Source organism: Mixophyes fleayi, chromosome 5 (genome assembly GCF_038048845.1).
Source record: "Mixophyes fleayi isolate aMixFle1 chromosome 5, aMixFle1.hap1, whole genome shotgun sequence".
Lineage (NCBI taxonomy): Eukaryota > Metazoa > Chordata > Amphibia > Anura > Limnodynastidae > Mixophyes > Mixophyes fleayi.
In genome coordinates, this window is record NC_134406.1 from 250568060 (window position 1) to 250689955 (window position 121896).

Genomic DNA, 121896 nt, shown 5'->3' on the forward strand with positions numbered 1-121896 from the left:
GGGCCACTGCGTGCGTGTACTATGTGTGTGTGTGTGTGAGGGGCCACTGCTTGCGTGTATTATGTGTGTGCGAGGGGCCACTGTGTGTGTGAAGGGGGGGGGGCCCAAACCAATATTTTGCCTAGGGCCCCATGAGGTGTAAATCCGGCTCTGCTGTAAGCTCTCTAATAAGCAGGGTCCTTCATACCCTTTGATTTCATGTCTGCATTTATTTTGTCTACCTGCTTTACCTGTCCGTTTTATGTATGTCCTATATTCCCTACTGTACGGAGCTACGGAACACTGTGGCTCCTTACAAATCTAAGATAATAATAATTAAGAAAAGACTGACGATTTTTTTTTGGGGGGGGGGGTTTACCTATCAGTTTGTTAAAAAAAAAAAAAAGAAGTAGTTAACACTAAAGTAACATTACCACTAGCTTAATGCAGAACAGTAATATTGCAATTGTCTAGCACACAACTGTATCTCTTCGTAACATTTGATGCTAGAATATACTCTAACAGCACAATCATTACCCTGATAATCTATATTTCAGATACATTACATCCTGTTCTTATTCAAATTTTCAAAGAAACCCTATGTAAAGTGATCGTTTCATCTAGTCTAAGATCTCAAATTTACATATTGTAGAGAGGATGATTAAAGGTATAATTTATTCATCCATTATACAGAATTATATCAATTCCTTTCTAGAGCAATTTTATTCTTAATTGCTCATATCCAAATAGAGTTTGCCTGTGTAATCTTTGTATCTCTCTGGTTGAAAATGTATCCTTAATACAAATTATACTTTGAATACTAATCTGGTGCCAGTACCGAGACAAAGTGTTTTGGCAAACTATTTAATGGAAAAAAAAAATTGTATATACATACATATATATATATATATATATATATATATATATATATATATATATATATATATATATTGATACTGACAACCGTTATATGACAGACTTAAACAACATCTTGCATGGAAAAGCTATGCATAGTTCAAATGCCTAGTCACTGGCCAACTAACTGGCGCCGGTCACCCCACCCACAAGTACAGACAGTGTTTTATCCTCCACCCAAGCACTACAAACCAATCACAAAAACAACAAATCAATTACACCCATGTGGTACACCTGTGTGTTTGTGTGCTGCAAGAGAAACCCAAAGGGAATGTAACCCTGTCTGCAGACTCCTTGGGGTGTTACCTATTCCTCTGTAGGAGAGGTGTAGCAGATAAACCTATTTGTCGCGATAGATAGATAGATAGATAGATAGATAGATAGATAGATAGATAGATAGATAGCTATTCAGTGGTCGGAATGGAAATTTAGAAGTGGCAGTATGAAAAATGTATGTGACTGGAAATTGGTATCCAAAGCATTAGTCCCAACAAAGCAGTAGGAAAAGTGGGGGTATGGTCCATCCCACTTCCACCACAGTATAGAAACGGTATTGTTTTATTTCTGTATTTGTTCCCAATTGTAATGCACTACGGAATTTATATATAAATAATGATGTTGAAGAATATATATATATATATTATATATGTATGTGTTACATAAATAGCTGTTAATACATAACTAACAAATCAGGAGGCCAAGACACTTTTAACATGAAAATCAAGAACGTCCTGCGATAAGAGGGGAATGTTTAGAAGGCTCAAAAAAATTATACAATGGACGTCTGTGAATAGTTATTAAGTAAGTGACTACACTTACTTAGCTTCTAATAATTATATCTTAGTTACCTGCTCATTTACAGCATATAAAGCTGCTCTTCAGTTCTTGAGTGGAGACAGACACATTCACACACTTAATGCACCATCAGAGTCACTCCGACCACCCCACAGTGAAACATTACATTATGATTACATTACACAAATGGAAACTACTTAGATTCACTTAAGATTGAATCATGCTCTATATATGATGTACATTTTCTGCTCATTACACTCGGGCCCTATTTCTATTTCCTGATCTGGTTTTCAATTTTCTCCCTTTATAAACCAGACACAGGAATTTTAGGAAGAGGAGGGAAGGATTATAGACAACATAACTATATGTAAAAACTGTATCCATTCGTATCCATATAGTTCTGTTGTCTATAATCCTTACCTCCTCTTCCTCCTAACATTCCCCTTTCAAGAACTATATGGATAACTGAAACACCTATATATCCTTATATTTGGGGAGCAATTATGTCACTTCTGTCACATGACTTATTTTGAAGGTGTTCCGTGATGGAATGTATAACTGTCCGTGATGGAATGTATAACTGTCCGTGATGGAATGTATAACTATCCGTGATGGAATGTATAACTGTCCGTAATGGAATGTACAACTGTCCGTAATGGAATGTATAACTTTCCATGATGGAATGTATAACTGTCCGTGATGGAGTGTATAACTGTCCTTAATGGAATGTATAACTGTCCGTAATGGAATGTATAACTGTCCGTGATAGAATGTACAACTGTCCGTGATGGAATGTACAACTGTCCGTGATGGAATGTATAACTTTCCATGATGGAATATAACTGTCCGTGATGGAGTGTATAACTGTCCGTAATGGAATGTATAACTGTCTGTAATGGAATGTATAACTGTCCGTAATGGAATGTACAACTGTCCGTGATGGAATGTATAACTTTCCATGATGGAATGTATAACTGTCCGTGAAGGCAAAAGGTTCATCTTACAAGCACCTTGCTTTGTTACCACTTAAAACTTGTGTGTTATAAACAATAGTATACCCCCTATTGTCAATGAACAAGTTGGATGAATTAATATAATTTCATAGATAGTTGCATTTGACACCAGACTGATAGAAGCCTCACATTACTACTTTGTGCTGTTGGGGGGCGCTGCTCCTTCCACTATAACTCTCAGTCTATGGCTTCCCTTTTGACCACCTATTCACATCACAGTACTGTCCCCGCCACAATCACACAGTGGACAGAACAATGCTTCTCACAATATCTGAGAACTCTCCTCCGGCTGCAGTGAAGATTCCGATGATCTGATTGGCTACTGGTTGTTCTATATCCGCCCACTTGAAAACTGAGGATACCTTGGAGGAGCAGGAGTTTAAAATACAATAGAGTGCTCGGACCCCAGTTAAAAAATACATTAAAAAGAATATTAGACGTCATTTGACCAGTATGAAATCACGGTGCTTCTACATGGTCATGGAACTCCTCCATGACTTAATATCCTTAGAATTTACAGAAAATGACATTATTCTCATTATATACTTTTAAGAACACTCTGATATCACCGCATTGTCATCAAAATATTAAAAGGCAGTTGTTACATAATTTGCATGTGTGAAACCTAAGGACACTTATGCTAACATTGCACGTAGGTGTAAAATGTGCTATAAGCCACAGCAACCAATCGCAAAACTTGCTTCATTTCTCTAACTTGAACGAGACAAACAAAACGTAATTGCTGATTGGTTGCTCTGGTTAATAAATGAGCCCCACAGCACTGTGTTCAGATTCAGGTTGGTAATAGGGTGCCATAGGTCATAGTACAATACTGCTGAGGTGTGTAAAAATCCCTGATGGGAAAGTATTGGAAGGGCTGCATCTAGCAATTTATCTTGTTACATGATTAGTTGTCTGACAGATGTGCGGAGATACATCAGGGCAGTACGTGCCATTAGTAGATGCTAGTTGGACTGAAAAGAAATATATCCTGAGTTTATTTCCAAACTGTAATGTTTGGGAAAATCAAAATGCGAAACAGACAGATCTATGTGTGTGTTTCACATTTTGCTTTCTTTTTACTTTTAAATATTAGAAATTGATTCCAGATTGAGGCGCAAATGCTTTGCCAACCAAGACACTGACAACGGGGAAAAAAAAACCATTGTAATTTGTTGTGCATTTTTGCAAAGTTAAATCATCTGTAATTCTTCAAAGGTGCTGGATTACCCACGGCTGCAGCCTGCGATCTGTCTTCTACGTGAGCACTTTACTTTCATAATTCATGTTCCAAATCATTAAGCCTGACATAAACTTTAGACTTGTTTTCCAGTTGAAAGGTCCTTTAAGGGGAGGCCAGATTGTAATTCTTCACATGTTCCACACCCTCGATTGTTGTTCCAGGGGGGGATTTTAATAGCTGCTATCGTATTAAAATATTATTAATATTATTACTGTCCCACTCTTGGATTGCATAGTAGCTGATGGACACATATGTTCATGTAAAATAACTTTCAGAGCTTAAGACTGATGTTTGTAAGAAGTATAATAACCACCGATTCTGAAGGTCACGAAGGGTCTTTGGGCAAAGCGGCACTGTGTTTATCTGCCCACTCACACTACGATATTACCGCCAATATTGGGAAGTTGTCCCGATACTGCAGAGTTGACTGATAATTATCAGTTCCTAGTCAATTTTGTTATTATTGGATATGTTGGTAAATACAGTTTAAAGATGACCAAAGATAAATGCTATTGGATTGTATGCAAGGGCATCACTAGCAGAGGTTCAAGTCATGTTGAAAACTGAACCACGTTTGGTCCAATGGTCCGAATGGCTGGATCACATCCAATTTGGCTACCTGCGTCCGTGGCCAAATTAGACATTGATCCTGTCACTCGGCTCCGGTGCTCGGCCGCAGGACCTGCCCAATGACTATCCTTCCAGATCTGTCATGTTGAGAATGATTCATATATAATTTGAGCAATTTTTCCGTCAACAGTGGTTTGGAACAACCACCTTGAAGCCTCATCGGTTCTGGTCATTTCGAAACATAGAATTTGATAGGAACCACTTGGCCCATCTAGTCTGCCCATTTTTTGATTAACCTACGGTACCCTCAAAACCTATCTGGTCCTTTAATCTTTGTAAGCATGTTTAAATTGCTCTACTGTATTAGCCTCTACCACCTCTGATGGGAGGCTATTCCATTTATCCACTACCCTGTGAAGTCGTTTTTCCTCACAGTTCCTCTGAACCTACTTCCCCCCAGTGTCAGTACATGTCCTTGTGTTCTAATACTTCTCTTCCTTTGTAGAATGTTTCCCTCCTGTACCTTGTTACAAGCCTTGATATATTTGAAAGTTTCTATCATGTTCCCCCTTTCCCTTCTCTGCTCCAAACTATACATCTAAAGATCATTTATCCTCATAAGTTGGTCACCAGATACGTGGCAGATTTAGCTACAATGCGCAGGGCCAATCACCTCTGCTCATCCAGTAATCGGGCCACAGCCATACATGATTATATTACAGCACTGTAAAATAATAAACATACAAAGAAAATAAAAAATAAATCAAAATACATTCCAATTTCACCTACACATAGGAGAGTTTGGGATGTATTCTACAAAAACAACAAATAACATTGTATAAAGAGTTGAGTTTATTTGGTTATTAAGCAATATGTACACACAGATGAGCTTATTTATCGTGCGTAAACTTGGTTGTTATAATAATTCCGGAACTCGTTACCATATCACTGCGTGAAATGTACACATGTACCACTAATACTATAATTGTTCTCAATTAATTATTTTGAACCACAAAACCCCAAAGACATACACAATCAGAAAATGATGTAGATGTTGTAAAAAATAAAAATAAAATTAGGATATAAATAAAAACAAAAACACACAAAAAGATCAGTCTTGATGGATTGGTAGGTTCGTTTCTGCTGTCAATTGTAATATGTTTCTGCATATCTACATAATAAATATGAGTTAAATCTTCCATGTTGCGGGCCTAATCGAGAGCAACATTTCCCATAGAAAGTTCTTTAGTGCCTAAATTATAAGCTAATAAGGTTGCTGTATTTGTATAATAGGTCATTTAGGTAACATATAATATGAGAGGTAGGTAATTAAAACAATATATTAAATATACATTGATATTGCAAATGCAATCTGCATTACTTAGATAACAATATTTCCATTATCGAGAGTTGCAGATTTATTTGGGAATACAGCACGTTGTTTCATTGCCACAATTTTCCTAGGATAAAGTACATTTCAGCAGCCACAAGGTGGAGCTTTGTTATTAAATTGTTGCCTGATCAGAGAATAGTAATTTACTAATAAGAGGAAGTGGCTCCATTCATACACAAGAAAGGTGTAAATAAAAGCAGGACCACCTATTACAGTGTTGGCTAACCTGTGACACTCCAGGTGTTTGTGAAACTACAAGTCCCAGCATACCCTTCCAGCAATAAACTGCTATATATTGGCAAAGCATGCTGGGACTTGTAGTTTCACAAGACCTGGAGTGTCACAGGTTAGCCAACACTGACCTAATACAAGGCCTCTGTGAATCCCAATTTTCTCAGGATGATCCTGGATTTTGCTACTGAAATTCCTCACTTTAAATTATATAAATATTAAATTGCCATTCCAGACTCGCAAGTTACTTTATTGCATTTGGTGACCAAAAAATGCATTATATGGCCTTTTATAATCCGAGTACAATGAAGCTACAAGGATCCTCGGGTTTCATACCACCCAACATTTGGGAATAGGGCATTGAGACAGGGGCGTGGACATGATGCGATGGGGGCGTATCTAGCACTCTTAAAGTGCTAGGCTGCTCCGTACTCTCCATCCCACCAAGACCTTCACTGCTGTGCGCACCACTACACCTGGCACCTGTTCACCGCTGCCACGCAGAGCAGCTGTGAATGACACACAGCTCGCAAATTTCCTACCGGCGGGTCAAAGCTGTACCTGTCACGACTTAGTATAGCGTACCTGCTATCGTTGGCACTACTCGGAGGAAGGTGCGGAGTCTAACGTGCCCCTGTTATTCACCAGGGACCCCCGCAAGGAGGTATGGACTCAGCTGCAGGAGACACGCTGTCACTCACCGGACTGTGAGTGCCATTTCCCGTGTGTTCAGGAACCGTGGCCGTCCGCCATCCTGAGGGTCTGCGCATGTGCAGCCCGTATCAAGCCTTCAATACCTGTTGCTTTTAATTGATTGGATGATCAGGCAACCCTCCCTATTTAAACCACCTGTGATCATTACCTGGTTGCCTGATCTTGGAGTCTCATTCCCCATGAGCCTCTGAAGAGTTCCTGTTCGTTTCAACTCTCATGTGTTCATCGTACCTGCACTCAGCTGATTCCTATCTGCTGCCTCCGTTACTACTACAGAGTTCCTGATCGTCTCAACTCTCCTGTGATTATCGTGTCAGCTCTCCGCTGCCTCTGTTACTACTACAGGGTTCCAGACCGCCTCTACTCTCCCGTGTTCAGCGTGCCTTCTCTCCGCTGCCTCCACCACTACTACTGGATACCAGACAGTCTCAACTCTCCCGTGTTCATCATGTTTCCAGTTTCACTTACTACTGCTTCCTGAGTATTGCTTCGTTGATTCTGGATTACCTGCCGTGCGCTGCACCAACCTGATTACAGCTTCCACCCTCCAGTGGTCTCTCCTCCTGCCGGCCTTCAGCCTTCAGGTATCCCTGCACGTCTCTCTGACAGCCTGCTCTCCTGAACCGCGGTATGCATACTTTCCATTGACTTTGCTTTTGTATTGCATATCCATCTGGACTGAGTTGTGTTCTCCACCGGAGCCTCCTATCCACTGAAGCTATTGTTACCATTGACTTTGTTTCCTATTGCCTGGATAGCTATTGAGACTTTGTATTCTTCAATCAGTGCTTGTTAGTTATCATTGTATTGTGGATATCACCGTGGGATCAAGTTCTGTGTGCCCCGTGTATACTCTGCTTTACATTCATCTCCTCGTGCCCCTCCTCACATATATATAGCAGTGGTACAACTTGCTGACGCAGACCACTGACTCCTGTGACACCAGTTTCAAGTATCCTCTCACATAGCAGTGGTACAACTTGCTATACGCAGACCACTGACTTCCCCGTTACCTACCTTCACCTGGATTCCATTCCCTCACTATGGACAGCGGTACAACTTGCTATACGCAGACCGCTGACTCTCACTACCTCCTCTCTACTCCTGGACATTCCTCCTCACTATAGCAGTGGTACAACTTGCTATACGCAGACCACTGACTCTCCTCACGTTTCCTTGTCCATCTGGTTCCTCGTGTACATTCATCTACTCATTACCAGTTGCTGCTAGTCATAGACTTTCCTTGAGCATTCTCTCACCATCTGCTGTTTCTCCTGTTCCGTTGTCACCCTGCTACCAGAGAACCATAGTACCAGCTATATTACTCTGGTAAGTCCATCATCTGGTGATATCCTGGGCAAAGACTCCTAGTGCCCGTGACACACGCAGGTCGCGGTCCTTCCACGAGTCAGATAGTGAAGCACGAGAAAGAGTTGTCAGACAAGCCGGGTCGGTAACGGAACAGGCAATGAAGGTACACTAGGAGAATCTGAAGGGTAGGTGAGACATGCCGGGTCGGTAACATTCTGGAAGCGTGGTACACAGGGATATCCAATAGGGGTAGTCAAGGCAATCCGGGTCACAAGGGTTACAAGCAGGCAGGCCGGAATCAAGAGACAAACAATACACAGGAGCACTGAATAGATGCTGGAGGACAGGGTAGACCTGAAACTCTGGCACTGGAGGGGAGCACCAGGAGGGTTTAAATAATCCTATGGGCCAATAGGAATTCAGCACTATGCGCTGTCATGATTAGCACCTAGCACGCTTAGCATAGCGTCCCATTGCTAAGCAACGGGAACGCTCCGTGGTAGCAGTAGCCGTAGGCCGAGCGGACAGAAGTGACGCGTCTGGTTGCCTAGCGCTACAGTGGATATAGGTGGCCGTCCCGGAGATCGCAGGCGGCGCCTGACAGTACCAATTAGGATGGCGGGACTGATCCCTCAAATTGGGACTGTCCAGCCTAAATCAGGACAGTTGGGAAGTTTGGGGTCCCAGTTCTTAGGATATGGCGGGGGTCCCACATGCATTAAATGTGCATTTATTTGGGAGTCGCTCTATCAGGGAATTCAACTAAAACACAAATTTTATTTCTGAAAAAAAAAATTAAATTAGCGGTCGGTGCATACATTTCGTTAGGTCTAATCAATGTCTTTTACGAAAGTAAACAAAAAGATTTATAATAGTTTGCGTAAGGGATAAGAAAGGCGCTATTATTTTGTCCTAAGGTAGCAGAAAAACTAGGTCCAGTCCTGTGGTTAATGCATTTAATTTTAACCATATTCAAGTTAATCAAAATAATTACGTTCTCTACTCACCTAACTGTGATACACGGCTCTGGCTCTCTTCACATCCCCCGGCCTGGTGACTGGAGAAATCCCGGCCAAAAGTGAAGACATTCCAAACTAAAAGAAGAAGAAAAAAAAAAGCCAACTCAGCACTGGAAGCAATTATATATAATATACAAAATAATTGTAAACTGGAGTTTGTTTTAGAAGTTTTGGCCTCATAACAACTAACTAATCCAATTTGTTTCCCTTTCATTTTATTCTTTTCTTTCATTTGTGAGCAATTACACTGAAATCATATCAATTGCTGCAAACTTTTACTAAATCCTGTTTATTTTTCCTGCATATAATTTATATTTATTCGTAACTTCTCTCCCTGATGTTACTGTTGTCTGGTTTATGTTTTTTAGTGTTTATCATATTCCAGCCCTGCAGAAATACTGAGAATAATATTAATTGATGGTCCTAACAACAAAAAGATTCATTTTGGAGCAAATATCCTTAAGGGTTAGTTCTTGGGCCGTTTTTATACCAAGCTATATTCTTGGCTTTTATATTGTTATAAAGCTATGTGATGTCATGCTATGTCACACAAGTGGGCAGGGCCTGTTTTTAGAGTACATATTGAATATTGGGAAGGATAATATCAACTTTATACATTCTACCAATAAATTATTTAGGGCTTAAATACCCTGTTTTCCAGCTGAACCCTATACTCCCTTGATTAATTTTCAAATCCAGTAGGAAATTATTTAAAACCCTGAGACACATCCACTTTATACCAGTAACTTGAAAGAAGAAGCAGGAGCCAAGAGTATGGACTTCTGACAATTGCCGTACCTATGCTATTGTTAAGCCTCTTAAAATCATCAATCCATTGTAATATCATTCATTATATGATCATACAAAAGTCCTGTATAATAAATGGGAAATTTACTGCAAAAAAAATGGAAATATCTGTTGCCATCCGACCCCTGTGAGACTGCAGTGTGCACGGTCCTGAGTAGAGATAATCAAATTTGATTAAAGGTGCTTCTCAAACCAGTTAATCAAATCGCCTCGAAAATTTGCATACATTTTTTGTAATTTAGATTTAAAAAAAAAAAATGAGCTAAGCTCAAACAAGGTGAACACTTTCGATGGCAACGTTATATTATATTTTGAATGGTTTTATAGGTGATCAGTGAACTCAGACTTTGAACTTGAACCCAGATATTTTATTGGTTGAATTAAAAAAATAATTTACGATACTATAAAATTTAGTCATTTAAGCTCAAATGGGCATCATCTGATAATTTTTTTTTTAGTTGTTTTAATTAGAGATGGGCGGGTCCGGTTCTCCGAGAACCGAACCCACTCGAACTTTGGGTATCCGAGTACCGAGCTGAGCAGCTCGGTACTCTCCCGCCCATTCCGAATCCAAATCGAGGCCGAACGTCATTGTGACGTCGTCGGATCTCGGGGCTCGGTTCTCGCGATACTTCAACTTTATAAATACACGCCTCCACAGCAATCCATCGCCATTTGACAGAGGGAGAGAGCAGGGTGTAGTCATAGGCTAATTAGAGCAGGGACAGAGAATACAATATTGTTCTTGCAATTGCTCTAACCAAAATCGCTAGTGCAGAGAGGAGGATAGAGGTTTATTATTTTTTCTTCATATTTGGCACTCCCCAGCGCTTTTGGGGTGTCCCCCATAATTGTGCATTAATATTTCTGGCTGTCAAAAGTCATATCTGTCAGCAGTATCTACTAAATAATTTTTAGCACTCCTCAGTGCTTTTGGGGTGTCCTCTCTAATTGTGCATTAATATTTCTGGCTGTCAAAAGTCATATCTGTCAGCAGTATCTACTAAATAATTTTTAGCACTCCTCAGTGCTTTTGGGGTGTCCTCCCTAATTGTGCATTAATATTTCTGGCTGTCAAAAGTCATATCTGTCAGCAGTATCTACTAAATAATTTTTAGCACTCCTCAGTGCTTTTGGGGTGTCCTCCCTAATTGTGCATTAATATTTCTGGCTGTCAAAAGTCATATCTGTCAGCAGTATCTACTAAATAATTTTTAGCACTCCTCAGTGCTTTTGGGGTGTCCTCCCTAATTGTGCATTAATATTTCTGGCTGTCAAAAGTCATATCTGTCAGCAGTATCTACTAAATAATTTTTAGCACTCCTCTGTGCTTTTGGGGTGTCCTCCCTAATTGTGCATTAATATTTCTGGCTGTCAAAAGTCATATCTGTCAGCAGTATCTACCAAATAATTTTTAGCACTCCTCAGTGCTTTTGGGGTGTCCTCCCTAATTGTGCATTAATATTTCTGGCTGTCAAAAGTCATTTCTGTCAGCAGTATCTACTAAATAATTTTTAGCACACCTCAGTGCTTTTGGGGTGTCCTACCTAATTGTGCATTAATATTTCTGGCTGTCAAAAGTCATATCTATCAGCAGTATCTACTAAATAATTTTTAGCACTCCTCAGTGCTTTTGGGGTGTCCTCCCTAATTGTGCATTAATATTTCTGGCTGTCAAAAGTCATATCTGTCAGCAGTATCTACTAAATAATTTTTAGCACTCCTCAGTGCTTTTGGGGTGTCCTCCCTAATTGTGCATTAATATTTCTGGCTGTCAAAAGTCATATCTGTCAGCAGTATCTACTAAATAATTTTTAGCACTCCTCAGTGCTTTTGGGGTGTCCTCCCTAATTGTGCATTAATATTTCTGGCTGTCAAAAGTCATATCTGTCAGCAGTATCTACCAAATAATTTTTAGCACTCCTCAGTGCTTTTGGGGTGTCTTCCCTAATTGTGCATTAATATTTCTGGCTGTCAAAAGTCATAACTGTCAGCAGTATCTACTAAATAATTTTTAGCACTCCCCAGTGGTTTGCGCTCAGAATGGATTCAAAGCAGTCCACATATGATCTGAATGAGCAACCAGGTTCTGTCACCAGTCCTGATGTTAGTGTTCCCAGTACGTCATCTGGCCAAGGCGATGTCAAACAACAGAGTGTTTTCAAATTAGTGCAAAAAACAAAAACCCAAATAAAATTTACTGTATTGAAGCGAAAAAGAAGTGTAACTGAGCAAAAGTTAAGTGACGATAAAAAAAAAATTGCAAGCATGCCATTCTACACACGCAGTGGCAAAGAGAGAATGAGGCCTTCACCTTTGGCTATTAGTGGCAGATCCCAAAAAGTTACCCAGCCTACAATTGGTGCACAACTACTGTTACGCGTCAAAGCCGAGCTGCAAGATAACAGTGAGGCATTACAGGAGAATATTTGCTCTGATTCACAAATGACAACAATCCCTGTGGAGAGTCCATCCAACAGTGGGATGTCTAATCGTGAGCATTCTGCTGATGTGTGCCTTAATAGCCCGAGTGTAGCCGGTGATACCCAAATTGAGGATGCCACTTTGGAATTAGAAGAGGATGAGGGGGAGATTTGTGTAGGCGACGAGGGCGCTAATGAGGATGTTGATGAGGATGAGGTTGTTTGTGTAAGTCCTGCACCAGTGGCAGCAGTTCTGGCACGTGACAAGAAAAAGGCCATTGTCATGCCTGGGCATAAAACAAAAAAATCCACTTCTTATGTGTGGAATTATTTCTACCCAAATCCAGACAACAATTGTATAGCCATTTGTAGTGTATGTGAAGCCACAGTCAGTCGAGGGAGGGACCTTAACCATCTTGGAACCTCGTCTATGTTACGCCATTTAACGAGAGTTCATGGCAAAGTGTTGGGAAAAGCTGAAAGTTCTTCCCAAAAGAATACAAGCACTCCCTCATCAGCTAAGACCCTCCGCTTACCGACATACCGACGGCTACAAAATACACCCACCACACCATCCTCATCAATATCCTCAGTAGCGCTCGGAGTTAGCCCGGCATCCCACTTAAGGCTGGATGACTCCGGCACTATTATTGATTCCTCTGAAGAAAGCGTTAGTCCTGCTGCTGCTGTTGCTGCTGCTGGGGGTGAATCGTCATCCCAGAGGCAGGTTAATAAAATGAGCAGTCCTACATTTCAGCAATTAACTGTGAAACAATCATTTGCGAGGGGAAGCAAATATGACAGCAGTCACCCAGTCGCCAAGCGAATCACAGACGCCATGGCTGCAATGTTAGTGTTAGATCTGCGTCCAATCTCCACAATAAACGCAGCTGGTTTTTCACAGTTAATTGAGGTTTTGTGTCCGCGTTACAGAATTCCATCGCGACACCATTTCTCCCGTAAAGCTATTCCACAACTATACCAAAAAGTGTGTAAAAATGTAGAGATTGCGCTGAAAAATGCCATTCTGCCCACTGTTCACTTAACCACAGATATGTGGACAAGTGGAAGTGGCCAAACCAAAGACTATATGACTGTGACAGCCCACTGGGTTGGTCATTCACCTTCACCAGCAGGAACAGCAGCAGCATGTACACCACTACGTAACATTTGTCACAGGCAGGCCACTCTTTGTATCACTGGCTTCACTAACAGGCATACGGCTGACAATTTGTTACGCAAACTGAGAGATGTGATTGATGCATGGCTTATACCACTCGGACTCTTCCCAGGGTATGTCATTTCAGATAACGCCAACAATATAGTGCGAGCATTACAGCTGGGTGATTTCCAACATATTCCCTGTTTTGCTCACACCATCAACTTGGTGGTGCAGAGCTTCCTACGAAATAACCATGAGGTGCAGTAGATGCTTTCGGTGGCCCGTAAAATTTCAGGCCATTTCAGGCATTCAGCCACAGCATGTAGGAGATTACAGCAGCTCCAAGAGCAGTTTAACTTGCCCTGCCACCAACTTAAGCAAGAGGTGGTAACTCGGTGGAATTCCACCCTGTACATGCTTCAGAGGATGGAGGAACAGCGCAAAGCCATCCAAGCATATTGCACAAGTCATGACATTGGGAAAGGAGGGGGGATGTATTTCACTCTTGCACAGTGGGGAATCCTTTCAGTGCTGTGCAAGGTGCTGAAGCCATTTGAAGTTGTGACATGTGAGGTCAGTGCAGACTCTGCTAGTTTGAGCCAAGTCATTCCTTTAATTAGACTATTGGAAAAGCAGCTTGAGAAAATGAAGGAGGAGCTGAAAGCAAGCAATTCAGCAAAGTATGTTGGCCTTGTCGATCAAGTACTTAATTCGCTTCACAATGATCCTCGAGTTATTAAGATCTTGAACTCGGATCAGTACGTTTTGGCCACTGTGCTTGATCCAAGGTTTAAAACCTACATTGAGTCTTTACTTGTAAATGAGCGAGATGTGAACTTTTGCAAGGAGCTATTGCTCAGCAAGTTGGCCGCTGAACTGGGCCTCGGCTTGACGACGTGTCCTCCTTCACTTTCTCAAGCTGTTGCTCGTAAAAAATTAAATTTCCAAAAAAGAAGCAGGGAAGACACAGGGGGCAGACCAGAACAATTTAACATCTGGGCTGGTTTGAAGGATTTTTCAAAAAAATGTGTCACTTTGCCCATAACTCCATCCAATATGAGTATAAACATGCAAAGGATGGTGGAGGATTACTTTCAAGAGGTAGTTGATATGGAAATGTCAGACAGTCCCTTTCCTTACTGGGAAGAAAAGCAGGCCATTTGGAAACCCATGTACAAACTTGCTTTGCAATACCTAAGCTGCCCACCCTCCAGTGTGTACTCTGAACGAGTGTTCAGCACAGCAGGGAACTTAGTCAGTGATCGCCGTAGAAGGTTACTTCCCAAAAATGTGGAGAAAATTATGTTTATAAAAATGAACTACATCTTCCACGAGGAAGGCCTTCACCATCCAAGACATCCAAGCACTGACTGTTCTCTAATGGCGGATTCAAGCGGCGATGAATTGATAGTCTGTGATGATGACGTACACACTGATGAGGGTGAGGATTAAGCTGAAGATGATGCCGATAACATCTTTTTAAAACTTTCTATGTAAGTGTAGGGTGCAATCTACCCCCAAAGAGGAAAGGGACTTGTGGCATTTCCATATCACATACCATCTTGAAAGGCTGCTGTTAGGGCAATTTATCCTTAAGGGTAGGGTGTCATAGACAGAGTGACCCTAAACTGGCTTTGTCCATTTTTCATAATATTGTACAGTCTATAATGGCTGAATTTTTGGGTATTTTATACAAGTGGAGGGGGGCCTAGAGAGACAGAAACCAAACTGGCTTTTTCCATGTCAATTAATATTGTACAGTCTATAATGGCTGAATTTTTTGGTATTTTATACAAGTGGAGGGGGGCCTAGAGAGACAGAGTGACCCCAAACTGTCTTTCTCCATGTCAATTAATATTGTACAGTCTATAATGGCTGAATTTTTTAGTATTTTATACAAGTGGAGAGGGGCCTAGAGAGACAGAAACCAAACTGGCTTTCTCCATGTCAATTAATATTGTACAGTCTATAATGGCTGAATTTTTTGGTATTTTATACAAGTGGAGGGGGGCCTTGAGAGACAGAAACCAAACTGGCTTTTTCCATTTCTTTACATATTTAACTATAAGTGTAGGCTGTAATATACATTCAAAGACGATGGCTGCATTGCCAATATGCATAGATGGAGAGGAAGACAATCTGTTTTGTGTGTAGAATAGGCCTACCAATGAAGAATTAAACTGTTTTTTTGGATGATTTATTACCTCAACAATTAGATTACTTGTCTCTAAAACAGTTGGAGCACTAAATTGGGTTAATTTAGGCCCAAAAACATGGATTTTCCAAAAAAATAGCAAAACAAAACCAAACAAAACCAAAACCAAAACCAAAACACGCAATGGCGGTTTTGCAAAACCAAAACCAAAACCAAAACACGACGGTAATCCAGATCCAAAACCGAATCCAAAACCAAAACACGGGGGTCAGTGACCATCTCTAGTTTTAATCACCTTTGAAATGGCTTTTTGTTGTCACGTTTTTCCAATTTCTTAAATGATTTTAAAGAACTGAGAGCTCTGTTGAGTAATACTGCAAGGTGCTTCTTTTTTATATTCCTGCACGGGATGGACATTATATTTTTTTTCTGTAAAGCCTGTATATCAACTTCTGCTTGTGTATATTTCTCTCTGACACATTTATTACTTCTGGTAACTTAAACAACCTCCCACTCTACAACAATATTCCCAATCACTCCTTATACTTATTTATAGATGGTTTGTTTAAGTAATAAAAAAAAATAAACAGGGCAAATAATACAGAGCGAGTAAAGAAATATAAAATGAAAGTGTTAAGTTAACTTGTTCTGGATGTGGAACATGTCTAATTAAATCATCTATTAAGAAAGTGACAGTAAATACATTTATATCATGCCAGCTATGCTCTACATAAATGTCAGATGAAAAAGAAAAAATTTGAATACGCCACAAAAATGTAACGTTGGCAACATTACGATCATTAAGAAGAAGAAATAACGGCACAATATTTTTTATAACATATGGGACCTTTTCTGATTGACAGTCACAGAAATGATCACCGACATTTGATTTTAACCCTATGGGCTTATTCAGAAGAGCACTTTGTAAGCATGTTGCCACAAGAAACGCATTCGGGTTGTGATGCTTTGCTGCAATACCAGCTGAAGATGACAGGGGGCAGTGCACAGTCAACTCTGGCAACTACACATTCTTTTTCACTTACTGTAATCAGCACTTTGCTAAAGGTCAAGTCAATTAGAGCAGAGACCTCACTGGTATGCTGGCTTTATAAGCCCTCACTCCTACAAACCTTTACATGAGCAAAGTTGGAATTTTGTTTCTCTGCTGATACTTCAAAATTCTTGTTTTATTTGCCCATATAATACTAAAGGGTCTCCGGCGCTAATAGGCAATAAAACAAACAAATGAATATAGATAGGACATCAAGTGCAGCAAATCAAACAGAGGAAGTGCAAATCCTCTAAATAAATACAAAAACAGAAAAGCAGATTGCGCATAAGATGTCCTTGATAAAGAGAGATACAGTATGGTAATAAGACCAAACCAATAATGGATATAAATTGATATTTACTAAGTATACAGATGGTTAAAACAATTTAATACATGTACCAATATAACACATGATCCAGTGCACAGGCTCAATGACCCTTAGAAAAAAAAAACACAAAATGTGTTTTATATTCCACAGAACTTCCAAAATTTCCAATTATCCAATTGGTGTATAATTAATCACCTCCATCGCTTTATTCAGTATGTGGCAAGTTGTCATCTGAAGCTATGTTGTGATTTGACATTACGGAGCCTTTGTATACATCTTTTGTCTAACATTTTTTATCCAATTGTTCTAGGACATTTCTTGGAAATTTTGGAAGTTCTGTGGAATATAAAACACATTTTGTGGTTTTTTTTTCTAAGGGTCATTGAGCCTGTGCACTGGATCATGTGTTATATTGGTACATGTATTAAATTGTTTTAACCATCTGTATACTTAGTAAATATCAATGTATATCCATTATTGGTTTGGTCTTATTACCATACTGTATCTCTCTTTATCAAGGACATCTTATGCGCAATCTTATTTGCCCATATATCAACTTAAGCATTGTCACTTACAATTCTACCTTCTCCACCTCATTGACTTTAGCTTTGTCCCTCATGTCCCATCCTCTTGGGACTAAGGGCTAGATTTACTAAGCTGCAGGTTTGAAAAAGTGAAGATGTTGCCTATAGCAACCAATCAGATTCTAGCTTTCATTTATTTAGTATCTTCTACAAAAGGACAGCTAGAATCTGATTGGTTGCTATTGGCAACATCCCCACTTTTTCAAATCCGCAGCTTAGTAAATCTAGCCCTAAGTGTCTTAGCTGGACATGATAGCTACTCCAGCAGGGGCAAACTCAGGATTTGGAGAGAGGGATTTCCATGCCACACCACCAGAGGGCGTGGCCAGCATGCTTCGGGGCGTGGCTATAATTTTAGACAGCGATTGGCTGTTCTCCAACTCTTCCTATCCCCATCATATACATGGGCAATGCTGCATGCACTACTGTTAGGGGCACACAGCTCTCCCTTTTCGAGCAGAGCCGTGTGTAGCGGGACATACATCCCAACTGTCCCTACAATCAGGACAAAGTCCTGATTGAGTGTGTCAGAACAGTTGACAGACTGTCCTGCTCTCTCCTACCTGTTCTTGCTGCTTTCAATACTTCTTGGGGATATATGGCTGTGAACAGTGCAGACAGAAACGAACTGCACACAAGCTGCAAAGTGGCTGGTTTCAGTGCAGGGTCCAGTCACCTCAAGCATACAATACCCTAGGCTGAGAGGGGGGTTTCCAGCACCAGGCCCCATAGGGTTCCCTCCTATGTGCTTTCTGTCTTTCTACATGACTAATGTAAAACAGATCGGGAAAAACACACGTGTCTTCTTTACATGTGGATGTCCACTTACAATATGAGTCTAGGAAGGTTTTATTTAGGATTATTATCAGAATGTCCCAAGTATGCCCATTAGAGCCACATGTTGACGTGGCCAAAAGGAAAATTCATGGGACTCTGTCACTTCTGCTTCTCTTTCTCATTATGAGAGCTGGTATAAGTGGCAAGAACAGTACATGTACCACTTTCACAATGAGTGCCAGGGTGAATTACTTTTTACCATGTCCAGTTAAAAATGTTTGTGCCTAATTTCCATTTAAGTGTAGCTGTTGCAAAGAGCAGAGAACAGTCGCTGCTACCATCAAGCTCCTTCAGCAGCACCTGGATCCGCTTACATCGGATGTAGTCTTTTCTGCCGCAGGACCTCTGTGCTGGTGACTAGGGCTTGTTCCTCCTGACCGCTTACTTTCAATCAGGACTGTGGGTAGTACAACGTTCAACTCAGGCTAGCCGGGGTACGGATGAGAATCCAGAGAACAATTGCTGACAACAGTCATGTTTTCTTTTATGTTCATCTATTTCTCTCTGAATGTACTACTGATCTTAATATTTCGCCTTAGCAAAAAGTTAATTATTTCCTTTAAAGACCCTAATAAAATTTGGAATACTTTAATAATATATATGTTACTTTTCTTCTACTGTCCGAATTATGCACCAATACAAATAATCATTCTCCTTCTTGTATTGCCTTTCTATGAAACATATATTGCATAGTGGCTATGAGGTGGCACCTTGTCATAAATTCAATTTGAATACCAAGTATGATAATAGGGATCAGTTCAAGTCTATGATTAGCCTTCTTTATACCAATTACTATAAACACTGACAAGCTGCATGCCTTCACTCTTGTTATACTTATTTGTACACCTGATATATATACAGAAATACTATGATTTAAGAGTTGGACATATCTAGTGATATGTGCGATTCAGCATACACAAGTATTCTGTATTTTTCAGCAGCACCTTTAGATGTATTCATAGCGTACAAGATGCCAAACTCTAGAAAAGACCGATCATTTTTAGGAAAAGTTGTTAACAGACTTTTTTCAAGCAGTTTCCCAAATTAAATTTTATTACTTATGCTTAGTGATTGGGACACATAGAGACACAAATCACATAGACCCAACTCTAGGATTCAAACTCCTGCTGGGGTCATTGTCAGTCACTCAGTGCATTTACCCACTATGCCCTATACTGTCCGCTCTGTCTCTACCTGGACAGCAATGTAATAATATGTTTATATCAATGAGTAGTTGATCCTGGACAGTGTTCAGAAAGCCAATAGAGAAATTAATAAATTCTTACTTATTACAACAAACCTAAAAGGCAAACATCATGGGCCTGATTCATTAAGGATCTTAACTTGAGAAACTTCTTATATCAGTCTCCTGGACAAAACCATGTTACAATGCAAGGGGTGCAAATTAGTATTTTGTTTTGCACATAAGTTAAATACTGATTGTTTTTTCATGTAGCACACAAATATCAACTTTAAATTTCAGTGTATAAATAAGTATTTGTGTGCTACATGAAAAAACAATCAGTATTTAACTTATGTGCAAAACAGAATGCTAATTTGCACCCCTTGCATTGTCACATGGTTTTGTCCAGTATACTGAAATAAGAAGTTTCTCAAGTTAAGATCCTTAATGAATCAGGCCCCATGTTCTCAACTGTAGAAATATATATGTTCATATGTTCAGTTCCTGACAGAAAAAAAGTCATATTACAGTATATAAGTCCATATAAGTAGCATTTTTCAGTCTTTATTTAAAAAAAGAAAAAGAAAAAAAGCAACTGCAGACAAATAATGAATTATGAGTTCGAAAATTTGCTTTAAGAAACTACATGTTCGTAATAAAAAATACTGTCTGGAACAATTTTTGCAAGTGTCATTTGTAATGCAGACAAATCTGTCGACTTGTTAGGGGCTTGAATATTTTTGCAAGTCGCCATCTATATGTGACACATACACACATACATATAGGGGCCAGTTCAATTCGGAGGCGTTATTCTAGGAATAACGCGGCCTGCGCACTCTTACCGTTACCACAGTAAAAGTGCGCAGTATGACAGTTAGTACGGTATTTTTAACGCTGAGTTTTGCTTGCACCTTTCAGAGCCGCGATCAAAAATCTGGGTTAAAATCACTGTATTAACGGTAATACACTTAGCGCCACGTTATTCCTATACTAACGTGGCTGACTCGAGTCGGCCCCATAGAAAGGAGCACACTTTTATGTGTGTAATTTCATATACCTTAATAAAAGAAACAATATAATGGAGCTGGACTCTGAATGGGAAATGCCAATAGACTGAGTCCATTAGAATGCTGGGTTACAGTTTCATAATGTGGAATCGATCATTTAGAAGAGTGAAAACATCTGCTGAAAAAAGAAAAAAATCAATACAATGGTCAATAAAGTAATAAAAAAAATAATACACCTTCCAGCTGACACGGCAGCACCATGAAACACGCAATTTGGGACCACGGCACATTCTGATAGGTGATCACATGACATGCTCTGGCAATTGAGACAAATTTGCTGTGTCCGAGCTGACAAAGAGAAATCAATCTGCACTGGGATTGTTTAATAATAGGCTTCATTTGGAGTAAATAATGTGCTGGGCAAATCCTCCTATGTGATAACCTGGATAATTACAGTTATTTCATGTGCTGGATAATTGGTGGGTATATCACACACTGGGCAGGGGGGTGGTATATAATGTTCTGCTCACTTAGGGTTATTTAATATATTGGATATTTGGCATTATTTAACATTCTTAGTAACTGGTGATTTCCTGGACAATTTGGGCTTTTGAGTGTACTGGACAATTGGAGGATATATCGGGTCTTATCTAGAATTAGATGCATTTGCGCATGAAATAGCACATTTACGTGCATATGTGCATCTCAAGATATGTGGCTTCATCATCACCATTTATTTATATAGCACCACTAATTGTACAGAGAACTCACTCACATCAGTCCCTGCCTCATTGGGGTTTACAATCTAAATTCCTTAACATACACACACACAGACACAGACTAGGGTCAATTTGTTAGCAGCCAATTAACCTACAAGTATGTTTTTTTTGGACCCCCATTGGGGCTTACAGTCTAAATTCCCTAACATTCCCTAACACAGACAGACAGACTAGGGTCAATATTTTTTTGATAGCAGCCAATTAACCTACCAATTAACCACGGGGAGAGCATACAAACTCCACACAGATAAGGCCATGGCTGGGAATTGAACTCATGAACACCCCAGTGCTGTAAGGCAGAAGTGCTAACCACTTAGCCACCGTGCTGCCCCAGTGGCTTCACAGTGTTAGTAGAGTAATGTGACTTGTGCACTTACTTTGCACTATTTGTACACAATATAATAATGTAATGAAGTGTCATAAACACAAGAGAAGTGTCTAGACACTGTTATTTATAGAAGTCACATGTCCCATAAAAAATATAATAAAGTGCAAACAAAATAGCAAAATACAACACAAATGAAAATAAATAAAATACAAACATCTGTTGTTTTCCCCTTTAAAAACTGGGAATCTTGTTTCCTGCCGCAGTCCAATTAGAAATATAAATTACGCAATGTGAACACATGGCCGCAACTTCATACAATATAGCAGTCATACTAATGAATGAAGTACTATCCGCTGGAGGGGTCAAACTGCAGTCAGCCAATCAGAAACGGTTAGCTAATTCTGCTGATCACCAGCATTATCCTTTTGTCTCATTACACCAGGCCTCTGACACCTGCAGTAGATGAACCCCCTGACAGGTGTATGTGTGTCTGCATCCAGATCTACCTCAGTCAGAAATACGTGAACACGCCCTTACTGTACTCAGCCTACGCTCACTTGCCAACTCCCCATTCCGCCATGCCAGTCGTAAGGAGTCAGCTGTATTACAACATATTGCTGTGGAGTGGCTTGTTTCTGGGAAACCCTGCGATTGGCCAATAGTACTATAAGAAGCAGGGAGGGCGTATCCTATTAATTTGGGTACAGCAACATAGGCAAAATGAGGGGGGTTTCTAGTGGCCGGAAACCCCCCTCCAAGCCTGGGGCACTGTATAATTGAGATGGCTGGACCCTGCCCCCGCTTCACACGGCTCTGCTTGAAAAGGGAGAGCTGTGTGCACCTAACAGTAGTGCACGCAGCATTGCACATGTATATTATAGGGATAGGAAGAGTTGGAGAGCAGCCAAGCACTGTCTAATATTATAGCCACGTCCCCATGCATGCTGGTCACGCCCACTGGTTGCGTGGTGTGGAAACCCCCCTCTACAAATCCTGCGTTTGCCCCTGATCGAGAGCTGAATGAATAATGGTAAAATAAGCATTGTCAGATAAAGATTTTGGGTGGGAAAAAGGGACATGTCCTGGGCAAATCAGGGCACATGGGAAGCACAGCCCTGGACAAACAGCTATGTGGGAGCTTAAGCACCCCACAATATTTCTGCTGCTACTATTCCTGTATGCTTGGCATTTTACCTTCACATGGGGGGATACTTGAACACCCCCAATCATTTTAAAAAGTTGTTTCCTATGCCCATTGTTCTACATATACTGGACACTGGGTTGTATAATATGCTGGACATAGGGCTACACAATATGCTGAACACAATGTAACATGCATTATGCATGATGATGACGTGTAGGATTATTTTGAGCGTTGCTAATTGATCTTCAGTTCTTAGAACACGTTGCTAAATGCCTTATGACTTTCCAAAAAATGTGTTGCTGTTTTCTCTCTGATTTATTTTAATAAACAGAGCCAGTAGGAGAGCTCACTGTTTGTTTATTCTGAGACAAATCAGATTTAATGCAGTATAAAATATATAAAAATCTGTTCTTTATTGGATTGGCATTGTTATGCTCAAATTTTAAATTAGATCAGGTCTGCATGTGGACTTCCTCTAATTTCATCCTGCTTTAGATTTTCATTATGAGTAGCTGATGGACTTTTGATTAGATTTCTGCTGTCTTGTGTACTGAGTTTTGAATTCGATGTTAAATTGTTTGTTTGATCTTTTGACCCGTGTTTACTGCAATACAAATCTGATAGCTAGCCAAGTGCATAAACGATAAACAGTCTGCTCATTTTACATCTCATCGTTATAAATACAAGGAGTATGTAACAAGCACGAGCAATGCTGAAAGACTTTGCAAAATGTCAATGTAAACGTATGCTGTTATGATGATGTAATGTTAAGCAGTCAAAGCTTCTTCCATATATAGATAGATTCTCTACTTGTTGAGGTCAGAAGAGATGACCGAACTCTCATTGGTCTGTTGAGAATTGTATTTCTTTTCTGTAGATTGCAGACATTGGCGGATTTTCTAACTCTTAAAATTACCAAAAAAAAAAAGATACCGAAAATGAATACACTAATGCTTTTCTTCAATTCTCAATTCTAGACACACACACACCTCAGCAAATTTATCCACATCAATCATTGTAGTTTATTTGTAAATTAATAAATGCTAAAATAGCAAGTGCAAATGTTCAGGGGGATGGAACAGGCCTGACAATGGGTCTTTGAAACGTTAAGAATGATGGACAGGTTATTACAGGTCCAAAGGAAATATTGCCCCCGCCAAATAGAAAAGTTTAACATGGGTCATAATTAAAATAATGACAGAATATCTTATCCATGCTGTACTGTAAGTGACATACCTTTGCTGCAATAACATTTAATGGGCAGGCACCCATGAAAGGTCAGGGCTTCCTTTGGGCATCACAGTGGCTCAGTGGTTAGCACTTCTGTCTCACACCACTGGGGTCATGAGTTCAATTCCTGACCATGGCCTTATCTGTGGGGAGTTTGTATGTTCTCCCCGTGTTTGTGTGGGTTTCCTCTGGGTGCTCCGGTTTCCTCCCAGACTCCAAAAACATACTGGTAGGTTAATTGGCTGCTTTCAAAATTGACCCTAGTCTCTCTCTATGGCTGTCTGTGTGATTGATGCAATTGATAAGCAATGTCATTTCTTTTTATACTCTACAAGTTGTTTTCTGATGTATTTTGTCACTTTTTAAGCAGCAAAAAAATTATTCAATGCTAAGATACAGCTGCACTTTCTGCAAAGTCCTTAGATGATTTTGGTTAAAACGTTTCCACCACATAAAGTCTGCAGCGCCGTACAAATGGAAAATAATAAGACAGTACATGGTATAACAGTTTAATACCTTAATGAAATAACACTACAACTCTCAAAACAGCTACTGGGGTGCAAGAGGTATATTTGGTGCAGGACGAAATCTGCCTGGGAGCAACTAACAGCTTAAGAGCCACTGAAAGAGATGCAAAGACAATGGAGGAGTGGAGTCAAAGGGCAGGAGGTGCGCAGTGTAGTTGGGGATAGAGAGGTCAGGAAGAGAGGAGACTCTTGATGGAGGGACGACAATGAGTTTAGTTTTGGTCATGTTAAGTTTGAGAAAGAGTAAGGACATCCACAAGGAGATGGCAGAGAGGCAACTGGAAAGAGAGGATGGAAGGGGAGAGATCAGGAGATGAGAGGTAGCGTTGGTACTGGAGCCCGAAGGATCTGATGAGTTCACCCAGGGAGGAGGTGTACAGAGCCCTGTGGGACTCCTACATGAAGGAAGAATGGGTGGGGGGTGTGGACCAAAAGTAGAAACAGAGACTGAGCAGTTGGTGAGGTAGGAGTTGAACCACGAAAGGACGATGTCAGAAAGGCTAATGGTGTGAAGGGTGTATAGTAGAAGAGGGTGATCCATGGTGTCAAAGGCTGCAGAGACGTCCAGGAGGATAAGCAGGGAGAAATGGTCCATGGATTTGGTTGAAAGCAGATCATTGGTGACTTTGGTCAAGGCAGTTTTTGTGGACTGGCAGGGGCGAAAGCCAAATTGGAGGAGGCAGTTGTCAAAGAGGTAGCTGCTGAGATGGTTGTAGACAAGCCGCCCAAATATTTTGGAGGCAAAAGGCAGAAGAAAAATGAGGTGTAGTTAGAGAGTGATTTCGAGTCAAGATTGAGCTTTTTAAGAATGGGTGAAGCAAGAGCATGTTTAAAGACAGAGGGGAAGATTCCAGCGGAGAGGGACAGATTGAAGAAGTGAGCAAGGTGGGAACAGGCATTGGGTGAGAGGGAGCTTAAAGGTCAGTCCCTTATTTGAAGTAGAACTCCACCCAAAACCTTAAAATTGAGTAAGGTAAAATATTGAGCTTTACTCACCTGGAATACGCAATTCACCCGATCCATCTGGTCTCCCTAAGTTTTAAGTTTTCAGTGTTGTTTTGCTCTACTAAACCAGCATTGACCTTTTTCAATCAGAATTCCACTCATCTATATTGTCGGTGCCCCCAGTGAATGAAAATGACCATGAGCCCCATACAGTTCTTCAGCTATGAGGACCCCAAAGTGGCTTCACTGCGCATGCTCAAATTCCAGCCAAAAGGATGCTGGAAATGCCAGCTCCAACCCTGTTTAAGGGGCACCTAAAACACTGAATGGGGGTAATTCATTGGGCTGCGTTACTGGCAAAAGAAACACGGCCTGCGCATTATTATCGTAATTACAGTAATAATGCGCGTAATTACCATTATTATGGTAGTTTCAACGCCGGCTTATTGCTTTCAGTTCCCTGAGCTGCGAGCAGAAAGCCGGCCAAGCTGGGTTAAAATTACCGTAATAATGGTAATAGCTTTAACGCCGCGCTAATTCAGGGGGAAATTGATTTCCCCCCAACGAGTGACATAATGTTACTCTTCCAGTGTTTTTAATGCCCCCACATGGAGCTCTGGCTGCTGACAAGGAAGAGAAGCAGCCTGCAGCTTCTTACATGTGAATCTGCCAGCTGCTCCTCCTTTATGTCTGTTATGGACTGGGAGTGTGGTGCATGGCTATGATGTCACAGCTAAGCGCCGAACTCCCATTGAGGGACAGAGTATGCCACCCCACATCCTGCCTGCTAAGGTAAGAGGCAGGAGCACTGCCTAGCGCACTCCAAGAACTAGCCCTGGCCGTGAACATACAGTAGTGTAAATCTGACCAAAAAAACTTGAATACAACATGAAGATGTTTGCAATATGTCACTATCTGTTCAATTAATAATGAGACAACCTTAATATGCCAGTAATCATTCCTAGTATAAAATAAAGCATTAAAGCATATTCTGTTGAACTTTGCTGTATTACAATTGCTGCAGAAATTGTTTAGTTACATTTCTACTTTTCCAGGTTTAGGTCCAAAAGCTGAAACATTTTAATTTCTATGCAGTGAGGTATTCGTGTTTTTCCTCAAAAAATCAGAGAGAAAAAAAAAAGAAAAAAGAAAAAGACAGTTGTTTTATTTTTTTAAATTAAGGCACAAGACCAAAGTATGTGCACATAGTTATTTTGAAACAAGTTTATTCTGTGAGGCCTGTTGGCACGAAATACGAAGCGTAATTACGAACAGTGACACGGGCACTAACTGCACTGACAACTACACTAAAATCAAAGGCGATTGCTGATTTAAGATGACAGTGCTTGCGAAATAACATAACGTTGTAAAAAAAAAAGAAATTCCTCGCCACGGATTACCATAAATAGCGCTGGAATCTGGCGCTCGCTGTAAAAGGTATATTGTATTTTTAATTTTGCCTAATTGTGACATTCCACAGATGCCTCCGTATAGTGTCATAGGAACATATGTTTTATCCAAATCTAAATTATATGCAAAATATACATTATAAAATAAGAATAGTAAGGAGATTGAGTAGATTGGTGGATAAGAACTGCCGTGTTTGTAATACAATGTTAGGTCCTTGTGACACTGGATACATTCCTGCAGGGGTTATTTTATCAACCAAGTATAAAAGTATAGTAATCCATAGAAACCTATCAGCAATTATTGTTTGTTAAGCAAGTGCTAATTTAAATCATAAAAGCAAATGCTGGATTGGTGGCTGTACTTTGTTTACTTGTATCTAAAGCACCAAACTTAGAGTGTAACATATTTGAAAGCAAAAAAAAGATGTGACAAAATTGCCTGCACCCCTGATCTGCACAGCAATGCCCCATGAACAGAAAGAAAAAAAATACCAGTGGATATGTGCTGAAATATACACTATAAATCAGGATCAGTATCCCCGCCAAGCGAATCCTAATGGTGGAGGTGATCAAGGATCCACGTTGCAGCCGGGAGATGTGAGAAGTCCCAGTCCTCCTTCAAAACCGTTCAGAAAAACAAATATCTCCAGTGCAGAAGGATCCAGAATTTAAATATAAATATAGGGGTTTATTTAGAGAGGAATATACGCTATTTTTTTTAATGTAATATAAGCATTTTCATACTGGACATGTGCACCAAAATCGCATTTGCATTGATCCATATATAAATTGTTATTTATTATTCCCTTATTTCTGGAGAGGCGGATAGGGGTAGACAGATACAGGTAAGCTGGATGCAGTAAAAACATGCTGACATAATTAAACATGGACTCTGCCCTAGACACGCCTCTTTGAGGCATATTTCCTGCAGGTACTTGAGTGCTGGAGCAGAGATATGCAATGATGATCTAGCACTATCTAGACAGAGTGTGCTGCCCGGCTGCTCTGATTGCTTTTAAAACACAATCAGAGCAGCCGGGCAGCACACTGTCCCTGCCTGTCTTTGCCGAACGGACCTGTACATAGTGTGCAGCCGCCAGCAGCAAGCCCCTGCCTCTGTATAATGCCCCCCCCCCTGGATCCGCCACTGCCTCTGTATAATGAGAGAAACTTTAGCAGATTTCAAGTAGACTCAAACAAAAGTCTTCTACTTTTCCGTTTTGTACACCGAAAACAGGGTGAAAAGAAGTCTGGAAAGAAGAGGAACTTGGAGCAGTCAGAAATATTCAAGACACCCGCTCCTCCAGAAAAGACGGCTCGGAGAGACAAGAACTGAATGAATAAGTGCCCCTGAGAACCGTCCATCACTCTTCCAGTCCCATCCTACAACTTAGTTTCCTCCTTCACGGCACAGGATCATTTTATACCAGGCCATAGAGCCAAATTTGTATTTATTTATTAATACAACAATTATTTATTATTATACTATGTGGTTTGTATATTTACACTGTACAGTCACGACCCAAAGTTTTGAGAATGACACAAATACTATTTTTCCCAAAGTCTGCTGCCTTAGTTTTTATGATGGCAATTTGCATATACCCCAGAATGTCATGAAGAGTGATCAGATGAATTGCAATTAATTTCAAAGTCCCCCTTTGCCATTAAACTTTATCCCAAAAAACAACATTTCCACTGCATTTGAAGCCTGCCACAAAAGGTCAGTGATTCTCTGGTTAACATAGGTGAGATTGTTGATTAGGACAAGGCTGGAAATCACTCTGTCATGCTGAATGAGTTAGAATAACAGACTGGAAGCTTTAAAAGGAGGGTGCTGCTTGAAATCATTGTTCTTTCTCTGTTAACCATGGTTATGTGCAACAAAACATGTACCGCCATCATTGCTTTGCACAGAAAGGGCTTCACAGGCAAGGATATTGCTGCTAGTAAGATTGCACCTAAATCAAACTTCAAGGAGAGAGGTTCAATAGTTGTGAAGAAGGCTTCAGGGTGCCCAAGAACGTCCACCAAGCACCAGGACCATCTCCTAAAGTTGAATCAGCTGCAGGATTGGGGTAGAGCTTGCTCAGAAATGGCAGTAGGCAGGTGTGAGTGCATCTACACGCACAGTGAGGCGAAGACTTTTGGAGGATAGCCTGGTGTCAAGAAGGCCAGTAAAGAAGCCACTTCTATCCAGGAAAAACATCAAGGACAGACTGATATTCTGCAAAAGGTACAGGGATTGGAATGCTGAGGACTGGGGTAAAGTAAGTTTCTTGGGGCACCTGGAAAAACGCTGGTCTGGAGAAGGAAAGGTGAGCGCTACCATCAGCCCTGTGTCATGCCAACAGTAAAGCATCCTGATATCATTCATGTGTGGGGTGTCACACACCAGACTCTCGGGTTCTGTCACTTACCTCTTCGCTGACATTCCCCTGCCGTTCTCAGGCTCTGCTGGTTTCAGACCTCTTTATAAGATGCTGTCCAGTCTGTCTCCACTCCAGAGATCCCTCCAGAATCAGAGTATGAGTGCGGCCATCCTGGATTCAGTCACATGATTCCTTTCAGCCAATCAGGTGATAACAGCCTCCATTTCAGATTCCCTCCAAGACCAGTTTATGGGAGCTGCCATCTTGGATTTAGTCACCTGATCCATATCAGCAACTCAGAGTGCTGCTTCTGCCCAGCTGACTGCTGTCTCCAATCAGGAATCATCAACAACTATAAAAGGGACTTCCTGGAGCCTTTACCTGTTGCCAGTGCAATGTTGTATTCCAGATGCCAACCTGGCTCCCTTGCAGTCTTACTATCTTACTACAGTCTTCCTACTAACCCAGCTCTGACAGGGCAGTCTGCATTCTGACTCCAGTCCATTCCAGTATTCCGGTTACAGCAATCCTCTTCCAGCATTCCGGTTACAGCATTCTAGTTACAGCAATCCTCTTCCAGCATTCCCGTTACAGCATTCTAGTTACAGCAATCCTCTTCCAGCATTCCAGTTACAGCATTCTAGTTACAGCAATCCTCTTCCAGCATTCCAGTTACAGCATTCTAGTTACAGCAATCCTCTTCCAGCATTCCAGTTACAGCATTCTAGTTACAGCAATCCTCTTCCAGCATTCCAGTTACAGCATTCTAGTTACAGCAATCCTCTTCCAGCATTCCAGTTACAGCATTCTAGTTACAGCAATCCTCTTCCAGCATTCCCGTTACAGCATTCTAGTTACAGCAATCCTCTTCCAGCATTCCAGTTACAGCATTCCGGTTACAACAATCTTATTCCACCATTCTGTTTACAGCAATCCTCTTTCAGCATTCTGGTCTAGCATTCCGGTTCCAGTCCGGTCTAGCAAATCAGTTCCTGTTTGTTCCCCTATTGGTGTAACCACCATCTGCACCTGTCCATTAACTACATGCATAAGGACATTATCAGGCCAGCCAGCTTTGTCTATGTAGTCACCAGTCCAGCTTCAGAGACACAACCAGATCCTCAGGTGTGACATGGGGTTCCTTCTCAGCCAAGGGAGTGGGCTCACACACAGTTTGCCTAAGAACACAGCCATGAATAGATAATGGTACCAAAACATCCATCAAGAGCAACATCTCTCAACCATCCAAGAACAGTTTGGTGATGAACAGTGCCTTTTCCAGCATGATGGAGTACCTTGCCATAAGGCAAAAGTGATAACTAAGTGGCTCGGGGATCAAAACATCAAAATGTTGGGTCCATGGCCAGGAAACTCCCCAGACCTTAATCACATTGAGAACTTGTGGTCAATCCTCAATAGACAGGTGGACAAATCAAAACTCAGAAATTCTGACAAACTCCAATCATTGATTAGGTAGGAATGGGCGGCCATCAGTCAGTATGTGGTCCAGAAGTTGATTGACAGCATGCCAGGACGAATTGCAAAGGTCTTCAAAAAAAAGGGTCAACACTGCAAATATTGACTCTTTGTATAAACTTAATTTAATTGTCAATAAAATCCTGTGACACTTATGAAATGCTTGTAATTTTACTTCAGTATACCACAGCAACATCTGACAAAAGGACTGAAAACACTGAAGCAGCAAACTTTGTGAAAATCAATACTTGTGTACATTCTCAACACTTTTGGCCATGACTGTACATATAGCAGAAATGTGCTATAATGGGCTGCAACCAGATATGGTAAAACTATTATCATTTTAGTGCTACGTAGACTAACGAATGCAACTGTTTTTTGGATAATTTATTAGCTTTAGAATTACCTCACTTATCTAAGAAACTTGTTGAGCACTAAATTAGTTTATTGTATTTTTTTCAAAAATGGCAAAACAAAACCAAAGAAAACCAAAACCAAAACACGCAATGGCGGTTTTGCAAAACCAAAACCAAAACCAAAACCAAAACACGAAGGTAATCCAGATCGAAAACCAAAAACAAAACCAAAACACGGGGGTCAGTGACCATCTCTAGTTTCTATGTGGGCAGCACAGTGGCGAAGTGGTAGCACTTCTGCCTCACAGCGCTGGGGTCATGAGTTCAATACCCGACCACGGCCTTATCTGTGCGGAGTTTGTATGTTCTCCCTGTGATTGCGTGGGTTTCCTCCGGGTGCTCCGGTTTCCTCCCACACTCCAAAAACATACTAGTAGGTTAATTGGTTGCTATCAAAATTGACCCTAGTCTCTACCTGTCTGTCTGTCTCCCTCTCTATGTGTGTGAGTGTGTGTCTATATTAGGGAATTTAGACTGTAAGCTCCAATGGGGCAGGGACAGATGTGAATGAGTTCTCTGTACAGCGCTGCGGAGTCAGTGGCGCTATATAAATAAATGATGATGATGATGATGATGATGATATCTCGGCCTCTTAATAGAGAAGAATTAGAAGCACTCCAACCCTTTTCCTGTGAAGTAAAGGAAATATTTAGCGATACATATATACTCTTATTTACTAGATCCGCTCACATTATAGAAGCATAGGTGAAGCATAGTAACATGCGCACACATGAATGCTGAACAGGACTTTTTTTTTTCAGTCGTTGGTAAAATCATTATAAATAACACATTGGTCGAAAATTTCTGAAGTGTGTACCCAGCCTTAGCTCAGCCAGGTATCGTACAAGATAAAACTCAGCAATACCACCAATTGTGTTATTCTCTAGTATGGTGTTTTATTGCATATTTATAACTAACTGGGTGCCAGGGGAACAAAAACATATTTATTGTAGAGAAAGCCCTCCAGGCTTACATGATATCACTGCCAGCCTGATATAGACTATTACTATCACACATAAACGGTGGATGAGACGCATTCGGGACTATATATCAATCATTTTTTGCTGTAAATGCCCCAAAAATGACAGTTTTCGGGGAATATTTTTAATGAGAAAACTTGCTCCATTTATTATCTGCTGTTTTTTTCATTTCTTCAGTTATTTTAATTTGCCAAGAAATCCAAATATAGCTATTATGTAAAAAATGTTAAAAAACCTACCTCTGCTTTTGCCACCTCTGGGCACTGGTAATGTATTTGCATATGTAATGATGATCTAAACAAATTCCTGAATGCCAGGAGAGTGTTGTTTATTCAGAAAGGGGATTATATCACCCAACTGCCATATGTCTGCCATAGTCCAAGTTACTGTACACCTCTAGTCCCTTGTTTAGAACATTAGAACAATAGAAATATAAATAAAACAGACAACAGGTACATTACAGGGTTTGCCTAAAAAATGCTTTCCTTTCTTAAATGAGGTAAGCAGGAATCACACCTCTTTTCCGCAGAGGAAGAAGAACATGTGATGCAGCCAGGACGTCCTCCTCCTCTGATCTCAGATGCGCTGCTGGAGAGGTAAGCAAGAATCACACAGCTCTTTCCGCAGAGGTAGGAGGCAGGACATGTGATGCAGCCAGGACGTCCTCCTCCTCTGATCTCAGATGTGCTGCTGGAGAGGTAAGCAAGAATCACACAGCTCTTTCCGCAGAGGTAGGAGACAGGACATGTAATGCACCTGGGACGTCCTCCTCCTCTGATCTCAGATGTGCTGCTGGAGAGGTAAGCAGGAATCACACAGCTCTTTCCGCAGAGGTAGGAGGCAGGACATGTGATGCACCTGGGACATCCACCTCCTCTGATCTCAGATGCGCTGCTGGAGAGGTAAGCAGGAATCACACAGCTCTTTCCGCAGAGGTAGGAGGCAGGACATGTGATGCACCTGGGACGTCTTCCTCCTCTGATCTCAGATGCGCTGCTGGAGAGGTAAGCAAGAATCACACAGCTCTTTCCGCAGAGGTAGGAGACAGGACATGTGATGCACCTGGGACATCCACCTCCTCTGATCTCAGATGCGCTGCTGGAGAGGTAAGCAGGAATCACACAGCTCTTTCCGCAGAGGTAGGAGGCAGGACATGTGATGCACCTGGGACGTCCTCCTCCTCTGATCTCAGATGTGCTGCTGGAGAGGTAAGCAAGAATCACACAGCTCTTTCCGCAGAGGTAGGAGGCAGGACATGTGATGCAGCCAGGACGTCCTACTCCTCTGATCTCAGATGCGCTGCTGGAGAGGTAAGCAAGAATCACACAGCTCTTTCCGCAGAGGTAGGAGGCAGGACATGTGATGCAGCCAGGACGTCCTCCTCCTCTGATCTCAGATGCGCTGCTGGAGAGGTAAGCAAGAATCACACAGCTCTTTCCGCAGAGGTAGGAGGCAGGACATGTGATGCAGCCAGGACGTCCTCCTCCTCCTCCAGGGGCGCACGCAGGATTTTTAAGGGGAAATGCCCCCCCCCGGAAAAAAAAGAGAGAGCTGTTGCGCATGCGCAGTAGCTCCATTTCGGCGGCACTGTATTGTACAACAGCCGCAGCGCTGTCAAAGAAGCGTCCGCGGCGGTGCTGTATTGTACTACAATACAGCTGCTGTACAGTATAGTGCCGCTATGTAGTGGCCCTGTTTAGCCCCCGTTCTTCGCGGAGGGGAGGGGTTTCTGGATAACCAGAAACCCCCCTGCGTGCGCCCCTGTCCTCTGATCTCAGATGTGCTGCTGGTGAGGTAAAGAGATGAGGAGTGGAGCTGGGGACCGCACATGATCTAGCCCTATGGCTGGCTGTCTCCCACCACTGTTCTATAACATACTTTCTTCTACCTCCATTGACACATTTTAAAAACATAAAGAGTGAGAAAGCTCAATGTTTCAGATTTGATGGTGCTTTGTAATTCTGGTCCATGGTTGCTAGCGTTCTGTTACAAATCATGACCTACGAATTTACTCTCAACCCAATCAACCAATCAGGTTCTCAGAGGAAACCTGGATTAGTTAAAAAACAAACATATTGCCATTAGTATGTGATCCCTTCAGTTTGGCAGGTGGCCCACATGCCTTTACTAGACTCATTCCAAATATATATATATAAACATTGTATGATACCTTTCACAATGACATGTTTCTGGCCTGTGGACTCATCTTAAAAGCTAAAAGTCCGATCAAGAGCTTCTTTATTTCTAGATATTTAAAGTTTCCACTGTGCACCCCCCCCCCTCTAAAAAAAATAAGAAAACAAAAAAAAAACAAAAAACAACCAAACACATTGCCTGTTCAGATGTACACATCATTATTAAAATGAGTTAAGTTTGCTGAGGTTGAACGAATCCCTTTAAGCAACAATTTTTATTTTATTTCTAAGATTCACTGTTGTCCGGGCATTTACATTACAAAGATATGTCTCATGCAATTGAATATAACATATGTACAGCATTATTATGTTCAGAGACTGCAATGCGCTATTACTGTAAAAACAAGAGTGTGAACAGATAGACATCATTTGTCTTCCTTTCTAGAATGTCATTGCAATTTATAATTTACACTGCGGCAGTGTTGTTTCGATATCTTGCCTGCTGAGACGCTCTCAAGAGGCTCAATCTTATGCTAAAAAGTAAAGATGTTTAATTTGTTTGGCTGCAATCAGCACAAATAGAATATCTTGATTATAATGGAAATATCCTACTGTGTTTCAGAAAAAAATTGATGACATGTACTATGTTATGCTGTTTTATGTAACACTGTTGTACTGTTCTGCATTTCAGTATTCTGTTGTGAAATCTGTATTTAGACGAACAGAACAGGACTACGATAAAGACGTCAATAGAAATATTTTAGTTCTTCTATATCCCCCCCCCCCCCCCCTGTTAACTAGCGGGGTTTCATATCTGTAACCCAACAAGCAGAGAGAGGTTCACCTATGCCAGCGCCTGGTGACCCATGACATGATGCCAGAGGGTTCAGAGACTGGAGATTAAGGAGATTTTCAATTGTAATATTCAACCAACATCATGGGGTATATTTATTAAACTGCGAGTTTGAAAAAGTGGAGATGTTGTCTATAACAACCAATCAGATTCTAGTTATCATTTATTTAGTACATCCTACAAAATGACAGCTAGAATCTGATTGGTTGCTATAGGCAAAATCTCCACTTTTTCAAACCCGCAGTTTAGTAAATCTAGCCCCATATCTCGGATGTTCTGGAGAGACAGCAAATGGTTTGGGTCTCAGAGTATGGACCACCACCATAATATAGAAGAGAAGGGGATTGGCATCAGATAAGGTTTCGAGTGGACCTCAGAACATACCAGGCAAAAATCATGAACTTAGTTATGGGGAGGAGAATTAATAAATGGCCATGGTTCTTCTTTAATAGGACGTTATTACAACTCTAGCCTAATATTTGTATTTGTTTTTTGTCAAATGCACATATTAAGAGATGAATGTATAATATATAACTTCTAGTTTCTATGATGGAGTTAGTAAAATCTGCTTGCAAAGCTCATCAGTCAGTAAAGGTGCCATTGTTTCATTTATTTTCTTTATAATCCCTTGATCTCCTCCCACAACTATCCTGTCAGTCTTATTGAGGTGCGCCAATCCTCTCATATTACAATAACTTGGGCACGTGGGCTAGTGATGATGGAGTTTGCAGAAGAGAAGTTTACACAGGCTGAAGGGAAGGGTTTGGCAGCGTGAGGGTTGTCAGTCTGACCCTGCCTGTTTAGTTATGTTGCTCTGGATAACAGACATATAAATGCAGCTTCAGAACTCTCTAGCTAGACCCTTTCCACTTCAGAAGTAATTCTGAATTACCTTGCATGTGACTATTAGATCTGTGCAGCCAGGATTCAAACTGTAGCTGGTCCAGCCAGCCTGCGGGCAGCTTGTTGTGATGTTACAATGGAAAGACAGATACTATTTAATTCTGCTATAATGCATGCACAATGTCACGGCATACAGAGCTGTAATGTCCCTGCAGGCTACATTTTCCGGTTTGCATTTTGAATAGATACGATGACAGAAAACTGCTAATAAGTTGCTACTGGGATTCATAAAAGCACACACAAAAGGATTTTCTAGGTTCACCATAATAGAAAATTATTCTAAGATAGCATTAATTATTGTACTGCTATAGGTCAAGAGAGTTGCTTTGTTATACTGAAACCTATGATCTATGTTGCTGATGGAATCACTTTAGTTCCAAATCTGAGTTGCAGTACGGGATACAGATCACAAACTGTAAACTAAAATTGGTAACTAAACCACGGGGTAAATGTATCAAGCTGAGAGTTTTCCAGCGGGTTTGAAAAGTGGAGATGTTGCCAATAGCAACCAATCAGATTGTAGATTTCATTTTGTAGAATTGTCACGAGCTGCGGCAGTACCCACAGCCGCCGCGGCTCGCTTCCTGCGCCCCTGGCATCCCGGCCGTCACCTTGACGACCGGGACATCACTTCCGCCCAGCACCCGACCGTTGCCGTTGCCAAGGCAACGGTCGGACGCGTTGCACTGTAGCGCCGCGTCCCGGCAACAGGGGACAGTCGGGCGTGTGCGCAAAGCTAGTTAATAGCCTGAGGCTATTTAGGTTGATTGGATTAACTAATAGGGGCCTGTGTGTAATATCAGAGCTAGGCTCTGATTGGCTGTCTGGAGTATTTAGGGCAGTGAGGTCTGAAGCCTCATTGCCGGTCGTAGCTTCACTGTTCCAGTCTTGCTGACCTGCTCCTGCTCCTGCTTCCTAGTCCCTGTCCTGTGGATACTCTGTTGATTCCCTGTGTATGACCCCCTGGTTGGATTATTGGACTCTGCCTGTTTTGTTCGTGACCCTGACCTTTCTTGCCTGTACCTTGGACCTTGCTACCGTGCCTGTGACCCCAACCTCTGGCGTGTTTATCGATTATCCTGCTTGCCTGTGACCCTTGACCATGGCTATCGTTTTGACTACCCGCTGCTTTCTACCAGTCTCCTGGCCCGCCGCTGTGGTCCTGCATTACCAACCCACACTACACCTGGAGCTAAGTCCTGGGGGCATCCGAGTACCGGTGAGCGCTTCAAGCTCTAAGGGAAATGCGGCTGCTATAGGCAAAGATCTCCGTCTTCTAGTTCTGTGGATTGGTGATCAGGGCCAGCAGCCTAACAAGAATGTACTAAATAAATCAGCTTTTCACTGCGCGGCTTAACCTTGTTTATGGCTTAAATTAATCATGAATATTAGGGTAATGTCACCTATTCAACCTTTTTGGTCTCTCTGACCTAGTGATAAATGTATCAAGCTGAGAGTTTTCCGGCGGGTTTGAAAAACCAATCAGATTCTAGCTATCATTAATTTAGTACATTCTGCAAAATGACAGCTAGAATCCGATTGGATGCTATAGGCAACATCTCCACTTTTCAAACCCGCCGGAAAACTCTCAGCTTGATACATTTACCCCCAGATCTTTAGGTAGACTGATGCTGGCCCCACAACTTGTATGCATGTTATCATGTGTAAGTCTGAATAAAACTAGACTTCACCCAATCTTAACCTGCTGTACAAGACCCTTGACCAAACCCTCCAGTAGCAAGCTCTAAATTTCTAGACCCTTGTTCGACCAGTTCCCTCCTTATGTAATGGCACTACCCACCAATGACCTCACAGACTTTTTTAAATAAATTATAATTTAATTGATATTTACAATAGATATCCTTTTAATAACTCGGTACCTAACTGTAAGCCTTAGAATTTAGGCTGCCAGATTTTTAGTTTGTTTTTTTTATATCTGTACCTGCTAGACCATTGGGTTTATGGGTATAACCACCCATTACAATGGCTCAGTAAAAATGAATACCTTACAAACCAACATGTGGCACCATGTAAAGAACGGTATATAAAATCATAAGTCATCAAAGGGTAGTATATGGTATAAAAACCTGTATACAGAGTGTCATGGAGCAGCATGGGCCCTTGGGGGTGTTGGTCCCAGTACTCGTTACTTTCCTTCACACCTATTCGTTGGGCAGTACGGTGGCTAAGTGGTTAGCACTTTAGCCTCACAGCCAGGCCCAGCGCTCCCATTAGGCAAGGTTAGGCACTTGCCTAGGGCGCCGGGCTCTGGAGGGCGCCTGGAGGGCGCCACAGAATTCTAAAAGACTTTAAAACTGTGCGGCGACCGCTGACCATACCTGTCACGGCCGCCGCACAGCATTCAGATGCACGGGGAGGGGGGGAAGAGGCTATTTTGTCACCACCGCCGCCTCTCTGCTCCGTCTCCTCCCTTCCACTTACTAGTGTCAGTGAGTGGAGGGGAGGAGACGGAGCAGAGTGGCGGCGATTTTTGCGGGGGGGGGGGGTCGCCGCTTATTTAAAAATGCCTAGGGCTCCGTGGACCATAGCACCGGCCCTGCTCACAGCACTGGGGTCATGAGTTCCGATCTCGACCATGGCCTTATCTGTGTGGAGTTTGTATGTTCTCCCTGTGTTTGCGTGGGTTTCCTCCCACACTCCAAAAAACATACTAGTAGGTTAATTGGTATCAAATTGTCCCTAGTCTGTGTGTGTTTTAGGGAATTTAGACTGTAAGCCCCAATGGGGCAGGGACTGATGTGAGGGAGTTCTCTGTACAGCGCTGTGGAATTAGTGGCGCTATATAAATAGATGATAACAATGATGATGTTATCCCTGCAAGGCGGCACAATGCTGGATAAAGACATTAGATGTCACCCAAAGCTGAAATTATAAATGGGCCACCCGTAGTCCTCTATAAACATATATCTTTGTATTTAAATTCTGCATTCTTAATGTGTCCGCATATTATGCCAGCAGTGCCCAATATACTATAACATGCAGTGCCCACATATATACCGCCAGCTTATGTAAACACATATTATGCCATTGTGGACCATGACAAATGTTGCCTGCCAGTAATTATATGCCACCCTCTATCACATCATATACCAGCATGTACATAGTCTAAACAAAGCAGAATGAAATGCTCAGTAAGATACCCATCAGTACCAGTAATGATCACCAGGATATCCACCAGTAACAGTAAGACCCAGTAAGGTGCCCATTAGTAGGAACTTTAAATAAGATATCCAGTATTATAACTGGTGAATAAGATAATGATAATTTCCAATAGTGATGATGTCCAGTTAGATGCCCATTAATAATAATATTCAGTAAGACGCCACGTACTAGTAATAATGACTAGTAAGATACCTATTAATAGTAATGATGTGAAAAGTACCTAGTATTGCTAATGCCTAGTAAGATGTTCATAAATAGAAATGTCCAGTTAGATCCCGGTGGTGGTAATGGCCAGAAAGAATCTTATTAATAGTATAACTGTTTAAGGTACCGATCATTGGTTATGCCCAGTAAAATGCCAATTAAGGTGTTCATTGGTGGTGATTCTCAGTAAGATATGCATTAGCAGTAACAATTGGTAAGGTGCCCGGTAGTTGTAATCACCCGTAAAAAATGCCCATAACTTTCCCAATACAGCACTGGGTCAGTTCTTGGCATGCATGAAGTGGCAGTGCCTCTCTAGCAGGAGTACTCACATAACCTCAGGTGATGTGTGCCCATGCTGGACTGCTGTGAACTCCATTCCTCCTTTAATGTGGAGCATCATTTTATCAGATTATTTTAAAAGTTAGAAAACTAAAAGACAGACCCACCACCATTGGGCTGCCTTCGCCCTCTCTGTGTCAGTGCAGTTGCCCTGCCCACACTGACAACATTTACTTCCTTGTTGCTGAACCCTGTAAAGTCCGTACTAACAGTCTGCAGTGATGTTAGCACCAACATTCTGACTCAAAGACATGCTGGAAGAAAACGTAATCAATGTGAATATAAAATTGAAATATTCCTCTAGCTAGCGCAATATGTAGACATAGACCAAGGTTAGTTTTGATTATGAGCAGTGCACCTATGAAGACTGATTAGCCCTTTGCCATTACTCTCTGCAGGTGCTCAGGACAAATTTGACACTTTTTTGGTGTAGAAGCCAAATTACTGACATATATTACCAGGTCAAGATGAAGCCGTTTCCTTTAAATGATTCCATTGTCACTAACAGGAGAAGATTAAAACACAAGCAGATTTGCGTCCTTGAGCTCATTGCAAAATTTGAGATACCGGCGGAGGTTTGGCAGCTTCTAGACTTCAAGGATTGAAGGTTTGAAGATGATATTGTTTAACGTGTCATCTTCTGTCATTATGAGTTACAAGTCTTTCATTATTTCTTGAATGCCCTTCTCAACGGGGTCATACGCGGTCATCTGGGATATGACATGTGGTTGTGTTTTACGTTTGGTAGCATAGCATATGCTATTCTATGTTCTTGTGCTATTCTCCTAACAGATGTAGATGTTTAGGTGAAATAACTTGGCTTTTGTTCCTCAGTTTTCACTGCTTTCATTGCTTCTGCAATGTTCCTGTTTTTCAATGCAAGAAGGACATATACAATGATAATCTACAGATGTCTACCTGTGTGCAATTGTTTCGTGGGAATGATCTATTGTGGAAATAGTAAGTCAAATTGCACTTTTAGTATAACCTTAAACGATAACTAGAACAACGTTTAAAAGAAAATAGACGATAAGTTATACAGTCTGAAACAATTGCAAATTCACAATGATGTTAAACACTTAACGTAGTAGAGAAAATCTTCTCATCTTTACAAAATTAGCTCCAATCTCCCGCGCTCAACCTTTGTCTACTGTCCTGTGGTGGGCGTCAGGAACTAGCCATTGTGTGAAGGGTTAAATGACACACGAGACTCCAAAGAATTTCTACGTAAGTCATTGCAGACTTATCAAAAACTATGAACCAGGGATGAAACAAGTGTCTTTTAATTTTCAATTATACCTAACAGGATGCACAGACTCAAATAGAGCAGCCACACTTTGACAAATATACAATGTTTTAAGGATCTCCCGTGAGAGAAGTCGTGGTGACATTGTCACGTCACTATAGCGTAGGCAATGCTCCCACTATAAAAAGCCAAAATTCACGGCATTGAATGGAGGGGTGGAGCTTAATGACACAATTTAGCCCTGCCCCCTCCATTCACTGCCGTGAATTTCGGCTTTTTATAGTGGGAGCATTGCCTACTCTTTTGTGAGTCCGTGAGGACTCCCCGAAATTCGGGCGCCTCCCGGGAATTCTGGGAGAGTAGGCGAATATGGTTTTATACCCATTTATACATGACAAGAAATTCAACAGCAAAATTACTACAATTGGTTTGACATTCATCACACCACTGATTAAAGCATCTATAAGGAATCGCAGGCGCAGCAATGTCGCCAAAGTGGGATAAGAGAGGATGGTCGCTAGGCGGCCCAATGCAAGTGGCATGAAGAAAGAGGGGCAGACAACGAAGTCCATCCTATTTTGTTACACCTGAGCAGTGCAGGTAGCCAATCGGGGAAAGAGAGGAAGCGAGAAAGGAGGCAGGACAAGGTGAGGGTAGTTAAAGGAGTGGGGGCAGGAAGTTTATTATACATAGTAACCCACCCATCCCCTACAGGTGATCAATACTCAATTGGCCAATCAGAAGCGACTTGAAAATGCTGTTGATTGTCATCATCATCACCACCACGTATCATTGTACCAGCACTTTAGTACCCACAAGAGATATGCCTCCTAAAAAGTGTATTGGTGTATGCATTCACATCTAATTGTGTCGCAAGTACCTAAATATGCCCTTACTGTACTCAGCCTGTACTTTCCCACCCCATACTTACTCCTGTTCTGCCTCTCTAAGTATAAAGGAACGTCCATATCAACACATAATATATATATATGGACGTATGCAGTAAGGAAATGCACAAAATAACTTGATGTAAGATGTCGCCCCTCCCTCCGTCCTGCCCGTCTACTAAGGTAAGAAGCAGCAGGGGTTTGGGCGCCGGCTAGGGTGCCCATAGTGCTTCTGCTTGTTCTGGGTGCAATACTTGGTGTAAAGGAATGGGGAAGTCATTGCCAGCAAAAGCCAGAGAATCAGGCTGCTGTCATGGGTTATTGCTAGCGATATAGACAGATAGGGTGGGTTGCGCTACCTCTAGATATGTGAAGCAGCCAATAGACGAACCTGAAAATGTGTAGGAGGGAATCCCTACCCTCCCAAGGGGAAACAGGGTTTGAATTAAATAAATAACAGGTTCTGGGCGCTGATCAGTGTGAGATATATGGCAGGATGGATAAGTGAAATAGGATATAATAGATGTTTATTGTAACATGGTTTACATGAAACACATTCCGGCCGGAAAAAATATTGTGCATGCAATGCACTACATAGTGTAATAAAGGCACATGGTATCACAAATGTATCACAAAAATTATATAAATTGAATAAAATATTGATATATATCACAAAAAAGGGAGGTCACAAAAATTGTATATATGTGTGTATACAGGAGCTCAAAAGTACCGGATAACAATGGAAAAACAAATGAAAAGTAAAATCACGGAAAAAAGACAGTCCTGGCTTAACATAAAGCCCGCTATGTAGGCAATGAGCCCTTGTGGATATAGCGTTAATGATTGAGAATGTTGTCCAAAGAACCAATGTGTATCCAAAGGGTTAAACAAAAGGTCCAGGGTGACTTACATATTTTCGTTCGACAGAGAAGGTTTGTTCACGGGGCGAGGATTCCTCCTAGGATGCGGCAGCGTCTCTTGTCCCTCGGTTGTGGATTTGAGAGAATCGCAGGCACGCAGCCTGTGTATACAACGGAGGTGGCGTGTGTAACGTATGCACGCTCTCTTTGATTCGCGCCCAACAAAAACCTGATAAGATGATTCAGATGAATGAATGAAAATCTAGCATGCTAGATGAATGGTCCTTAGCTGGAAGATTTATGTCGCTATGTATCCAACGCGTTTCGCTCGTGGCTAGAATGCCGGTGAGCTTCCTCAGGGATGGTGTGTCAGTGCTGGTCTTCCTCCCAGTATGTTTATATATAGTCCGGATGTTTGCAATTAGGCATCAGTAATTTCACATGATTGCCAGGGGCTCAGCTGACACTACCAATTAACCTACCAGTATGTTTTTGGAGTGTGGGAGGAAACTGGAGCACCCGGAGGAAACCCACGCAAACACAGGGAGAACATACAAACCCCACACAGATAAGGCCATGGTTGGGAATCGAACTCATTATCCAAGTGCTGTGAGTCAGAAGTGCTAACCACTAGGCCACTGTGCTGCCCACAATCATGGATTACAATCATCTAACTTGATTGGTGCCTTCCATGGTTGAAATGATAATACCCTACAATTTTGTCTATTGAAATATTTAAAGGACGTCCGACCAAGGACTGTGTTTAGGTTTCTCATTAAGTATTGTGACATCAAAGGACATTCATTAAATGAGATTGCTTTGTGGTCTTTGAACAAGTATGCCTCGATTGTTCCTCCAGATGTGTGCTTGTTGTGCTTATTTCTGGACATTATGAGGTGGAATCTCCCACATTAGAGATTATAAGATATATCACCAAGGACTGTCTACGATGTTTTTGGCTCCAAAAACAAGATCCTAAACTCGTTGCATCAACACTAGGTTACATTATCCTTTAAAACGGTAAAATATGCATACACACAGTTATTAGGTTATTTAATTATGTGTGTTAGTAAGTTAAGTAGTTAGTGAAACACGATGTTAGTGTTCTCTATGTTTGTGTTCCATTATCGATAGACGGAAAGCTTAGCAGGAGTTATATATTCTGATAGGGCACAGAGAACCTTACTTAAGCTTAGGAGTTGCATTAATGGACTCAATTTAAACTGATAGATAGTTAGCATATATTATTTTCTATTACAATTGTGTAATTCAGGCCAGAAAAACCTGGGGCACTCAAAGCTCAGGCTCTCAAACTTCATGTCCCGGCTTTGCCAGCCAATAGCTGGCACCGTATGCTAGTACTTTTGGCTCTCCAGGAGTTGTGAAACTACATGAAGTCCGGTGTAAGTCATCAAAATATCTGGGAAGGCCTGCAGATTGGGGTGGCCACTTAATTTCCAGAATGTAACGAAATGAGAGTTGACTCTTATCACAGCATCCCCCCCACCAACACTATTCGGGTAGTGAATAAGTGGAATAGCCTCCCATCAGAGGTGGTTGCAGCTAATACAGTAGAGCAATTTAAACATGCTTGGGATAGACAGAACGATATCCTTACAAAGAATAAAGGATCAAATAAGGTTTGAGGTTAACATTGGTTAAAAATTAGAAGACTAGATGGGGCAAGTGGTTCTTATCTGCCATCAAATTCTATGTTTCTATTTATTGTTTTGTTTTTTATTTTAATTCTCCTTCCAGGCTGCCTTCAAGTAGGTGAGAACATGTTGGTACCTGTCTGATTCAATTTTTACTATTCTCAAGTCTAGAAAACAATTCTCCTGTACTATACCTGTCAATATTACGAATCCCGAAACCAGGACAAAATAAGCCCCGCCCATCCAAACTCCATTCACAAATGGTCAAATTTCATTAAAACTCCACCCACTTTTCTGTTGAGCTCCATCCCCTTTGCATACTCCGCCAGTTGGGTGGTATGCTGTGCTCGGATTGCCAAGAAAGCCCTTTAAAAGCAGACACATATTGAATCTAACCATTTGGATTGGCCTTCCCTTCAGGCTCTGTACAGAAAATATAGACCAAAGTCTCCCAAATTACTCCCAACTTTAAAATTCCTAACTAAATTTTAGGATTCTTACTTGGTGAAACAGCATATCACCTGCCCCATCTGCCAGTGGGTCCAAGCTAATCTTAAATTTCTAGTTGAACTACAATAGAGGTCTCCCTTTGTGTCCTAAACCCGTTTGAATACCTCCAGGAATGATATTTCGCAAATTGATGGCATTTCAATGGATGCTGCCCTATCTGAACGGAATCATCAGTCCATATCTGGTAGTCTTGTCTCATATTAGCTTCCTATTGTTACGAGCCGCAGCGGTGCCCAGCCGCCGCGACTCTCTCACAGGCGTCCCGGCCGTCGCTATGACGTCTGGGACTCACTTCCGGGGCTCGTGTCGGGACACTGAAAGACACAGTGCCGCATCCCGCCAAAGGAGAACAGTTAGAAACTAGCCTGTGGACTAATTAGAAATATTTATTTATTAGGCATAGGCTGGGGGCGGTTTCAGAGCTAGGCTCTGATTGGTCACATTGAGTATTTAAGGCAGGGAGGGCTTAGCCTCCCTGCCGGTTATAGCTTCCAGACTTATGTGTTGCTGCCTGCTGCTGCTGTGCTGTTGGTGTTAGCCTTTGGACCTCTGTTTGCTGTATATGACCCCTGCCTGTACCTTGGACTTCTCTTTTTGCCTGTGCCCTTGACCTTCTGGCTTGAACCTCTGATACTGCTGATTTGCTCGTGACACCGACCTCTGGCGTGTTTTCTGACGATTCTAGCAAGTGACCCCTGACCTCGGCCTGTTCTTTGGATACGCTGTCTGCCATAACCCTCTGCTCCTGGGTTCTCCACAGCTGGTACACATCACACGACCCTCTGTTAGTCTACGGCCAAGTCTGTCCCCACCACTAGGGGCTCCAGTGAACACCAGACTTTCAGAGCAGACTCCGGATGTTGTTGTACTGGCTGGAGGGGTTTCTCACACCTATTGGGACAAAATCCACAAACATATTATTAAAGGCCACCGTAGCTAAAGGTTTTTGGATGTTTCTTTCATGTTACCCTAGAATTCTCTAGTACACACATTTAAGTAATTACAAACAACTGGTGGGAGTATCATCATCATCAGCTATTTATATAGCGCCACTAATTCCGCAGCGCTGTACAGAGAACTCACTCACATCAGTATCTGCCCCATTGGAGCTTACAGTCTAAATTCCCTATCATACATACACACACAGACATACAGAGAGAGAGAAGGAGTACTTATTCTTGTAGCATAAAGATACTCCAATAGAAATTGAATTTTGTAGTAAGAAAGTCCTGTTTTCTCTCTACAACCTACTTTAGACCCCTGGCTCTGGTCCAACACTACTCCAGACATCGACTTACAGGACATCAAGGGACTTCACACAATGTTCTACGGCTACCAATGGATAAAGGTTTTCTCTCTATCCTCAACTTAGATGACATCATGTCTCACTCAGGGGAAGGCAACCTGTACAATTCAATGCAATATGCTGACAAGCAGTCAACTTCTTAGTTACCAAGTCAATCAAACACATATAGTACAAGCTAAAATTGGAACCATTTCTTTCCATCAGGCACTGCTCGCTTTGTAATAAGCTCCCACTTCAAAGGTTAAATCTGAACTACGCAGAATACTCAGACTATTATAGTCAGATCTTGTGGATTGTGCCATCCAATAGGGCTCCTGTTATAAAGAACCGGCAGCTCTATTTTGTATGCCACTTGAAGATAGCTTTGGAGAATGGGCGTGATCAGGAGGACCAATCAGAAGCTGCAGAACTGTTTCAAGATTCCCCAAAGAATTACTTTCCCACAATGAATGGAAATGAATTTATTTTCTATACTAGTACTTCTTACTAGTACAGAAATGCCATATATGTGTACTTTACACAAGGTTTTATGCAACCAGAAAGCCTAATACCAAGTATCCTTTCATCTTCATATTTTCCTTTACTACATTTTTATTACCTAGAGTGCCCTGAAAAACCAGAGCAGAACGGTTTGGAATCACCTATTGCAGAAATAAATCATTTCAGACTATCAAAACATGTTGGCTCGAAATGAGACAACCAATTGCACTGGTATAAATTTGTTCTATACCTGCAGGTGGATTACAATCATCCAATTTGATTTATGTCTTGTATGGCTGAAAGGATAATTGTGGATAATACTCCACAATTTTGTGTATTGAAATGTTTAAAGGACTTCCAACCAACCGACTGTGTTCAGGTTTCTCATTAAGTATTGTGACATCAAAGGACATTCATTAAATGGGCTTGCTGTGTGGTGTTTTAACAAGTCTGCCTTGATTGTACCTCAAGATTTGTGCTTGTTGACCTTATTTCTGGACATTAAGAGGCGGAATCGTCCACAATAGAGATTATACGATATATCACCCAGGACTATATGCCTGGGTTTTGGTTCCAAAAACAAGATCCTAGACTTATAACATACAAACAATACCTCTTCAATTACACAACATTGTGCTATCACAGATGTCCTCATTTAGATTTATTTTGCATAGGAGATTCTGCATCAATGTTATGCTGTATTTTCCTTTAAAATTGTAAAACATGCCTACACATAACTTAAGAAATGACTTCCTGGACATGAGTACAACCTGCACCTGAGTACAATTGAGTGCACCCCCATATTAGGTGGCAGGATGGAATGTCCAGACCAGAAAATTCTGTTACCCAACTGATTTATTGAGTACCACACAATTCACAATTGTTAGCAAAGTCACCCATCTAACAGGAACTCTATAGTACACAAATATAGGCAATTACAAACAACTGGGTGGGAGCACTCAATCTTGTAGCATAAGGACACCCCCCAATAGAAATCATATTTTCCAACGGTAGAAGTCACGGAAGCTGGAAAAACGGAACGTCATCCACAACCTCAATTTAGATGACAGCATATCTCACTCGGGGGAAAGAAACCTTCACAATTTAATACAAATACTGACAAGTAGATAACTGCTTAGTTAATAAGTCAATCAAACTTCTAATATCAATAGTACAAACTAATATTTTTAAACATTTCTTTCCATTGGGCACTGCTCTCTTTGCAATAAGTTACATTTCAACTACATAGAACAATCAGAATTAACGAGTCTTAGAGCTGATGGATTGTGTCATTCAATATTATTACAAGGCTGAATGCTCACATAGCCTTATCTTTACTCTACTTTCTAGATTATTACTATTGGTTTGTTTCCTAATGTAAAAGATATATTAGATTCAGTATATTCATGGATGCCATTCAGCTGAGTACACACTACAGGTTTTTCACCCAATCATTGTGCCAATCACAAAATAAAAAACTGTCAGGTCCAATATCGCATTAGTGTGTACGCTCCAACGATCATGTTTTATCGTTCCAAAGCTCATTGTATCGTTTCATTTGATTTTATAACTGGACTACAAATCTCTATAAATGGTTGAACGATATCGGAAAAATTCTGAAGGGTGTGTACTCACGATCAGAATCTCCATAGAGTTTACAGAGTCACAGTCTTTTCAGCAGATGGTTATGACAGATGAAGAGCACAGATTGGAAGGTAAATCATGTAAAATCGAGTATAGTGTGTACACATGAATCAGCTGCTGATCGGGACTTTCAGTCGTTGGTAAAATCGTTAACGATATCACATCAGGAGAAATTTGCTGTAGTGTGTACCCAGCTTTACTTTCTCTTAATTTCACAAATGCCACATATCTCTTTTTATATTACATGTGCACAATATATATTATAGATACCAGTGTAATATGTATGAATACAGTCATAGTATAGTCTACAACCTACTTTGCAAAAAAAAAAGCATGAACAAAAAATGAATTTTTTAACTTTCCAAGCTTTTTCACTTGAGTGTACAACAGACACACATACTTTCTGCTAAACAAATCAGTACCCACAGGTGTTTAAATATAACCCTTTTCCATTTGTACAAAATGTTCTGCTACCTAACTGCCCACTAAGTGTACTAGTGCAGATGATGGGGTTGAAGTAATTGATATATAGAAAACACCATTCACATCAATTATTTCAGCACTTACGACTGCAAATGTATTCAAAGTGTGACAATTGTGAGCAGAGAATATAGTACTAGGTAGAGGGATCTTATGACAGGGTCTGTACCCATTTTGTGAGAAGCTGGTTACCTCATTTTTTTGTCATTTCCCTCAAGCAAAGAGGTACATTTGTTATACCTAAAATTTAGATCAGTAATCAGCAACAAGTAGCTCATCTGCTGTGGAACTTACAAATACCACCAACAAAAGCAATCTGGGTGTTGTATTTCCAAACAGTTGGACAGTCACACCACACTTATGTGTTATGTACACAACACACAATACTGTGATATTTCAGCCAATTGCTGTTTGCAGGTACAAAATAGTTATTTAAACTCCGCCAAATTTTATGCAGTTGTGTAATCCTGTATTACAATAAAAAAACACACACAAAAACAAATATAGTAATTATTTAGCCCCGTGGTTTTTTGTTTTTTTTAAAAAAATCTCATATTTGTTTTATGCATAATACTTGATGTATAAACTGTGCTAAATATTTACAAAATAAAAGTTTGTTTTAGGTTTGTTCCATAACGTTTGCACTAAACTGACACCAAAACAGTAATTATCCCGGGTCATGTCACGTTTATACTGAGACCGAATTTAAATTTTACCACCATGTAAAATAAATGCAATCACATAGGCATATAGGTGGTAACACAATATAAACTTTTCTAAGAGGTCCAGTCCAAGCTGACAAGTGTCGCTTGCAGAGCTGCTCTGCATAAAGGGGTGTGTTGCAGAGAGCTTAGCAGCCTCCACACACCCTCCTTAACTAGGAAGTGATTGCACACTGGGAACTTCTGTTTGCCCACAGACCAAGTGGCACTGTGCATCAGCTGTGATCTTTCCCACCCAGCCAGGGTCTGGTGCCCGACCCGTGGAAGCTGATGCCAACTTTCTATGAACAGCCAGCCAACCCGCCCCTTTATCCCTCTGTGAACAAGGGGTAGTGGGCAACGAGGACTCCATGGCTTTCCTCCCTAATAATGACTCATTGGGGCAGATTCCTGAAAATAGCACAGGCATAGCCAGCCTGTGGGATAATTCAAACAAGGTAAGTGACAGAATGGGGGAAGTGTCTGCTTTTTCCTACAGCCAATATATTAGTGGTCTAATTAAACTTGTGTAACATGTAATTTCTCCTGACCTGTCTTTTTTTTTTTTTTTTTTTTTTATATAAAACTTTGCGAACAGTAGTCTGATAGAATATTTGCAGAATAATTACTGTTTATAACACTTATTTAGACTGCTTGTTAAACTAAATGCTTGTGTTTTAGCTGTGCTATTTATCTACATTTTACTGCGCTACTAAAAAGTTTATTGCTAGGAATAATATCTAATTAATGACGTCACTTGCATTGGACCAATCGGCAAGGAGCATGAAACAGCAATACGTTTTACATTAGAGCCATCTGCTTTTAGGACAGCAAGTAGTCCTTTCCCTAAGGATAGGGGGGTGAATGATATTTTAATGGTGTCTGTCTTTCATTGTAAACATTGCATTTAAAAAAAATACACTAGATCAGACTAAAGCAACACGTGGCTCCAGCACTTTGAAACTACAGTTCCTCAGGGCATCATCATCATCATCATCATCATCATCATCATTTATTTATATGCTGAGACTTGTGGTTTCACAGCAGCTGGAGAGCCACAGGTTGGTCAAGCTTGATGGCAATAGTTCAAACAAGGGCATCATTGTTAAGTCGTGCTTGCTCCTGTAGTTCCATTCATTATTATGTTAACTCTCATTTCTTCTACTTGGGCTGTGTGTTGGTTGTGACAAGGTTAAATACAGGACAAAAAGCATTTGTCAGATGGCCTGTTTATTGTCTGTGCTTAGAGCTAAATTCATTTCCATGCTATCTGGAGGCGCACAATGGCTGATTGTTGTGTAAATAGGGGCAGGTCTTTCTCAGTGGTCCTATCTTTTTCTTTGAACTCAGAATTTGAGTTTCATCCAGAGTCACCTCCAGTGTGTGCTGTGAGTTGGTCAATATTATTTATCTGAGACAAATACTACTAGGGCATCAGTAAATGTCATACCAATGTAATGTCAATATTGTCAGTAAAGAAAAAAAATCACACACTGGCCTATTTATCAACAGAAACCTTTACTCTGGGATAAGTAGGGTTTTTTATTTTGGTTTATGGAAGCAATAAAATTCCCTTATTTAACAAAAATAGACATCGCTGGGCGATACCAGATTTGTGTTTTTTGTACCACTAATCAAACAAAAAAGATATTTTAAAACCTTCATTAAAAATGCTTTATTCTCATTATAAAGCATTTTCTAATTTATTTTAATCTGTATTCACCAACAGAACACAGGGGCGCACGCAGGATTTTTAAGGGGGGTTCCCCAGCGAGGGCTTCCTTTACTTTAGGAAGTCTATTTAACAACATCACTGCACAACTTGAACCTGTTCTCAGATGCGCACGCAGGAGGGGGTTCCTGGTTCTCCAGAAACCCCTCCGCAGTCCCTACATAGCGGCACTGCATTGAACAGCAGCCGCAGCGCTGTCAAAGAAGCGTCCGCGGCGGTGCTGTATTGTACTACAATACAGCACCACCACGGACGCTTCTTTGACAGCGCCGCGGCTGCTGTATAGTACAGTGCCGCTATGTAGGGACACTGTTCTTCGCGGAGGGGAGGGGTTTCTGGAGAACCAGGAACCCCCCCTGCGTGCGCCCCTGAAAACAGGTTCACGTTTTGCAGTGATGCTTGTTAAATAGACTTCCCCAAGTAAAGCCATGGTGAAGCCCTCGCTGGGGAATCGTCCCTTTCAGAGGGGTTATCTAATATTTTAGTACCATAATAGTTATTTTTTTCTGTTCTTTTAGGACCTCATTTAGAGTAGGACGCAAAGTCCGTCTAAAAAGTGTAGGAGTGGGAGTGTGCCGCAGCTTGGTAGGAGGGTATTACGATTGGCAAGCAGCCCCAGTTGCATCCCACTCGTAATACCCTACCGGGCTACGAGCAGTTCCTGCAGCCAGCTAACCACTTGCGCCACCTAATTCCTGCCGCACAGTTTTAGCCCTTTTTTGACGTTTGTTGCATCTGCGCCTTACTGCGACTGGGATTTACTTACATGGTAACGCCTTCACAATTCCGCTCTCCTCCCTTTCTCTCGTAGTGAGCCGCAAGCTGTCGCAAGTGTTAATTGCGTCCAAGATGCAGGCGGATATGGTGCTTGCTGCGCATGCGTGATAGTGTTTTTTTGTTTGATGCGCCTAAAATGGACTTTGCGTCCGACTCCAAAGAAGGTCCTTAATGTCTTTTTGGGGATAGGGCCACTAGAACTGTATACAGTTATAACCTCCCTCTGTCTACTACTGATACCTATTCCAGTGGTTTTCCCACTGCTTGACTACACTGCTGGTTTACCTTCATATCCTCTAAAACTATGAGTCCAAGGACCTTCTCCTCCGTTGTTTTTTTATTTATTTTTATATTCCATCACCATTTATTCTGTATTCTGCTTTTGCATTATTTTACATTATTCTTTACCTCCTTCCCTAGACCTCAAATAATATAATTAACTAGCTGAAGTACCCATTGTTGCCCGGGTTTAAATCTTCAAGTTATTAAGTTATCAATGGGTTTGATGTAACTGTCAAGCTTTTAAAAAAAATTAGTAGCTCTTCCAACACACCCATGAGGCGGCTGCCTAGTGTTGTTTTTGTCTTTATATTAAATGTCATTCAAATCCATTCAGTGTAAGGCCCAGAGCAGGCTCCCTGGGTCAAAGTTCTGCCCAGCGTACACTAACGGGCGGTCCGACTGGGAGTCTAACACCCCTAAAACCTTTCATCTCAATCGGTGCAGGGGTATCCGAATGCATAAACGGACAGACCAACAAACAGACCAATGATATTATATTTTTAAGATAATGCATTAAACAACACTGGACCCAAGAATGATCCCTGAGGTACTACACTGGTGAACAGTCCTTCATCTGAACTTACATCATGGACTACAACACTCTGGGATAAATTTACTAAAACTTCTAAGTACGAAAAGTGGAGGTGTTGCCCACAGCAGCCAATCAGGCTCTAGCTATCATTTTCAAGACTGTACTAGATAGCTAAATGATAGTTAGCATATGATTGGTTGCTATGGGCAACACCTCCACTTTTCCTTTTTAATCAATTAGTTAAATCCACTGATTAATTTATTACGGGATACCATATCAAATGCTTTTTTAAAATCTAAATAAGCATCCACTGATCCTCCTTGATCAATTACTTTAGTCACCTAGTCAAAAAAAAAATCCACCAAATTTGTTACACGTCCTTTCCCAGCAAGAAATGCTTGTTGCCTGGGATCTTGCAGGTTGTTTGATGCTCAGGGAGAGATCTATATTTTTAACTCTCTTCTCTTCTTTTTTTTTAGTGGTTTAAATTTCCACTTTTTTTTAAACCCAGAAAAAACAAATCACTTTGTGTCTCGGTCGCATAAATCATTCTGAAGTATAGAATAGGGGTATCCTCTAAACAATGATCTACAAAATCACTTTATGCTGGGTCACTAATTAAGGCAAACACCTCACACAGCAGAGGAGGTGCATGTATACAAGACCAGGTAGAAAAGGACTCGCTGACATGAGGTCTACACTGAGGAGTGACTGAGGGGTGGATTTATTAAGTCTTCTAAAAAGTTAGCAACCAATCAGCTAGCTATCATTTTCTAGAAGGTGCTAGGTTAATGATAGCTAGAATCTGACTGGTTCCTATGGGCAACACCTCCACTTTTCCTTTTTAAAAGTATTGATAAATCTACCCCTTAATCTTGCTAAATGATATATAATATATATAATGTGTGTGTTTAGACTGCACTTGCAAAAAAAATAATGAAAAAATGTATTCCATGTGCTGCAGCTTTTCAAGACCTGTTGTTGCTGCTGCTGCACATGGAATACGGTTTTCATTATTTTTTTATTTTTTTTACAAGTCTCAACTGCCGTCTAATACTTTCTCTATGTACAGTTCTTTGACTGAGACAACGGACATGTAGTGTCATTGAGTGAGTGCCCATTTTGTTAAAATTATGTCTATCTTCGAAATGGGGGTTTATATGGCATACTTGCCCACTCCCCTGGAATTTCCAGAAGGCTCCCGAAAGAGTAGGCATCCTCCCAGACCGTTGTGGGGGTGGGGCTTAATGTTGCCAATTCACGTCATTAAGCTCTTCCCCCTGCTAGTCAATGCCGTTAATTTGGCAATTTCCTAGCAGGGGGCGTGGCCAGAGTGACGCAATTACCTTGTCACATGACCTCCCCCGGCATGATTGGTATATGGTGGTATGTCATACCGTCACTTCTCCGAATGCTTTCATTGTAAAACTATCACATTCCATTCATTTCCATTTTACTGCCACTTCTAAATTGCACTTCAATCAAGCAGCACAGCAGTGAAATTACTGCACACTGCTTGATGCACACAAAGATCTTCCATGCAGAAGCATGGGGGACCAATCGCTTGTGATTGATAACCGGGTGAACAAATAAATCTAAGCCAAAAATTACTTCTAATACAAACATTGCGCTTACTAATTGAGTCCAGAAGATCTTCATTCTTGCTGTTCCCTGATATGTCGCATACAAGCTAGTGCTAGTCGGGACCTGTGCATAACATCATGTCATTATGTGCACGCCGGCAGTTCTGGAGGACGTTAACCTACCTTCAGGAGAGGTATCCCAATATTATGGGAATAGACAACTATAACACAGAGGTAGACGCATCTTTCTTTTATACCTATGTTGTGATATCAGTCCTCAGTGTACGAGAGTGGTGGCCATTTTCTTGTAGCACACCTCTTCCATGTGCTGGAGAGTAGCATATACTTGCCCACTCTCCTGTAATGTCTGGGAGACTCCCGAATTCAGGGTACGTCTCCAGGATTCCCGGGAGTGCAGTCCGCCTTAGCACTCATGTCCCCTCCTGGATCTCCTAAAACACAAGTTGGCAAGTATGGAATAGCGGCCATTTTATGGTAGGACAGCGTAGATCCAGGAGCTTAATCTACCTTGTCAGAAGTCCAGGAGTCTCAATATTCAGAGAGTCTCCCAGACATTCCAGGAGAGTAAGTAACTATGGGTAAAATACAGGCATCCAATGTAGGCTCTGACAGAGCAGAGCACCAGTAGAAGAATGTTTTTCAAAAAAAATTGTAGGGGTAAACGCCTGGTTAAGAGCATACCAATAAGAAGGGAATTGTAACAGTTAGTACGGGGCACAATGAGTTCATAATTTGAAGTTTTAGCAGTCTCAAATGTGAGATGTGTATAATCTGGGGAACAAAGAACAGTTCTGAGGCAAGGATGACACCTGGGCAGCGAGCTTGAGGAGTGTTTATTAGATAATTAGATAAATACTGGAGTCAAATGAACTTAATAGTTTTCCAAGAAAAGTGATGGAGATCGAGAACCGTAGAAGGCCTAGCACCGAGAGTTGTGGCACGCCAACTAATAGAGGAAAAGAGTTGGATCCGGAGAAACAAACCCTGAAGGAGCAGTATGATGAGGATAGGGCTGTGTCCTGAAGACCTAAGGAACTTAGAGTGTGGTCAACTATGTCAAATGCAGCAGAGAGCATTAGAAGCAAGTAATGGACTTAAGATTTAGCAGTGATCAAATCTGTGGCATGGTAGTTGACAGATGGCAGTGTAACCTAAGAACAAGAGTAATTACGGCATGGTGGGATGATACAAGTGTCCTCATCATCAACCTTTAATAAAAAATAAAAAATTAAGTATCCAGCACCAGGCTGGGCTGATCACACTATAACATATTATAGGGAGATGCAGAATCCACTGGAATTTATGGTACCAGAGGAATACCTGGACACCGTGATAAGTAACATAGACACCGATTTTTTTTTAATAAACATTTCTTCAAACCTTTTATTTAACATTTTTATTCAACCCCAGAATCCATATGGAATCTTCTGTTTTCTCTCCGGAAGTAGTCTATAGGGGTTAGAAAAGCAAAAACAAAAAAAAACGCACACAGCAGTACTTGTCCCTTGCAGGGCCACAATGTGAATAAATTAACTTAATTGACCTTGAGGGTAGAATACGCAAACAGACAAACTATTTTCCCGCGCTCCAGTCAATCAGACACAGCTGCTCTGCTTTACAGATTGTGCATTAAGCCCTTCATTGAACCAGAGCCGTAACTTAGAATTCTAGTGCCCTGGGCGAGAAAGACAAATGCCGCCCCCTTAGCCCTCAATTTCAACCAAATTAACCTAAAATATTACTAAATTGCGCCCCCCTTCAGCATTGCGCCCTGGGCGGTCGCCCCTATCGCACAGCCCTAGTTACGGCCCTGCTTCATTCATTTATGTTGAGGCTCCTCTAGGATTTAGGAGACTAATAAAGAGGTAAATGAGGGTTTTGGAAAGTTGTTTATTTTAATTACAGAGCTTTTAAACTTGGTGTGTATATGTTTTTTTTTTTTCCTCTCTAACCTTTGGTACTGCTGTGGAACTGCATATTCCAGTGGCCCTTGTCTGTGTGTGCATGCTGGGACTTGTGCTTCCACGTGCTACAGCATGCATTGCAGTCACTGGCAGTCATGAACATGTTTGTGCTTGTAGTCTCATAAATGCCAGCATGCCGAAGCGGTAAATGGCTGTCAGGGCTTGCTGGGACTTGTAGTTCTGCAGCAAAACGTAATTATTATTTTTTTTTTACTATGTACTGTTATTCTGACAGCCACTACCTAAAAGGGTGGAAGTACCCAAGTGCGATTAAGTATGATGCTGGTTTTGCTGAAACAAGAGGAGCAAGTGTGGCTCAGTGAAGATTGGGACGGTTGTGAGGGTGCATTAGTGTGAATAGTATTATTGGGGATACGGTAAGTTCTAAAAAAGAGATGGGTTTTCAGAGGATTGGGCGGGGTAGGGAATCCCCTAAGTGGGGAGCAGCACAGGAGAAATCTTGTAGGTGGGAGTGAGAGGTGGTTACCAGAGACGAGACAAGGCGAAGGTCAGACGTAGATCTTAGAGGGCAAGAGGGAGAGTATTTTGATTTGAGATGTATTCAGGGGGTAGTGTTGTAGGTAAGGAGTAGAGGACTTTGTGGGTAAGGGTGAGTAATTTGAATTTGATTCTGGAGGACACAGGGAGCCAGTGTAGAGATTTGCAAAGTGGTGCAGCAGATGTGGAGCGGTGAGAGAGGAAGATCAGTCTTGCAGCAGCATTTAGGATAGATTGAAGTGTGGATATGTGGGTGTCTGGAATGCCAGATAGCAGGAGGTTGCAGTGGTCAAGACAGGAGATGGTGAGAGAATGGATAAGTGTTTTGGTTTCGTGTTGAGTAAGAAAAGGGTGTATTCTGGCAATGTTTATAAGGTGCAGTCAACAGGACTGGGAGAGAGTCTGGATGTGAGGAATAAAGCAGAGGGCAGAATATTAGTAGATTCTAGAAAGGCTCTTGTCTGGAGACATACTTGCTGGTGAGTTAGCATCCATCCACTAGGACATTCAATGAAAGGTCACTTTGACAGACGCTACAACTGTACTCATGGTAGTTTTTACAATCCCTGACAGACATGGATATAACAAGCTGTGTTCCTGAGTACCATTGACGGGAGCTTAGGCAATCCCTTAGAGTGAATTATATGCATGGAGGCATGCAAATTAATACCAGGTCAACACTGATATAACAATATTGCTCTAGTCTACAAGCAGATACCACTTTTCATTAAAAATTAATTGCTAACAACAGAAAACAAACTGAAAGGTAAATTAACTTAAAAGGTATAGTTGGCAACATAAAAAATAGTGTCTAGAGACACGTTGATGGATGAAAGCACAAGACGCACGGTGTGGTCCAAGTGGTGTTTGATTATCTTCATAATTACAGGTTCAATGAACGTAGGTATAATCATATTTTTGTATTTCAAATCTTCTTTAATATTAACTCACAAAGCCCAGTGAATAACAGCAGATAATGAGAACCGCATCCTACATACATGATAAGAGAAGTTGTATTGGAGAGTTGGTCTGTTTTGAATAAGGGCCATTTCTAGGGACAAACCTTTACTACCTGAATGCAAATGACTGATGGAAAGTAGAATCTGTCAGAGTAGATTCATTAATATGTGCAGGTATAGTCTGGCCAGTACAACATATGCTTCCTGCAGTGTAAGGAGACAACACCCTGTTTGCTTTTACTATATAAACATATCATGTTGCATAGCTCCAGGAGGTGAATCTGTATCAGAAAGCTGCAAAGGCGTGAACGAGCGTGTGTTTGCTATGCCGTGTGGTTCTATTTAATTTTATACATTAGTGCACGTTGACAAAGTGTTCAGTGCAGCGACAAGATTTCAGATTGCATTGGTGTGTGAAAATAATGGGCATTATGTAAAGTTGGATGTATTTTCTGTCAAATTCCATAAGTAAATTGTAAATTTCCAGCCTCTACATAGGTAGCAAGTACGTGGACACGCCATTATTTTGCTTGCCTTACGTTGACCCGCTCCTTCCCTCCCCCATTCCTACCCTGTAAGCGTAAAGAGTAGTGAGTGTAAGACGTGCCTCCGTCAGCATGGCGACTGTCACGAGCCGCGGCGGCACTCACAGCCGCCGCGGCTCGCTTCCTGTCTGTCCCGGCCGTCACCATGACGACCGGGACGTCACTTCCCTTCAACTCCTTGGCAACGGCCGGACGCCCAGCAGTGTAGCGCCGCGTCCCGGCAACAGGGGACAGCCGGGCGCGTGCGCAGAAGGACCTAATAGCCTGCTGGCTATTAGGCTGTAATTATTTTATTAGTCAGCTCCTGGGAGTAGTTGCAGAGCTAGGCTCTGATTGGCTCACCTGTACATTTAAGGCAATGAGGTCTGCTACCTCATTGCCGGTTATAGCTTCTGTGCTCCAGTCTGCTGACCTGCTTGTTCCTGTTCCCGTATTCTGATACCGCTACTGATTTCCCGTGTATGACCCTTGGCTTTGAATTGGACTTCGCTTGTGTTTCCTGTGACCCTGATCTCTGGCCTGTTTACTGTTTCTGCTATCCGCCTGTGACCCCTGACCTCTGCTTGTTTACCGATACTGTTGTCTGCTGCCGGCCCTTGACCTCTGCGTGGACCTCACTCCGCTTGCCTGGGTTCTCCCCAGCCGGTACGCACTTCACGACCCTCTGTCAGTCTGCGGCCCAGTCTGTCCCCACCATCAGGGGCTCCAGTGAACACCTGATTGGCAGAGTAGATTCCGGGTTGTGTTGTGCCGGCTGGAGGGGTTCCTAACAGCGACAAACGTGTTTTTCATGCGTGGTATGAAAATACGTATCTTACACACAAAAATTGCACTTTTTGTCCAATTCTAGACCATTCTTGCCAACTCTCCCTGAATGTCAGGGTGATCGCCCTCACTCCCTGAAGAGTCTGGCATTCTCCCTGATACTGAGCCAATACAAGACGTGGTTGGCTTCGCCATCTGTGACATGATGACACAGTTGATAAATTGTGTCCTATGTCCATGTACTGATGCCTATGGAGGTGGCCATTTTCATGGAGACCAAGATTTAATCAAAGACTGACAGGTAAGACAACATGACTTTAGTAATGGAGACAGAAATGTAAAAGGTGCTTCAGTCTCAAGAGATTTATTAGCTGCTTTTCTTTAATGAAAAGTTGCCTACTCTCCCGGAATGTCCTGGAGACTCCTGCATTTCTGGGAGGGTTCCTGGGAGAGCAGGGCAACCTCCCGGTTCTCACCCCCCGTAATAGTTAAGTGGCAGGGGGGGGGGCCTTAATGATGCAAATATCGCGGGGCCAAAATGATGTGAGTCGTCAAGACCCACCCCTGCAGGCCCACCTCAACTGGGATCTCCCTGAAGCGAAGCCAACAAGGAAAAGTTGGCAAGTATGTTCTAGATTAGCCGCAATAAGCCTCCGTTCCATTCTTCTGTGCAGTGGAACCATAATCCTAGTTACAGAAAATAAATCTCTTAATAGAAATAACATACAGTATGAAACAAATACCAATTAATACACTAGTGAGATCAACTTTTTAATTGACAGCAGATTTACAAATATCTTGCAACTTAAAAATGAACCATCAAAGTATATAAATATTCTAATTTGATCAATTAAAATGAATTGTCAGTGGTTTACATAATGCATTATGTAGCTTTGGATGTACATATTATTTCCTATTTCTTTTCCGGACCAAATTAAACATTTATTAGGAATTGACTCAATTTGCATTAATTGGTTGGTTTGTGATTCGTCTTTATTCCCTTTTTTGTTTAACTGGCTTTATTTCATCCTTTTAAATTGATTATGGCAAATCTGTAAACTTTATTAAAGTAGACAGATGATATCATCTTTTTTTTTTTTCAGGGTCCTATAAAATGTTAATTGCTGGATATTGTGAAAATAAAGATATTTTTGTTGCAATTTGTCATGTCTGTAACCTCAGGGCATAAAAGTATTGTGTACTTCAGTTTAACCAGAATTAGCTGCAAGATGCTAGCAGCTGAATGCTGTTGAAGGATGCTAATAATTATATTGTGGCTTCTACAGATGAGTTTTTAGTTAAAGTTGCTCACGCTGCATTCTAAGTGATCCTGGTGCACACGCCTCTGCTGTGCATGTAAGCAGCTATGTACTTCGCAATGGAAGCAGCATGCCGGGAAATTGTGATTCTGTGGTTTTCTTGCTTTTCAGTCTACCCCGTGACTTATATTGCTGCCTGTATGAACAGAAGAGGGATCATTAAAATTAAATTATTTGCGGCAGTGCATCCTCCGCCATCCTGCCCACTTCCTTAGTGAAGTGGATGGGGTAGGGGATTAATGACGCAATTCACAGAGAATCACGTCATCTTGCTGTATTATACCACAGAGCGCTACATTGAGCAGTGGAGTCAGGGCTTAATGATGCAACTCGCACATCCACTTCCCCTGCACCTGGATCTCCCCATAGAAATGTTGGAAAGTATGAAATAATTACACCTCTGGGGAGAAGGGGGGGAGGGGGGTGTGCTGTGACCCAATGAGCAGATAAGTTGAGGCTCCTGACCTTTTTTTGTTTTCTTAAAGTCATACTTGCCAACTCTCCCGGAATGTCCGGGAGACTCCCGAAATCTGGGTCAGTCTCTCGGACTCCCGGGAGAGCTAGCGATTGTCCCGCATCTGGCCCATCTGCCCACTTCAATAAAATTAGACCTGGAATGTATGGATGGAGGGGGCGGGGCTTCGCGATTCGCGTCATTTTGGCACCGCCCCCAGTGATGTAATGCTTGTTTGGGGTCTTACACTGTAAAAAGACCCAAAACAGGCATTACGTCACCAGGGGAAGGGGCCACAATGATGCGAATCGTGAAGCCCCACCCCCTCCACCCATACACCTCCTGCCCTCCAGAATCTCCCGGACCCAGCCAACATAAGGTTGGCAAGTGCAGTGTTTCTACTTTCACAAGGTACAAGGCAGGCAGCCATTTTGTGGGCCGATCCAGAGTTCAGCCTATAAATTGTGTAGGAGGTAGTGACATCAATAAGGAAGTGCCTCATGCCTCAGCGTTTTGTTTTGTTTTCTAGAAAATTGATAGACTAAACTCTCATGAATATTAAATGAGCCCACAAAATGTCTGCCTCCACTGTGTGTAACTGCTGAGTACAGTAACTGACAAACATAAAGGGATCTATTTAACATGGTTCCCATTTTTGCCCCGTTAAGTGTCAGCTGTCATCGCAGCAATGACAGATGACTTAACATTAATGTCCTGTCTGGACACCGTATCCGATAAGAGGCTGTTTACTCTGTTCGAAATGACAGCTAGAATCTGATTGGTTGCTATAGGCAACACCTCCACTTTTGCAAACCCGCAGCTTAAAAAATTTACCCCCCTGGAGTCCTTACTGCGGGACAATTCCTTTAGTCCATGCAGGGTAGAGGCTGCCAGAGAGGGAAATGAAATCCCTCTCCTGCGATGCTCTCCCCATAGGATTGGATGGCTAGCCACCGGGGTCAATTATCATTTTGCTAAATCGCCACTGTACTTAAAAATGCCTAAACCATGCAGAAAGTTTTTGGGTTTTTTTTAAAAAAAAAAGTTTAATATCTGTGTGCTAAAATAATTTTATGTTTCTCTTTTTATCAGTAAAATGTTTAAATATATATATTTTTTTTTTTCCAGAACCAAATTCTTGGCATCACTTTATCAATTGCTGGAAGTTTTCTGATTAGTATATCGCTTAACCTACAGGTAAGGAATCGTGTCTGTACATTATCTTGGGTAATATTCTGATTTATGCAATTATCTCATTATCCTACTTTTGACTGTTGTAAATGATCTGATTAACATGTAAATATTAGGGAGACCACCCAAGAAACCAACATTAAATATTGTACTGATATTTAGAAATAATGAGAATATATGTGTCCTAATTCTCTTTCTACGGCTGTATATCTTAAACCATTACGTCTGCCCTAACTTGTTGCTCCTGTTTCTTTTTAATGTGATTTGACCAAAAACTTGTTCTTCGTTAGTTACACTGCAAGGCAATTAGCGTAAAGTTTAAAAACAAGCTAATTGGTCTCTTCATGGAGGATGGTGCGTTGCAAACGCTTATAAACGTTGCAGAGGTGCGTGCGGATTATTCTAAATGTTTAAATGCAAAGAATAACGTAAGCAAAACGTAATAAAAAAAACAAAACGTTTCTGACAATACTTCCCAGCCATAAAATCAAGGGACAGTCCTCATTTTGGATCTACAGTATATAAATACATTCATTTACTTATGTCTCCTAAATTTGTCTTAACATCCATCATATAAATTATTTGTGTGCTTCACTGCAGAGTGTTTATTTTAATTTGTTTAGTTTGCTGTATTTGGTGATAATTTTGTAGCATGCTTGCCTACTCTCGCTGTATGTCCGAGAGACTCCTGAATTTCGGGTAGTTCTCCTTGACGTTTTGGACCAACCTGGACATTCCTGGAGTCTGTAACCAGCTGATTTGTAAGTGCAGTTTTAATTCAATAGAGATAGAAGTGTTGTTAGTGCAGTTACTGTATTTAATTCACCTAATGATGAGAGCTGTTTATAGGGCCCATTGATCAGTTCCTACTTGACCGCGAGGGAATGAACCACTTCGACAAAAACACCGAGTATGATAAACGTTTGGTGGTTAATTCAGGTGACCAGCAGGAGTTTTAAGTTTGCATGTCCTGGTTTATTTAGAATTTCTGACTTGGTATATACTGAAATTTCATCAATGTTGTCGAACTTATTACCCATCTGAAATGCTTTCAGTATTGATCAAGCTTATTATATTTCAGAAATACACACATGTTCGGCTAGCACAACAACAAGATCCTATACCGTATTACCAAAGCAAGCTATGGTGGTGTGGAATCCTGCTAATGGGTATTGGGGAACTGGGAAATTTTGCTGCTTATGGTTTCGCCCCAGCAACGCTTATTGCCCCTCTAGGATGTGTCGCTGTTATAGGTAAGTTATGTTCTTTTTCAATCTCTGCAGCTATACTAATCTGTAGTCCATTAATTAGTACAAATCATTAATATCTGATTTTTTTTTCTTCTTTTAGATTAGTAGCGGCTTATTAAAAATAAAACCACAAAACTTATGTCTATGATAAAATTGTAGTCTAAACCCTCCATTGTGCTAAACTAACACTAAGGTTTAATCTACCTTCAAAAAGTGAAATGGTAAATGATGTTTACTATGGAAAAAGCTATTTGTAAATGTGTTATTGATCCACGTGTGTGTGTGTGTGTATATATATATATATATATATATATATATATATATATATATATATATATATATATATATATATATATATATATATATTACATACAAGCTAACCCGTGCATGATACTCATGCATTCTAGTCAAATCAAGCTACTTAAGGTGTTAAAAAGGTTCTTGTCATGCATTTGGGCCATAGCCCAGGCCTCCTCAGGGGAAGAGCGTTACTTCCCGACGCAAGCGCCCTTTTTGAACGTGGTTTTGTCCACATGTCACCACCTCATAATTTTTCTCCATCACCTCATCCTTCATCTTTATCGCCACATCTATCCAGATGTCTATCCAGACACAGGGATCTCTCTCAGCGGTCCTGAGTATCACACTCCTCTCACTCTGTCACCCCCGGCAACCACCAACCACTCCCAACTGTCACTTCTCCTTCAAGAAATATATATATATATATTTTTTTAAATCTTTATAAACACTTTTAACAATTAACAAATTAAATTAGCAAATTAAAAACATCTTAGTATACCAAATTTCAGCCCTTTCTGAGTTTTTTTTTTCCACACACACTAAGAATTTAGTAGGTCAGTGTATAACTCCGCCCAGCAGGTGGCGCTGCAGCTTGTTTTTTTTTTTTACACACACACACACAGACTAACACACGCCACTAGGCTTTTATATTTTTTATATATATATATATATATATATATATATATATATATATATATATATATATATATATATATATATATATATATATATATATATATATATATATATATGTGTGTGTGTATATATATATATATGTATGTGTGTGTGTGTGTATGATACATACATGTAACCTAAAAAACAATGTTTTATATGTTTTGGTATCTCATTTCTTCTGGTTTTGGGAAATAAGTTTAGATGTAAGAATATCTCTCTCCATCTTTCTGTGCCATATGTCAGTCTGATCACATACAGTCCATCACGTAAACATGGAATCTAAAAGCGAAACTAACTGATTGGTCCATCTTATGTGCCCATCATTTCAGTGCTTACATTTAATTTTTTTATGATGTGGTGAATCAGTATGTAAAACAATGTAGTTCAGCTTGATACTGTTGGAGAGAAGTGCGCTCTGTATGCTGTCTCCTCTCTCACACTCTCTCTGTTGGTCCTCTAGTGCACGGAAAGGTGATTAATGACATCGGCATCCTGCTGCTGTTTGACCCTATGACCCTGCTGTATGACCCTAACTACATTCTATAACTGTTACAACTGCTGCAGCCATTAACCCTGTGTGTACCTGCATCACTGCTGTTGTTCTTGTTCTCAAATTAACCAGTAACTTTTGTTAAGTTTAAGGCTGTGTGGACTAACATCCCTATCCAACACGGCTGACACCTTACAGACACCAAAAGGTTCCGCATATAGATACCACCTGGTATGACTAGAGTGGTTTATAATAAAATAAAGGCTTGTCTCACGTTTTTAATATCAGCCCTCCATAAAAATTAAGATAAGTGACTGAATAGGCTCAAATAATCTTTAGATCATCAATTAATGAACAATTGTGGTCTGTTTGGGGTATGAAGGTTTGCAACAGATGTGGTTGCATTACAATGTCCGTGATCACTAGTGACTTGGTTGTGAACTGTACAAATCTGTCATCTCCGAATATGCTACATTCCATTTACTTTAAAATATTTTGATTAAAAAAAAAAATCTTGACATTTTGGTGCAGTTCAGTCATAGACACATGTATATTAAAGCATATGTGTGCCCCTGAATTTTAAGTTCTCCAATCCTTTTCAACAAAATATATATACTTATCAGTATATTTTCTATTAAGATGAAATATATTCCCCCTTAGAATTCTGATCGTCAGTAGCCAGAAACAGTCTGTCTGCACCTCCGCTTTTTCCATCTTAACCTTCCACTGAATAGTAATCTGTTCATAAATGAAATGATTCCTGGTAAATCTGAAATCCTGTCTCTTATCTATTAGGCCCCAAGATACAAGGTTTCCATTAACACATGACCTCCACGTTGAGTGACAGACCTGTTACGTGTCAAACCGGTATCATGGAGAAATTGACCAAAATAAATGCTACAAAGATGTGCTTGCTATAAATACAAGGCACTTACTCAACTGGCTTGTACTCTTTATCTATTTAATACATAATACTTATTTTGCTGGAAAAGGTGGAGAGTTTAGGTCTGTGCCTGGATAATGGCTCATTTAAAAATTAAAGTAAAATTTATGTTCTGTGGAGACTGGACTTTTATTTACCAGATACCGGCTGCAAAACAGAGACCTGTTGCATTTACCAGAAGGGTACATATAACTCAGAGGGGCTGTAGACTGATAGGTAAACCATTGTTGAATTTCCATCATTAGAAACCTTTTGGCACAATCCTGTATTTACCATAAAGGCAGATGCTTGTAAGTCGTTTTAATGCTAATTTATTTTCCTATCTAAATGTCTTTACCAAACCCCTTATATTTGCCCAGTAATTGAAGAGGGGGGGGGGGGGAGTCACATGTGCATATGGGGTACCCAATTACGTTTAGTCACTCACAAGGAATAGGAAAACTATAGTAAATGGAAACAAAACGTTAAAGGGTTTCTCCACCCACATAAATATATAGCAGATGATAGGCATCCTTCATCATTATCATCATCATCATCTATTTATTTATAGAGTGCCACTAATTCCGCAGCGCTGTACAGAGAACTCATTCATATCCGTCCCATTGGAGCTTACAATCTAAATCCCCTAACATACACACAAACAGACTGAGGGCAATATGATAGCAGCCAATTAACCTACCAGTATGTTTTTGGAGTGTGGGAGGAAACCGGAGCACCCGGAGGAAACCCACGCAAACACGGGGAGAACAAACTCCATACAGATAAGGCCATGGTCGTGAATCGAACTCATGACCACAGTGCTGTGAGGCAGAAGTGCTAACCACTAAGCCACTGTGATGCCAATCCTTCCTGTTCTGTTGTTACTTTGTGCAATGAGTTTACCTGCATATACTTGCTCTTTCCATGCTTCTAGTACTGAATGTGATGTCTTTTATTATTGTTATCTCTGTATTGCCGAACTCAGACTCGAATGTCCCCAGACCTACCTTCCTCAATATACTGCGCTACCACCTATATCGCCCATGGCCGGATTAAGGGGGGAGCACAGGGGGCACGTGCCCCGGGCCCCCCTCTCTCTGAGGGCCCCCCGCCGCCGGCCGCCAGCTGATCGGATCACCTGTCAGTCGGTGATCCGATTCTGCTGCTTGTGAGGCTGTGGGGCCCCCTGACGCAGGCGCACCGACCCCCGCAGAATTTGACAGCTGGCCTGATATACAGCAGCCGCGGTGCTGCTGTACATCAGGCTATTCTAAGATGGCCGAAATGAAGCTGCTGCGCATGTGCAGCAGCAGCAGCTCCTCACATACCAAAAGACACTGGAATGCTGTGCTGAACGTGGCTGCCAAGGTGAGTCAAACTTTCACTTGGAATATGTATGTATGTATGTGTATATATATATATATATATATATATATATATATATATGTGCATGTATATGTTAATTAAACCTTTAATAGAAGAGGCATAACCACTTTAATTACTAACAAAATAGGGGAGATCCCATAACATACTTGTTGTGTGCGTCTACGTGTGTGTGTGTGTGTGTGTATATATATATATATATATATATATATATATATATATATATATATATATATATATATATATATATATATATATATATATATATATATATATGAGACATATACATACACATACATAAAGAGCAATGATACCGTACATTAAAAGGAAAGAAACATTTATAACATGTCAATAATTTTGAGATATATATATATATTAAAACTGATGTAATTTTATCAGTGTTTCTTTTTTTTTTTAATGTGCAGTATCAATACTATTTTCTGAGGCGGGCTGGGACGGGAAGTTGGGGGGCATATGCCCGCTGGGCCGGACAGAAATAAAAGAGAGACTATTTTGGGCCGGTCCCTGCACTGGCCCAAGTCTCTATTACTTGGTGGCTGGCCCCTCCTCCAAAACCAGCCACCTTCTATCATTGGCCACGGATCCTTACGATCCGTCCTCCCCTTTCCCTGTGTGTCGCCTGCTATTGGTGTCACATGGGACCTGCAACACGTGACAGGTGCCGTCCCATTTGTGAAGAGAAACAAGGAGAAACAAGGCCATACAGCGAGCGGATAAAACAAAGTTAGTGGGGGTAGTACGTTAATATAATGTGTGTGTGAGGGGGGTAGTATGTTAATATAATGTCTGAGGGAAGGGGGGTTCTTAATTTAATCTTGGATTGCAGGTGGATGCTAATTATTTAATGGGTGCTATTTTATTTGTGGAGTGATGGTGGGGCAATTTAATTTAATAGTGTGGGCTATCAATTTAAGTTGGGGTGATTGGACCTTTAAATTTGATGCTGGGGTGGTTTGGAAGCTCATAAATGAATGTGGGGCTTTTTGGGGAAAATTAGGTCTGTTTATTAAATGTGAATATGAATTATTTAATGCCGTGGATGATTGTGGTAAATGGTTATATATTTTAAACATAAATGCCATTTAATTTATTGATAGGGCTTTTTCGAGGGAGGGAAATATATTTATATATTAAATGAGAATACTATTGATTTAACATCGGGGTTGGTTGGAATTTTCTAATTTTCATGAACCCATTTTTTTTTTTCAAATAGGGCCCCCAACATTCCAAGTTCCAGACAAGCAGCAACTGAGCTAAAGACACCAGCAGCCACAAGTGGTGAAAGTGACAAGAACAGGTAGGAGAGAGCAGGACAGTCTGCCAACTGTTCTGAATCTGGTCGGGCAGTCCTGAATTTGGGTGACTGTCACGCGTAGTCAGGATTGGGTCCAACTACAAGGACAGTTGGAAGGTATGTCCCGCTTCACCGTGTACTGCCAGTGAAGGCAGAGCTGCGTGCACCTAACAGTAGTGCACACAGCATTGCCTGTGTGTTTGTCTAAAATGATAACCATGTTACATCATAGGGGCCCCCCTGCCTAAGGTGCCCCGGGCCCCCCAGAGCCTTAATCCAGCTCTGATATCGCCTCTATAGCACAGTATGCAGCAGGGAGTTCCGGGCAGCTTGCTTGATAAGTAAGTCCCCTGAGATGTTGAGTTAGTAAGTGGGATCTTTGGCATGAATCAAGTCTAACACAGGGAGAAGCTGATGCATTTTGTATCTATGTAGCTGGATAAACTCTTATAGGCAGACTAAAGCAACTGTTTAAAACCTTCCCATATGATTTATCTAACGGAAATAGATTTCTACGACCATTTGTACAGAAAGACGTTCTGTACAGTCTGAGACCGTGCTTGCTACAAACAGCAGATTAAACTCAAGTACCACCATTATTCTTGAAACCTTCACAAATAGGTTGTTCTCATTGTACGCAGTACACATTACCACCCCCTGTCCCTTTCTGCACCAATCACTGTTTATACTAGAGTTAGAAATGCTTTACTTATTTATGAGACTTTTATTTAGAGCAGAAAAGGATGGGGGGGGGGGTGAACACGGAAGACCACTTGTGGCTTCCAGCTGTGTTACCAAACTCTCGGTGTCCCAAACAAGACAACACAACTAAAGGGGGAAAAGATTTGGGTTTAAATTGCATCTACACCTAATTTTAAGTTTGCTTTATTGCAGTTAGTGTGAGCACCTAGGGCCTGATTCATTAAGGATCTTAAATGAAGAGGATTCTTATTTCAGTCTCCTAGAACAAAACCATGTTACATTGCAAGGGGTGCAAATGAGTGTTCTGTTTTGCACATAAGTTAAATACTGACTGTTTTATCATGTAGCACACAAATACTGGATAGCTTATTTGTACACTGAAATTTACAGTTGATATGTGTGTGCTACATAAAAAAACAGGCAGTATTTAAGTTATGTGCAAAACAGAACACTCATTTGCACCCCTTGCAATGTAACATGGTTTTGTCCAGGAGACTGAAATAAGAATCCTCTTCATTTAAGATCCTTAATGAATCAGGCCCCTGGTGTTTAATTGAATTACTTGTTGGATCGTCCTCCAGCATTTGTGTTCCTGTCTCCCAGCTCACTGTCAGCGCTGTTTCTATGTTATAGTGCATGGCAACCAGCAACAGCTGAATGAACTTGTCTTGGATAAAATAGGGGCATGCATTGCTTGCCAGTTAATTTGGGGCCAGGTTACTGAGATTTAGAATAAACATAGAAGTATATGGAGTTATCCCTTACATAAATGATACTTACTAATTTTAGTATCACCATAGCAGATGTATAATTTGAATACACAGCATTAAAACGTGATCTGTTCAGCTCTTCACCATGATCCCTGATATACCTCTCTTTACTTCACACAGGAAGTGCAGCAATCTCCGTTGTGTTCTTGAAGGAATCTCTGAGGGCATCTGATGTAATAGGTAAGTGTACAGAAATAAGATATTTAGCAAGTGTGGGTGTCTGCGCTCCCTGTATAACGGCTGCCTAATATGGGGATAAGAGGAGGGGGGTCCAGCCCTCCTGAGTGAGATAGAAATAAAAATTTTCCCAAGGCGCCTGAAAGTAGGTTCTATAGGGGATTTATTCAACTTCACAAAAGGGTATATAAATATTAGTAACATCAGCAAACCGCAACTGTCAGTTTTTCTTTCTTACATGAAATACATTTATCAGGATCTTATTACTGCCTACTGTACATAAAAATGCATTTTTACAGTTGCAAACACATGTCCTGGCATGCATACGTGACCGTTGTTACTATTGGCACTTCCACCTGCCCTGTAAGTGATACGGCTAAAAATCACGTACCTGGGAGATGCCCAGACTTTGGTTCGGACATTGCTGCATGCGCTTGACCTTTGCATGCCCTTACTGTACAGACGCCCATTCACTTCCCTGTTCTGCCATTGGAAACGGAGGCAGTCAGAAGTGACCTTTGCGTTCGAAGATTAATTGAATGTTCTTGGGTTCGTTGTTGTATAGTCCGTTTATGAGCATGCACAGAACAATTTTATGCACAATATAGCACATAACGGGACTTACGTTGCTTAATGAATCAGGCCCTGAATGTTCATAAATATTGGTTCAGCGGACAAAAATGTCTGCCTCCTGTGTGTGCCTAAGGTGTATCTTGTAATGCAGACAGTATTGTGGAAGTAGAATAGATGGTTAACATTTCGTATGAAGAGTTCTACCTTATGCAACTATAGTAACTGTTGAAATGCCAGAGTGCCCATTACCATATATGCTGCAAGTTCAATAATAGTTTTATTATAGTTTTAGATGAGGTTTGTACAATACAAAGGTTGTGCTCCCTATTGTCTGTTGAAAGGGGCAGAGTGGAAAGTTGTTTTTTTTTGTTTGTTTTTTACTTTTTTATTTATAACAGCAAAAAATAACAGTACAGGTCATTTGAGAATAGTAAATAATATTGACACAATGCTGCAGAAAATAATTGTATATGAAAAAAAAACAAAAGGAGAAAAACCATGTAACCAAAGTATAGAGACCATGGAAAGTTGGGAAAATAAAAATAAAATAAAAAATAGTGTAGAAGACTGGATTTTTTATTTTTTACAGGGGAACGAAAGGTGGGGGAGGGGGAATTACAATGTGGAGGTGAGTCCCCACATGAGGGTCCTCTGTACACAAATAAGAGTGGAAAGTTTTAATAATAAACCAATTATGTTGGTATTAGCAAAACCTGTGCAGAGAATGCAACTATCAACCATCATTGGTGGTTTTCTTCCTTATTCACATCAACCTTCTTTTCAATAACCTTATTATTGGATGCTGCTCGGATCCTTTCAGAATTTAACATGGCTGGTAACAGAGACCAATAGCTTGCAGTGCAGTGGCTGTCAATGTCATGTGCAATGTCAAACATTTTAACTCTTGCCATTATATGGGAACATGTATGTATACGTGCATGAATGTTCTAAGAATCATTTTCATATGTATTGGTTCAATGAAACTTTGCAGGGCAATAAAAAGAATTAATAAAATTGTGCATTTAAGCCATAAGGAATTATGTTGTATTGATGTAATTAGCTTGCTAAAATTATAGACTGAATGCAAAGTACTCATATATGTGTGTGTGTGTGTGTGTGTGTGTGTGTATATATATATATATATATATATATATATATATATATATATATATATATATATATATATATATATATAATTAGTGCATTTTTTTAAATCCACATAAATACTCCCATAGGAGCCAGCTGTTACTTTTTTGGCTATTCAGGGAATGCAGAAAAGTAAATCTGTACCGTGCAAACTTTCTGGTTAAATAGTCACTAAATGAGTGATCACTAAGCTATTCTTACTGTAAGAAGAACTGATGTCAAAATGACAATTATTAAAAATAAATGTTATTGCTGTGTATTTACATTAAGAATCTTGGCACTTTTGTGATTTATATTAAGTGTTTGTTTATGATTTGTTTGATACGTACAGGCTGCAAACTGGCTAACTGATATGCAATAGTAAAAACAAATAAAATAAAAGTGTGTGAATTTCTAGTGAAATTCATGACATAAATTGGAATTTGGCAATTTATTTTCCTCTTGTTTATATGAAAAAAAAATTGTGCTGTTTACTGTCCGAGAAGAACACATGTGTGATACAATTTTAAACATTATAGATGCATGTAATTTAAGCTCCCAAGTTTCTTCTGCATATATACAGCACAAAGTTTAAAATACTTAAAACACACTTTTCATTTATTGTTGGAGTCTAAAATGTCTAATTAAAATAAATTTGAAAATAAAAAAGGCTTCTTTTGTTTTAATCCCCGCTGAAGACATTCCCTGAAATATTGTTTTAATTAAATAATAAAATGAAATAATAAATTAGTGTGTTTTACCCTGTATAAAATGAGTCAGTCCTGTAAAGAAAAAACCTATAAAATCATCTGTAACTGTTCAAATAAATAAAAAACAAATAAAAGTAACTCTCCACCATATAATACATTTTCAGTTCTACAGTTCCATTGTTTAAATATCTACATTATTGTAAATTAGTTTAGCAGAAACAATAACTCATAGTTGTTTTATTTCTTGTCAGGTGAGCTGTATACAATTCTTTTCCAAAGAAGACAAATTGCATATTATTTGTTCTATAACAAAACAAATGATAAAAAATAGATAAACATGGAAAACAGAATGAATACTAATTGCACTTTAGAGATGCTATTATGCAACATAATTTGAATGCCATTTTTCTTTTTAAATGAGATTTCTAATCAAAATAGAATGTTTAAACAGTTGTGTAAAATGAGAAATAAATGCTCATTAAAACATATTTCATTACAATAGCATGTAAGTTTTTTAAAAAATAAAATCTTGTTCTGTTGCTCTTCTGTAGTTTCTTGCTTATGTTTTTCCTCTATCAGATCAAAATTGTAACCTATGTGAACAATAGGTTACAATTTTCACAGTCTGATTAAAAAAGATTATTAAAACTGATTTGTATTATAACGTGTGCATAACTTGTATGTGATAAAAAAATGCACTTGTCCGTAAAAGGACACAAAATTATAAAGAGGATGAGCATCAAAGAAAAATAATTATTATTGTAGTAAAAGGAACTTGCATTTTTTTTTTATAAATTATTACTTAAATTTTTTTATTTTACATGGGATTGCAAAATGTGTTTCTCTAATATAGTTTCCTTTTTAACTTCTTTGGTGCTGAAAAAAATCCCAAACATAGGTGTATGCAAATTACAATGCAAGTAATAGTTGAATTTAAGGTAGATTTAACCAGCTATGAATAATTGCAAAATAACATAAAATGTACAAAAATTATAAACAAAATACCTTAAAACATTAAATACAGTATATATACAGAGATTGTGTTATACAATGCACTACATGTTCTGAAATTTTGAAGTTTTGTAAAAAAAAAATTAAAAAAAATGTTATCCTGCTAAAACGTTCTGTATAATATGAAACATTCCCCACTGTGGAACGCTGCGGGGTCTTACAAATAAACAATCCTAATAATACCAAGTGGGGACCCGCTATAAACAATCAAAGGCAACAGTTTTATTCTGTTAGACCTATAGAAAAAAAGTGGCAGTATTAAATAAGATGTCTTTATTTATATATTTATTTTTAAATATATATTCCCCAACTGTAAGATGAAATATTTGTACTATTTTAATTTTTTTCCTGCCTTAGGTTTGAAAATCAATACCTGTTAAGACTAGTTAATGCCTTGTATTTTTGTTTTTGTTCATAAATCATGTCTATTAGGCTTTAGGAATACAGCCTAATAAAAATAAATAATATTCCTAAGGCACACAAATGAACACCCATAGGTATGAGCCTGGTATATTGAAAAACACTATATAGACTAATTAGCTTCTCTGCAGTACTAAGGGGTATATTTATTATGAACCGCTTAAACACAGTTCATTTCAATCCTTATCTCAAAGATAATGAATATAATATCGGGACTATTTATTAAAAATCTTTACTAGGAACAGCAGTCATGAAAAACTCCTGTTCCGTGAAGTCCTATCTCCTCTATGGTCACTGTCGCAAAGTGGCCACCTTTTGCGGTAGTGACCGGAGAGGAGAGCAGGTAGATGGTGTGAAGGATCTGAAGATCCCTCTACCGCATTGCAATGTCCCCATAGGCTCCCAAAAAATAGCAGGGTTTGTTATTGCTTACGATAACGATCTCTGATTTCTGCTGCAATCCCATTATAAATAGATCGGATACTTACATTGGCGGTCCATCCTGCGAACACTTTAGAGACACCTGCTTCATTCATTTTAAACATTTTAGTTTTTTTCCCTAAAATACTGCCTGGTTTAGCCTTTATGGCTTCAAGTAATCATACCCTTGAAGGGACATGATTACTAGATTTGTTATGTTTGGCATTTTGGTGCCTTTTGAATTTTTTTTTATTTTTTTTTACATTGATTGAAATACATCTGTAATGTGCAAGAGGTTGTCCAATTGACAGTACAGATCCCCGTTTCCCTAATCTTAACTCATTTTTGTTTTTTGCTTGTGAGTTTAGGTTCGGACCACCTATTGCGATCAGCTCTTCACAGCAGAAAGTGCCATGCTTGCCACAGATACCACCACTTTTACATGCAAAATTAATTCTTGTTGCATAAAATTGGACTCCTATATACACACACACATGGCACTTTCCCTGCAGGGGATGATTTTTGCACTAACCCTTTAGTAGCATTTTTAATTAGAAAATGCCCGGTGAAGGCATTATAATGAGGACTGATTCATTATCCTGCTCCTGGACACGGTGACAGGTATAAAAAAACACCTGTAATGGTAAAATCTGTCTGGTAATAATAGTAGTGTGAATATCTGCCAAGATCTATTGTAAGGAGGGGAGAGCTCAGACTACTGTTTTATTCAAACTGAAATTAATGGATATCAGCTTAAATCTCCAGCTCGCAGCCAATCAGATGCTGCCCTCTCTGACACTGAATGCTACTCTTTTTAAACATTTCCTGGCTGCTCACTTACAACGCCAAAAATGATGTACATTAATTATTTATTTCATTCCCCCTTTTTAGAAAAGTTTTTGTTCATTTGTAGCTGTTTTGTTTGTGTTGTGTGTTTTTTTTTTTAAAAAACATTTCTTAAAGACAATGGCATAGTGTCATCCTGATAACAACAGATTAAAAAAACATAGTGCGATTACTTATTAAGGTTTTGAATAAAAAATAAAAAGAAGCAACTAGTCAATTTTCACCCTTTCCCTGGATTTCTGGATATTTATTTTTAGGATTCCCTCGTTGATGTAGATTAGTACAGTCATCGTTGACCAGAATTCAGATGGCATACACATGTCTTGAGGAATGCAAGCCCCCACTTTTTGCCTTATTTTTCCATGCCGTGGTCCAGAAATGACTTCGCATTTACTTGGAAGCAGAAAAGATTGTGATCTTTTTTTTTTTTTCTTGTGAAACCAAACTGAAGAAAAATAATGAGATGTTTGCCATATGCATGTCGATATATCCTATCGTTCTGTGTTGGCTCTAAATATAATCAGCTTCTCGATGGTTCCCACAGTTATCTTTGATGAGCAAATCAGCATAGGTTTAGGAGGAATTTCTGATAGTAGTCCTTGCTGTCAATAGTCCCAGGTTAATGAGGACTGTGTCTGTGTTTTGTTTTTGTTTGGGAAGGGGGAGGGGATACTGAATCCAGCCAGTGCTAATGCAATGCACAGCCAGGAATAGAAGTGTAATGTCCAGGGGGGCAAAAAAACAAGCTTGCAGCCCGTACATTCAATACACAGAATTAAAATTGTTAGCCGTCAATTGATTAAAGGTATCTGAAATTATCAGTTAAAGGCAATACGAATGTACTCTGGATTCAGAAGAATTCTGATGGCCCCAAACTGGGTATTAACTTTACTGGGGGATATATAGTATATTTAATGATTATTAATAGACTGCAGTGTTTTGCAGTCAACAGACTGAAGTTTCCTGGCTTCAAAGGGGACTACCTGAGTTATTTATGTTCTAAATACATCAATAGTAATGCACAGAGATGTCATTGGTAAATAATATCTCACAAGTATCAGGGGGGGAAAAAAATAAACATTAAATACACTCTAACATGTTCTCAGTATAAAGGGGTTGTATCATCGTAGCTGGAAGTAAACCGCAAATAGTATTTAATGTGTTGGCTGTGACAGATTGCAAACTGATTGACTGAGTAGGAGCTGATAACACAGCACAGTCTCTGGCTCCCATCCAATCATATAGCACCCTCCATGACCCATAATGCACTGCTGTTCTCAGTCTGATGTGTGTCACGGCCAATCTTGTTTAATACAGTGATTGGCTGATTAGAGCAGTGCAGCCGCATTAATTATACCTATTATAAGGGAAAGCATATGATAGACCAGTGATTGGCAGCCTGACACACATAGGGAGCTGCATAGGCTGCTTTCTAATCTTCAAAAGGGCTGCACATTACCAGGGCCAGATTAAGGGAAGGGAGGCCCCCGGTCTAAGGGAACTGTGAGGGCCCCCCTTCCCCATGAGGCCTCTCCCCGTGAACTTACCTCCTTCCGTTGTTCCACTCCCTGTAGCAATTACGCGGCGCGGTAATCTCCTTACTGAGGAGATATCGGGAGAGTGAGACTATGACTCTTAGTCTCACTCTCACGAGATCTCCTCAGTAAGGAGATTACTGCGTGCAGCGTAAGTCATACAGTGACAGCAGGCAGCTAACAGCAGCATAACATTTGCTGTTAGCTGCCTGCCATTTTCCTTGAACAGGTGACAGTCAGAGACCCGTTGAATGCCGTGGGGCCCCCCAGCTGCCCGAGGCCCCTGGGCTGTAGCCCCTTTAGCCCTATTGTTAATCTGGCTCTGCACATTACCCTTAATAGCAGTAACAATGGCACACATTTAATGAGTCACCTATCTGTAATTACACCCCCTCGTTACTATGCTACACCCATGCTATTGTAATGTGAGAGGATCTAGTAAATAAGAGTGACATGAGGACTTTGAAAGAGAGACCTACCCAATATTTGCATTCATCAGTCTATTTAGCACTAAAGTGATAATACATTTACTGTATCTGGTTGCAGCCCATTATAGCACATTTGTACAGTGTAAATAAACAAACCACATAATATAATAATAAATGATGTATTAATAAATAAATACAACTTTGGCTCTATGGCCTGGTATAAAATGATCCTGTGCCATCAGGAGGAAACTAAGCCGTAGGATGGGGCTGGAAGGGTGATGGACGGTTCTCAAGGGCACTTATTCATTCAGTTCTTGTCTCTCCGAGCCGTCTTTTTTGGAGGAGCGGGTACCTTGAATATTTCTGACTGCTCCAAGTGTCTCTTCTTTCTAGTCTTCTTTTTGCCCTGTTTTTGCTGTACAAAACGCAAAAGTATATGCGTATTATCTGTAACAATGATTTGGTCAGAAGGCAGCTCTCTTGTGGCAAGGTAAACAGGAAGCCTTCTGTTTGGGTCTGCTTGAAATCTGCTAAAGTTTCTCTCATCATACACAGGTAGATCTTTTAAAAAGTCCGCCATTATCCTCCGTTTTCTCTTCTCTGCTCACACAAACTGGCTGCGTTAGCGTCTCTCGATCAATACCGCCTCTTACAGGACAACGTGTGCAGCCTGTAAGCGAAGTTCTCCTCTACTGACCTCAGTAAGCAGCCCAGAGCACTGAGTCCGGAATGTCTGTCTGTGACTAACAATGGTTGCCAGGGCAGGAAAACACAAACATTCTATAGTCCCTGGAACTGTCATTGACCCACCACTTACTGTTGAGCGTAGTGTTTCCTCAAGAATTAAAAGATTTTATTGCAGGAAGACCTCATAATGTGTTTTATGGGTGTTTGCATATTTTACGTAAACATTTGCATAACAAGTGCTTTACATTTTTAAATACATTGTTCAGTAAGGTGTAGTTATTACTGGCCTTCTCCTCTGTCATTGCCCAATCTAATGGCTTTTCATCATCATCATCATCATCATCAGCCGCAGCTATTTATAAAGCGCCACTAATTCTGCAGCGCTGTACAGAGAACTCACTCACAGCAGTCCCTGCCTCATTTGTTTCTGTGATTGTAAACAATGAGATCCTCTGATTACTTTATCAAAGTCCAAGGTTGTATTTTGGAGTACATTTTTAGTTTATTTGTTATATAGAATTTTACTGTTCTCTCTGAATGTTTTTACCATCCCATGTAAACCACTAATCTAGCAATAACAACTCTATTCTTAACATGCTTTATAGTGTTTCATTGTTATGAAAACTATGAGACATTCCCTGATTTATGAGGTTTGATAGGGGGTGTTTGGAAATGTTAATTTGTAAGTAGTAATTCACCCATGTAGCTAAATGTGTTTATGTTAGAACATAACCCATAACTCCCAACTCTATACTGATCATGCTTAGGTGAATCCTGCGCTCTCCACTTAAGTGACAAACGACACAATCGCTTCCAATTTGACCACTGATGTGTGTGGCCACATAGGATGATATATATATGTTTTGTTCTTCGAGCCTCCAGATGATGTTTTAATCTCATGTGGACCTGCTAGTGCAGTCAGGAGATGACTGTGAGCATACAGACAGGCTGATAATTGGTGATAATTAGTCATCTTCCTACTCCTATTCTCCAGTATTGTCCCTGTTTTGGGGATGCTACAAAAATAATACAAAACTATACCATATAAATAATTTTTTTTTTTTTTTTAAACTTTTTAAAGTGTGCTTTAAACATATGAATATACAGATTTCTATCCAAAGAACCTTATATCGCTGCTAAAGTATGCTGATATAATTTCCACAGACGGCAATAAAACAGAGACCCTCCCATATGTCAAATTATAATGCAATATTTTCCGGTCTTTAATAAGTAATGACTTTCTAAGAGGACATCTCTTCTATTTGAGGGTTGCCTATTGTTACTCAAGAGTGGATCCATAAAACATATGTCCCTTTCACGTTAAGTGTATGTGTATATATATATAATTTCTAAAAAAAATAAAATAATATATCTGTTTTAATAAGCTTGGACATTCCATTCTTCATTAAATTCTGGCCTGCTGTGAGACCCTAACATTCAGTGTTGCCCACCCTGGCAATAGTCTCTTGGACTGAACAGACTCATGAAATTTATTCATGCTGTCTGGTTGGAAGCAGAGGGTTAGTATCCCACAACTGGATGCACATAACCTGTTCTTATTTATACTACCGATCCATGCCAGTGGCATGGGAGGACTGCGTGAAATACTCTTATCAGACAGATAATGTCATATATGGAAGTAATTATTTCATGTTGAAAGAACTTTGTCAGTTTGTATAATTCCAAGTTCTCCTCTGGGAAGGGTGTACGCTGAGAGAACTCTCATTCCAGATGTATCATCTCATAAATATTTGTTTGGCTGCATGTGAACAAGTATATCATTCTACTCAGACATTGAGGTCTTTAGTCCAGCTCTGCGGGTTCAGATCAACATTGTAGCTAAAGACCTGGCACTGTCATTGCTTTTAAAATAAATGTTTCACTTATTTACAATGTGTGATCTGTAGGTGCCTATTATTCATCACACTTGGCTTCTGTTAATTCTTGCTTGTTAAATGTTGTTACTTATTACACACGAGACAACTACTCCTATCCCTGCAAATGATTAAGGCCGGTTACCCACTGATATTACGTTTGTGTCACACACAAGTGCAAACCAGGTCACGATATACAAGTGCAAACTAGAGATGCTTGGGCTCGGTTTTCTGAAAACAGAGCCCACCCAAATTTAAGGGATCCGAGTAGGCTCGCGAGCCGGATCGGTACTTTTGCGTGTCCTTGTATCTGAATCAAGGCAAAACGCCATAGTTGCGTTGTCGGATCTCGCAGGTTTTGGATTCCATAAGTACCTCCCTCCCCAGGAGATCCAGCGCCATTGCTCACACAGAAACAGGGGTAGCAGTGTTCTTGTCACTCTCCAGTCTCCAGTGACATTGCTCATACAGAAACAGGGGTAGCAGTGTTCTTGTCACTCTCCAGTCTCCAGTGACATTGCTCATACAGAAACAGGGGTAGCAGTGTTCTTGTCACTTGATAAAAAATGACTGGAAATGACTGTTATTGAGGTTAATAATAATGTAGGAACAAAAAAGAGCCAAATTATGTGATTTTAAAAAAAAAACAGCGAACCAAAACACACAAGGGCAGTTTTGCCAAAACCAAAACACGGGGGTCAGTGAACATCTCTAATACAAACCACATGTGAAAATTTATATAAGCGCTATACATTTGCACATTCACCCAATATGCGATATGTCTGTGGCTGGATGTGCTGTACAGCCAGGACTGGTTTCCACTAAAACAGGAGGACAACAAGTGTGGGTCTTCCTGCTAAAGTGGAAACCAGAACCGGGTAAGACCGGGAAACCCACAGTGTGTGGTCTGCCTGTTCTAATGTGAACCAGCATCAGCATGAAGCTGGGGCCTTTAGAGGGCACCACTGAGCTACGGATGAAAATGGTGGAAGAAAATCTCCACCCTGAGGGCCTGATGTTAATTTGGACGCAGGTCCATCTGATCAGTGCAAGAAACACTTTTAGCCGAGGATTCCACTCAGTTTGCACTCCAACTGAGACGGATCTCCCCCTTGGACCTCTCTGCGATTAGAGAGGTGGAACGGGGAAGGTAGTGGGCGAGCCTAGCAATGTAAAGGCGTGTTCACACTCTTTACATGCTATGCTGAGTTGAAAGCATATATATATATTTATAATAATGTAATATTTATTTATTTAAAAAATAAGATGTGCACCCCCTCCACAACAGCTCAACCAACCCTAGTGCTGTTGGGGGTGGGGGGGGGGGTACGATTTGTTATTTATTCTTTTACATTAATTTATTTATTCTTGTATCTGCTTTACAGGGCCACTGTGACTGATACAATTAAGTGTATCATGCAAATTCTAAATAGATTATGGGGAGCAAAGTTGCATATACACTTACAATTTCAATGCAAGTTGCACCCAACTCTACATCAGGCCCCTAGTTGGTAACTTTTTCACCACAGTGGTCCCAATATGATGCTACCAGGTTCCATAAACCCATTATTCTTATATAGAAAAAATAGAGTGTAATTAAATTAAACACTCTCCATAACATTTGTTCATCATTTGAAGGGGGAAAAAATATCTGGGTAACTGATTAAGGTATAAGCTGTTTTCGGTTGACATGTTCATGCTGATTACTATTCTCTTACATTTCTCACTATTAAAAATGTTTTATATTTTAAAACATTTCGTAAAGTTTTGTAATATTTATCTTTTTATATTTTTGTTAGAACAATCAATAATAATATCCAATAAGGATTTAGAAAGAAAAAAAAGGAAAACTTTACTTTTGATGCATGACTTTACATATAGTACACGGCCCCGTTTTCTGTTTGAAGGGGGAGTGAATCCTACTAGCTCTCGCTTTGATCCCTCTTTCTAGGTTCATTCATGTAGCCTGGATCAGACAACACTGTCATTTCATTAGTGATTAAAATGATGGGATCATAATGATAAGTAGCAGCTGGAAGAGGAAAAACAGTTGTAATTCCAACAATAAAATATTAAAATTGTATGTTCTTTTGTGCAAAATGTTGTTAATACAAAATTACTGTCTATTACAAAGTTGTTAACTTGAAAGTTTAATTATATCCTAATGTCTCAAATTAAATGAAGAACTGGATTCTATCTTGTATACAATTTAAAATCATAACACTTATCATGTATAACACTGCTACTACTTCTATTATTATTATTATTATTATTATTATTATTACTAGTAGTAGTAGTATTAGTAGTAGTATTAATATTATTATTACGGCAGTTCTCACTGTTGCATAATAAAAGTATACAGATATAAGGTAACCTCGTAAAACAACCTGTGCCTATATGTTTTATGAACATCATTAATAGAAAAATTATATATATATAATATACAAGTTAACCCGTGCATGATACTCATGCATTCTAGTCAAATCAAGCTACTTAAGGTGTTAAAAAGGTTATTGTCATGCATTTGGGCCATAGCCCAGGCCTCAACCACCAACCACTCCCCACTGTCACCCCCGGCAACGACCAACCACTCCCAACTGTCACTTCTCCTTCAAGAAATATATATATATTTTTTTTAAATCTTTATAAACACTTTTAACAATTAACAAATTAAAAACATCTTAGTATACCAAATTTCAGCCCTTTCTGAATTTTTTTCCCCACACACACACTAAGAATTTATTAGGTCAGTGTATAACTCCGCCCAGCAGGTGGCACTGCAGCTTGGTTTTATATTTTCCACACAGACTAACACACGCCACTAGACATTTATATTATAGATATATATATATTAGGGTAAATTGAGCTTAAATAAATATTTAGGGTTATATTTGTCTATCCTTCTCAAAAACAAAAGTGGTCAGTGTTGCTCATAGCAACAACCAATCAGATTCTAGCTATCATTTATCTACTACATTCTAGAAAATGATAGCTAGAATTTGATTGGTTGCTATGGGCAACACCTCTACTGTTGTTTTTTAGAAGGTTTGACAAATCTACCCGTTAGAGTACAATTTATTTTTTTACACTTATTCAGTAATTCTCTGCCTGGGGACTCTCTGACATTACTGTGTTGTGACCATGAGTATATTTACAATAATGGAGATATGCACGTATATAGTATTTATAAATGTAATATATTTGAAAGATTAGAAGAGGGTAGTAAGATTAACTAGCATAACAGAGAGCCATCTCAGGATAATGTATATCCTGTATGTGAATATTTTATCAACCTGACAGAAATACACATTCTAAAGTGTTACATAGATTACTCAATGTCTTTGTGTCAAGGTGATCTAGTGATTATTATTCTGCAAAGTGATGTTGTTCTGTGAAATTAACACTGGCTGTGTGAGAGAGAACTTCTATAAGAATATTAGTAAATGTGTAGTAATATTTTATGTATTCCAAGCCTTAATATAATTCCTAAATTACATTTTATTATTCTTTCCACCCTTTATTAAAAGATATAGGGGTCTATTTACTAAACTGCGGGTTTGAAAAAGTGGAGATGTTGCCTATAGCAACCAATCAGATTCTAGCTGTCATTTTGTAGAATGTACTAAATAAATAACTTGAATCTGATTGGTTGCTATAGACAACATCTCCACTTTTTCAAACCCGCAGTTTAGTAAATATACCCCATAGTGTGTTTTAGTATTTCCCAACATCATTACAAACGGCATAATGGATATCCCACATCTCATACACCATGGCTAAATGCCCGGTGATTTATAACCTACAACTGAGGAACCAAATCATAGCTTGGTAGATATGTCCTCCGGCAGCATCTCCCTTATTGATCGTTTTCTTGGAGTGAGTTATCATAATTGAAATCTAAATTGTGCACAATGGTGGATCAATGTGTTTTGCCTCCAAAGGTGATCTCACATCTCGCCTATCCATCAAATACACGTTGTGCTCAGCTGCCAACTGCTCCTAATTCACTTGGAGGGGTAGTCAAAGGGGGTTTGTCACTGGAAATGTCCCAAAATGTCAGTATTGACCAACTGCACCAAATTCCTATTTCTGCCCTTTACATGCTATTCCTTCCGTCTAATCTGTTTCTCTGGACTATATGAGTTGATATTTATTTAAGGGGAGCGTTTAAAATGCAAAAAAGTATGTTGTAGTCAAACTGAGGACACATGACATGATCATAGGCAAACCAAGGCTGGGAGGGGGGTTTTCCAGGCACTAGGAAACCCCCCTCCCAGCCTGGGGTACTGTATGCTTGAGGTGGCTGGACCCTGCCCCCGGATCAGCCACTTTGCAGATTGTGTGCTGATCGTTTCTGTCTGCACTGTTCACAGCCATCTCTCCCCAACAAGTATTGAAAGCAGCAAGAACAGGTAGGAGCAGGACAGTCTGCCAACTCATCTGATCCACTCAATCAGGACTTTGTCCTGACTGTAGGGACAGTTGGGAGGTATGTCTCGATTCACACGGCTCTGCTCAAAAATGGAGAGCTGTGTGCCCCTAACAGTAGTGCATGCAGCATTGCCTGTGTATATGATGGGGGTAGGAAGAGTTGGAGAGCAGCCAATCACTATCTAAAATTATAGCAACGCCCCGAAGCATGCTGGCCACACCCTCTGGTGGTGTGGCATGGAAACCCCTCTCTACAAATCCTGCGTTTGCCCCTGACGATGGGGATGGTACTGCTCCATGGTCCACGTAGACAGTATTGCGTGTGATGTGCATACATTTACAACACTCAGCCACAAATTGTCCCTGAAAATTAGGATGGTGTAATTGCATGCTTGCTTCGTAGCGTTGCTGTGACATTTAAATTGTATTGTTCTCTTGACCTTTAAAAGCTGCTTTATAACCTAGTAGAAGATTGGTCATGCTGGACCCTCCCTAGCCAGAGCCCCGGGGGCTGCTGTAATACACAACTGGCATATTTGTTTAGTATGCTAACTTGGAAAGAAGGTGAAAGTAGTGTGTGAGCATGAGGACCAATCACAAGCTGCAAACTCTTGATTGTGGCTTGTGATTGGTCCTCCTGCTCCAACCCCCTGGTTCTCGGCTGGGGTTGTAAGAGGAGTGGAGGAGCCTTTTTACTAGGTGATCAGACATATTAAAGAGATTCTACTCTGATATTTTTTTATTTTCACTTTGTACTTTTCTTATGTAAATATTCTTAGGAATTCTAGTTTCTGTGACTGTGTTAGTAAGTCTGATTACAGAGCTCACAGTTCAGTAGAGATGCTATAGTTTTTCTTCTCTATAATTACCTCAATAATTACTTTAATCTCCTCCCATAGCTATCCTGTCAGTCTTTATCGATCAGTAATACACAATATCATATTGGGGGTTTGGCCTAGTGCTAAGGGATATTTGTAACATCATTGTGAGGTGAGTCTGGAAAGTACAGAGAACAAACACGGCCCCCTGAGTTTGCTCATAGCGTACCTTCCACCATTTGTTTCTCTGGCAGCAGGATGGGGGCGTGATGCCGCAATGGGGTTGGGGCCACACCCCCCGAGGCGAGCCTTCATACTTGCCAACTCTCCCGGAATGTCCGGGAGATTCCCGCATTTTGCGTGAGTCTCCTGGACTCCCTGGAGTGTGGCAATCTCCCGGATGGACCTCTGTTTTGGACCTAAATCTGCCCACTTCACTAGGAAGTGGGCAGATTTAGGTCCAAAACGTCGCAATTCACTGGGAATCGCTGCGTTTGGCCCTGTGTTTTGCGGCATTACATAACGGGGCGGGGCTGAAATGCCACAATTATCGGAGCTCCGCCCCCTACACACCCACCTTCCCGGATCATACTTGCCATAAGTTGGCCATTGAAGTGCTATGTCTGCCCTGTACACCCCTCCCCTCCAAACACCATCTCCGGCACCTGTTCACCGCTGTTCTCCAAAATTACCACACACGACACAAAGTTGTCCCGATTGGGATGGCAGGACAGCCCTCAAATCAGGCATTTAGTAGGTATGCTCATAACACTTACCTCTTGTCTGGCGTGTAACATTTCCCTGTGCTAGGCAGAAGAAAAAGCCAAGCAAAGAAGGATTTCAAGGTTTTCGGTCCCTTTAACAAGAAATGGAAAAGCAGGGACAATATTTTCCTGATGATAACCTAAAGCCAGAACAACAGTGATTGTTCTTAATGCTTCACCTGTGCCCCAAACTTCAGTGCAGCCCTGATTATGTGTCTTGTTTACTGCATTGTATGCCCATGGCCGCCAAGGAGCAGTTTTTCTTTTATTATAGCTGTCTATCTGTAGTTGCCTGCCAGCAAAACACATCAGTTATTTTAATACTTCGTTTTTTTTTCCATTTTATTTTATTTAGTGGTTGCATTAATGTATTATGCAGGAAACACATGAACTAGAGTATACAATCACAATGGCATATTTATTGCTTTTTGCTGCTTTTTAAGTGGCAAACAATCGTGACTGCTGAATATAATTTGTGTATTTTTAAGGTGCGTTTGGCTGTGGTCAGTGTTATCACATTTTATCTCCTGCACGTCACATTGCTCTGTTTTGAAGTAGGTGGTAACAGGACAAACTAGATTATAAGAATGTTCACAGCAACATCATCATCGCCATTTATTTATATAGCGCCACTAATTCCGCACCGCTGTACAGAGAACTCGCTCACATCAGTCCCTGCCCCAATGGGACTTGCAGGCTAAATTCCTGAACACAGACAGACAGACTAGGGTCAATTTGATAGCAGCCAATTAACCTACCTGTATGTTTTTGGAGTGTGGGATGAAACCGGAGCACTCGGAGGAAACCCACGCAAACACAGGGAGAACATACAAACTCCACACAGATAAGGTCATGGTCAGGAATTGAACTCATGACCCCAGTGCTGTGAGGCAGAAGTGCTAACCACTAAGCCACCCTGCTGCCCCAACATATATTATGTATGAGTGCACTGATCATGTGTGAGGCAGAACCTATCTACTCATCTGGTTATGTCATTGTGGGTAGAACATATGTGCCATGTACACTGTGAAGATGTGCGGAGGGGAAAAGAGACAAGCAGGAGTCCACAGAATGTTAGAGAGCGACCGAAACAGTGGCCTGCAAAAACACAAAAATTTGATGCAAGACGCTCAGAGGAAATCCACGCAAATAAGAGGAGAACATCACTCTGTATCAGCAATTCTTGCCACTGTGCTGCCCAATATAATGCTTCAAAAGCATTGAGTTTTAACCCACTAGTGCTTCTAGTACAGCACTAGCCCCCCCACACAGTCTCCTTCCCGAGAGACGAAAGACTAAGTTCTCCAAAACCCTGCTTCCCTGAAAAATTGGAGGTACAGCGTCTTACTAGGAAACTAAAATACTTTTATTTAAATGATTTTCATTGTTAAATTGTATCGGCCCTTTAAGCTTTTTGTTATTCATATACACGTCTGATCTAAGAAACGGATAAGAATGATTTCTGCTCTGTGTTTCTGTATCAGTTCTTGACCTGTCTGATATTCCATTGCTTTTCCTGATTTAGTTTAATGCTTGAAGACCAGCAAAGATTTATGTATAAATAGCTATAAATGTTCCTCCTTTTATTATATCTTTTCCTTTTTATGACTATCTTGTGACCAGTTTGACTTTGTGTTTTATTATGATACAGTAACTAGATAATACTATAATACTATAATTTATCAGTTGCCTACAAATTTCACAGGCTGCGTTTCCGGACAAGAGAGTATTTTTTTTAACACTTGCGAGGTACAGAATCAGCTACATGTCCACTTTTATTGGTCTCAATATACTTGTTTCTTTTACAGGTGGGGCCTTGGCAATCACAGGGACATTTCTTCTTGTCACCTTTTCTCCAAACGTTTCTCAAGAGGTGACGGCGCTGAAAGTAACGCGATACGTCGTCAGCTGGCAGTTCTTGGTTTATTTGGTAAGGGTTGTTTTTGTCTAACGTAGCTTTTCTACTTAACACATTGCAGTTTTTAAATTTAGCTGTCAAAGTCACCGAATATCGTCGATTTGCCAAAATCGCTCCTTAATACATTTACCCCCTTAGTGTGTTATCCAAACATTATCGATTGAATAATTGGAGGAGTTGTCCAATTTTGGACAATGCACTCTGGTACTGTCCTTTTCCAACTGTCCCACGGTCGTTACCTGCCACCTAGGGTTGGAATGTTCTGTATGTGTGAAGGAAGACGCTGAGCAAACAGACTAATTGTGTCCAATCATAGAGCTGAATAAAAGTGTTCTTTTCTGCTGTATTGAATAGGGCAGTACAGATAGGCGCAATGGTTTTCTTCACATATACAGCACTGTTCGGGGCTAGGCTAATAAGTAACGGATAGAGAGACTGAATATACAGAGGGGTGCATGGTTCCAAGAGCGGCCAACCCCTTTAATTATTCAGTTGCTAACATTTGAATAATGCTCTCTCTGTCTTAAGAACAGCTGGCTGCTTCAGGTGTGTGGGTAGATTTTGGGAAGGGGGAGGAGAAGGTAAGTTCAGACGGCGTCTGATTGGCTAGCCATGACACACATCCAATCAGGTGCCATCTTGACGTAACTAGTATGTCTGACTAGCGCTATGCTCTTTCTATGGCTCCTCTTAGTTCACAGCTTTAGGATTTATCTGTGGGGGCTCTGGAATGGCTATTTCAGAGGTAAGGATGGGACCCCGGATGAACTATATATTCTCTGCGCAAAAGTGTATTAATTCCATTATATATCACAATCCACCCAATAATGACAGATTTATCCTGCTTTTTTAACAGTCCATGTGAAGAAAGAACACTGTATCTGTGATTGTTAAAGTATGTTTTTGTTTTGGGACCAACTTGTACGTTACATTCCATGAACCTTTCAGTATCCTGCTTTTTAGCCTGTGCATGAAATAGGATTTGAAGAAGGAATGTTTGCTTGGTGCCATCCATCTCAAATCACAACAAATGCCTTCATCCAAAAATGTATTTTAAGCATCAGTCTTAGGAAGAGATCCAACCAATGTAATAAAAAGACAATATAATTGATATTATCATTTATTTTATAGCTCCAATATGTAGTCATTCACATCAGTCCGTGCCCCACTGGAGTTTATATTCTAAATTCTTGCCCACCCACCCACTAGGGTTCATTTTGACAGAAAACAATTAACCTACTTTCTTTTTTTTTTCTTAGGTCTTCAAAATATTCCCTACATTTGAACTTAAACGGTTACAGACTTAAAATAAGACTTGCCTTATAAAATAGGTACTAATGTGTCACGAACGCCAAGCTGTCCCAGATACAGTAATCTGAACTGCTGGCCGTGACTGGCGTCACCTTAGTAACTTAACAATGAATACAAAGGAATTGGAGGTCCAATAAAACCTACCTAAAGCAGAGTAGTAAGAACGATTGTACTATGTGAGGTGTCTTGCTAACTACCTAGTAGAGGCTCTACTAACTCTGGCCAAAATAGAGCAAATCTACTTAGTCCCAATTAATATGACCATAAAGTAATGGATAAAGGCTGTGCATCCAGCGGAACGCCGACGCGCGTTTCGCTGACCGAGCTTAATCGTGGCAATCTTTGGTCTACCCACACACCTGTGGCAGCCAGCTGTTCTTAGGTAGTTAGCAAAACACCTCCCATAGTACAATCGTTCTTACTACTCTGCTTTAGGTAGATTTTATTGGACCTCCAATTCCTTTGCTCCAGTTTTGGTACAATTTGATTTAGCAATCTTGAGGGATATATACATTTAGTGTGGAGCGAATAGTAAGATATCTGTCCAATGACTAGTAGTAGTTTCTTGACAGCTTTTTTACCTTGGTCCTTCTACCCATATATATGTTATATAGGGCAATAGCGCATCCAGTTAGTTAACTAGCATTGCTTTTTATGTTTACACTTTTCTTAGATATTTTGCTGTTTTAATTGAACAATAAAAGTTATATTTTATAATTGACTACAGCTAAATTCCGGTAATAATTTGTCTGGAGAGCTACTGTGCACCTAATTAACCTTTTTCTGCCTTTTTGATATTAGTATATGCTTTCAATACTTGTTGGAGAGAGATGGCTGTTAACAGTGCAGACAGTATTAAAGTAATTCTATCGTTTTAAAATAAGCATTGCCCAATCAATTGTATGTGTGTCCAAAGCACAAAGTGATTTATTTTAGCAGATGTAAATAGTCAACAATTCAATACATTATTATATTATGATAAAGTACAGTACAGCACAGCCAATACCAAAAGATAAATACATACCAATGCAATCGCATGCGCTCGCATGCGCACCCACGGGACCCGATGGACAGTATTCTGTTTAGAATACTGTGTCAGAGTTGACTGAGGGCCAGGGTGTATGTAGCAATGATTATATACAGTACAGTGTTACACTTGAACAATATAGATGACGTAGATTGCTTCTATAGGTCCAGACGTTGGGTGGGTCCAGGCCAGACATGTAATAGGTTGATTCAATCTAAGGAATCCAAAGGTGGGGGTCTTCTCTCCAGGGGGTCTGCTCCTTTGGTAGCCAGCATCATACAAAGGTTTACTCTCTAATATCAATAACTAAAGTATGCAATGTGCGATCTCTTCGCCGACTGCACCGGACAGCTGCTGATGATTAGGGCTTCAATATGATATCAGGCATGACACCTTTCCTATAACCTAAACCTTTAATAACACTACAATGTACATATAATCACTATATATATATATATATATATATATATATATATATATATATATATATATATATATGTATATATATGTATATATATGTATAGACTAATAATAAACTGAATACTATCTGCTCCTGAATTACAGTGTAACAGAACCAATATGAAATTATATAAATAACTAACTGTTGTAATGCGAGTGTGTGCGTGCGTATTTTACCGTGCGATCGCATCACGCCACGTAACACGTGGTGTACACTTCGCAATACGCACGGCAAACCAATATTAAACCAATATACTTTCGTTCATCCAATTATACGACTTCAACAACAGAAACGATCTGCACACAAGCTGCAAAGTGGCTGGTCCCAGGGCAGGGTCTACCCACCTCAAGCATACAGTACCCTAGGCTGGGAGCGGGGGTTCCTAGGCACTAGTAACCCTCCTCGGTTTGCCTATGTATCTGGCATCTATATGTGTCTGTCTAGCTATTTATCATAGGCAAGCAGTGAACCATAGCTCCTAACCGTCTGGATGTGACAGCTCTGTCCCACCATCCCAATTGGGTGGGAAATTTGGGAGGTATTGTATGTTCACTGTAACTCTACCTGGCAGAGCAGCGGTGAATGGGTGCCGTACGGCAATGGAGGTGTTTGAAGGGGAGGTGAGGAAAATAGCGGGCAGCCTAGCACTTCAACTCTTGTGGCTCCAAAGCATTAGGCACACCCCCATTGCAACTTGGCCAAACTCCCTGTCCCGATGCCGAATTCATAAATGTTTGGGAGTATAAGTAAACTATAAAAGTTTCAGCATATCCTACAAAAACACAAATACTAAAAATATTGCTACATTACTTTTTTACTTCTGAATTAATGTGTAGACATATTTGGATGTACTAATCTATTATTAATAGGCAGCAGATACTTTCTCACTTCCATAGAAATAACTCTGCATTTTGCATCACTAAGTGCGTTTCATTAGTATCTCCTGCGCTGACGGCTGACTGACATCAATTAGTGCAGACTTCAGCTCATCAACACGGCACTAGTAATCTCTACCGTCGTCTCTGTCTGACATCGTTCATATTGATTTACCGTCATATAAGAGCAGTCCCTTGTTTATCCTATCTGTGCTATTCAAATGTCACTGCTAAAAGAAGAAGCAGCATAACTGTAATGCATCCATGGCACGGAGAGTGTTAGAGACTGGCAATTAATAGTGTGAATGAAGGAACTTGGCGGATGCCCGAGTACGACGCGGTGTATAAATGTATTTTTATTACGACAATTAATGTCATCCTTAATTTAATGATGTGACACATTCCACAGCCATCTGTTCACCGTGTTTGCCTCACCAGTAAAAATAAACAGAGGAGTTTAAAGTAACATTGTTTAGTTATACATGATTACTCTCAATTGATTTGCACACCTGTGAAACAAATACGTTTTCAAACCCCTTATTATACTGTTCTATTTATTTTGTTACTCCTCCTCCACTTCTGCTGTTTACCCTTAAAGCAGTGGTTCTGAAACTGTGTGCCGCGGCTCCCTGGGGTGCCGTGGTGGTCTTACAGGAGTGCCGCAACCAGGGGTGGTGGTAAGCAAGGCGGGGACTACTTGGTAATTATTTTGGCTTAGGGTGTGCCTTGAAAAAATTGTAGAGACCCTAAGGGTGTCTTGAACTGAAAAAGTTTGGGATCCACTGCCTTAAAGTATAGCCGTTGCTTATACCAGAGGTGTCCAAACTCCTCATGAGCTACCAACAGTTCATGTTTTCAGGATCTCTTTAATCGTGCACAGGTGAGTTAATCTATTTGGTTGGGTCGGTAATTATTACCCCACCTGTTTCTACAGACAGAAATCCTGAAAACATGACCTGTTGGTAGCCCTTAAGGACTGAGTTTGGATACCTCTGGCTTATACGCAGTGGAAGTAGCCTTTTTGTAGCCTGAACCCCAATTCATGAGAATGCAACCTATCCAGTTCACTAGGAACTAGTGGCAATAATGAGAGATGAGGCACAGGTGTAAGTGCCTCATGGCTCAGTGATGTCACTAGTCTATTGAAGTGCTAGGTTGAATATTGGTTGAGCTAACCAAATGCAAGCCTTCACTGTCTTTAGAGAATGAGTACACTTTACAAAATATCATCGCATGAAACCGTATCGCATACACTAAAGTTTGGTATCGTTAAACCGCAGACGATAGGATGAAGTTGTCTAGAATTTTATTGGCCCCATAAACACAATGCCCTACTGAGAAACCCACTTTCAGGCTCAGAAATCGCTTAAGATGCCTATACAAAGGCAGATCCTCAAGTGATATGAGGTCTGTCCAATATGGCCACCCAGATGTGTAACAAAAAATGGATAAATCCAATACGGGCCAGTAATCACATCGCACGGGCCAAGTCAGTGCAATCGGCCAGTGTGACCGCACATACTGTCAGACCATAGTCATCGCCCAAATGGATTTATTTTTTTGGCCAGTCCCAATTGACATCTGATCGATCCTAACCGGATGCTAATCAGGATTAGAAATCCTTGTCAGCACAGCATCCAAATTAGCAACCTAAATTGGTGCATTGGCAACTTTAGGACTTGTAGTTCATTTCCTACTGGGAAGAAATTGAGTCAACTCGGCGGCTGATTTTAAGCTGGCCACATACACTGCAGCCCGGCTGCTTGGCATGACAACCGGATGACGGCATCTGTTGCCAATTTAGCCTTTCGCGTAAAAGACAGATTTTTCAAAGATCTAGTTATTCAGTGAGCCAGGTTTTAACACTGCCGTAAAACAACCAATTTGACCAGCGAAACTCCACGTGAGTTCCAGCCGCTCATTAAAGGTGGTCCTGCATGGAAAATGCAGCAGTTTTTATTTTAAATGTAATCTAGTACTGGCAAAGCTGGGTTTGAAAAAGTATTCTAGTAGTTTTGTTGTCCTTTAATCATTAAACAGAGAGTCGGACCCTTATCATGTGAGTATCCAACACATATGAAATATAAATTCATGAAAAGGACCATAATTTATTCTCCGAGAGGGATTTTGATGTTTTTGTTTTCAAGACTGTTATCTTTAAATTGCAGCCATCTCCTATTTTGCCAATATCATAACATTCCATAGTCTCCATTATGACATGAACACAATTAAAGCAATGTAATTCAGCACTGTATGCAGGATTCTACTTGTAATTCAATCATGAAAACCATTGTTTAAATGAAATATCCCAATGAACAGTTGCCACGTATTAATCTTCATGTGTCACACATTTTTCATCGTCCTCAACCATTCCTCTCTTTTCTTGCTTGCTTTATTATAATAATTTTCTTTCAATTTATTTTGTCTTTCTTTTGTAGTCAGTTATTTATTAACAGTTCTTGTACTTTATCTGCAGAGGGCTGTAATCCACCTGGCTCATTTCACGCCCCCTTTTTGATCCTTTTCTACACTCAGAAATGTAATCACAGATACAATTGAAAATGTGCATGGGAAAAGTGAAACGTCAATTTATGGCTTAAATGAAGCATTAGTGGGATTTGACATATTTTGGCTCTATTACATGTGGCGTTTATAGATTTTTGTTACAGTGGTTGACGTTGGCCTAGGAACATCGTTTCACGCAGAACCGCCAATGTAAGATGCAAAATACACCCTGTTGAAAGTATAGGACGAGACCTGATCTCTAGCAACTCCGAACTTCCAGAAAAATCTTTCTTCAAGAAATTTTACAGGGAGAAAAAGGCTGTTTGACCTCCCACAAAACAGGGAACAGCCCTCTAAATCTGCACCCTGTGCAACTCCATTGATATAATATAATTCATCTGGACCTACAAATAACTTATTGTGTAAACGTATGCCCATATGCCCACTATGGGGTCGATTTATGACAGTACAAGCAGCCATAAACCTGGAGAAAATAACTGCTTTCTCCAGAGAATGGCCATCGCATCAGTCCACACATTTTATCAAGGGGTTAACACTGGAGAAATTGGATATTTCTTCTGCCTAAACCTACTTTACGTTGTTTAATGTGGTCTCAATAAATCTCCATGGAGACTGCGAACCAACATAATTTAACAAGCAACGAAAAGCTTAATTTTTCGTTGCTTGCCGTTAAAACTAACTCCATCTGAAGATGGCGTTAGCAATGTCAAGGTATAGGATTGGGCACCAATGGAGGAGAAACGGTTTTCCTCTTCCTTGGTCCTGCGCGCTCCTCCCCTCCTTCCTGTGATCAGTGTTAACCCTTTCACTGCAGGGTCCAGAATGTTGAAGGGGTTAAATATCTTCTCATATTTTGGGATTCCCCCCGACCCCCTCCTCTGTCTCATCTATGCTTGCTCTCCCTGGATCTTACAAAAGTGGAAGCTGCTCAAATCAATTTATAGGCCATAACAGGTGCTTGAAAGGGTGGGGTTATCCTGCAAGGAAACTACCCACAACATTTTTTCCCCCAGCACACTGCAATAGCCAGCAACAGATCTGCCATTTCTACTGTAGATAAAAATGCAAAAGTCTTTGTTGCACACATTTGCAAATGTATGTTTAAGCCATCCAACACGCCAAGGCGCTTTTGCTAATAGGCTGGTCCTACTCTAAACAATGAGAGTCCCATATATTTGGGCCATACATATGTGTTTTTAAATTGAGAGCCAACTTACCAAAGAGGTACCCCAGAAGCCTCCAAACAGCAATTCAGTGCCAGTACCCCCTCTCAGCTACTGACACCAACATGCCTCTCAGACAAATACAGAAGTGGAAGCTGCTCAAATCAATTTATAGGCCATAACAGGTGCTTGAAAGGGTGGGGTTATCCTGCAAGGAAACTACACACAACATTTTTTCTCCCAGCACACTGCAATAGCCAGCAACAGATCTGCCATTTCTCCCTGGATCTTATCAGTGTTTTAGCGACAATAGCCATTGTACGCTACCACTGCCCCAGGTTTTAGTAAATACTGGAGAAAACCTATTTTTCATTGCTATGATGAACAGAAATAAAAAATAATTTTTTTTTTTTTCCAGAGAAGGGGACCATGATGATGAATTTGTGGCTGTTTGCCTAATCTATACTCGACAAGGAACACCCCTGATCTGCTCAATTCTTCCCATAAGATATTGCAACCTTGTGTACCCTTGCAGATATCTTGGCCCACAAACCCATGCACTCCCCTATCAAACTGAGCGCATTTGTACCAAAGTAGATGTGTGACAGAAAAACATTTGCTCTGTGGGATTGCACTTTTGCAGTTTGTAATTGATCCTTCAAGAGTAATAAATTAATTGAAGTAAATGTCCACCCATATTAAATGTGTGGTGGGCTAGGGGTTTACAAATATATATGTTGTATGGCCTAGCAGTGATGGGAGGTTTATGCATGCCCCCCAACTATCCCGATGGCAGCGGAACAGTCACGATTTGAGGAGAGAGGCCCGCAGTCGACCCGACTCATTTGAAGTTGGGAGATAGGTCCCAGCTCACGTTGGTGCCTCCGCTGCGTGCAGCAATTCGAGTGCTTTTGGGGGAGGAGGGCCTAGTGCTTCATTCGGCAGTGCCCTTTGGGCGCGGACACACCCACTGCCACATGGACACTCCCCTAACATGACATGACCGCACACTCCTTTCAGAGTAGGCGTGGCCATGCCCCAATGTGGAAATTTCAAATGTTGGGAGGTATGGTTTATGCCCTGCTAATTTGTGCAATTTAAAGATAAGAAATATTGGCCCAGATTTACAAATGTGGCATTTTTAGTGGAAAAAAAAAATGGTCAGAAAAATGTACATTTTGAAACTTTTCTGAATGTTGTAAGAAAATGTTTATATTAACGTTAACTACTTAATTTTAACGTGCAATCCAGACACTTTTGATGGGTAGAGAGGCATGACGAGCAGGGTGGCAGAAGACAAGGGCAATGCCACAGACGACCAGTAGCGCCGCCACAGCTGAGTATTGCTTGGTCGTGTTTGCGATATATCTGTGATACGTTTTAGTGATAGAGGATTTTTTTTACCAAATTTTATAGTGATGATAATCAGCGATTAATAAGTCTTCTCACAAAGTGACACTTAACAAGAGCCTAAGTGCCTTTAAGAATGAATACTTGTGATATGCATTGACGGTACATTTTATGCACGATTATATGTAAGATGAACGGTTACAGGGGCAGGAATATAACTACCAAGGGTGTGAAAGATGTGACTGCAACTAGGCCTTAAACCCCGAAGGGATTAAAACAAATTGCACATCATGCGGGTGCTCCGGTTTCCCCCCACACTCCAAAAACATACTGGTCGGTTAATTGGCTGCTATCAAATTGACCCTAGTCTGTGTGTGTGTGTGTGTGTGTGTGTGTGTGTTAGGGAATTTAGACTGTAAGCTCCAATGGGGCAGGGTCTGATGTGAGTGAGTTCTCTGTACAGCGCTGCAGAATTAGTGGCGCTATATAAATAAATGGTGATGATGATGAAGTACATCTTTTGTGATGTTATTCTGTGTCCTGTGACAGCCTATACTGTATATTGTTCTTTTCAAAATATAATATATAAAATATAAGGTTCTGATGTCCTATAAACATGTGTACCGCTCTTTCCTACCAGACATATCAGTTGAAGAAGGGTCCAATAACTTCTCCCCTCAACGATCCTAAATTAAATAAAGAATTACGCCCTGATTCTCTGATGCAGTACACCATATGTGCCCACTATAACCCTAATTACAGCAGGATACACCGCTGTGGAAATAGGGATGTTTAAATATATGGTATTTTGTGTTTATGCAGCAAGTGCTTGTCAAATTGCTGTGTAACGATTACTCCCATTCGGTGGCAGAACATCATTGCAATAGTTGTTAAAAGTAAAGCTGATCAATTGACTGACTACTGAATGCATCAGATCAGAGGATAGATCCTTGTAGTTTAACAGCTGGAGATTCACAGGTCTCCTATCCCTGTAATATAATCATTGTCACCCTAAATTTCAGACCTAGTTAATCAACACAAATATAAACACATGTTCGTTATTCGTTCCCCTCCCCTGAGAGGAGTATGCCATGCTAAATTCTATTTTGGCTACCACCCGACCATTTGGATACCACCCCACCATTAGAGATTCATTAGATTAGGAATCTGAATGTTGATTTGTAGTCTTTGCAGCATGGAAATTTCGTGGCATGGAATACGGCCACTTTGGAACATGAAAAGAATGCTAAGAAATTGGTTTCTGCTCTGAATGTAATAAAAAGTCTTGATCAAACGATAAGCTAGATATATTTTATGGGTCATTTTGTGCTTACGTCGATCTTTTCAGTATGGGCTACAAATCTGTTGACGATTCTTTATGCTAAATTTAAAGTGCTGTATACAGTGGGCTAGGACAAGTAGTTATTGTTCCTCAGAAAGAACTGAAATATTATAGATGTAGCAATTATTTTATTTCTTTATAACCATCTTATTTTCACAAATGTACCTCTTAAACCTGTGCTCTGTTTAAATGTCAATGTTTAAATAAAAATCAATAACTGGTTCATCTGTTGACACTAATTCTTACTGAATTTATAAGCTGAATTCTCATAAATATTGTTTATATCCAGTAAAAGACTGCATAAGCGCCATGATTAATATTCTGTATATACCACTGCAAAACACACTACATACCCACAGTGTAGCTCCTTTATCACAAACAACTGTAAAAAGATACAAAAGGTACTTAAATACTGTATAAATAAGAATATTTGGATAATGCTGTCTCCAGGCTAACATCTGCTGTTTTGCAAACGGCTCCTTGGGGACATCACCATCGGCAAAGTAATTCCTACATAAATTGCCTATGGCACCCAGAACCATTGTATTGCATACTTGTCTACTTTCAGTAGGCGACGTCCGGGAGAGGGGCGTGACTAGGGAGGGGGCGGGGCGCCTTGAATCGCGTCATTTTGACCCTGCCCCCACGAGTAAAATGTTGCGGGGGCCAAAATGTTGCGATTCTCTGTGAATCGCGTCATTTTAACAAGGAAATTGTGGGATGCGGCAGAGATGCCAGCTCTCCCGGGATTACCTACGTGAATTTCGGGAGTCTCCCGGGGTTTCCGGGAGAGTTGGCAAGTATGTTGGATTGATTATATTTTTTATTTGTTTGTGCTGGTATCAGGAAACATGTTGGATATATACATTTTGTTTCATACAGAGATATGTATCATGCTTGTACCTCTACATCTATCAAAGTTCACATGCCAAGTATAGAAAGGTTGGGGCAAACGTTTGCAGGATGCCATTTCAGTGAATGGATTCCTGCTCGGCGCATTTAAACGTGCACATGCCTTGTCGGTGCACTATTCACTAGTTCAGCAGGAATCTAGTGTTACTAGACTTATTCAAGGCCCTTAAAAAATGTATGTGCTTTGGAATTGAGTACTGGTGAATGCCTACCTACCAACATTTACCAAACCCTGCCCACTAGTGTGTGTGTGCCCGGGGGGTGAATTAAAACTCCACCCACTTTAACTTAAGCCCCACCTCTTTTCAGCCCGCGAATCGGCATATCCCGCTAATATCAGGACTTTTGGGAGGTATGCAATGTATAGATCTACACATCTACTGTTTTTAAAGTAGCTGCACACAGACGTCAAGTTATGGCCTGACATCCGTTACAAAAGCCTCTGACAACTTATTTTAATTTGTCTAAAACTATGCGCTAAGCTGATAAAATGAGAACATGTTGGCTTCCATGCAGTTCTACCATTCTAGTCCACACCTCCCAAATGTCCCTGTTTTGGCGGGACATCCTAATTCGTGGCCTGCAAAAGGGACGGGGCTTAATGGGAACTTGTGTGTGTTTTGTATTTTAACCAAATATGGCCATTTGTAGGCGGAGTTTGTACATATCCGGGCTGAGTTTTACAGGGGGTGGGGCTTATTTTGTCCCTGTGTCGGGATTCTGAATGTTGGGAGCTATGCTCTAGGCTCCTGCCTTTTATGGCCTTTTCTCAGATCCGTACTTGCTAGCACCCAAACTTCTTCTGCACTACTGTACATATTTCATGGTGGCTGTGTGATATGTTTTCTACATCACTTCACTGACTTATTTTTTGGAAAAGAGACATAACCTGTGTACAAATTATAAAGCACCGCTCTCTCCCAGCCCCCCAGCAAAATTACACCTGTCTCCAGATATCCTCTTGTCTGCAAGGTCCTAGGAACGTTTTCAAGTACATGTTGTGGATTTTAATATAACTATATTTCGTATAGTCATTTTTTTCCCCTGTAATGTTAGCTACTTGTCCCATAACATGAAAAATACAATTTGGACAGCTCCTGGGCGTATGAGATCGCTAAAGACTGCAGTTTTGTGTAACGATTGGAGATTAGTAAAATCAATGAAAGGCAAAGCCTTTGGTCTGAGAAGGGTTAAATCAATATCTGGGAAGTTCATTAGTGAGGTGTCAGACCATCAGTGCAGTTCAGAATTGGTTTGTGACATTAACACTAAGATGGAACTTGGATAATAACAGTACTGTGGTGTGTAGTGTTTATTAAAGAGAAATATACCCTGTTTAAAGGAAGGGTTTCTTTTCACTTTTTTTTCCTGTAAATATTCATTAAAATGTAACACTATACTGAGAGCATAATTTCTCTGTATATTAGCATATCTCTTTGATTTAGGTGGGACAGTCCCGAGTTGAGGGCTTGGTCCCACTGGTGGGAAATTTGAGAGGTATATCTCATTCACGGTTGTGAACGGGTGCCGCATGGCAATTAAGGTGTTTGGAGGGGAGGAGAGTACAGTCTAGCGCATCAAAAGTGCTAGGTACAACCCCCAGGGGGTGTGGCCATGTTCCCATCACAACATGGCCACGCCCCCTGTACTGGCACAGAGTTTCCAGATGTTGGGAGGGATGTATTGAAAAGCTGCCATGTTACCTTTCTTGCCTAAGGTAAAATGAATATAAGCCGTCAGAGTTTATTTGCGGAGGTGGAAAAGGGTGCCCCACTGTGTGCCTATTTTTATGCAAATGTGCCTGATTTATGGGAACACTCAAGATGGCGGCATCTGTAGGAGGTGCATCTTCTGATGGGATGAATTGCTGAGCGCTTACATGCTGACTGCATTAGTCATGAGAGTGTGGGGGCATTAGGATTGGCTGTTGTGTGTCACTTTTGTGTGTTTGGAACCAATCAGATTCTAGCTATAATTTTCTAGAATGTAGTAGATAAATGACAGCTGGAATCTGATTGGTTCTTATGTGTTACCTCCACTTTTACTTTTTCCTCACTTTTACTTCTCAGAATGTCCGGGAGACTTACAAATTTTTGGGAGCTCTCCCAGTCTCCCGGTAGAGCAGCATCCCGAATCCTGCCTGCTTCGTTGGTGAAGTGGTTGGGGGGCGATGCTAATCATGTTGTCCTGACCCTAATGACGTGATTAGCGTGGCTACGCTCCCACGACCATACTTGCCAACTCTCCCGGAATGTCCGGGAGACTCCCGAAATTTGGCCAGTCTCACAGACTCCCGGGAGTGCTGGCAAATCTCCCGCATCCGACTACTGCCGTCGCAAAATGACGCGATTCGTGGTGAATCGAGTCATTTAGGCCCCAACCCCCACGACAAAACATGTTTGCTGTGGGGGGCGGGGCCAAAATGATGCGTTTGGCCGCTCCCCGACCCCTTTCCGTCACGTCCCTCTCCCGGGAAAAACTTGCCCAAAGTAGGCAAGTATGCCCAAGAAACGGCCAACTTTGGAGATCTCCCGGAGGGGTGATCTCCAAATTTACCAAGTATGTCTTACATGTTGATTGTTCTTGTGACAAAAGTGTTTGTTTTTTTTTTGTATGTGGGCCTTTGACAAAGCTCTTTCCCTCTTTTATGGGTGAGGTAATCTGTGAATACAAGAAAAATTCTATTAAATATTGGGTGTGATCATAGGTATGGCTATAATTAAAATGTATATTGTTTTAACTAGTAATATATTTAGCTATAAGTGTGAGGGGCGAACTATACAGTATTTGGGCTTGGATAGATGATTATAAGCATTTTGGGTTTAATTGTAAATTTATCACAGAAAAATACTGAGCAAAATTGTTTTGTTTCTTTTGTAGATCCTAGAAATCATCATATTCTGTGTCCTGCTCTACATGTATAAGAGGAAAGGAGTGAATCATATTGTGGTTTTACTGCTGCTGGTGGCTTTGCTGGGTAAGTACATTGTTTTCTGATGCTATCTAGGCCTTTGTGTCATTACCATTTGTTTAAATCAATCTCTTACTTGAAGACATCTGTTTTAATGTTTGTTTTCTGATTCAAAATAATTGCTGGAGATCAGAAAGGACGTGTTTGTTTTCTGAGCCTGCCACAGTTTCCATCCGCACTGTTGGATTGTGCAAGATTCAATATTCCGCACATGGCGCCTGGTTTAGAGTGTTTGGTGTAAATCCAGCTGGAATGTGTAACTTCGCACCTAGGCAAAACCATGTTAACTGCAGGGGGGGGGATGTAAAAATGTGCAGACAGAATTAGATTGGAAAGGAGTGCATCCTTGCTCAACTCTAGATCTCCATGGAAAAATAAAGCTGGATGGAAGTTGCTGAGGGCAGAAGTAGGGATTTGCACCCCCTTAGGTCGTAACATGGGTTTTCCATGTGCACTCTTTAGTGGGATTTGCTTCTGACTTTAAATGACTATGTAATATATATATATATAATAATGATTTAGTTTAGTAAATCCTTTTTTTAACAATACACAGAGGGAGGTCAAAACAATATGTTTGTGGCTTTCATTGATATTTGCAACACGCATTTTATATTGTATACATTTACTTAACTTCAGCAGACAGCTTTTGTTGTATTTAAAATACACCTGTTGCCTACACACGGTAGCGGTAGATGTTACGTGGGTTTAGCCGTATTCATGAGAATGCAGCTTAAGTATCCTGTGACATAACTGAGGTAAACCATGTCTGAGCCAATGTTTGTGAGAATACAGCATCAATTCACTAGGTATTAATTATAATTACACCACACTGACATATGGCTAAACTAATATTCATAAGAATGTAGCCTATTAATGAGGCAGTGAATTCCATTTTCTCCCGGTGAAATAAGACACTGCATTCCAGAAAAGTAACTCACAATCACCGCACCCCATAGCGATGAGTGTGTATCTACTTACCGCATTGGAGGCCCCCGCTCTGCTCTTATGCGCTCGCGTTGGGGGGCGGCACAAGCACAGTTGAGCTTTAAGCACTGATTAGGCTTTCAGTTCCACTGTGATAAGTTGTGTGTATGCTCTCAGCGGCACACGGAGGATTGTCGGGGGGGGGGGGGTTTCCCCCCGCCGACCCCAAAAAAACAACAAAATCCCGAGAGAGAGCTGCTGCGCATGCGCAGCAGCTCCGTTTCACCAGCGCTGTCCTATACAGCAGCCGCGGCGCTGTCTAAGAAGCGTCTGTGGTGGTGCAGCACCGCCGCGGACGCTTCTTTGACAGCGGCGCGGCTGCTGTATAAGACAGTGGCCACTTAGTTAGCGCAGGGGGGTTTCTAGAGACTCAGAAACCCCCCCTGCATGCGCCACAGGCTCTGTCACATTCAGAAGCGCAAAGTGGGGTCCTCTGGAGTGACTGAACTTGTACTATTGGACACCATAAGCAGCAGTATTTCATACTTGCCTACTTCAGGCAAGTTCTTTCCGGGAGAGGGGTGTGGCGGGAGGGGGCGAGGCACGGGCAAACACATAATTTTGCCCCAAACCCATTCCTCCCCCCCCCCCCCCCCCCCCCCGCCCCAGGGGACAAAAATGATGTTTTGTTGAGGGAGTGGGGTCTAAATTGCGCGATTCACCGCAAATCGCATCATTTTGGGACGACCGTAGTGGGATGCGGGAGATTTGACAGCTCTCCCAGGAGTCTTTGAGACTGACCCGAATTTCGGGATTCTCCCGGACATTCCGGGAGTGTTGGCAAGTATGCAGTATTTGCTGTTTCAGCAGTAGTTACACTGCTGCATTTGAATTAATATTGGTTCAGCCTACAAAATGGTTGCAGGTTACAGGTTCAGCCTACGAAATGGCTGCAAGTTACAGGTTCAGCCTACAAAATGGCTGCAAGTTACAGGTATATTTTAAAAGTAAAACAGCACTTAAAAAAAACCAAAAAAAACATATGGGTAGGGATACTGAATTTCTTGATAGAGCCTAGAGCATTGATTAATCTAAGGGCGAAAAGCCTTAATGCCGGAGTAAGCTGGAGTTTTTGCTGCCAATAGGGCTTTTTTTTGTTTTGCTCTATACAACACAGGGTCACTACCGGTGACACCACTGCTGTCGCTGGCCGTAGTTCATGGGATGTTGATAACCAAAATCATTCATATCTCTATATATATATATATATATATATATATATATATATATATATATATATATATCTACTATATAAATGCCTAGTGGCGTATGTGGGAAAAAAAAAAAAAACAAGCTGCAGCGCCACCTGCTGGGCAGAGTTATACACTGACCTATATATTTCTTGAAGGAGAAGTGACAGTTGGGAGTGGTTGGTGGTTGCCAGGGGTGACAGTGGGGAGTTTTTAACACCTTAAGTAGCTTGATGAAGGATGTGGCGATGAAGATGAAGGATGAGGTGATGGAGAAAAATGATGAGGTGGTGACATGTGGACAAAACCACGTTAAAAAAAGGCGCTTGCGTCGGGAAGTAACGCTCTTCCCCTGAGGAGGCCTGGGCTAGGCCCAAATGCATGACAAGAACCTTTTTAACACCTTAAGTAGCTTGATTTGACTAGAATGCATGAGTATCATGCACGGGTTAACTTGTGTATATATATGTGTGTATGTGTATATATGTGTATATGTATATATGTATATGTGTATATATATATATATATATATATATATATATATATATATATATATATATATATATATATATATATACAATTGTACCTTCTTTTTTTTTATTTATTTTTTTATAATTTCTGTTTCATAACATGTTTTCTCTTCATTTTCTCTTAAATATTTTACTGTTATCTTCAAGTTATATTTTGAATTATTTTTAATCATTACACTGTTTAATAAATAGGAGGTTTTACCAATATGTTATAATTAATATATACTTTGTGAGTTGGTAGTACAAGTGGAAGGGGGTATTGACAATTCCAAACAAATATTGAAGGGTCTTTTGCCAGATTCAGCTGGTGGATGTTGGACTTACATTATTCAGCTATAAAATGACCTTATTCAACACTGCATGTCTAGTTTATAAGAGCCAGGCCCGAGGAGACGCTCGGCTTAATACAATTTTAGCCCAGTGCCTGGATGTATTTTCAGAGGCGATCTGTTTCTTGATTAATAATTTACTATTCTGTAACATTTAATGTATGCAGACCTTGTGTAAACATGACATTGTTCCTTGTGGAACGTCATCACAAAGTAAATTGTTTTCATGCACACAGGATATTCTACAGTCCTTATAAGCTCTAGATTAGCGGTGGGCAACATCGGGCCCTCCGAGCCTTCACCTGTGGCCCCAGCCCCTTCCTGCTTTACTGTCAGATTTGTTTGTTATAGCTGGTAACATTTAATATGTCTGCTGATGTGTTATTACAGATAGATGTCTTTGATTAAATGTATTGGTTTAACTTATTTCTGGGATTAAGGGTAATGTGCGGCCCCTCTGAAGGTTAGAGGGCCACATGGTGCCGGTTCAGGTTGCCCATCGCTCATAGGGGTGTGGCCATGTCACGATAGAGCACCCTGAGGACATGCCTAGCACTACCCCGTTAACACCTTCATTGCTGTGTGTACCATGGCACCCGGTCACGACTGCTCGGACATGCAGAGCAGCAATGAACAGAGAATACGTTCCAACTTTCCCACCCGCGGGACAAAGGGGTCCATTTAGGGGTGGTGGGAGACAGCCCTGAAATCTGGACTATCCCACCTAAATTGGGACTGTTTGGAAGCAAACATATGGAAAACTGAATCCATATCTCCTGTCTTTAGACAATAAGGAATAAGAGAGCAGCCAGGAAGCTAAATGTCCCAGACTGGAGAAGTGGAGTTTTGTTTTTTCCATTTATCCTCCACCCCCAGAAGGGCACATTCCCTGCAGTTCCCTGACTACACACCCCGTATATATGTCTTTGATCTGCAAACTCTACACTCACCATGTTTTGTTTTGTGGTGCAGCTGGGTGTGAACGGAAATCTAATGCATACATAGTTCCCGGTCTGTTTATTTTGTCTTGTCTTAATTTTTGTTAGCGTAAAAGTGTTTCACACAATCCAGATGAGCTTTATGTTGTATGATTAATACATTAAACCATTTCTCCCTCTTTTTTTTTTTTCTACTTTCAGCTTCTGTGGCCGTGATTTCCGTAAAAGCTGTAGCTGGCATGATAGCGATGACCTTTAAGGGGTACATGCAGCTTACTTACGCCATATTCTACGTCATGGCCGTTGTAATGGTCGCATCGTGCATCTTTCAGGTCAAGTAAGTGATGCTTCTCTTGGCAGGATACTTGTCCTTCGTGACAGCCCTGATTGGTCATGATTTTGGCTAGACAGGACTTTCAGTAACAGAATCTTAATGACTTCAGTGTCTGTATTCAGAACACGGTAAACTTGTGAGTGATCTGTGTCCATTTTTTTTTCTGCTTATTGAATTTAAAAATAATTTATAGAATGACCGACAGTATAATTAATCCTCCCTTGCTAGAAGTCAATAGGGCTTCATTCTTAATCACTCGTATAAATGTCAACTTTTGATGGTTGTTAAAGTACAACGCTCTATAAATAAACTCAAATAAATAATGTACCTTTGAGGGGAAATAAACATATTTACAGGACTCTTCTTGCTGAATTAAATAATGTTTCTGAAATGAAAACAACAAATGAAGCCTCACTTCAAAGTGTAGATCTGTCTGTAAATAACGCCCCAAATAAATGGTTGGTAAAAAAAAAAGGAGCCCCAACTGTTATGTAATATGTGTCTGACACCAAGAAATCAAATAGAAATTTTAATTTTAATGTTCACCATTCACCATAATTATATATAGTAAAAACTTTATGCAATAAAAAATGTTTAAAACTTTAAAATAAAATATCTACAACCAGGGGCTGAGTGGGCTTGGGGGGAATCTGGTTCCATAGTGGGCTACCTTGGGCTGGGTCATTGGTTTACTTGCATTTTTTTTTTCCCTTTAAAATGTTCCTAATAGGCCGCTGAGCCAAGTCTCGCCCCCCGATATAGAGGCTAAACCCACCAAGATTTGCCTTTAATAAAATTGCCGTTTCAAAGCATGCCGGCAAACGGCAAGAAATCGCCGGTTTTAGATAACCGACAATTGATACATTTACCTCAAAGTGTAGAAGGGGAGATAGTGCTGTATTGTGTGGTATCTACAAAATCACATTCTAGTACTGTAGTCTGTTTGAGATCGGATGTTGGCTTATTGTCCCCTTTAGCACTGCAGCACAGTGGCTCAATGGTTAGCACTTCTGCTTCACAGCACTGGAGTCATGAGTTCGATTCCCAACCGTGGCCTTATCTGTGTGGAGTTTGTATGTTCTCCCTGTGTTTGCGTGGGTTGCCTCTGGGTGCTCTGGTTTCCTCCCACACACCAAAAACATACTGGAAGGTAAATTGGCTGCTGTTAAATTGCCCTTAGTCTCTCTAGGTCTGTGTGTGTGTGTGTGTGTGTGTGTGTGTGTGTGTTGGGGGATTTAGATTGTAAGCTCCAATGGGGCAGGGACTGATGTGAATGAGTTCTCTGTACAGCGCTGCGGAAATAGTGGCGCTATATAAATAAATAGATGATGATGATGGAGATGGTGCCCAGAAACATTGGTCATGGCCGGTGAAGCCGAGATACCCATTTGAACTATTGGTGGCTAATAAAAACTGATTAAACTCGTACCACATCGGTGCCCTATTTTCCAGCTTAAAAACAAAATAGAGCCAAACATATAGCCTATACTTGTGTTGTTTTTATGTTGTTGTTGTTGTTGTTGTTGTTGTTGTTTCAGCCGTAAAGGTTATAGCTCAAAATAAGCATAGAACCTGACATGTAATTGTGACCACTCTTCACACCGGCTACAAGAGCATTTTCAGGAATTCATTTCAATTGTCTTTTTTATCTTTGTTTTTGTCTTGAGTTTGCTGTCGGAGGGGTAGTTGTTTATTTAATTTGGCTTCCTGAGTAGATTATGAAGTAATTTTAGGTTCTGCTGAATACCGTTCTCTATAAATATTTATGATGCTGGTATATCTTACAGCGTCTCTTACAATTGAATTGTCTACAATATTATTATTATTCTTTTTCTGTTTCTAGGTTTTTAAATCAAGCAATGAAACTTTACAATGCGACTGAAGTGGTGCCAATTAACTTTGTGTTTTTCACAACAAGTGCGATACTCGCAGGTACTGAGCAATTATATCATGGTTACTAAAACATACAATAAAGCATTTTTATTGCGCCTTACAAATATTACATTTTGAAATCTGCCTGCAGCTAGTAAGTTATTGCTGGTTGTATTGATTTAAAAAAAAAATCCTGACTGTTCTGTCAGTAGTGTTTTATCAGAATAAGACACAGAAGTAGCGATGGTTACATGAAAAGACTTATTTCAATGTTTGTTTATAGCCTAATGTCAATACCTTCCTATAGCACCCCGATCTTTGTTTTTATGTGTTGTTTTTGCTGTTTTTGGCCTAAGGCGTTTATTGACTAACTTAATAATGAGTTTGTGTTTGTTTGTTTTTAAAGTTTAGATTATTAGGTGAGCTTATTGCAAATTAGCTTGGCTTTAGTGTTGATGTTAAGTTCATGATGCCCACACTTAAATTAAAAGCTTTATTGTTAAATGCTCCCATTGAAGGAGGGTCTCCAGCCAAATTAAACTTTTAACAGGAAACCACCCTCCTACCCAATACAACCACGTGACTACTTCTCTGGGAATGCAATTGTCCCAAGGATTCTCCCCCGCCACACTTCCTCCATCACAGTAGTCTCCTGCCTGGGACAGGCTTGGATGTAAGTTGTATATGGCAGCTAATTGGTTGAAGGCCAAAGTTGTCCAATTAGCTGCCGTTCATAGCCTGCCTTTAGCCCCTCCCACATTTTGCAGTCATGTATCCTGAATACAGGACACAGTGATAGACATACAGGAGATGAGTATCTTCCTCTTAGAGTAACGTTTCTTCATGTTATTGTGACATTTAGATCGGGACAATGTGAAAGAGTTCTTGTACAAAACTATGTAAACCTATGTGTACTATAGAAAGCTGAGCACAGAAGGGATTGTTGTTTTTGGTTTTTTTTCTATATGAGTAATTTTGTATTCTGTTTTTTTTTCCTTACAGGAGTAATATTTTATCAGGAATTTCGAGATGCAGCCTTATTGAATATATTCATGTTTCTGTTTGGGTAAGAAAATTGGTCACGGCATAAATGTTTAAGGCTACCCTAATATAAGAAACCATATACCAAAGCTGTCTGTATTCAATAATTCCGTAAACAAGTGCTAACCATGTAGCTCAGTGGAAATGTTCCAGAATGAAATGTATAACAGGAGATATATAGATCTCTCCCTCTCTCTCTCCCTCTCTCTCTCCCTCTCTCTCTCCCTCTCTCTCTCCCTCTCTCTCTCCCTCTCTCTCTCCCTCTCTCTCTCCCTCTCTCTCTCCCTCTCTCTCTCTCCCTCTCTCTCTCTCCCTCTCTCTCTCTCCCTCTCTCTCTCTCTCTCTCTCTCTCTCTCTCTCTCTCTCTTCTCTCCTCTCTCTCTCTCTCTCTCTCTCTCTCTCTCTCTCTCTCTCTCTCTCTCTCTCTCTCTCTCTCTCTCTATATATATATATATATATATATATATATATATATATATATATATATATATATATATATATCTCTCTTCTCTATCTCACTTTGTGGTCTGAAATGATATATGCCGCTTAGCAATTCATCAGCTGCTGACTTGATTGGCTTCTTTTTCAGTGATGTCACTGGATCCTAGTGAGTTGATAGGATGTATGCCTAGTGATGTCTCTGCTTTCTCCCGCATATTCATTCAGTCCATAAAATAGCTGCAGATGACTTTCACTCTATCAATAGCTAATTGGTAGATTGACTTTTGCAGTTAATTTTAGGGTTTCATTTTTTTATTGGTATCTTTGTGACCTTGGGGACCATCTTCTTGTCTGGGTATTTCCTGTGGTCTCCTCATATCACACCTGGCTCTGGAGGATAAAGCACACACATAAAAGGTCTACAAACGTGCTGATATTTAATTGTATTTTGTAGTCATAGTTACGCTAGTGGTACCAATATTTTCAGGATACAGTGCTACATTTTTTGCTTAGCCCACAGTTGGCATGTATGATAGGACATGCCAACAACACGTGACATGCTACAAAGAACTTTATAAAATATCACGGGACAGTGTATGCTATATTACATACTAGAAGGAGTTGTGGGTGAGAGGTACAAATGTTTTTGCCCATGTAGGATTGTATGTCCCACTAGTATTAACATACTGATATACAGGCCTCTGGTACGTTCCATTATCCAGTATATATTATGTACACGTGTATCTCCTACCTTCCGATCATTAAGTGAGCAGTGAAACAATTTTATAATTCTTTCCAAGTCTATCTAGTTCTAGGCTATAAAAAAGCAACTTATAAATGGACGATCCATTAATTAGTCTAATGTTCTGCCGTGATGATGTCTGGGTTATTTCAGAGTCACTTACACAGAAAACGAGATTGCATTTTATTACATTTATGCCTCTCGGAAACTGAAGTGCTTCACCAGACAGTGAATATCTTAATTAACATAGATAATTGCTGCAGAAAGCAGCCTGGTGTGGATGTAGAGCAACATCTTGCATATTAATGGATGAAGTTATGAAAGACATAAAAAGTGAAGGGAAATAAAACAACTTTGTAATGTGTTTAATCTTTACACTTTATCAGAAGTGGTTTTCAAATAAAATTTTTATGTTTTTAAAAGTATGATTGGTACAATGAGGGAGCTGCTGTCTTCTGTTCTGGAAGCCATGTGACCACCGTACAGATTGTAATTCAATTGTCACAAATGTATAAAATTTTTTAAAGGTACATGCAACCCAATTTGATGCCCCCCATGTAGTTATGTAATACATATATTAGGTGATAAAATGTGACAGGGCTTTATACAGATTATACTAAACCTACTGACAACGTCTACCATTCACCAGACTGGCATTGTTTTTGTCTCTGTCTCACTTTACATCCTTTCAGGACTGTACTGCCATTCCAATTTATCTGGTGGTAGTCATTAAAACAAAGACGGCAATCCCGACACTGGTTACATATATGTTTATCACGACTGACCTCATAGGCAAACCGAGGGGGGTTTCCTAGTGCCTGGAAACCCCCCTCCAAGCCTGGGGCACTGTATAATTGAGGTGGCTGGATCCAGACCCCGCTTCACCCTGCTCTGCTTAAAAAAGGGAGAGCTGTGTGCACCTAACAGTAGTGCACGCAGCATTGCCCATGTATATTATAGAGTTGGAGAGCAGCCAAGCACTGTCTAAAATTATAGCCACTCCCACTGGCGGTGTGGTGTGGAAACCCCCCTCTACAAATCCTGCGTTTGCCCTGGACCTAATTTCCGGCTGTTGGCAAATTAGACATCTTGAAATGGTGACATGGAATAATACCGCCAACACATATACCCACAGTGACCTTTACGTCACATGTGAGGGCAACAGATCCATTCATGCTATTAAGGGGGCAATGCAAACACCCGTCCACTGTATAATGTATTTTCCGAAGTCTTGTACATTATACAGCGTACAGGTCTTCACATTTCCCCCTTAATAGCATGAATGAAACTGTCGCCATATCAAACTAAATCTAAACTAAACTGTCGTGTGTGTATGTTGGGAAGACTGTATCCATCCAATGTCTATTAGGACAGCTGATTTCCCATCTGATTGTGTATGTGGTCATCATCTGAATGCGCAGTTGGCGTTTAGTGTAGGTCTTTCTAATTTGGCCGCATACTTGTGTAGTGAAATCTAGTAGAGATTTGGTGACTCAGTGGTCACCTGTAGGATCACCCAGGTGCAGGATTGGGTAAATACATGAACATAATAGAGGAGCAGCATTTGATGGTCAAAGACATGCCGGGAAAGCAGAAATGTCTACATCATAATGTACTGCAAGCCTTGCTATTCATTTTGTAGTAATGGTCGTCACATGGCATAAAACTCCCTCTCTCTGGCAAAGTACTATTCTCTTTCTTCTTATAAGTAGTTAATGTGACCTGGGTTTTTGAAACATTGAGGCTGCTGTTTTTGTGTCTGTCCCATATCCACTTATATAGTCTCAAAAGTATCCTGTCTTCCCTTTTCATCTGTGCTAATCTTCACAATACGACAGATTGGGGGCATGGGTAGGGCAGCACGATGGCTTAGTGGTTAGCACTGCTGCCTCGCAGCACTGGGGCCACGAGTTCAATTCCCACCAACCGCCTGATGGCGGTATATTTTTCCGACGAGTCTATTATTGACACCAAGTATACAGACCAAAAACTTCCCATGACTATAACAGCGACATGAATTAAATGTAGACTTCTAAAATCTAGACTGTTAGAAATTGCGAACAGAGTGAATGCCAGCACTTCACTTTCTCGTCACATAATAGAGTGACATTGAGATTTCTGTATTTAAAGCGGTGATGGCAGGAGCCGGTACCTAACCCTAACCCCAACCGTGACCCTAACCCTTAGATTAAATTGCCGCTTTAAATTTAGAAATCTCCATGTCACTCTCTGTTTTGTGACATAAAAGTGGAGTGCCGGAATGCACTATGTTTGAAATTTCTAGCAGTCTGGGTGGCAGTGTCGTCGGAAGTGTCCTCGGTCTGTTTTATTGTAAGTCTGCATTTAATCCATGCCACTGCTATAGTAATGAGAATTGTTTTTTGCCTATATACTCATTGTTGGTAATAGACTCTTTGGAATAACGAGTACCACCATGGCCTTATCTGTGTGGAGTTTGTATGTCCTCCCCATGTTTGCGTGGGTTTCCTCCGGGTGCTCCGGTTTCCTCCCACACTCCAAAACCATACTAGTAGGTTAATTGGCTGCTATTAAATTTACCTTAGTGTGTGTGTGTGTTAGAGAAGTTAGACTGCCAATGGGACAAGGACTGATGCAAGTGAGTTCTCTGTACAGCGCTGCAGAAATAGTGGCGCTATATAAATGATGATGATGATGATGGCTAAATGGCATTGAACAGATCTGATAAACATTATTCCACATATATAGACACCTAACTTTTTTTCTTTTACTATTATTCAGTCTCTCTACAGAATTTGCCATTGTCCCACATTACAAAGCTGTTCCTTCAACCAAAATATATTTTCCATTATTTTTGCAATTTTAAACAATTAGGTGCAGGGCTAATGAAGCAGAAAATAAAAATGTCCCAATTTTGTCATATACCTGTTCTGTTTTGGCCCTAGCAAACATTGTGTCCTTTATCAGAACGCTGTGTACTGTTTTGGAGAGGCAGTGTTATTTTATAATATATGCAAAACTGTCTTTTGCTGTCAAGTTAGATTTTAGTTTGATATAGAGAGTTTTCCAGTGACAAATGCCTGGGATATTTATAACACTAGTTATAAAACTTTCTTGCACATTAAGCAAATCTAAGCATTACTAAAGTATGGAAATAGACATGTCTCTGCTGAACGGGAATATTTATTCTTCCCATCCATCAAGCTCTGTCTTTTTATTATTTATTATGTCGTTTTCTTTGGTTTTCTTTCCAATACCTGATTAAGTCTCTCTCACAGCCTGCCCAATGCTCAACGTTTCCAACGTAGTGGTCTGTAGATTGTTTTATCTATGTAGCCGTAATAATTTATATTGAGCATTGTAAGATTTAACTTGGTATTTTTGTTTGGAAATAAGCCTGCAGCATATAGCAAGCTCTATGTATAATTTATTGTATTTCTGCAGGTGCTTTCTGTCTTTCCTTGGGGTGTTCTTAATTGCAAGAAACCAAGAGAAACATACGTTCCAAGAACCGTTTATCAACTTTGGCGACATCCCCGGTGAGTATTTGTGTAATTATAAGGATCTAGACCAAATACTTCAAAACTAACACCATCGTTTAACTGTTTGTGTATGTATTAAAAAAAAATACAGTCAATATAGGCAAAGAAAATTGTTATGGAATCTAACATATTTGTTGGCTAATATTGTCTGATTGAACATTAGCCGAAAGTCTTCTACCATCTGAAAACATTACTCGAAAACTCGATTCATGTATGGACGTAGGTCTCTTTGCGTGCCATATCTTGCGTGAAACAGTTCTGCGCATACTCGGATGCACCAATGAACACAATTGCACGCAATTCATGTTTGAACACAAATGACACTTACGACTGTCTACAACTCAAAGGGTGGAACTGGGGTGGGACTTTATAAGTTTATATTGCACATACGTATGTGTGTATCCTGATCTGTGTTCTGTCTGTTAACATACGACAAGTAACGTTTAGGCAGAGTGTACTTACACCAAGATTCAAATTCAAACGTATCTTGAGATCTGCTTGGTTGTGAATGCAGTGGGAACTACATTCAAGTTACGTGCCCGTTTTTAAACGCAAGTTACGTGCAATTTTCTTCCAATCATGAATCACACATTGAAATGTAGCACTGAGAGCGACAGGAAATGTATACTTTTATTTAGGCAAGATGCAAGTAACCATAATTAATAATTAAACACCAAGTACTGTTGTTGGCACAATGTGTATTAAAGTGGTTGTCCAACTTCAGATTAATTGGTTTGTGCATGCACTTCTGAAACTTGTATTTTGTTAGTTTATATTTTTCTATATTTCTTAGTTGCGCATTTGGTTGCCTTCAAAGTGGTTGTTTGTTTTATAAAACTAGGAGCAAAGATAAAAAAAAACTCTGCCTGGTGATGTCATTTCATGGCTGAAAAACATTGAACAGAGCTAGGAAGAAATAGCTTTGTTTAGTAATAGTTTCAGGAGGCATATACAAGCCAAAGACTTGGTCATTTGAAGGTGTACAACCCCTTAAAATAAACATCCATAATTAATATGCCTCTCGTCAAAACATCAGAGACATGGGCCATCTTATTTTACACCACTTAATTGCCTGCTGAACCTGACTCCTCCCTCCTCTCATTTGCATAGACTACCACTTGCATCAGAGAGGGGCTGTCAGCACAAGGGATGGAAGAAACTGATAAAACCGGTAAAAAAAGGGTGAAAAGAAATATTTTTGCTTAACAAAAAAATATTACCGTGGTATTGCTTCTAACCATACTTGCCTGGAGGGGAAGCTAAGTGGCAAGAGCTGGAGGAGAGGGGTGGGCTGGAAAGGGGGGGTTCTCTGGGGGTTGGTGTGACGCACCAAATCACCTTATTGTGGCCCCGCCCACTGTGACTCTATCATGGCATAATAACTCCTTTCACCTTGAATCGTGTCATTGAGGTCCGCATCCAGCTCTGTTCACTAGGAAGTGGGTGGGATCCAGGAGAAAGACCTGGGGTCCAGGAGGGCTACCCGAAATTCGCAAGTCTCTCCACACAAAGGTACCGATGGGGCGAGTATCTGATGAATGATGGGGGAGGGGGGCAAAAATGTCCTCAATAATGTAGAGTAGTTTTGGCGTTTTCTTTAACTCCAGGCTGTTGTCCCTTCAACAGACACTAACATGGTAAACGCGTGTGAGTGTTGTTTATCTCCATATCTGTGGATTTTAGCTCCTCTCCAATGAGAACATTTCCATGCCATCATGTTTCTCCCCAATTAGAGATTTCTGCAGGGAGAGAACTATAAGCATAAGTCTATTGCCGCATACTATAGGAATCCCAATTCGTCCTCGGCCAGGAGACAGTCCCATAGGTAGAAGATTATCTCATTCTGTCTTGTGAGCTGCAGTGAATCATCTGCTGTAGGAGAAGGGTGTGACTTACAGATGGGCCACTCTCAGCTAATAAATATCTTTAAATAAATATAATTATCGATGTAGAACAAATGTTACCATAGCGATACACTGCATTAGAATCTTGGACTCGGGAAGATTATTAAAGTGTCACTTTATAACATTTTAATTTAAAAGGAAATTTAAGTGCAGAACATAATAACAGAAACTGCTACATCATGATCACATTTGTACTATTGCTACATTTACAATTGATCTGGAAATAAGATGGTGAAAAAGTATCAAACTTATATTATACATCTTGTAGCAACTATATATTACATTATTTGGTTCCCTGTGGGATACTGGATGGAGTTAAGAAACCTATATATTTCAAGCTTCTCACACACTGACAGATCTAGTTGTTTGTCCTGAGTAGCAAACTAAACCGGTGCCTAGGTCCTGTTCACATTGTGTCAATAATGGCTTAGTGGTTAGCAGTTCTGCCTCACAGCACTGGGGTCACGAGTTCAATTCCCAACCATGGCCTTATCTGTGAGGAGTTTGTATGATCTCCCCGTGTTTGCGTGGATTTCCTCCGGGTGCTCCGGTTTCCCCCCACACTCAAAAAACATACTGGTAGGTTAATTGGCTGCTTTTAAATTGCCCTTAGTCTCTCTCGGCCTGTGTGTGTGTATGTTAGGGGATTTAGATTGTAAGCTCCAATGGGGCAGGTACTGACGTGAGTTCTCTGTACAGCACTGCGGAATTAGTGGCGCTATATAAATAGATGATGATGATGATGATGAAGAATATGTAAGTGATGTAATTGATCTGTGTGGTGCCAGCTATAGCCACATTGTGTTTGTCAGTAACTGCCCACAGTCCAAATCTTTTGTGGGACAGCTCTAGCTGCTTAAATGGGCATAGCCAGCAGGGAAAGTGGGGTATCCTTGCTTCAATTAAGCATGTTTGAGTGAATCTGGAGCGTTATCTAAATTGCCAGGTATGTTACAGTAACAAATCTCCGCTCATTTTCTCCTTGCACCTCTATGGGATGCAAGGAAAAATGAGCAGATATTTTAGTATAAACTCTGACACGATGTGTCTCCACGGACTGTTCCGGAGACGCACCGTGGCACCTTGTAGCTAATTCAGCAGCTATTTATTTAGCGCCACTAATTCCGCAGCGCTGTGCAGAGAACTCGCTCACATCAGTCCCTGCCCCATTGGAGCTTGCAATCTAAATCCCCTAACATACACACACACAGACAGAGAGAGGGACTAAGGGCAATTTAATAGCAGCCAATTAAACTACTGGTATGTTTTTGGAGTGTGGGAGGAATCCAGAGCACCTGGAGGAAACCCACGCAAACACGGGGAGAACATACAAACTCCACACAGATAAGGCCATGGTCGGGAATTGAACTCATGACCCCAGTGCTGTGAGACAGAAGTGCTAACCACTAAGCTACTATGCTGCCCCTAATTAAATTTCAACCCATAATGTTGCCAGATATGTTTGTGATTTATTGGCTTTCGATGGACCATTTTGGAAAATGTCATCAATGGCTTGGCCATAAAACCACTTCCAGATTGTGCACATTGAAAGAGAATTGACACCTTCTCATTTCAACGTGCCGGTAAAATACTAGGCTGGACGGAGGTATAATTCTGTCTGCCTGATCGCAAATTCTAGGTATGGACAGTGAGTTCCCTTATATGCAAAGACAGATCTGCTTTGTGAAGTGATGACAGAATTGGCCAATACTTTATATCCACCGCATTATTCTAGTCTATACATTGTTTTCACGAGAATGCAGTTTATCAATTCAGCAAGAACCAGTGACCTCGCTGCTTCTGTGTGAATTAATGGGCTATGTTCTCACATAGGTTACCACTGTGTATAGACAGTAGCTGCACCTTAATAAATGTTTCTTGTGAAGAAGTTGTCAAAGTAACACACTGAAGTCCCGTTGGGAAAATGAAATGTAAAGATTTAGCTTTTAATACTTTTTTTTTTTATTTGTATCTCTGCAGGGAAGGAAATGGTGGATAACATCCAGCCAAATTCAAACAGCATTACATATGGGTCTCTGCTTAATTAGATACTCACACACGGCAGCCGCAGCAAAAAGATGAAAGTGAGAGGGAAGGGGTCGTGGAAGGGAAACATGCATTTATTGCCTAAGATTTTCAACACTCTGTCATGTCTGCGTGTCAGATCATTTCCTGTTGACTTTTTATGTTTCATGGAAGAAAACCTGTTCAGTATCCTCTAGAACCTTTGATGTCTTTACGGTTTCAAATCTTAAATGCTGCACAATCTCCAGAGTTTGGAATAGTCCTCATTTGCTAATGATAAACTCCAAGCAGATTTTTCCATATAATTACTGTACTGTATCTACTATTTCCTGGAGGAAATTACTTTTGTTTTTGTTGCACCTTCTCAGGGGGGTGAGAGTTTTGTACAAGTTTTCAGACAGTGAGTAAATGTTTTGCTTTATTGTATTGGATTATGAAAGCTTTGTGAAGTATGTTTTTCTCTATAGCATTCCATAAAGTGATGCTATTATTCATAACTGTGCCATCTGCTAGTTCCAGTTTTGAAGTGGACGGGGATAGAGCAACCTGTAACCAATGTTCACAACTGCAGAGAGTATTTCAGAGACAATGGTGGTGATCATGTGACCTGTTCAGTCATGTGATGATGGGAGCAGGGAGAAAGCCATAGACAGAGAACTAGATGGAGCCAGGTCCCCTAATAACACAGAGTACTGATGTGAGGCTCCTTTTGCACTGAATCAGGAAGATTATGTTGCACCTCCAATATGAAATAACATTTATACACCAAACTTATTACCAACTGATACACTAGGGTCTAAGAGGTTCATGATGCTACATCCATAGTTTCCACCCCATTGTGCTTCTAACTCTTCAGAGCCGCTCCCTATTAAAACTGCCAATTCTGTTGCACTATTTAAGTATATGGAATTCTGTCCTTATTCTAAAAAATGTATTTGATTATTACTGTATAATATGTTAGTAGTGCCATGCTTCAGTTGTTATCCAATTAGCATTTCTAGATCCGGCGCTGTTGCTTCCGTTGCAGCGATTTAATCCTTATTTGCTGCCAACTGCTCACTAGAACAATACAATGGTGCTAATTTTAGGTGGACTTCTGTTCTTGATACATCTTGGTGACCAGGAATGACTGCTGTGTACAGGGTCCTGACCTCATTTCACTAAAAACCAGGATGTAGGCGCTCAGGTATAAGAAAGCAAAATGAATTTAAATCACCGACTGATTAGTTCATTTGAAAATAATTGTTCTATATTGTTCTGCTGTCTTGTGGTTGGAAAACAGTATTAAAAACGCAATACTAAAACTGGCCCCAAAACAGATCGCATGATTAAAAATGATCCAGTAGATATCAATTGGATCACTTTCAGGCAAGTGCATTCATCTGTGACATTAGCAGGCCTCCAAGAGATCCAACAGGTCGACCACAGCACCACACAGAGCGGATCTAAGTCTGATGCTCTGTGCTGTTACAGGGGGATGTAAAAGTTCAGCTTGATTCTACTGCAGACAAATAGATCTGTTTAAAACACCTGTAGTATGTGCTTCATTGCTACCATAGGCAACTGAGAAAAAATACTTATGACTTGTGGTTATTATTAAAAGTGGTTTGCAAATGATCTCATTCTGAACCAAAAGGTGAAAAGAAAAAGAAAATATCCTCTTTTATTGAATGTGTCCCACATTTAAGAACCTGTCATTATCAATTTAAAGTACAAAAGAAAAAAGAAAATCCATCACCGTTTGTCCTGCATCCTCACCAATATTACCCATAATATTAACGTTCTTTACCAGCCTATGGTACACATCATGCATTGTCCATTTGGATTGTATATACCAATTGTATTTGGTGTACTTGTGTATTTTGTTAGCTGTCACAAGCTGCTATGTAACTCAATGAGTGATCCAAATTGAAAGATGATCCTTTGTGTGTGTTTGTGGTTTTGACTCTTATTAGTCAATATAAAATGATACTAAGTGCCGGTAAGATGTATATACATAATGTTTTCTACTGCTTTGCATTCTGGTTTATGTACGGTGCTGAAATCGCTATACAGTTCCAGATTTCTCCAAACAAATTGTAAATATGTGACATTCAGTCTTGAAATCTCATTCACTTGAAACTGTTCATGATGACTGCTACAATTACTAGTTTGTTCCGATACTGTAAATATAAAGGGTAATAAAATATTGGAGGGGAAAAAGCACACGTGATTAAATCAGCTTATTCTGGTGTTTTGAGTCTATGGCATTTTCTTGATAAAAGCGCAATGCAATTTTTTCCTTGTGAAATAACTTTTTACTGACCCATCTGTAGTCTACCCTTAAAAAAAAATGACAATACTTATAATCAAATATACTGAAGATAAAATTTAGCACCTCAAATTCATATCCATATAAGTGCAGAAATAACATATAGAACTCTACATCGGTCTAGTCAATCCAATAATTCTTATTCCTTAAATTCCTCAACGTCAAATCATGCAATAATCATGCTTGTTTTTAAATGTCAATTATTTGTTTGACTATTTATTTGTTGTTCATCCTCTTATAAAATCTGTGTCACATATTGCCACTTTTACTATGGGAAGGAATAACTTATTACATATGTTCGTTGAGAATATCCCAAGCATTGAAAGCCCACCCCTGACTCCTTTCAGCCCCCCCCCCCAACCCTGTTTGTAGCCCTATCTTTTTCTGTTTGTAGCAAAACTGTCTTGTGCTGTGCAGCCAGGACATCATGTTGCCATGGAAACGTGGGGTGAAGCAAAGGTCAGCCACTGCAGGGAATAGGATCTGGGAGGAGGCACAGGAATGAGGGAGAAAAAAGGCAATGAGAGGTGCTGGTAGCCAGAAATGTTTGTGGCAGCAGCAGGGGAAGGAGAGATGTCTGAGGGGGAGTTTGCTGGAGAGACAGAGTGTTGAAGCAAACACAGAAACCCCAGAGCTATCAAAGAAGCTGCTGGGTGTAGTGTGGCACAGGAAAGTCTTGTAGCCGTATCTCTGCAGATAATCAGTATCAAGCAGCCTGAGGGAGATTACACAGTAAAGCGAGTCTATGTGCTGAGAGCGACAGCTAGCACGATCAGGCTTGCAGGTAGTCCACAATCCAGCAGTAGCTTTGACCTTCATCCAGAGGGAGAGAGATAAGTAATAACACACCAAACACTGTGACACCATTATTGATGCATTAAGAAAAGAACACTATACCTCTAATTTCACAAGTTAGACCTCCTAACATGAATCTGTACATATATCAGACTGTGTTGCCTGTCAGAAATATAGAGACATTCCAAGTATCAGAGATCTAATGCAAGTTACACCTGAAGATACCCTAGTTAAATAGCCTGGGTTACCAACATTTCTACAAGTGTACCAAAGTTAACTAGTAGTTATTACAAACTATTTAATATTGCCAGGACTGTGATTATTGCATTAAAACATTGTGTATTTATATGTCACACTGTGTGTGTGTGTGTGTGTGTGTGTGTGTGTGCAGTGTGGAGAGTTGTGATTCCAATGAATGCATGTTTTTCAGCCATCTTGTTTGTTTGTCTTTACTGTACGTACTTTTGCCTTTGATCTTCCCAATTGTCTCAATTATCCAGTCCAGAATCTTCCCCTGTTAAATTCTGCCTTACCCATTTACGTCCCCATAAACACCCATTTGGTTGTCTGTAACCACAGTGTGTGGTCCCTTATTATTCAGAGGGTTAGTGTGGTCAGGTACAAGGGTTTCCTGAGTCAACACCTTGTGGATGTAGTAACAGTTCACATCCCACCATATTGTGTAAAGGGATCGGTTGAAGGGACTGAAGTGAAAAGAGACATCAATTCACCACCCCTTTTAGGGTACTTGGGAAACGGGTGCTACATGTTTTGTCTCTCTTCCCCCCCCCCCCCTCCAATTTTGCACCTTTCTCTCACTAAGAAAGAATGGGCACGTGTAGGATTCCATCACCATCACGCGAAGTGTGGCAGGGGGTCACCAGAGCCCAATGTCCTTATTCCCACTGTCCTTATATCCTGCAATAAATAGGATTTTTATAAGCGATTGTCTTTGCAGATATGCGCATGCACAGTGACACTGAAAGCTCAGCAATGTTAAAAACTTAAAAATTATATTAAATGGCGATAACAGAACAGGCAGCTCTCTAGTATATATCTTCCCAGTATACTGCTCCTGATACATCTTCCTATATAGCTTCCCCACTATACAGATTCCATGCCTT

At 40.5% G+C, this 121896-nt stretch overlaps 1 protein-coding gene across 2 annotated transcripts; it reads left to right on the forward strand.

Moving 5' to 3' along the window:
* Nucleotides 1–49880: 49880 nt before the first annotated feature.
* Nucleotides 49881–118105, forward strand: NIPAL2 (NIPA like domain containing 2). 2 transcript variants are annotated; one of them, XM_075213877.1, is made up of 12 exons: nt 49881–50170; nt 62272–62340; nt 63416–63587; nt 70262–70321; nt 87769–87890; nt 101725–101821; nt 105988–106123; nt 107964–108052; nt 108995–109058; nt 113640–113734; nt 114848–114908; nt 117622–117708. In XM_075213877.1, exons 1-11 carry the CDS (start codon nt 50084–50086, stop codon nt 114898–114900), a joined length of 1044 nt encoding a protein of 347 aa, XP_075069978.1. In that variant the 5' UTR covers nt 49881–50083; the 3' UTR covers nt 114901–114908; nt 117622–117708. The 2 variants fall into 2 exon arrangements, with proteins under 2 accessions (XP_075069978.1, XP_075069977.1); XM_075213876.1 differs by lacking the exon at nt 114848–114908 and having other exon boundaries at nt 117622–118105.
* The last annotated feature ends 3791 nt before the right edge of the window (nt 118106–121896 follow it).

Coding starts and splice junctions, on each gene's coding strand:
- NIPAL2 (XM_075213876.1), top strand. CDS start 50,084: ATGGCTTTCCTCCCTAATAATGACTCATTGGGGCAGATTCCTGAAAAT. Junction 106,124..107,963: donor TCGTGCATCTTTCAGGTCAA/GTAAGTGATGCT, acceptor TTCTGTTTCTAG/GTTTTTAAATCAAGCAATGA. Junction 113,735..117,621: donor CAACTTTGGCGACATCCCCG/GTGAGTATTTGT, acceptor GTATCTCTGCAG/GGAAGGAAATGGTGGATAAC.